This window comes from Cervus elaphus, chromosome 11, assembly GCF_910594005.1.
Source record: "Cervus elaphus chromosome 11, mCerEla1.1, whole genome shotgun sequence".
Lineage (NCBI taxonomy): Eukaryota > Metazoa > Chordata > Mammalia > Artiodactyla > Cervidae > Cervus > Cervus elaphus.
This window is the reverse complement of record NC_057825.1, coordinates 1,112,927-1,236,074: the sequence shown is the minus strand read 5'-3', so window position 1 is coordinate 1,236,074 and position 123,148 is coordinate 1,112,927. Positions and strand designations below refer to the sequence as shown.

Below are 123,148 nucleotides of genomic sequence, written 5' to 3'. Positions count from 1 at the left end.
TGACCACAGCTGCCGCCTATCTATCTTCGCCTGGCTCCCTGCTGGCCTGAGCTCAAATCCATGGGCATTAGGTCCAAGGCCCTCTCGGGCCACAGCTGCCCTAGCCTGGCCCCTGCTGGCTCCATCCCGGGTCAGCCTGGCCCTCCTCAGTGCCTGGGGGCACCCCCCAGGGCTGCAACGTGTGACCACACCCTCCTTCTATCGGCTGGGGCAGGGCAGAGAATGTGGGTGGGCGTCCTCCCCCTGCCCACGTGCAGAGCAGGATCACAGGGCTTCTGAGCACAGCTGAGGGGCTGGTGGGGCCCATCCGGCCAGAGAAGAGAGACCCTGCTGACCCCAGCGGGCCACCAGAAAGCCTGCAGGAGTAAGGACCACCCTTGAGGGGAGGGCCTGTCTGAGACGGGTCCAGAAAGACGAATGGGGGACGTTCGGAGGCTGCACTCCAACGCATGCAAGGTGCCTGGGGAGCGCCTGGCCTTCCCCCCAGACCTGTCTGGCCAGAGCTCAGGGGAGCAGGGCCGTCTGCCTCAGCTGGACCTCCCGATAGAAGGTTCTAGGATGTCTGCTTGGGCTGCCATAACACAGAACCCACTGAACGCGGTACAGAAGCAACAGGGGTTTCTTCTCTGCAGGCCGGAAGTCTGGGGTCAGGGTGCTAAGAGACTGGTGTCTGGCGGGGCCCCTGTGACGGCTTGTGGATGACAGCGTTCCCTCTCCCTCCTCGCACCCTCTTCTCTGCACACGTGGGGACAGGTCTCTGGGGTCCTGCCCTCTTCTAAGGGGCCCAGCCCTACCCCACTTCACTTTCACCCCCTGGAAGGCCCCAGAGGCGTTGGCCAAATACATCATGTCCAGTAAGAGGGCTTCAGCACAGGAAGAGGGGCAGGGAAAATTCAGAGGGCGATGACGGAGACCAGGGCTCCCACCACGTGTCCTCCGGGCGAGCCGGCACAGAAGTTACTGCACAGACAGAGGAAGGGGAAAACGCAGTCTGTGGTTTAAAACAAGGAGTTAATAAAAACGGGGGTTTCCCTGGTGGCTCAGATGGTAAGGAATCTGCCTGCAACTGATGATTGATGATTTTGAACTGTGGTGTTTTGACCCAGGTCAGACACGACTGAGTGATTCACACTTTCACTTTATCCTCACCCACAGTGAGTCCTCGGGCCGACCTTAACTGAGAGGGGGTGTGCATCACTCCTGCTACAAGTGTATTTCTGTTTGTCTTGACTTCTATTTTGCCTTTGGAAGTTTGATGCCAGCTTGTTCTCACCCTTGAAAGTAATTTGATCATTTGCCTGGAGACCCTGATGAATTTTCCTTCATTGGTAAAGTCTGAGAGTCAATTTCTTTCCTGAGAACAATTAGCTCTTACTGAATTCTTTCCTGTTTTCGTTCATTTCTGCTCTTAGTTAATTAAAAAAATATATTCCAAGATGTTCTTCCAATGTCTTTCAGTGCTTTGGCATATTTAGTTCAGTGTGGAGTTTCATGTTATAGTTATTGCTTTCCACATACGCTCCTCTCCCCATGGTGGGATTTTCATTAGAAGAAATGTTTTCATTCTTTCCTTGATTTCTTCTTCTAAGAGCAAAGTATGAAGACTCCTTAAGTCTATTCATCTCTTGAATGGGATTGGCAGTTTGGATGACTTTCAAGATTCCTAATTCATATGCATCCATATGCAGAGGACTCTTTCAGTTCAGTTCAGTTAGTTCAGTTGCTCAGTCGTGTCTGACTCTTTGTGACCCCATGGACTGCAGCACGCCAGGCCTCCCTGTCCATCACCAACTCCCAGAGCTTGCTCAAGCTCATGTCCATCGAGTCGGTGATGCCATCCAACCATCTCAGCCCATGTCGTCACCTTCCCCTCCTGCTTTCAATCTTTCCCAGAATCAGGGTCTTTTCCAGTGAGTCGGTTCTTTACATCAGGGGGCCAAAGTATAGGAGCTTCATCTTTGGCATCAGTCCTTCCAATGAATATTCAGGACTGATTTCCTTTAGGATGGACTGGTTTGTTGTCCAAGGGACTCTCAAGAGTCTTTTCCAACATCACAGTTCAAAATCATCAGCTCTTGAGTGCTCAGCTTTCTTTATGGTCCAACTCTCACATCCATACATGACTACTGGAAAAACCATAGCTTTGACTAGACAGACCTTTATTGGCAAAGCAATGTCTCTGCTTTTTAATATGCTGTCTAAGTTGGTCATAGTTTCTCTTCCAAGGAGCAAGCATCTTTTAATTTCATGGCTGCAGTCACCATCTGCAGTGATTTGGGAGTCCCCCAAAATAAAGTCTTTCACTGTTTCCATTGTTTCCACATCTATTTGCCATGACGTGATGGAACCAGATGCCATGATCTTCATTTTTTGAGTGTTGAGTTTTAAGCCAGCTTTTTCACTTTCCTCTTTCACTTTGATCAAGAGGCTCTTTAGTTCCTCTTGGCTTTCTGCCATAACGGTGGTGTCATCTGCATATCTGCGGTTATTGATATTTCTCTTGGCAATCTTGATTCCAGCTTGTGCTTCATTGAGCCCAGCATTTTGCATGATGTACTCTGTATATAAGTTAAATAAGCAGGGTGACAATATTCAGCCTTGACGTACTCCTTTCCCAATTTGGAACCAGTCTGTTGTTCCATATCTGACTCTAACTGTTGCTTCTTGACCTGCATACAGATTTCTCAGGAGGCAGGTAAGGTGGTCTGGTATTCCCATCTCTTTAAGAATTGTCCACAGTTTGTTGCGATCCACACAAAGGCTTTGGTGTAGTCAATAAAGCAGAAGTAGATGATTTTCTGGGAACTCTCTTGCCTTTTCTGTGATCCAATGGATGTTGGCAAGTTGATCTCTGCTTCCTCTGCCTTTTCTAAATTCCGCTTGAACATCTGAAAGTTCTCAGTTCACATGCTGTTGAAGCCTAGCTTGGAGAATTTTGAGCACTACTTTGCTAGTGTGTGAGATGAGTGCAATTGTGCAGTAGTTTGAGCATTCTTTGGGATTGCCTTTCTTTGGGATTGGAATGAAAACTGAGCTTTCCAGTCCTGTGGCCACTGAAAATTTTCCAACTTTGCTCTCATATTGAGTGCAACACTTTCACAGCATCATCTTTTAGGATTTGAAATAGCTCAACTGAAATTCCATCATCTCCACTAGCTTTGTTCTTAGTGATGTTTCCTAAGGACCACTTGACTTCAAATTCCAGGATGTCTGGCTCTAGGTGAGTGATCACACCGTCGTGGTTATCTGGGTCATTAAAATCTTTTTTGTATAGTTCTTCTGCGTATTCTTGCCACCTCTTCTTAATATCTTCTGCTTCTGTTAGGTCCATAGCATTCCTGTCCTTTATTGAGCCCATCTTTGCATGAAATGTTCTTTTGGTTTCTCTGATTTTCTTGAAGAGATCTCTAGTTTTTCCCATTCTATTGTTTTTCTCTATTTCTTTGCATTGATCTCTGAGGAAGGCTTTCTTATCTCTCCTTTCTATTCTTAGGAACTCTGCATTCAGATGGGTATATCTTTCCTTTTCTCCTTTGCCTTTAGCTTCTCTTCTTTTCCCAGCTATTTGAAAGGCCTCCTCAGACAACCATTTTGCCTTTTTTCATTAGTTTTTCTTGGGGATGGTCTTGACACTGCCTCTTGTACAATGTCATGAACTTTCATCCACAGTTCTTCAGACACTCTATCAGATTTAATCCCTTGAATCTATTTGTCATTTCCCCTGTACAACCATAAGGGATTTGACTTAGGTCATACCTGAATGGTCTAGTGGTTTTGCCTAGTTTCTCCAATATAAGTCTGAATTTTGCAATTAGGAGTTCATGACCTGAGCTACGGTCAGCTCCCAGTCTTATTTTTGCTGACTGTATAGAACGTCTCCTTAATGGACTCTCTTTAATGGGTGGCATTTGGGTACTGGTGTGTGTGTGAAGTTTGGCTCTCTTTTGTCTTGAAGGATCCTACATTTACAGGTGTTTATTTTACTCCACTACCCAGTGTGGAAAGGCACCCTTGCCCTTTCTAACGCTCCTCCTTCCCAAAAGTGATGCCTTTCTGAAGTCGCCGCTGAGCCCCAAGCTGCCCTGTGGTCCCGTCTTGGCGGCTGGTCTGCATCCCTTGTTGGAGTTCTGGACCTATTTCAGCTCAGTCTTAGGGCACTTGTCCATCTCCTCTCCTCTCCACAATCCTTCTTAGTTCTCCAGGAAGTCTTAAGACAGAGGCACGAGAGAGACCTTTGGGGACTTTGGGGTTTTTTACTTACAAGAAATACGAGGTTTCTATTTTTCATGATTTGTGTGGTTGCATTTTTTTTTTTTTTTTGCAGGACTATGCAGAGATTTAGTTTTAATAATGGCCACTCAGCAAAAGAGACACAGATGTATAGAACAGCCTTTTGGACTCGGTGGGAGAGGGCGAGGGTGGGATGATTTGGGAGAATGGCACTGAAACATGTATATTATCAAATGTGAAATAGATCGCCAGTCCAGGTTTGATGCATGAGACAGGGTGCTCAGGGCTGGTGCACTGGGATGACCCTGAGGGATGGGATGGGGAGGGAGGTGGGAGCGGGGTTCAGGATGGGGAACACATGTACACCCGTGGCGGATTCATGTCAACATTTGGCAAAACCACTACAATATTGTAAAGTAATTAGCCTCCAATTAAAATAAATATGTATTTTAAAAAATTGTCACTATCTTGTTTTACACAGATATTCAATTGCCTTTTTTTATAGTTTCATCTTTAGAGTTTATAATGTTTTGTGAAAATGCAATACAGTTTCAAATATGGTTCTCACCTCGTGAAGCAGAGTAATCTTAGCTATTTCCACAGCCTCTGCTGTAGTCTGAGTGTCTGAGTACCCTCCCCCCAACTCAAGTCCTGAACCAACGGTAACCAACAAGGTCCTGTTGTGAAGCACAGGGGACTCTGCTCAGTATCATGTGGCCGCCTGGGTGGGGCCGGGTTTGGGGGAGCACGGTACATGTGTAGGGCTGAGTCCCCCCGTTCACCTGAAACCATCATGATATTGTTAATTGGCTATACCTCAATATAAAATAAAAAGTTTAAATTAAAAAAGTATGTATATATATATTATATATATATATATAAGAAGTTCTAATTCTTTGGCCACCTGATGTGAAGAACTGACTCATTGGAAAAGACCCTGATGCTGGGAAAGATTGAAGGCAGGAGGAGAAGGGGACAACAGAGGATGAGATGGCTGAATGGCATCACCAACTCGATGGACATGAGTTTGAGTAATCTCTAGGAACTGGTGATGGACAGGGAGGCCTGGTGTGCTGCAGTCCATTGGGTCGCAACGAGTCAGACACGACTGAGCGACTGAACTGAACTGATACACACACATATATATATAAAACTGAATCACTTTCTGTATAGCAGAATTAACATAACACTGTAAATAAACTATATTTCAATAAAATAATTAAAATTTTTTTTAAAAAGTCATAAAGTGAAAGTCCAGTCCAACTCTTTGAGACCCAATGGACTATACAGTCCATGGAATCCTCCAGGCCAGATTACTGGAATGGGTTCTACTCCCTTCTCCAGTTGATCTTCCTGATTCAGAGATCCAACCTGGGTTTCCTGCACTGTAGGCAGATTCTCTACCGTTACCAGGGTAGTCATTGGACCTATACATCTGAAAGTCACTCAGTCATGCCCGACTCTTTGCGACCCAGAGTCGGTATAGTCCATGGGATTCTCCAGGCCAGAATACTGGAGTGGGTAGCTGTTCCCTTTTCCAGGTGGTCTTCCCGAGCCAGGGATTGAACCCAGGTCACCTGAATTGCAGCTGACACCCTAAGCCCTGATGTGATGGGACTGAGGGGTGGGGCCTTTGGGAGGTGATTAGGTCATGAGGGTGGAGCCTCATGAGGGGAATGGTGGTATGGTGGTTTAGTTGCTAAGTCATGTCCGACTCTGTGACCCCATGGACCATAGCCTGCCAGGTTCCTCTCCCCACGGGATTTTCCAGACAAGAATACTGGAGTGGGTTGCTATTTGCTTCTCCAGGGGATCTTTCCAAAACAGGGATTGAACCTGGGTCTCCTGCATTTTGGGCGGTCTCTTTACCGACTAAGCCACCAGGGAAACTCAATGGGTCTGCTTCTAGCATCTGCTTTTTTCTGCTGTCTCACTCACCTAGTCTTCATCTCCCAGGTGTTTTTTCAGGAAATCCCGCTTGAAAAAATAATGAACAAGGATAATGTGAAGGTTGGGATGATGTTTTTGTCTTTCACTGTCGTTTTCTCCCATCAGGCGTCTGGGAGGCTGATGGTCAGGTGGGAACCCTGACCACCAACAGTTCTAACTGTTGCCTCCTGACCTGCATACAGGTTTCTCAAGAGGCAGATCAGGTGGCCTGGTATTCCCATCTCTTTCAGAATTTTCCACAGTTTATTGTGATCCACACAGTCAAAGGCTTTGGCATAGTCAATAAAGCAGAAACAGATGCTTTTCTGGAATTCTCTTGTCAAGAGTGTATGTCTACTACACTTTAATAAAACTTTGCTACACAAAAAGCTCCGAGTAGTCAAGCCTTGTCTCTGGCCCTGGATCGAAATCCTCTCCTCTGGAGGTCACGAATCCAAGCGTAGCACACGACTCACCACGGCAATCTTTCACCGGCACCACCAACCCAGTGCCAGAGCCTATCAGTGCAGCCTCCAAATGCAGCCCACAGCACCCCTGCCTGCTCCATCGCTGAAGCACCCTTTAAACCTTAGCAGATGCTCTCCTGGAGGGCTGGCTCCCAACCAAGCAGGAAGGCCACGTGTCCACCATGCTGACATACTTGCCCGGGCCCTCCCAGTGCAATCAGAAGAACTGAAGCTCCCACCAGGCTTCAAGTCACAGAAGGCTGTGGCCGGAGACCCTAACTTACAGCCCAACCCTTGCCTGACCCTCCGATCCAGCCACTTGGGCCCCCTGAAGCTTATCAAGTAAGCCAGGGCTCAGTCCCACGTGGTTGAGGGTCCTCCGCTTGACCCTCTGCATCCCCGCCCCCATTTTGTCTTCCTGACCTCCCCCCACGTCTGTTTACCTGTCTGCACTACGAGGGGTAGGGGCTCTGACTCCTCGGCGGGACCCGCGGCTCCGAGGACAGGACTAACACCAAGTACAGGCTCACAGTGTTTGGGGAGTTAACCCACTAAGCCGTTTTTAGATGCGCCACCCCGTATCCCGTGGTCGTCTTCAGTACAGGTAATCCTTTACGCAAAGCCCACCCTAACAAACTACTAACAGTAATCAAGTCTCTAACAGCTTGGAGACAAGGCAGGCGACCTAGGCCAGGCGCCACCCGCCTGCGTCCACCGCACATCTGAGCCCGGCTCCTGGAGCGCGCACAGGCCCGCCCCCTCTGCTCCGGTCGGAGCAGGCCCCGCCCCTCCCCATCCGGCTCTCCCTCTGTCCGGCCCCGCCCCCTCCGCTCCGGCCCCGCACAGGCCCCGCCCCGCCCATCCGGCCCCGCACAGGCCCCGCCCCTCCCCATCCGGCCCCGCCCTCCGCCGGCCTGGTGTAGGTCAGCCAGCCGGTTCCCCGCGCCGCGCCAGCCATGGTGAACCTGGGCCTGTCCCGGGTGGACGACGCCGTGGCCAGCAAGCACCCGGTGAGAAGGCCGGCCTGGACGCGGGCCCCGACCTCAGAAGCTGACCTGAGCGGGGCGGGGCCTTGGTGGGAGTACTTTCATCAGGGAAGCGAAGAGGGACAGAGGCGTGGGACGCTCTTGCGGTGGCGGTGGAGGCCTCCCGCCTGGGCGGGCACGGGGGCAGGCGCGGAGTGTCTGGGCCGCCAGGGCCTCACGATGAGTGGTCCCCTCCCCCGGGGCCGGAGTGCGCCCTGGAGAGGGGCAGGAGGGGCAGGGAACTGAGACTTCAACCCCTTTTCCATCCCAGGGACTAGGTGAATACGCCGCGTGCCAGTCGAACGCTTTCGTGAAGGGCGTTTCCACCTTTGTCACAGGTAGGCTGGGTCCGGGGTGTGAGGTCAAACCCTGACTCCCCAGCAAGTGGCGCCAGGTCACCAGCCGGCTCTGCCGCGGTGGTCCCCTGGCCAGCCCCGAGGACAAGCTGGCTGATGGGGACCGTGGCTCTTGGCAGGTACCGGTGCGACCTTCGGCCTGCAGATGCTGGTCCAGAGGAGGCTTCCATTCCCCTTTCAGTGGAAGGTGCTGGTGGCTGTGGGTGGGTACTCCAGCCTGCGACCCCTGAAATGCACCCCAGTTGCCGCTGGCTCTTCAGCAGAAGTGGGTTCCCACTCGGGGTGGGTGGCTGTGGTTCTGGGCATGCCCGTCCCACTGACCCCTGACCCCTGCTCCCCAGTCGCAGGCTCAGTGGCCAGCTACTGGGTGACCCGCGTAGAGTCGCAGAAATGCAGCAACCTCTGGCTCTTCCTGGAGACAGGGCAGCTCCCCAGAGACATGCACACAGGTGAGAGTCCCCAGGGCAGCGGGACGCAGAACCGAGGCGCCAGTGCCCGGAGCTGGAGGCAGCAAGCCCAGGCCCATGGTGTAGGCTGCACAGGCCTGTCCCCTTGACATGCACACGAGGGGCACGGACGGGAAGGAGAGGGCCCGTGTGCAGGAGGACGACGCAGGAGGGGGTGGGTGGCCCTGGTGGAGTGAGTGCAGAGCGAGGAGGGCAGACACCCCAAGAAGAGAGGCTGGATGGAAAGGCCCTGCATCGGACAGCAGGCTGGCTGATCTCAGGTCTGGCCTCCACTGCCTGCACCCCTCCTGTTCCAAGCCTCAGTTTTTGCCTCCAGAAAATGGGCACAGGGACTGGGACCAGCTTTGAGGTGTGGTTCTAGCTGTCTTCTCTGCTTCCTACAGATCGGCGTAGCTAGGAGTGCTCCAGCCGGGGCACCGGAGACCTGGGGCCAGACAGGTCTAGAACACAGCCCTCGGCACCTCTGTACCCCAGGTTGGCCCTCCCCACACCCGTGGCCCCCGCACACAGGCATGACCAGGTCTGTTGAACCTGTGCAGACTGCTCCTGCCCAGCCTGACCGCCCGGGAGCTCAAGCCAGGAGCCTCCGTTCCTGGGGTGGCTGTCCTCCTGCAGGTGGACACAGCATGCCTTTGGGGGCAGCCCTGGAGCAGGGAGGGGCTTCTGTACTCTGCCACTGCCACTCCCTTTCTGGCCCCTGCATCCCCCACCCACGCCAGTCAGAGACGATGTTCCCCCCGGGGGCTGGGGAACTAATAAACACCTTGTCCTGTTTCCCACCCAAGTTCTAAAGCAGTCAGGGAACAAGTCAGAGCAGTAAGAAGATGACAGAAACATCTCCTTGGAACCACACCGCTGACGGAAGGAGGCACCAGGGCAGTTCTGAATCTGAACCCCAGAATTAGACATCTGGGGGGCCGCACATGCTCTCCACGTGGGCGGGGGGCGGGGGGTGGGGGGGGGGCACAGAGCAGGTGTGTGCAGCCAAACAGCATCTGGCTCTCAGGAGAGGAGGGCAGGAAGTGACCATGCCCAGCTGCCTACCATTCCAACCCACCTGTCAGATTAAGTCACTTTTCTCTGGGGGGAGGAGGAAGTGAGGGGTGCAGGGAACCAGAGCCAGCTGACTGGAGCTCTGTCCACACAGAGGAAGGCTCCTGAGTGGGCAGGATTGTCCAGCTCAGCCACGGCCCACAGAGGGAGAGGGAACGGAAGAGATGACCCAAAACCTGGGCAGAGCCGTCCTTTCCAGCAGGCTCCTCCGGAACACTGAAGGTGCACCTCCCAGGGCCTCGATGCTCCAGGCCCAGCCCCGCCCTGCTGGCCTGGCCCATCACTCAAAAGAACATCTATTGCACACTTATGTGTACCAAGGAATCTGTGTGTAGGAAAGCAAAATGGTATCCATGGTATAAGTCAGCTAGAGTTTGCGTTTTCTTTCGTGTAGAAGTCCAAGTGGGTGGCCTGGGGCCAGCAGGGAGTCAGGAACCCAGGCTCCTTTTACTGTGCTCTATGCTGTAAGGGCCCCCATTCCAAATCTATCTCATGGTGCCAAGCAGCTGTACCAGCTCCAGCCATCATGTCTTCATCCCTGTGAAGAGGAAGGAGAAAGGGAGAGGAGAGTGATTCACCACTCCTGCGTTCACTCCATGGGCTAGAACTAAGTCAGGAGAGACACCTAGTGCAAAGGCCCCTAGGAGGGCGGCCTTGCTCCAGGCAGCATGTGTCCCCCTAAAGCTTGGGTTCTCTATCTGAGGAGAGGCGAACCAGTATCGGGGAACAGGCTCTGCATCACCCCAGGGAGAAGAGGGGCAGCGAAGGAGTAGACCGTGCCCATGGCAGGTCCTTCCTGAGGGTAAGACCTGGGCTCAGGGGGGGCAGAGGATGAACTTGGAGTTTCAGATGGAACTGAACACCGAGAGTGAGCGGAAAGGAAAAGGGCCTGTGTGAGACATCACAGAAGAAGATGCGAGCTGCAACGGCACACGGGTGAGGCCACTGCTGTGGCTGAATTGTCTCCCCCAGGCTCACAGTGTGCAGCCCTTTCCCAGGACCTCAGGATGTGACTCCATCTAGAGACCTGGCCTTTAGAGGGGTTGTTATCCGTCGCTCAGTCGTGTCCGACTCGTTGCAACACCATGGACAGTAGCATGCTGGGCCTCCCTGTCCTTCACCATCTCCCAGAGTTTGCTCAAACTCATGTTCAATGAGTTGGTGATGCCATCCACCCATCCCATCCTGTGTCATCCCCCTTTTCCTCTTGCCCTCAATCTTTCCCAGCATCAGGGTCTTTTCCAATGAGTCAGCTCTTCACACCAGGTTGCTAAAGTATTGGAGTTTCAGCTTCAGCATCAGTCCTTCCAGTGAATATTCAGGGTTGATTTCCTTTGGGTTTGACTGGTTTGATCTTGCAGTCCAAGGGACTCTCAAGAATTTTCTCCAGCACCACAGTTTGAAAGCTTTCTTTGGTGCTCAGCCTTCTTTAAAGGGGTAACTAAATTAAACGGGGATGGGCCCTCATCCCGTCAGACTGGTGTGCTTATCAGAGCAGGTTAGGACCCAGAGAGTCCAAGGTAAGGACCCCATGAGGACACAGCAGGAAGGCGGCATCTACCAGCCTGGGGGAGAGGCCTCAGCAGAAGCCAGCCCCGCGACACCTTGATCTCAGACTGCCAGCCTCCAGGTTGCACGACAATAAATTCCTGTTGCTTTAGCTGCCGGGTCTGTGGTGCTTTGTTTCAGCAGCCCTGGCAAACTCAGGCAGGTTGGGAAAAGTACCCCAGCTGGTGCGCACCCCCTGGAACCCCAGGCTTGAGCCACGTGGCTGTAAGGCAGCCTTGGGCTGGGGGTGCAGAGGGAGGGCACTGGCGCCTCCTGTAGTCAGGTGAAGTTGTTGAAAATCACTCAGTGTGTCCAACTCTTTGCAACCGCAGGGACTGTAGCCCACCAGACTCCTCTGTCCATGGGATTCTCCAGGCAAGAATACTGGAGTGAGTTGCCATGCCCTCCTCCAGGGCATCATCCCCACCCAGGGATCTAACTAGGGTCTCCTGCATTGCAGGTGGATTCTTTACCACCTGAGCCACCCGGGAGGCCAGATTTATTTCTGGAGTGAGTGAGAGCTAAAACCAGATCCAGGACTTCGCCAGGGGAAGTGGGGGTCGAGCAGGGAAGGTCATTAAGAGATGTGGGGTAGTGAGGGCTGAGGTTAGGGGTCTCACGAGCTGGGTCCCCAGGGTGTGGTTTGAACTTGGGGTGGTGTGAGGAGACCCTGTAGGCAGTGAGAGGTTGGCGGTTTGTCAAGGCTCCGTGGAGGACCGTGGGGGTGTGGGGAGGACGGGGATGGTGCAATGGGGCCAGTGGGGGGTGCAGTGTGAAACCACCACAGGTCACCCTGCAGAAGACAGCGACCCTGACCAGGGCAGCACTCCTGAGCAGAGAGCAGCAGGGAGACTCCTGTCTGGGGGAACAACCCTGAGGCTGCCTGGGGGCAGAGGGTGGGGTCACCAGGGAGGGCCGGGAATTCCTGGGTTCCCTGGGCACTGAGAACCTTGGTCCCCGTCACAATGGGCCAGGATTCCAGGGACAATCTGAACTGAGGTTCTGCGGGGCAGGCTCAGCACAGACGGCGGTTGGTGCAGAGGGGCCCTGGAGGACCCCTGGGGCCGCCATGAAGATCCACAACGAGGCGGAGATGGAGGAGCAGATCCAGGAGCTGAAGACCATCACTCGGCTCCAGGGTGCGTCTGCCGCCGGGTGACCGGGGGCTCCAGGTGCAAGACTGTTGGTCCTAACACAGAGACAGCCCAGGGCAAACTGGCTAGGGGCCATGCCACTGCTCACCCGAAAGCAGAGCTGGGAGAATGGATGGGAAGGGTCTGCCATGGGGAGGGGCTGGAGAAGCTGGGGGCTTCAGAGAGATTTGTGAGTATAGTGGGCCCAAAGCCAGAGGGGACAGGAGCGTCTGGGAGTGACGGCAGGCCTGCCCCTCCCGGCTTCCACTGCCCCATCCACCCCACCACCCAGCAGCACTGCCCTGAACGCTGTCCAGGTGGGCACCGCTGGACAGAGAAGCGGGCCCCCATGCAGGCTGGAAGGTGCGTGGGCTTAGAGGCAGCAGGCTCATGCCCCAACTCCGCACCACCCGGGAATCCAGGCCAGGGCCCTTGGCCCACATCCCACTGCCCTGCCCCTCCCCCGCCCACAGACCAATGTCGGGCGCTGCAGATCCAGTCGGTAAAGGAGAAGACAGTCAAGAACAAAGCCACGCTGGCTCTCCTGCGCAGCAACATCCGCCGCAAGTCCCAGGAGTGGGCTTTGGCCAAGAAGGTGGACACGGGGCCCCTCCTGCTGCCTGATGGCTGCGGGCGGGGGGCACGCGCTGAAACAGCCCCTCCCCCCAACATAGATGGACAGCCGGCCCCTGCTTTCCCCACGCTGACCCCACCACCAACGTCAGGGGGTGGGGCCTGGACCCAATTAGGGGCCCTTTCTGAGGCTACCCCCTGCGGCAGCCACCTAGGGGACACGGGAACCCTCCTCTCTGGACCCCATCACATCCGAGCGGGCATGACCCGATGGGGCCTGCAGTGCTCCGCCCCTTGTAGCCCCAGGAGCTGGGGTCTTGCTGCGCAGAAGGGTCCCGGGGAGAGGGCCTGGAGGGGCCGGCGGCCGAGTGAACGCAGAGGGGGCGAGCCCCCGGCTCAGCCGCCGCCGCTCCGCAGTACGACCAGTGGACCATCTCCAGGGCCTGTGGGAAGGACGTGCCCCTGAGGCTGGCGAACAGCCGCTGCACCATGGAGGTAGGCGGCGGGACGGCCCCTCCGCCCTGCCCAGCCGGTGCACCCCCAACTATACTACGAGGTGGAGCCGGTGGGGAGCGGAGCGAGTGCCCAGCCACAGGGTCCCTGTGGGGCGGCCACAGGCTCCTCCCGACGGGCTCCGTGGCCCCCCCCCGCGCACCCACTAGCGGGTCGTGCCCTCCCCGACGCAGGTGGCGCGGGAGAAGCTGCGCAAGTATGTTTTCGACCGCGTGAACGTGCACAACGTGCTGATCCACTTGGTGCGGAGGCGCGGGCGGAAGCTGGAGAGTATGCAGCTGGAGCTTGCCGGCCTGAAGAGCCAGCCGGACGCCACCAAGGAGGAGCTGCGCCTGCGGCAGGTGCGGCGGCGGGCGGGGCTCAGGTGCGGCTGAGGGGCGGGGCTGAGCAGGGGGCGGAGCCTCCGGGGCGGTCCCTTGAGAGACGGGGCCTCCGGTGCCGGACGAGGGGCGGGAGCTGCGTGGGGGCGGGGCCTAGAATGGCGCGGGGCGGGGCCTCAGGGGCGGGGCCCTGGAGAGGCGGGTGAGACTAGGCGGGCTAGGTGAGGCTCCTCCCCTTGGAAGAGAGACCAGCCCCGCCCCCGTGAGCCTCTGGGCTCCCAGGCGGCCTGTCCGGAAAGGCACTCTCAATGAGCCCTCCACCCCACAACCCCAGGTCATCCGTCAGCTGGAGAACAACATAGAAAAGACGACGATCAAGATCACCACAAGCCAAAATATCCACTTCCTGTACATGGATCTGCTGGACCACCTGAAAAAGGTGAGCCCCCCTCACCCCGCATCCGAACACCTGCTACCGCAGCCTGGTTCCAGGGAGCCTAACCGGGTTTGACGGGCGGGCATCTCAGGCCCCAGGCTGTGTGCAGGACTGGGATCTCCGTGGGGGCGGGGTCCTCCAGGGCAGGGCACCCTCCCCCCGCCCCCCCCCCCCGCAGCTTTACACCTCTCCTGGAGCCTGAGTGACCCCAAGAAAGAGTGAGCCCTGCTTTGGGCGTCAGCTGAGCAGTGGCACCTTGTAGATGGGAAAGAATTTGTTATTTTCTACTCAGAAAAGGTGTGTCATGTGCTATGTCAGAATTTTTACTTTGCCCCATCGTTTTTCATTGCCCACCTTTGGGTGCAAGTGACGAATGCAGCACACTCAGGAAGTCCCCTAACGTCACCCAGGGCCAGCCGCCTCTGCGCAGGCCAGTAGCCTGGGCTTGCCGCCCACTTCTTCCAAGCCAGCCCCCAGGCTCCCTGCCGAGGAGGCAGGGAGACGCCCCAGGGGCCTTGAGCTCTCCTAAGAGGCAACCCCCCTTCACTGGAGGCCCCCCGAGGCCCCCATAGAGCAGAGCACAGGCACCTGCCACAAGCCAGATGGCCGGAAGATGGGAGGAGGACAGGACGCCTCCGTCATCTGGATGCATTCTATCCTCCCAGTGGTCCCTTCTTGCCTTTCTAGAACATACGCATTAAAAACAATAACTCCCGTGGTCACCTGCATTTTTTGTTGGTTCCATGGCACAGCATTTGCCATCTTAGCTCCTTGATTAGGGATCAAACCCGTGCCTCCTCCAGTGGACGCCTGGAGTCTCAATCACTGGACCGCCAGGGTAGTTCCCACGTCCATTAAAAAAAAAAAAAAAAAACTTTCTGGGAGTCCAGTGGTTAAGACTCTGAGCCCCCCAATGCAGGGGCACCTGTTCAATCCCTGGGCAGGGAACTAAGATCCCACATGCCGCATGGCACCCCCCCAAAAAAAAGTGGACATTAAAGACACTATATATTCTTTAAAAATAAAATTTTAAAAAACAGTGGAGAGTCTACATAGTAATCAACAACAAAATACTAAAAGCTAAGATGTCTTGGACATTTGGGAACCTGACCCTGTGTTAAATCATCATTCTACTGCCTCAATCCATCCTGACAGCATCCCCTTGAAAGAGCATTACCTTATTACGCACAGGAAAACTCAGGTTAAATGGCTTCCCTACGGTCCCGCACTAGCTGGTCAGGTTAGCCTTGGCCCTGAGTCCTGAGTCTGACCCCACACCGTCCACTTCAGAGAGCAGTCAGCCTCCCAGGGCTCCAGGGCCACCTCTCAGGTGGCCAGACTTCCCATCACAACTTCCTAGGAAGTGTCTCTGGGTTCTGGCCCTGGGCAGGGACAAAGTCCACCAGCAGGAGGCCGTTTTCCTTCTCCAAACCTTCCTTTAACCTGCTTTGGGCCCGGCTGGAGCCAAAGGCCACGCCCTACTTGTCCTCTGGGCTCACATGGTCTGGGGTGAGGAATGGAGAGCAGGTGTGGTCCACTCTGGGGGACAGAGGAGAATCAGGAAGGGGCCAGGGGAGCCGACCTGGGACGGGCCCTGCGGCTCCTGGGCTGTCAGGCACTGTGCCCCCCCTGCCCTTGCACTGCAGAAGCTGGCAGGATACCCTACAGAGTTGGACAAGCTGCAGAATCTCGTGGCCAACTATTGCATGGAGCTGTCAGACATGACAGTCATGTCCAAGGATGCCATGATGATTACAGATGAGGTCAAGGTGAGCTCCCAGGCTGGGGCCCTGCAGAGCTGTCTTGCAAACCTGTCTGGCCCAGGGCCCACCCGGACACCCTTGCCCACACCCTGCCATCACTGGAGGAGTCCAGTGGCTGTCCTGCCAGCCTGCTCTCTCATCCCCCATGAGTCTGGGCAGATGGGGTCCCACCAGACACAGAATCCAGGAAGAAGACCGAGGAGGCAGAGATTTGGCCTGGCCAGGGCAGGTGTCACCCCTTCACCCCATCTATGCTGAGGCCCCTGAAAGGCCAGTGTACCCCTCTTCACGAAGCAGGGCTGCCCTGGGGTGCAGACTTGATCGGGGGGGGGGGGGGGTAGTGCACAAGCAGGTTCTGGGGGTGGAGATTGGGCAACACAGTCTTGGGATATAACAGGGCCAAAAGAAGCCATGGGGGCTGGAGCCTGTGGGGGCAGCAGGTGGCCCCCCGGGGAACCTGGAGCCCTGGGAGAAGATGGAGGGGACAAATGACCAGACTCATGTTTCCAAACGGGTGCGCTCTGACTGCAGAGATCGGAGGACCAGGGTCGAGATGCTAGTCACGTGGGCCAGGCTCCACGTGATGAAGATGGACTTGAGGCCTTTAAGAAGCCGCCCTGATGAGGGGTAGGGGGAGTTAGATGTGCAGGCCAAGGGAGAGCACAGCGTCGGGGACGTGTGAGCAGGTGTAGACGGAAGGACAGCAGATTTAGCCACCAAAGCCAGACGTGCTGGGAGAGAGGCGGTTTGGGGAAAGATGATGAGCTTTTGTTTAGACACATGGAATCCACTTTAGTGAGTTCTAAGGGGAGCTGGCAATGTCTACAAGATGGCAGAGTAGAAGGATGTGTGCCAAAGGTCCGTCTGGTCAAAGCTATGGTTTTCCCAGTAGTCATGTATGAATGTGAGAGCTGGACCATAAAGAAAACTGAGCACCGAAGAATTGATGCTTCTGAACTGTGGTGTTGGAGAAGACTCTTGAGAGTCCCCTGGACAGCATGGAGATCAAACCAGTCAATCCTAAAGGAAATCAATCCTGAATATTCATTGAAAGGACTGATGCTGAAGCTGAAGCTCTGATACTTTGGCCACCTGATGCAAAGAACCGACTCACTAGAAAAGACCCTGATGCTGGGAAAGACTGAAGGCAGGAGGAGAAGGGGGTGACAGAGGATGAGATGGTTGGATGGCATCAACAACTCGACGGACATGAGTTTGAGCAAGCTCCGGGAGTTGGTGATGAACAGGGAAGCCTGGTGTGCTGCAGTCCATGGGGTCGCAGAGAGTCAGACTGAGGACTGAACTGAGCTGAAGGGGAGCTGGCAGAGGCAGCAGAGCGGCCCCAGGCGGAGCAGTGAGTGTAATGCAAGGGAGGGCTCAGAGGCCAGGAGAGGGGACACAGGTGCAGCATCCCAGATCAGGAAGACACTGGCTTAGTGCTCCACATGGCCTTAGTGGGACAGACCCCTGCCCCTTCCCCATGTCCCCAGATGAACATGAGTCAAGGGGAGGCCACCTTCATCGAGGAGCGCCGGGCACGAGAGAACCGGCTGAACCAGCAGAAGAAGCTGATCGACAAGATCCACACCAAGGAGACCAGCGAGAAGTACCGCCGGGTGAGCCGGCCCGTCCGGGCACCGCCCTCTGGGACCCCCAGCGCTCCTCAGCCCCGCAGAGGACTCCCCTCACCACGCCTCCTCCTCCCTCTCTCCAGGGCCGGCAGGACTTGGACTTCCCCTCCAACCTGATGGGTCCAGAAACTCTGAAAGGTAAGCGCTCAGCTCTCACAGCCCCAGCCAAGGTCAGGAGAGGTCGGCCACCATGAGGCCGGGTGTCACCTGCAGTGGCCAGGGTGAGGGAGACCGATAAACCCCAACCCCTCCCTGGTGGGACCTGCATAGGGGCACACCAATGGCCACAGCACTCGCTTCAGGGTGCTGCCACTGGCTCTGGGCTCTCAGCCAGGTGTGGCTAACCCCACCACCGCACCCCGCCTCTCAGCTGTAAAATGCACTCAGCAATGCCCACCTGGGACCCAAGCACCCCTGAGAAGCTCCACTAAGTCCCGCTGTGCCAGCTGCTTCTGGTCCTCCTCTGGATGGAGCCGCTCGAGGGCTGGCCGAGGAGGGAGCCAGTTAAGATAGAGGCGACTCTGAAGGGTACCCAGCTCTTGGGTGGCCTCCCCTGAGGACGTGGGAGGGGCATCTGACAGCCCGCACAGAGCTCCCACGCCCTCCCTGCACGCTGGCCGTCCTTCCCCTCTGCTGCGCCCAGTGAGGAAGAGAGAGGCCTCCAAGGCTGACGTCGAATACCAGACGAACGTGACTGCTCTGGTGGAGAAGGTCAAGACTGCTGTGCAGTGCTCCCACCTCTGGGTACTACTCACGGACTCCTAGACGTGGGCAGAGGGGCAGGGAGAGGGGCCTGTCCCCAGCTCAAGGCCGGGCTGAGCCCAGCCAGGCTCTGCAGACACCTTTGCCTGAATGAACACACAAAGCAGCAGCCACAGATCAGAGTGGAGGGCCTCCCGGGACGCGGCCGGCAAACCTGAGCTGTGGTCCAGGGTCGCACAGAGCCCGCGGGAATTTGAGGATTAAACCTCGAGGGGGTGGCCTCCACCTCCAACTCCTTCCCCTTCCCAAACCAACAGCAGCTGCCTCTCCACCTAACCCCCCTTTTACTTTAATCCGCTCTGGGATTATTATTAGTAAACCTTGAGCTCCTGTCCATGGTCCTGACATAAGCTTGTCCATCCTTGGACAAGCGACTCAGAGCCACTTGGTCTCTTGGTGGTGGTCTCTCCAGCTCTTTGTTGGGGTCGTCTGCCCGTTCTGCCCGTCGTGAGGGTAGCATGCAAGAACACACACCGAGGGCCTCGCAGGCCCTCAACACACCACCACGGTTGACATTACTGACCACTGGGAGCCAGAAGAATCAGCTGCCCCCTGGCTCACAGTGGCTGCTCACCCCACTGGCCCTGCCAGGACATTGCTGGCCGGTTCCTGGCTCAGAAGAGCACGGAGGAGGACCTGGAGCTGCAGATGGAGGACTGTGAGGAGAGGCGGGCGCAGCTGGAGGCCTTGATGAAGAAGCTGGAGATAGAGGAGGCCATGCTCAAGTTCCACCAGACGCCCAGCTCCGTCAGGTACCCGGGGGTCCCGCCTCTCTCCGTACCGACAGCCTGGTGGCTGGCGCCAGGCTTGGAGCTGAGCAGACCCGCTGCCTCGGGGCCTGGCAGGGGCGCCCTCCATGCCCACGTCTTAGCTCTTGAGCCCAAATTAGCACAGCACTCGCTCAGGACCCCGCTGCCGTGCCCTCGGTCCGCCATCTCCCACCCTCATCCTCAACAGCTTTAAGTCTGTTGAGAAGAAAATGAAAGATATGCTGAAGGAGGAGGAAGACCGGCTGCAGCTGGCTCACAGCAACATGACCAAGAGTCAGAAGCTACTGCTGACCATCCAGACTGGCATCGACAACCTCTACATCCGCCTGATGGGCATCCCCCTGCCCACGGGCCAGGTACCAACGGAGCCGGGAGGAGCCCCCAGCACAGAGGGTCCCTGTGAGGGGCCAGGGCGAGAAAACTGGTTCCTCCCCGCTACAGAAGGAAGCAGCGCCCTCGACCACCCTGGACACGTACAGCAAGCTGGCGTACTGCGAAGGGAGGCTGCTGTACCTGGCTGACCGAGTGCAGATCCTGGCCGGGACGGAGGAGGTAGCCCTGGGCCGGGGGTGCCTGCACACCCCACCTGCCCCAAAGCTCACCGGCCCGGTGCCCTGCAGGTCAACACCAAGGTGAGGGATGCTCTGGAGTCCTCCACCCTGAAGGAGAAGCAGAACACCAGGATCAGCTTTGAGGAGATGGAGGAGGATGTCATAGGTACAGGCGGCCCGGCAGCTGGAGGGGAGGCGGGAGCAGGTGGCCGGCCTGAGCTGTGCAGAGGCAGGGGCTAGGGGTGGCGTTTGCTGCATCTGACCAGGGTGGCCTGGAGGGACAGTGGGGGCAAGCAATGGGGAAGCTGCATCAGCTGTACCCGCGGGATTTTAATTGATGGAGGTGATGGGAAGGCACCAGTGCCAGTAGGCAGGCAGAGGGAGGCCTAGGTCAGGGCCCCTATGGGGGTCTGTGGGGGAAGGGCAAGGCAGGGCACACAGCTTAAGATCCTCCCAGTCTAATAATTCTGGCGCGTTTCGGGCCTCAGGGCTGTCCCTATCTTCTCTGGCACCTGGCCCTGAGGGATTCAGGCTTGGCGTATAAGGTAGATATTAGCGGTCGACTGTGGGCTCTGGAAGGACTGGGTGAACCCTGGGCTGTCTCTCTCCCCGGGTGTGCAAGACCCTAAACGCCAGACAGATAGTAAGAAACACATGTCGTTGGTACAATGGGCTCTGCCGTGAAAGGATGCCAGAGGACAGCCCAGGATCTGGGGACGCGGGGCTGTGGGCGCGGCTGCCCTCCCCCTCCTCCCTTGCAGAAACCTTCCAGTTCGCCGACGTGGACCACAGTTATGTGCCCTCGCGGGCCGAGATCAAGAGGCAGGGTCAGCGGCTGATCGAGGAGAAGCTCAAGGTGGCCAAGAAGAAGAAGAAGTGACTGGAGGAGGAGGAGGCCGCCCTGCCCCACACCCCGCCCCCACGCTTGCATTGGTTACACAAATAAACATTTTTCCAGGACTCCGGGGCGCCGACGGGACGCGGGTGCGGGGCATCGCGTTGGGAAGTCTGCAGGGAAGTGGGATGTCCGGTGTGGATCTGGGCCCTGGGGTTCAGGGGCGAGGGTGAGTAGTGGGGTCCAGGCGGGGGCGCGGACGGGGATCCGGACTGAGCTGAAATCCGGGGGACAACTCGTAAAGCGGGACTGCAGAGTCCGAGGCCCTTTGCCTGCACCGCTTCGCCCTCCCGTGACCCTCGCGGTGCCCAGTACCCGCGCGCCCCTCGCCTGCAGCGTCCTACGCATCCGCACCTCGCGCGCCGCACTCTAGTGACTCTCGCGGCGCCCCGTAGCTGCGCACCTCGCGCGCCGCACTCTCGTGACCCTCGCGGCGCCCCGTATCCGCACGCCCCCAGGCCCGCAGCGCTCTGCGCACGCGTGCCGCTCTTCCGTGACCCTCGTGGCGCCCCGTAGCTGCGCGCCCCGCTGAGCCGACGCCAAGATGGCGGCGCTGACGAGCACAGAGCGGCCGCGCCGGGGGCCGTGGGGGCCGGAGCGGAGCCTCCGCAGCTGAGCCCCCGAGCCGCCCTGCAGGCCGGCGTCTTCCCGCCGGAACACGGGACATGGTGCGACTAGCGCCGCGCCGACGCCGCCGCTGAGCTCGCGGGCCGTACCGGGCTCGGACGTGGGAGCAGGAAGATGTTCTCCGCGCTCAAGAAGCTGGTGGGGTCGGAGCAGGCGCCGGGCCGCGACAGGAACATCCCGGCCGGGCTGCAGTCCATGAACCAGGCGCTGCAGAGGCGCTTCGCCAAGGGGGTGCAGTACAACAGTGAGTGCGGCCCGGCGCGGGGGCGCCTGCGGGGCGTGTGGGGAGGGTGGGGGCCCGGCCGCGCCGCCCAGGACTCGCTGAATCTGGGTAGCGTCCGGCCCGGGAAGCGCTTGGGGACTCGTCGCACCCGAGGGCCTTGCGGTCTGCGTTTCGGCGAGCTGAGCCCTTGCCTGTGCCTGCTTGGTTGGCGGGGGGCCCCGGGGCGTTCCCTTGGGGTCGGGAGGTGATGCGGACCGGCGAGGAGGGCCCAGAGGACCCCAGGCCCGGGGGCCGGGCGCCTCGGCCCGCGGCTCTCCCGTCTGACCTGTGGGTCATTCCCCAGGAATGCTGGCCTGGGGGTGACAGTCGTGCGTCCCGTGTGCACGGTGCGGTTCGTCCACGCGGCTCCGGGTGCGTCTGCGACTCCCTGACTGGCCCAGGTGACCCCGTCTGAGAGGGGTTCTTACATAACGCGGGCGAGTCTGTGGTCTGTGACTCGGTCTTAAAGAGGTGGCGGGCTCTCCACCCATGAGCCGTGTGGCCACCCGCAAGAGGACGGAGCGGAGGACTCCGCTGGCCTGCTAGTTTGACCTACGGGGTTTTTCTCTGTAGACTTGGTATTCAGTTTGAAGAGAGAATGTCAGCTGCGCCGCTCGTTCTTGCTCTCCTTTTTTATTAGAAGTATTTGTAAGAGATATATTTAGAAGAGCTCCAGAAGGAACAGACTCTTGTTACTGCAGAGACTTCTCTTCTCCTGTGGGAAGGAGGAGTTATTTACCCGATGCCCTTAAAGCCTAGATCGTTTTCCAGTCCTCAGCTATAAATTATGTAAAATTGTTTAGCTCCAAGACGCTGACTGCCCTCTTGACCTCTTTAAAGTTTTTCCATCTTGCTGGCTTTTCAGTAGCAGTATTTGAAGTTGTTTTTGTTTTAATGTGTTCTCTGCTTCTAAATCGTTTCCCTCTTAAGTATTTCCGTATATTGCTACAAGATATCAGACATTCCCCCATTTCCGACTTTTAGAGGAGCCTGCCCAGCTCTGTGATGACCCCTGTATTTCAATTAACAATGTGCCATATTAAGAAACTGATTGGAAAAACTTTGAGTTTAAAAGAGGAATCGTTTTGCATGTATTCTACCCAATTTTGTGTGTAATTCTCTCACATTCCCAGAAGAGAATAGTAAATCAAATACTCATTTTCAGGGACTTCCCAGGTGGTTCAGTGGATTAAGTATCCACCTTCCAATACAGGGGACATGGGTTTGATCCCTGGTCAGGGAACTAAGATCCCACATGCCCAGGAGCAACTAAGCCCACGGGCCACAACCACAGCCAGAGAGAAGCCTGTGCCACAAAAATAGCCTGTGCGCCACAGTTAGGACCCGACACAGCCAAAAGTAAATAAATATTTTTTTTTAAAAACTCATTTTCACATGCCTTTATAATTCACATTTGGTTCCCGTTATTTAATTTTATTCAGTTCAGTTCAGTTGCTCAGTCATGTCTGACTATTTGTGACCCCATGGACTGCAGCACACCAGGCCTCCCTGTCCATCACCAACTCCCGGAGTTCACTCAAACTCATGTCCATTGAGTCGGTGATGCCATTCAGCCATCTCATCCTCTGTTGTCCTCTTCTCCTCCCGCCCTCAACCTTTCCCAGCATCAGGGTCTTTTCAAATAAGTCATCTCTTTGCATCAGGTGGCCAAAGTATTGGAGCTTCAGCTTCAACATCAGTCCTTCCAATGAACACGCAGGACTGATCTCCTTTAGGATGGACTGGTTGGATCTCCTTGCAGTCCAAGGGACTCTCAAGAGTCTTCTCCAACACCACAGTTCAAAAGCATCAATTCTTCAGCTCTCAGCTTTCTTTATAGTCCAACTCTCACATCCATACATGACCACTGGAAAAACCATAGCCTTGACTAGACGGACCTTTATTGGCAAAGTAATGTCTCTGCTTAATTTTATTAGTTATGGTATTATTTGTTAAAATTTAGTCTTACTTCTTTGGAAACTGGCCTGGAAAATGTTCACCTTCTGAAAAGTCCTCCCTGGTGGACACGCCCCCTGGTTGGGGTTGGGGGGATGGGTCAGGGCACTGGAGTCCTTCGAGAGAAGAGACCCCGCTTCAGGTATGGGGGGGCGCGTGGCAGCAGATTCTGATGTGGAGCAGAGGGAGTGAAGTGCAGCGCGGCTGAGAGAAACCAAGCCCCATGCCTGTGTGACGTTTCAGGCTGATGCTGCCCGTCGTGGGCCAATACGCACTTCTCAGACTTCTTTATTTCCTTTCTTAGTCAGTAGAAAAGAACATTTCTAGTATTTATTTTCCAAAACATCCTACTTAAGGAAGTACACCAGCCGTTTGATAACTATGGACTCAGGATTTTATAGGTAAGAGCTCTTACAGAAGATTTTTCTCCTGCGGCAGATAAGTCGTTTTCATGTAAATTGCTGTGATGCTGAGAAGTGACTCACAGGCACAGAGTCCCAGCATACACCTCACATTTTGAATCAGAACAAGTGAGACCCGGGCCCACATCGTGGATCAGAAGCCATCCGCATGTAAAGTGGCAGGATGCTCCCTGAGCTGCCTGCTCTTTCTGCTCCTGGTGGACCCGGGTGGCCAGCTGTGTTTGGTGGAGTGAGGACACACGGCTCTTGTGGATTCCGAGCCCTTGCTAGGGACTGCATTCCTCACCGAGAAAACCTCTAGGTGTTGGGACAGCCAGAGCCCTGGCCAGTCAGATTTCAGTGCTAGAACTGAAGAAAGCTTTGGGAGGTAGGTCACAGGTAAGGGAGCTTTTCCTTTCAGAAATGAACAGCTGTGTTTGGCAGACTGTTTGACCCGTCCCAGCAGGGCTGATTTGCAGATCCCCAAGCCTTGGCTGCCTGTGACGTCTGCCGCGTTTTCCTTTCCAGGTTCTCCTTCCCTGGCCTTCATCTGCTTAACAAATGTTTACCGAGCGTTGATCAGTGAAAAACCCAGACCACAGTCTCTGCGTTACGGGGCGTACACTTTAGGGGGGAGTGGAAGGCAGACAGTGGGCACAAAACATGGTGAGGGATTAACCACATGACCCAACTGAAGGGTCGAGAAATTGAGCAGGGTGAGGCCTGAGATTGGGACTTTTAAGGGGAAGGTTAGAGCCGGCCTCACGGAGAAGGGCCGAGGGCGTGTCACAGCGGAGTGAGGTCAGGAGAGACGCGTGGGGCCAAGCCGAAGAAGTGAGGGTGACGCGGCCTTAGGCCCTCGTGGCCGTCCCGCCATCCACCATCCCAGGGACTCTGTGAAGGAAGACCCTGGAAGCTGTGTTGGGAGGCGCTGCCGGAAGGAGGTGGCCAGCTGTCCAGCGACCCCTGCCGGTGGCACCACCAAAGGGCATCGTTGGGTTTCAGTCCTGCCTCCTGCAGAGGGAATGCATCATTCCCATCCAGGATAAACCGGAAGCTTTCCTTTGTATTTTTAAAAAAAAAAGGTTTGCTTGCAGTGTGTGGCAGTCTGAGGGAATTACTATAGAATCGGAGTAAAAGAGATTCTGGGGCCCTTAGCTGACCCTGTGTCTGTGCTGCTGTTCTTTTCTTAGAATAAAAGGCACAGAATAGAAATGCAGCTGTTCTGTTCAGTAAAACGTCCACACGCTTCTCAGGTAAGGGCGTCTCGTCACTTCTTGCGTGAATCTTAAAGGTTTTTCAGTGAATCACTTAGTTTATTTGAGGGATGTCTAAGTTTCTAAGATTGATTTGACTTTTTAACTTAGAAGTAGAGATCAGTTACTTTTTTTAACCAGATGAAACCAGGTCTTTTTGTTTATTTCTAGCATTATACAGTTTCTTCTAATTAGCTTTTTGAAGAATAGATTTCAAATTTTAAAAGGATTTCACATGGTGAGAAAATTAAGACTTTTCATTCTCAAAACACAATAGAAAACAAATGTATATGTTAAACTTGTTCAGTTCAGGTCAGTCACTCAGTCATGTCTGACTGTTTGCGACCCCGTGGACTGCAGCACGCCAGGCCTCCCTGTCCATCACCAGCTCCTGGAGCTTACTCAGACACATGTCCATCAAGTCAGTGATGCCATCCAACCATCTCATCCTGTCTTCCCCTTCTCTTCCCGCCTTCAATCTTTCCCAGCATCAGGGTCTTTTCCAGTGAGTCTGTTCTTTGCATCAGGTGGCCAAAGTATTCGAGCTTCAGCTTCAACATCAGTCCTTCCAATGAACACCCAGGACTGATCTCCTTTAGGATGGTCTGGTTGGATCTCCTTGCAGTCCAAGGGACTCTCAAGAGTCTTCTCCAACACCACAGTTCAAAAGCATCAATTCTTTAGCGCTCAGCTTTCTTTATAGTCCAACTCTCACATCCATACGTAACTACTGGAAAAACCATGGCTTTGACTAGCAGACCTTTGTCAGCAAAGTAATGTCTCTGCTTTTTAATATGCTGTCTAGGTTGGTCATAGCTTTTCTTCCAAGCAGCAAGCATCTTTTAATTTCATGGCTACAGTCACCATCTGCAGTGATTTTGGAGCCCAAAAAAAATGAAGTCTGTCACTGTTTCCACTGTTTCCCCATCTGTTTGCCACAAAGTGATGGGACCAGAAACATATAAAAGGAGGAGACGGTTGTAAGATTATATCAAGAGCCTGAACAGAAAAGTTGTGTTTGAAAAAGAACCAAAGAGACCTTCCAGAAATGAAAAAGCACGGTCACTAAAACAAGAAGCCAGCCAGTAGGTGGCGCGGCGTAATATTTCAACTGAAGATGGAGTTTGCACTCGACCGGGAGATGCAGGCTCTGAAGAGAGCCAGGCTTGTGCATGTGTGATTGGGGTCTCAGAAGGAGCGAGCAGGATGAAGAGGAGGCGGTCACTGGGGAAGTGCAGGCCAGGGTTCCCTGGGGCTCACAGAGCACGCGGAACGCCAAGAAGCCTGAGGCTGGGGCTCTCACACCCCCAGAGCTGGACGCATCGTGGAAATCTCAGGACAGCGAAATTGAAGAGGAAGATCGTAGAAGCAACAGAGCAAACAGAATGCCTTCAGAGGCTGAGAGCCTGACCACACGCTGGCAGTGATGGCGCTGAGGGGAAGACCCGGTCGCCCTAGAAATGCACACCCGATCAGCCCTCCAGTCTGCAGGGGCCAGGCTGTGCCAAGACTCCTACTGAGATGAACCCTGGGCTGTGCGCTCCAGGCAGATGGACAGTGAGCTTGGGAGGTGCAGGAGGCTTGCAGGGCACAGAGATGGGTGAAGAAGCCTTACGGCTAACGGGGAGCACAGGAGAAGCCAGGATGCTCGCAGTCAGCACATAACCCAGAGCTGACCAGTGGTGAGTGATGCTTAAGTGGAAAGCGAGGACATGAGCTTCAGACTTTACTGTGGCAAAGGTGTGTGTCAAAACTTTAAGAAAAGAAATAAATTGCAAATCTTCCAAGTAAATACCAGGCAAAAAGAGGAATTTACAAAACCTTGCCCATCATGAAAAGGCAGAAAACGGGAGGGAGCCTCTGCAGGGACTGCAAACTGTGAGCAGGCAGGGAAGGTGAACATGCAGACTCGACCAGCGAAAGGAGATTGCGATTTGATTTCCTTGCGGCGTGCGACGTGTAAGAGAGACGTCCCGCTCACGGTGGCACAGAAGGGCCGGAAGCGGGGTGTGGAGCCGCGCAGTGGGTGAACACTGGCCACGGGGAGGCTGAGCTCTGGGGTCCCTCGGGCTGGGGCTGTGGGTGCCGAGACTGGGTGCAGCGCACACGACCGGCCCAGCGGGCGAAGGCCTGGTGGAGCGGCTGGCGGCTGGCGCCTGCCCCCAGCCCCGCAGTCCCTGCAGACAGCGGGGTGTGTGTCCCACAAAACCCACGTCTGTGGCCACAGTGAGTAGAACTGGTTAGGAACAACAAAAAGCACAGCTCTGAGGGGAAACTTGAAAACATCTCTGAGTAACTTACGGGTGAAAGAAGTCTTTGTAGTTCCTGGATAACGGATGTCCCACATACTTGTGGTCATCGACCTGAGACCACAGCTTGAAAACCCAGGAAAAAGAGCAGGATAAACCTCACGGAAATAAAGGTAAGCAAGTGACAAAAGAAAAACAGAAGCAAGGGATTTTTAAGAAGAATCAACAGAGGCGTCCAACCAAACAAACAGGCTGTGTGCACGTGACTGATCCAAGTTGATGAACACCTGGCAAGATTAATTAAAAAGACAAAACCAGTATCGTGAAGGGTAAAGAGTACATACCTGCAGCCACGCAGTCCTGGAACATAACACATTACGGGTGACTTCGTGTCCCTCGGCTGAAAACTTAGAAGACAGCCCCCTAGAGAATGACCGGGCGAGAAATACGGCGTCTGTGCCCCCAGGCCCAGACCTGCCAGGTGCTCAGTGCCAGCCAGAGAGACGCTGCCCCAGCCTGGCCTGTGGTCTCCAGAGCACGTCCCTGCAGGCTGCCCTGTGTCCCTCCCCAGAGGTCCAGCTGCCCACCCACAGCCATCAGCTCCTGACCCACTGGCTCTGCCGAGCTCCCCAGCTCTCTGGAAGTCTTAGGCCAAGCCCCTGCCTTCTCTGCAGGCGGCAGGAAGCCCACTCCTCTGAGGCACCTTGGGACCTTGCCCTGTAGACATGTCCCCATCTTGTCCCCAGCCCAACCTGTCGTCCTGGGCGTGTGTGTGAGCACGCCTCTCCTAAATAGCGGCTGGGCAGCAAAGTAGAATCCAGGCTTCCTGCCGTCACCCCACGTGTGGTCATGAGGAACCCTGCGTCCTGCACCCAAGACGCCAGGGCTGCGGGAAAGTAGGTTAAGGGCAGACATGGGACACGCGGGTCTGTGGCGGTGAGCTCACAGCCCTGCCGGCCCCAGAGGCTGCCGTCCTGAGTGCGGCCTCCCAGGTGTCCATCAGCTGCCCTGGGGACCTGCGAGAGGGCAGGGCTGCCCGCGCTCCAGCCTGTGTCCGCTGCCTCTTTCCCCAGGGCTCCCTGCTCACGGGCATAGAGGCACGCGTGTGCAGGTGGTGTGCGTACATGCGCGCGGGGGCGGGAGTCTGCCTTGCGCGCGGGGACGGGAGTCTGCTTTTCGCTCTGACTGTTTGCCTGACCTGTGCGCTCTCCCAGTGAAGATCGTGATCCGCGGGGACAGGAACACAGGCAAGACAGCGCTGTGGCATCGGCTGCAGGGCAAGAAGTTCGTGGAGGAGTACATCCCCACGCAGGAGATCCAGGTCACCAGCATCCACTGGAGCTACAAAAGTGAGGGCGCGCGGCCGGCTGCGAGGGGCTCTCCTGGGACCCCCAGCCTGGGGTCGGGTGGGTGCGGCCTGCCAGAAGGAGGGGCACTCTCCTCCTGTAACCCCCCTGCCAGCCTGGGGTCGAGCAGGCTCGGCCTGCGGGGAAGTGGGGGGCTCTCCCGTCACCCCCAGCCTGGGGTCAGGCAGGCTCGGCCTGCGGGGAAGTGGGGGGCTCTCCCGTACCCCCAGCCTGGGGTCGGGCGGTCACAGCCTGCGGGGAGGGGGGGCTCTCCCGTCACCGCCAGCCTGGAGTCAGCCCTAGGACGCCACACACACTGCTTTGGGGTTGCCCTGAAGTCCCTGCTCCTGAAGGAGACTTGCCCACTTGGGGATTAGTGCCAGGGCTGGACCCTGGCTCTCAGGGGGCAGACCGTCCGGGCCAGGCCGGTTCCAGCCGCAGCTTGCACTAGCCTCAGCAGACAGGCGCCTCGGTCCTCAGAGCCCAGGTCTCAGCGGCCCTTGTGACGCCCCACCCCCACAGGGTCCTGGGAGGGGTTTGCTGGCAGGATCACCTGGTGGGCAGAGCACGCCTGGCGGCCATCCAGGCATAACCAGGATGGCAGCCCCCCCCCCTCGTGGGGGTCGGTGACCGCTGGGACCCTGCGGGGAGCAGAGGAGCCGCTCTGCGTGCTCAAGAGTCATGACAGTAAAAGGCCTTTGAGCCATTTTAAACATTCCTCATCATCGAAAAACCAAGCCCTGTGAGCCGACAGCAGGACACGCGGGCCTGCTGACTCCCTCCTGGCGACCGCCAGGCCACGGTCCAGGGCAGCCACGTGGGCGCAGTGCCGCCCTGACCCCGGCTGCACCGGGGCCCCACCCCCAGGGTGCCCCTTCTCGGCTTGGGGTGAAGGCTCTGTCCCTCCTCTGGGTGGCACGCGTGTCTCTCCCCTTTCCCCATGGGATCTTGGGGAGGTGAGTAGCCCCCCCGACCGCCTGGGGGCGTGCCCCAGACCTCACCCCAGGCTGGCGACCCCTAGACACTGCTGCCAAAGAGCAGCTGTGGAATCGCTGGGACCAGGCCTTCCCGCAGCAGCTGGGGGTGCGGGGCACTGGCTGGGCGCGAGCCTGCCCCAGGGGTGCTTTTAGGACCCGGGGGTCCTGTCACCTGAGCACACGTCCAGATTGCTGCCCGCCTTCCAGGGAAGGAGCGTCCCCAGTGCTCACCCGCCCCGTGCAGGAGCCCTGGGGGCGGCGCCCGGGGGACCATGAACGTCTGCGCGGCCCTGGAGGCCCGTCTCTGAGCCGCAGGTTGACACTGGGTGCTGATCCTACTGTTTCCCCATTTCAGCCACTGACGACATCGTGAAAGTTGAAGTCTGGGATGTAGTTGACAAAGGTGAGTTGCGTCCGTCGTGAGCCTGCTTTTTCTCTTTCGGGCTCTTCACCCTGCTGCTGAGAACAGCTATGCTCCCTCCCTCTGAGTGGCTCCTGGGCAGGCGCGCTGGCCGAAGGCCGGGCTCCGTGCCCGCCATGATGTCGGCTCCTGGGTCTGCGGGGAGGGGCGAGCGCCCAGTGCTGTCCAGTGGGGTGCCGTGACCTCCGCTGCCCCGCCGGCGTGAGGCCCCTGCTGGGGGCCGGGGGCACAGGGAGGGGCCCCCCCGCTCACGCCGTCTCGGGCACAGCACTTCCACCCCGTGACTGTGTCCGTCTTTCCTTAAGGAAAATGCAAGAAGCGAGGCGACGGCTTGAAGATGGAGAACGACCCCCAGGAGGTGAGCTGGTCCATTCCACGTGGCCCGACTTCAGGGGCGGTCATGAGCAGGCGTCTGCGCTTCAGCCCTTCTGCCCGCCGGGCCCGGCCTTCCTGAGGACTGCATCTGCTGGCGCTGGAGGGACCCAGCGGGCTCTCCTGTGCAGCCTGGGGTCGCGTGGGCTGGCAGACTGACCTGAGCTGCAGCTCACGTCCGTGACCCCCACCGGGCCCCACTTGAGGCTGCAGTGACCTGGGGGGTGTTCAGGTGGAGAGCTCACACTTCACTCCTGGCACAGAGGCCCCGGCCTGTGAAGGCACAGGCGTGCCTGCGGATGTGGCCAGGCATGCCTGGGCCGCCTGTGGCTCCATGAGGACCCCCTCGACTGGCAGGCCTCCTGACCTATGACGGCCTCTGCCAGCTTCGAGGGCCTTCAGTTCACATCCTCCTGGCCACGCACGGCCTCCTGACAGTGGGCCAGAAGGTTCCGTAACCACCGGCCCAGGTCCCTGACCTTCATGGGCATGTTGCACTGCCGCCAGCACCACAAGCCTCCCTGGTGTGGATTCTGGAAGGTTCTCTGGGGCTGCGTCCTCAGGTCTGGGATGCAGTTGTGCTCACTAGTCCCTGTGGTGGGGCCTCTGTGAGCCCTGCGTGCAGGACGCTGCCAGCAGGCAGTGCGGGGACCCTCACCTGCGGGCAGGCTCCGTGTGGCCACGCCAGTTAGCCTCGCGTTGGCTTTTTTTTCCCCCAAAACAAAAAGAGCAAATGTCGTTTCAGTTTAAAAGACGTATTCAGCCTCCTCCAGGAAGCGGGTGCGCACATGTGGGTCATGGCCCATCTCTGAGGTTCGGTTCCCTGTCCGCAGGCGGAGTCTGAGATGGCCCTGGACGCCGAGTTCCTGGACGTGTACAAGAACTGCAACGGGGTGGTCATGATGTTTGACATCACCAAGCAGTGGTAAGGACGCTGGCCTGCGAGGGCGCTGTGACTCCCGGGACCGCCCAGCGCTGCTCCAGGGCCGGCCTTGGGCTGGGAGCGCCCTGGCCACTCAGCCTCGTGGAGCTGCCGACCTGGGGGCCTTGGCACTCCAGAGTCTGGAAGTGGGCCGGGGGGTCCTCTGCGCGGCGCTCACGGCCTCCTCGGGTGGAGGCTCAGGCAGGCCTCTCCCCACATGTGCCCCCGAGGACCTTCAACTACATCCTGCGGGAGCTGCCCAAGGTGCCGACGCACGTGCCCGTGTGCGTGCTGGGGAACTACCGCGACATGGGCGAGCACCGCGTCATCCTGCCCGGTGACGTGCGCGACGTCCTCGACCACCTGGACAGGTGGGCCCACGCCTGCCCCCAGACACACCCGCCCCCTGGATGCACCTCTGCCCCCCCAGCACACGCCTGTCACCCCTGGATGTGCGCGCGACACCCCCTCCCCCCTCCACGCGCCCGTGCCCCTGGACACGCCTGCTGCACCGCCCCTGCCCGAACCCCGGCCACCCCTCCAGCTGCAGGGCCCCAGGCCCTCCTGGAGACAGACTTGGGCGGGGTCAGGACCAAGCAGCCCCAGGGTGCAGCAGGAATGTTGCCCCCCGCCCTGGGGAGCATGGGTGGGATGGGCAGTGAGGTCCTGCAGGGACAGACGGCTGCAGTGGCCTGGTCTGGGCGTCCACCGGAGGGCTCCCCGCTTAGCAAAGCTGTCTGAACCTAATGTCTCCATCTGGGACAGTGGGCCCATCACCTGCTGGTCGACCCAGCGCCCCGGGGCGCTGCCCCCAGGACGGCTTGGCCTGGGTGCATCCTCAGCCCAGAGGGCCTGCCCGAGCTGCCTCAGTCTCTCCTGTCTTTGCTCTTTTGCGAACAGGCCCCCGGGATCCTCTTACTTTCGCTACGCCGAGTCCTCCATGAAGAACAGCTTCGGCCTCAAGTACCTGCACAGGTTCTTCAACATCCCCTTCCTGCAGCTTCAGGTGAGCGCCGCCGGCAGGGGCAGGGCTTGGAGCCACCAGTCGGGGTGCCCGAGGCTGGTCGGGGAGCTGGACCGTTCTGGAACCACAGGCCCAGCTGTGGGGCCCCCATGTGTCCGCGCGGGTGCTTCTCAGCGCCATGGCCCGCGGCAGCCACCAGCCCCCATGGCCGCCCCGCTGTCCCCGCCGTGGGCCTGGGCACTCTGCCGACAGCTGCAGGGGCTGAGAAGCCCGCGCCTTCCACCACCTGGCTGGCTGCCCTCCCTGGAGTCTCGCTCGCCCTTTTGTTGGGGGATGCGCTTAGGTTTACAGAAAAAGCAGAGGCTTCCTGTGCCCTGGCTCAGCTCGCCCCCGCCCGCCCCCCTAGCCCCACACGTCGCGGTCGCAGCTTTGCAGCCTGCAGTGGCCCCTGAGACGTGTCTGGTTCGGGGTCTGACCTTAGACCAGTGGTGGGCTTTCAAGGCGAGCCCCCGGAGGTGACAGCCCTCCTGGTCACCGAGCGCAGATCCACATCACCCCACGGTTCGTCCCTGGGATGCAGGCCTGTGGCTCCTGCCGCCAGGCCTCTCGCTTCCTCTGAAAGGGCGCAGAGCTCACCAGTGAGAGCGGCCATCTTTCCTCTCCTCTCGCCCTCTGAAGAGACGGGGCCCGTGAAGGCCAGGAGCGGGCACTCACCCTTCACCTGCCCTTTCCCTGGGGACCCTGGGGGTTGATCTGCGTCACCCTGAGGGGTGCCTTGAGCTTCCTGTCGGAGCACAACATGCACACAGTCGCAGGAAAACACCCCCAGCGTGGACCGAAGGGGGGTGGTGGGCGGCGTGGAAGGCGGAAGCCGTCCTGACGCGGAGCACGCGTCTCAGCAAGTGTTGGAGCTTCTCGAACCTCAGGGCACCTGTGTGGATGGGGCACTGTCTCGGGTGCTTCGGGCACGTTGCGACCTCTGCCCCTGGAGCCCCACGGAGCCACCGAGGCATCTCACTGGTCCCTGGGTGCGGCCCTGCGGGCTCCCAGCTCCGCGATGACGTTGTCTATTGGGGGCCGCCAGGCTGAGGGGCGATCACCCTGGGACGGCCCCGGCTTAGCCTCCTGCTTCCTGTTTGCAGAGGGAGACACTGCTGCGGCAGCTGGAGACGAACCAGCTGGACATCGACGCCACGCTGGAGGAGCTGTCCGTGCAGCAGGAGACCGAGGACCAGAACTATGACATGTACGCGTCGGCCGGGCCGCGCTTGCGCTCAGACCCACGGGCAGGCTCTGCAGGAAGGCGGGTGCACGCTGGGCCAGGCCGTGCCGCAGCCCAGCTCTGTGCTTAGTGGGCCATGCGTAGACGTGTCCTCGTGAGGAGCTGCTGCTCAGAAAAACCGAGTCACGTCAGCTCTGAGTTGGTCCAGGCCCTGGGCCTTGGTGCAGTCAGGCCTCAGCCCTTCCTGGGAAGCAGACGAGACAACGGCTCTTCCCCAGCCTCCCTGGGATGGGAGGTCGGGCTCGCGGGCTCTGCCACCCCGCCCATCGAGCACTTCCAGCCGGACCTGCCTCGGTGGGTGTGATGGGCGCCTGGAGTGGCCGTCTGTCTCGGGGGCGAGGCGGTTCAGGCCTGGTGCGGCTGTGGACACCAGCCGCCTGGCCCCCACCTCTGTCCAGAGCAGCCCAGCTGCTGGCCACCTTGTGTGCAGCCCAGGGCGCCGCTGACCGGCCCCGCGTCCACCCCAGGCCCCCGCACGCCTGGTGGCCCTGTTTGCCAGCCGAGGCCCCGTCCCCGATTTGACGTCAGCTTCCCAGCTGACACCCGTGGAGATAGCTCCTTGCCCCTGGGAAGGCGCAGGGGGGCTGGAGCTCCCTGGGCAGGGAGCCCCGCAGCCCCTCCCCAAACCTCCTGACTCCTGAGAGCAGAGGCGAGGTGTTGTCCAAGCGCATCCAGCGGGATGGCTGACCTGTGGGGAGCAGTCCTGGCAGGCACGCCTTTGACCCGCGACGGGGCACGTCCTGGGCGCCCAGGGCACGTGGCAGCCCTGTCTGCCTGAGGATCAGGGCTAGCTCCCAGGGTGGGCACATTTCTCGGGGAAGGCCTGGCCCCAAACTCCCCCCAACCATGCTTCCTGTGTTCTGCCGGGTGTTCTGGGGGCGGGGCAGCTGCTGTCCCGCCTGTGCTTACAGCTGAGCTTCGATGGGACCCTCATGTCTCCTCGCCCCCCCCCCCACCCCAGGGGCCTCAGGGAGGGGCTTTGGGGCCTCCCTGGAGGCAGATCCAGCTACTGGTTCTGACACGGAGAGGGGGGCAGCAGGGGTCATCGGAGTGGGGGTGTTTTCACCCACCCTGTCAGGCTGGCCTTGCTGTGGACGCGCCGCCGCCCCAAAGGCTGACCAGCTCCTGCCAGGTCTCCTCCAACTGAACTCGGGCATCAGGTTCCCTGGGGAGGTGGCAGCTGGAGCCCCCCGTGGGGCCCATGCCCCGCCAGCCCCCAGGACGCAGCAGCTCCCACTCCAGCCCCTGCCAAGACCCCGTAGGCTGCCTGCCCCACCGCGTCTCCACACACCCACCTAGAGGCGAGGACGTCGGCTCTGCGCTCCACACCTTCTGTTTGAAAGCCCGGTCCCGAGAGGAAGGGCCTGCTCAGGCTTCCGAGCCGCCGGCGTCCTCAGCCAGGGCAAGGTGGTGCCCAGGACCCCGGGGCAGAGACCCTGTCACCATCAGCACAGCAGCTCCAGGGACTTCACGCGGGGAGGGCCGTTTCCCTGCACAGGGCAGGTGGCACTCTCACCTCCCGTTCCTGCAGCTTCCTGGAGATGATGGAGGCGCGCAGCCGTGGCCACGCGTCCCCGCTGACCACCAACGGACAGAGCCCGTCCTCCGGCTCCCAGTCCCCCGTGGTGCCTCCGAGCGCAGTGTCCACGGGCAGCTCCAGCCCTAGCACGCCCCAGCCGGCTCCGCAACCGCCCCTCCAGGCGCCCTCGGCGCCCCCTGCCCCCGCCGAGGCCCCGCCCCCGCCGGCCGCACCTCCCCGACGCGGCATCATCGCTCGGCTGTTCGGGGCAGCGCCAGCAACCGAGTCGGCCCCCCCACCCCCAGGTAGGCCCCACCCCCGGGGAGGCCCAGAGGCGGGCCCAAGCTTCCAGAGGGGAGAAGCCCTGTGTGTCTCCCTGGCCCTGGGAGGGACAGGGTTCCCCGTCCTGGGCAGGGAGCCCCGCAGCCCGGCCCCACCATCCCACTCATGGTCCAGCCCCGGGGGGGATCACAGCACGAGCTGGTGCCTGCTGTCCCCAGAGCCAGCCCCAGCTACAGAGGCCCCGGCAAAAGTCCAGAACGTGGAGGACTTCGTTCCTGAAGACAGCCTGGACCGCAGCTTCCTGGAGGACACAGCCCCCGCCAAGGATGAGAAGAGACTGGGAGCCAGGGGCCCCCTGGACAGCGACAGGTGAGGGCAGGGCCCAGAGGCAGCGGGGGCCGTCCTCAGCCTGGCCCTCGGCCTATCGGGCGTGGACTCCAGGGACACACGCCCGTCTACACTGGGCGCTGGGATAGAGCAGGGTTGCGCAGAGGAGGAAGGGAGCGCGGCTTCAGGCCACAGCCTGACTCTCCAGCTTGCGACTTGGCAGGCATCCGCCCCCTGCCTGACCCTGGGATGGCGCTGCTTGAGAGTGCGGGCTGGGCCTGGTGCACGGAGCCCAGGGCCAAAGAGCCGCTGTGCACTTCTCCCGGTGGTGGGGCGGGCGCGCAGGGGAGGCTCGGCACACTCTTCCAGTGCCCTGTCCCTTTCGGACCCGCCCCCCAGCTCTGCCTCCTCACACACGTGGCGGCCGCCCCCACAGAACCACCCCCAGGCTGCCCTGGCAGCCGGTGCCCCGCGGCTGCATCCACGCAGCGCGGAGCAGCCCCAAAGGCCCAAGCCTGGAGGCCAGAGCGGGCGCTGTGTGCCCTCCTAGTGACCTCTGGCTGCCTGCCCTCCCTGCAGCGATGGGGAGACCCCGGCAGGGAACCCGATGGTGGCAGGTTTCCAGGACGACGTGGACCTTGAAGATAAGCCTCCCAGCAGGCCCCTGCCACCCACGGGCCGCGCCCCCAGCGAGGACATCACTCTGTCCAGCGAGGAGGAGGCAGAGGAAGGGGCAGGGCACCCCAAAGCCGCAGTGCTAGCACCCCAGAAGTGCCCTGAGCCAGAGACCAGACGGTGTGTGGGGGCGGAAGGGAAGAGCTGTGGGGGCACGGCCGGGGCGGGGGGGGGGGGGGGGGGGCGGGGAGGCAGGAAGCCGCCTGGGCTCCATGATGCTCCTCGGGGTCCTCAGGTCCTCCACCAGGGCTGCGGGGCCGCCCCGGGACGCGGCTCCCCGGAAGGCAGAGCCCCGCCGGCCGGGCGGCACCAAGGCCCGCCCGGAGGGACCTTCTCGCGGGCTGGAGGAGGGCACGGACCAGCCAGCGTCATCAGAGAGCGACACGGAGGGGCCCATTGCCGCCCAGATGCTGTCCTTTGTCATGGACGACCCAGACTTTGAGAGCGACTCAGACGCTCAGCGGAGAGCGGTGAGGACCAGCCTGGCGCCCACGCTGCCTGCAAGCCCAGGGCAGCTGGGGGGCCCGGTCAAGCCAGCTGGGGCCTGCAGGGCAGCTCCATGGGGTGCCGTGTATGCCAGGCCCGGCTGACCCTGCTCTGGGGTCGGCTGGGGGGGCGGGGGGGGAATGCTGCCGCCTCGCAGCTGCCACACGCAGGCTGTCTTCACTGGGCGGGGGGGCCCTGGCCCAGGGCGAGGGGTCACGTGACAGCCGAGGTGGGAGGGCTGGCTTCTGCAGCTGACCCGCCTACTGCCTTTCCAGGGCGAGTTCCCTGTGCGAGAGGACCTGTCCGACCTGACTGATGAGGAAGCTGGCCCCGTGCAGCCCCCTGCGCCCCCCAAGCCCCTGGCCCCCTCCTTCAGACTGAAGGATGACTCCGACCTCTTTGGGCTGGGGCTGGAAGAGCCAGGCCGCAAGGACAGCAGCGAGGAAGGTAGCTGCCTCGGTGTGCCCACCCCTTCCTGCCAGGCACCAGCTGACCTCGCCCTGGCCCTGAACCCGGGGCTCCAGAGCAGGGGCGAGGGGGCCACAGGCAGGCCACCGCGGGGCCAGAAGCCCTGTCCTCAGCCCTGCCGACTGTTCTCTGACCACTCCCAGTTCCCCAGGCTCCTGACATGCGGCCACATAGGAGGTCTCTGCTGGCGTGGGCAGTGGGCGGGAGCGCTTCCGAGCCCTCGGCAGAGAGAGGGCCTGGTCTCTGGGCCTGGCGGGGGACCCACGGCCTCTGGCTCGCCAGGTCCTGGCATCATCCTAGCCTCCTCTGGGCCGCTGGAGCCTAGAAGCTCATCTGGGGCCTCCCTGGGCCTTCCGCATCCCCGGAGTGGAGAGGAAAGGACGCCTGTCTGCAGGAGCAGCCTGGGCCCCACCCAGACCCAGGGCAGAGGCGGAAGGGCTGGGTGCTGGCTCACGCTGGGGACCCGGGGACCCTGGCTCAGACAGGACCTGCGCACCCCCGGCTTAACCCAGGCTGCCCTCCCCTGCCAGGCCTGGCAGCCCAGGGTGGGCCCGGCCTCGGGCCGGGGTGCTAACGCCGCCTCTCCTCTGCAGATAAGAAGGGCAGGCCCCCCGCGAAGGAGAAGAAGAAGAAGAAGAAGAAGGGCAAAGAGGTACCCGTGCCCCAAGCCCCCGGGCGCCCTGGGGCAGCCCTGCCTGCCGCCGCGCTGACCGCGCTCTGCCCCTGCAGGAAGAAGACAAGGCGGCGAAGAAGAAGAGCAAGCATAAGAGGAGCCGGGAGCGAGCGGACGACAAGGGCAGGGACGAGCGGCGGCGGCGGCCCCGGGGCCCGCAGAGGACGGCCCTGGACGAGCTGGAGGCCTTCCTGGGCGGTGGGGCGCCTGGCGGACCCCTCCGCGGCGGCGGCGACTACGAGGCGCTCTAGGCCCCGCCCCGCCGACCGCGGGCGCCCCATGCGCTGGGGGCTGGGCCTGCCCTACAGGGAGGGGCGGCGGGCAGCCGGCCCCCCGCGCTTCTCAGGGATGGGACAGGCCAAGGAGGCCCGTGAGGCTGTTTACAGGGGGGGTGCGTCCCCGCCGGCCCCTGCTCGCCCCCGGCCCGCCGCACGCGCTCACCTGGCCTGCTGCATGCGGGCCGTCCCCGCTTCCCACTGCAGCTCGGCCAGCGCTGCAGGCCTCCGTCCCCAGACTCCGGGACCCCCGCGCGCCGAGGCCAGGCAGTGTTGGCGCCTCTGCGGGGGCGGCTCTTCCCAGGCACGGCGTCCGGCTTTGCACCTGAGCTCGGGCATGCGCGGGCCGAGCAGGAGGTCCTCAACACTCGTGTCCTTCACTGTCCTTCCGCACCACGTGGACCATAAAGCTCTCCTGTTTTACTGCGCGTCTGTGTGTGCTGCTCCTGCCGGAGGGCCCTGCCCAGGTCCGCGTGGGTGGGCAGGAAGGTCCCGAGCTCCCTGCCTACAGGCCTTGGGGCCCTTCCCCCCGCCAGGTGACTGCTCTCGGGGTAGGAAGCCTCGGGCAGGCCCAGCCCCACTCGCGCCGTGCCCCGTGCAGGCGGGCCAGCGCAGCCGCCCTGAGGGCACCCGTGCAGCCCTGCTCCCACCTGGCACTGACCTCAGCCCTGCAGGCCCCTCCAGCCGTCAGCAAGGCCCTGGCGCACCCACCACCCACAGTTGCCCGAGTACTGTCCTCTCTGAGGGCATACAGACTGCCTTCTAAGGCCAAAGAGGGGCTGGTGGGCAGGCTGCCCTCTCCCCAATTCTGGTGCCTAGAGAGTTCCACACCCAGGACGCAGATGGCCAGCGATGACTGGGTGGGGGCTGGGCACCACACCGACCTGTAAGGGCGCTCTGTAGCCCAGCTGGTGAGGCTGGCTATCCTCGTAGTGCCCACTAGCGTCAGGACCAAACTGACCTGGAACTTGCCCCAGAGCCCCTCAGCTCACAGGCCCGGAACGTGGCCGACCCCGCCCCTTGGGAGCCGCAGGCGCCAGCGCCCTGCCCATCTGCCAGGCTGAACTGTTTACTGGCTCAGCCCCGTGTGAGGGGCTGGAAGGAGGTGTCACCATGCAGTTCAGGGGTGTGCACACCGGATCAGGGCAATGGGGCTCCACCTGCCGGACACGGGGGGCAGAGGAGCCTGTCCTCCCGGGGAGGCCTTTACAAGGACAGGCATGCAGCACAAGAGGCCAGCAGGGCGTGGGGCTGCCCATCTGCTCCTGCCTAGGCCGGCCGCAGGCGTGAATTCCGGGAGCTGTCCGCAGCGCGGCTGGGACTTGGGCCGCCTCCAAGGCCGGCCAGGATGCCAGCTGCCCTCCAGCAGGTGTCTGGAAGGTGGGGGCGGGCAGGATGGGCAAGGTGCTCCCCGGCCCTAGGTCTCGCTGGACCCCAGGCCTGTACCTGAGGGCGCAGAGAGCCCCTCACCGCGCGCCCAGCTTGGCCCCAAGCAGGAGCGAGCGCGCCACGCAGGTCCCCGGCCCACCGCGCGGTCCCTTTAAGTGCAGTCCCGCCGGCCGCCATCGGGGGCAGCACCGAGCGGCCCGGCAGCCTTGCGCCGCTGCCTCGAAGCTTCTGCCGGTGCCGGGGCCGCGGCGGCGCGGGGGACGGCGGAGCGCGCTCGGGCCTGCGCAGACCGCCGGGCGCGGTGCCGGAGCACCGCCCAGGTAAGGGGTCCAGGCCGCTGCCCCGCGGATCTTCCGTGAGTGCGGCGTCCACGAGGACGGGGACGCTGCGCCCTCGGTGGACGGCGGTCCCCACCCCCGGGGGCTCGGGGCTGGGCCGGGCTGCGCGCCGGGGAGGGCCACCTGCCGGGCTCCTTAGGCCTGGGACCCCGGCGGGGGAGGACCGTCACATCCCCAAGGGAAGGGGTGTCGCCCAGTCTGGTTCCTCGGGGCCGCGGCAGCGCCAAGGCCGGGCTGTCACCTCCCTGGGGCGGAGCCTCATACCCTGTCATTCAGCCCCCAGTCCTGGCCTGGCTTCAGGGTGGGAGGGGGTGGGAGGGGGATGGGCCTGCAAACCAGGGACAGGTGAGGGGGAACTGAGGCTGAGAGGGGGACAAGCACTGGGCCTGGGTGGCCCTGACCCAGGGGGGCAGCTCTGCTGGCAGGAAAGCCCTGGCACACCAGGGACAGAGGGTCAGCCAGACCAGAGGTCCTGCCAGGTGAGCGCCCAGCTCCCCGCTTTTCCGAGCTCACCTTGGAGCATGCTCCCCCAGCCTGTGAGGCGGTGGAGACCCTGTACCACTGTCTGAGCCACCTCCCCTCCACCACCAGCCCGTGCAGGCTCTGGGCACCCAGAGAAGCCGGTGGCCCAAGTCTGAACGTGGGCCTGGTACAGAGGGGTGGACCCCAGCTCAGCCTGCATGCGGGGGCATGGAACCTCAGGTTTCCATGGAGCTCTCCCGTGATGCTGTGGGGAGGGCCTGCCTGAGAATAGCGGGTGGCAGGGGCTCGATCCACCCACTGCCCTGCCTCCCCTGCTGGCAGCCTCCTGGCCTGCTGCGCCGCTCAGGGACCTGGGGGCAGCCTTGAGCTCCTTGAGCTCACACACCCCCACGTGGTCCGGCAGCCAGGGCCTGGTTTCCGGCTGCCTTGCACTCGCTGCAAAGATGGGGGGTCACTCTCCCGGACCTGTCATGACAGCCCCAAAGAGCTTGGTGGGTTTCAACCACCCCAAAAAGGGGGAGAGTCAGAGGCGGTTCCTGCAAAGCAAAGGGAGCTTTGGGGCCCAGGTATGATCTCGGGAAGCACTGCTGCGGCCAGAGCCACACGGAGACAGAGGGCAGGGCAGCAAGCCTGTGAGCCTCCGTGCCACGCCTGGGCCTGACGGGGCCACTTCAGAGCCCACAGGGGCCTCTGCGCTGGGCCTTGACACAGCGCTGGAGGACGGCTGCATGTCCAGCCCTGCCAGTTGGGGGGGCGGGGGGGGTGCAGGAGGCTGGTTAAGGTTGCTTAAGGCTGGGGCCAGGGGCTTCAGACTGCAGTGGGGGGGAGTGGGGGGGCTTGCTCTGCACTAGGCGTTAGGAGGGGGCTTCATCACCTGCTTTATAGGAGCTGGCACCTTAAAGCAGTCTGTGAAGGCCCCCAGTGAGCACACAGTTGTTCCAACTGTGGGCACTAGTAGGGTGGTCCTGGGGTCACTCTCCCTACCCCACTACTGGCCTGTCCCCGAAAAAGGGGTCTACCCCAGCCTGCCAGTGGTCACTAGTGAGCAGAGGCGTGCGGGGACCGCTGCGATGACATCCCCTTTCTGGTAACCACCTCCTCCCAGCAGAAAGTGGCCCAGAAAGGATGATCTGGAGGAGGGGGCAGGACCCGAGTGGCTGGACAGCTGGGCTTCCCCTGCAGGTGCCTCTGACGCCGGCATGGAACACGTGCCTGTGGCCGCAGGCCTTGGCTGCCTCCCGGGCTGTGCCCCAGGTAAGCCGGGCCAGCGCTGGGGGTTAGCGGGGCCTGGGCTGCAGAGGGGCCGCCCTGACCCGCGTCTCCCCTCAGGGCGAAAGCCCCGAAAGGCCGAGTGAGCTGACGCCTGGAGACTTCTTTTAAGATGACCCGCACCGACCCACCGGACCTGCTGGTGTCGACCGTGTACCAGGACATCAAGGTGGCGGCCCCGGGGCCCGTGTCGAGGCCCCCACCATGTGAGCGCCCCATGGCCCGGCCTGCGGCGCCCGCGCATTTCAACAAGCGCCACTGTCGAAGCTTCGATTTCCTGGAGGCGCTGGACGGGGTGACCATGGAGGCCCGCCCGGAGGCGCCGCCCCCGGAGCCCGCCGCGCCGCGTGCCCGATCCCGCGACGGCGAGACCCGGCGCCGCGCCCGCTCCAAGAGCGCCCCCCGCGCGCCCCCGAGCCTGGCGCCCGCGCCCGCCTCACCACCCGTGCTGCCGCGCCGAGGCCGAGAAGCGCAGCGAGCGGCGCGGGCCGACGCGTCGCCCCGCCGGGAGGCCGCGTACCCCGCGCTGCGCGCGCTCGCCAACGAGCTGCACCCCATCAAGCTACAGCCGCAGCGGGGCGGCCCCGGCCGCATCGCGCCCCTCTGCGCTGCAACCAACCGCTGCGCGCCAGTCGAGCCATCCGCGGGGCCCGCCCCCCACGTCCGCTGCCGCCTGGACATCAAGCCGGACGAAGCGGTGCTGCAGCACGCCGCCCGGAGCTCGCGGCCCTGCGGGCCCCCCGAGACCGCGCCCTGGCCCCGCGCCGCCCCGCAGCTGCACGGCCTCACGGTGCCCGGGCCTCGCCACGTGGCCCTCTCGCGTACCCCCACCCCCAGTGACTCGTACTGCACCGACCCCCGGGCGCTGTACTGCGACGGGCCGCTCCCCGGGCCCCGGGACTACGCCGAGCGCCGGAGTGTGCCCTTCACCACCCCGCCGGGGCCCACCCAGTTCTTCTACACGGAGGAACCCGAGAGCCACCCTGGGGGCTTCATGGCCAGCCCAGGGCCGCCCTTCGACGGCTACTATCCCAGGCCCTTTCTGCCCGAAGAGCCCCCGGGGCCCAGTCCAAGACGGGGGAGCGGCTACTACGCGGGGGAAGTTCGCACCTTCCCGGTCCAGGAACCACCCTCCCGCTCCTACTACGGGGAGGCCCCCCGCGCCTACGGCCCGCCCTGCGGCCCACGTTATGCCCCCGAGGAGCCTCGAGCCCGCCCCGCCGCCCGCGCGTTTTACACTGAGGACTTTGGGCGGTACCGCAATCGAGAAGCCCTGACGCGGACTTATCCACACCCGCGAGGCAGCCCAGCCTGGGGCGACTGGGGGCCGCGGCCTTACCGCACGCTGCAGGTGGCGCCCCCGCCGGACCCTGGCCCGCTGCTCGCCTCCTGGCACGGCGGCACGGGCACCAGTCCACCCCGGCTAGCGACCGACAGCCGCCACTACTCGCGCTCCTGGGACAACATCCTGGCACCAGGGCCACGCCGCGAAGACCCCTTGGGCCGTGGCCGTAGCTATGAGAACCTCCTGGGCCACGAGGCCCGGGAGCCGCGGGGCACGTCCCCCGAAGGCCGGCGCCCGCCCGTCGTCGTGAACCTGTCGACCTCGCCCCGACGCTACGCGGCGCTGTCCTTGTCCGAGACGTCGCTGTCCGAGAAGGGCCGTGTGGGGGAGGGCCCCGGCCGAAACTGGTACGTCACACCGGAGATCACCATCACCGACAACGATCTGCGCGCCGCCGAGCGCCCGGCCGCCAGGAGCTGGGAGATGCCGGGGAGCCGCCCCCGCCAGTCTCAGCCTGCCGCCCCCGACGGCCCCGCCCCTGGCCGCCAGCGCAGCCTCGAACAGCTGGACGAGCTCATCACTGACCTGGTCATCGACTCGCGGTCCCCTGCCGGCCAGGCGCTCGAGCCCGCGTCCGACGGCCTGGGCCGCCAGCTGCGGCGCCTGCTCGACTCGCGGCCCTCGGGGCCCGGGGGCCTGGCGCTGGCGCCGCGCTCGCCACCTGCGTCCGCCGGTAGCGCCGAGGAGCCCGCCGGCCAGGGGCAGGCGGCCGACGCCTCCCCTGAGCCCAGCGCGGACGAGGACGACCTGATGACGTGCTCCAACGCGCGCTGCGGGCGCACGGAGACCATGTTCAACGCCTGCCTCTACTTCAAGTCCTGCCACAGCTGCTACACCTACTACTGCTCGCGCCTGTGCCGCCGCGAGGACTGGGACGCGCACAAGGCGCGCTGCGTGTACGGCCGCGTCGGCAGCGTGTGCCGCCACGTGCTGCAGTTCTGCCGCGATAGCGGCCCGGTGCACCGCGCCTTCTCGCGCATCGCGCGAGTCGGCTTCTTGTCCCGCGGCCGCGGAGTGCTCTTCCTGGGCTTCCCGAGCCCCGGCTCCGCAGACAACTTCCTGCGCTTCGGCCTCGAGGGGCTGCTGCTGTCGCCCACCTACCTGTCGCTGCGCGAGCTGGCCACGCACGCGGCCCCACTGGGCAGCTATGCTCGGGAGCTGGCGGCCGCTGGGCGCCTCTACGAACCAGCCGAGTGCTTCCTGCTTAGCGTGTCGGTGGCTGTGGGCCCCGGTGCCACCCCGCCCGGCGCCCCTGCCAGGCCAGCGCCCGCACCTCGCAGCCCGGGACCCACGGTGCGCAAGTTCGCCAAAGTGGCGCTGGCGGCCGGCAGCCCAGCACGGCCGCCCCCCGCGCGGGGCCGCGAACCTGACATGGAGACATTGATCCTGACGCCGCCGCCCGGCACCGCGGGCCTAGACCAGGACGGCGAGGCGGGCCGGCGAGCACGCGAGGTGGCCTTCATTCACATTCAGCGAGAGCTGCGGCTGCGCGGCGTCTTCCTGCGCCACGAGTTCCCGCGCGTCTACGAGCAGCTCTGCGAGTTTGTCGAAGCCAACCGGCGCTTCACGCCCACCACCATCTACCCCACGGACCGGCGCACCGGCCGCCCCTTCATGTGCATGATCATGGCTGCGTCCGAGCCGCGCGCACTCGACTGGGTGGCCAGTGCGAACCTCTTGGATGACATCATGTGAGCCGCGGGGGAGCGCCCGGCCCCGCCCAGTCCACCCAGGGCCCACCCTGAACCCCCTCAGGTCCACCAAGCCCCACCCAGGGCCCACCCTGAACCCCCTCAGGTCCACCAAGCCCTGCCCAGTCCACCCGGGGCCCACCGTGAACCCCATCAGGTCCACCCAAGCCCCGCCCTGTCCACAAGGCCCCGCCCACATCGCCGCAAGCTCCGCCCCGTCGCGGTCTCCAGAAGCACCGCCTTTCCGCCCCCTTCCGGCGACAACCTTCCCAGTCCCGCCGGGCTCCCTCTCCCCCAGTTCTCCTCGGGTCTCCCTAGAGGCAGGTCCTCGGCCGCTTGGTGCTCCCCGCTGGGAGGCGGGGTGGGTCTGAGGACCAGCCCGCCCTGCCTTTGCGCGGAGGGGTCACTACTGCAGACCCGACCGCGCGTATCCGACTCGTCCGTACCCTGCCCATCTGCAGGGCCTCCCTGGAGCCTCGCCCAGGGCCTCCGCGGCTCGCCGTGGTCCAGGAGCCCGAGTTGACCAAAGCCTAGTCCTGTCCCTTTAAACACACAACCCCCACCCGCTTCCAGTGGTCTGGGATGCACCCTGCTCAGAGGCTTTTCTTCTCCGGAGGACAGACACGCTGATTAGTCTCGGTGTGTCCGCATCCCGAGCACGTCCTGGCCTGGTGGGCAGGCAGGGACCTGCGTGGGGCCCTCGCCCCTACTGGGTCAGACCTCGGTACACTGCCGGTGCTGCCCGCCCTGCCGCAAGGGTTGGGGCAAGCAGCAGTGAACGGGGTACTGGCGGGGGGGGGGGGGCGGGGGGAGTCCTCAACCAAGGCACAAGACACCCAGCCAGAGGGGAGGAGGTCCTGGGCTGGGGAAGCAGAGGGGAGGGGCGCTGGCCAGAGCTCAGACCCGGCAGGGCGTGGGTTGGGCTGCCTGCCCTCACCTGGTCGACAGCCCTAGGTGTGCGCCAGAGCGGCCCTAACCTCAGAGGTAGGCGGGAGCAGGTGCAGAAGCCGGGTGAGCGCGAGCGGCCCAGGAGGCCCTCCAGCTGGGACCCTATCCGTAGCCCTAGTGAGGACCGAGGAGGAGGTTCGTCCCCAGTCTGGAGCAGGGCGGGGAACACGTGAATGACAGCAGGGGCGGGAGCGAGCTACTTCCACAGGGCGGCGGTCCGTCAGGGGCGTCGGGGGCGCAATTGCGCAAACGCCGGCGCTCTAGCTCGCTCTGGCCCCGCCTTGTGGTGCAGGCTGGACGCTTGAGGCTGGCGGCCCGGCTCCGGCCCTCGGGAATGCACGCTCCAGTGTCCGTTATCCCCGCTCTCGTCCGGGGCTGTCCGCTGGCCTTGGCCCGAGAGGGCGAGGTCCGGCGCCCGGAAGGGCCCTCCTGAAGCCCCAGGCCCCCGTCAGGGCCAGGTGGTGGAGGCATCGATTCAATTAAATTGTGGGGCCCCCAACCCCCACCTCCGGTCGCGGCCCTCACCCCCGACCGTGCACCCGCGCCCATCTTCCCTCGTTCCTTCTCCTCCACCTGCCTGCGCGCCTGCCTCGGCTCCGCGCATTCCCACCGGCCACGCGCCCCGCTTAGCCCCTCCCGCCTTCGCGGCCTCACAAACCGGCCGCCGCGTCCCCTGCCCAGGGGCCTCCGCCTTCGTCCCCACGCGCCGTCCAGGAAGGACCCTGGACTGGGGTTACTTCCAGAGGGGGAGCGCTTTCGAACCAAGGAAAATATAACTCGAATGTAGCCACTGCTGCCTCGTTTTTTGTTCAGAGTGGGTGCGACGAAGATTTTCGGAGCTGTGGGGGGCGGGCCTTCGGAAACAGGGGTCGGAAACCACTGAACAACGTGGAGTGGGAGACCGGAGAGAGTCGGACACGGTGGGGACGGGGGGCGGGAGACCGTGGGACTCGGTGGGGGCGCGGGGCGGGAGACCGCGGGACTCGGTGGGGGCGCGGGGCGGGAGACCGGGGGACTCGGTGGGGGCGGGGGCCGGGAGACCGCGGGACTCGGTGGGGGCGGGGGCCGGGAGACCGCGGGACTCGGTGGGGGCGCGGGGCGGGAGACCGCGGGACTCGGTGGGGGCGCGGGGCGGGAGACCGGGGGACTCGGTGGGGGCGGGGGCCGGGAGACCGCGGGACTCGGTGGGGGCGGGGGCCGGGAGACCGCGGGACTCGGTGGGGGCACGGGGCGGGAGACCGCGGGACAGCAGGCGGAGTGCCCGGGCGCGAGGCCCTCAGATACGCTGCGGGGACCCGGGGGGAAGCCGAGGGCAGCGCGCGTGATCTGCGGGGTGAGTCAGGGACAGCGCGCGCCCCCTGCGCCTCGTGGGCCGCCCAGCACCGCCCCCAAGAGGGGCCCGTCAGCCGCCCCCGAGCCCCAGGAAGGGGCTTCTCGGTGGGCTGAAAAGAATCCGCACCCACTCCCGGCTCCTCGTTCCCCTTTAAGGGGAACCGGTGCGGTCACCGCGCTGCAAGGAGCTAGGCCTTGATTGGCCCGTCTGTGCCGCCGGTCGGCCGCACGGTTGGCTGAGGCGCTGGGCCCGGACAGCATGCCCCCGCGGGATTGGCCAGCGGCCTCCAGGCCCCGCCCCTCGCGCGGTCCGCGCAGCCCGGGGTCGCGCGGGGCAGGGCCGCGGGCCGCAGGGCGAGCGCGCTCCGGGAACATGGCGGCGGCGGGCCTCGCCCAGATCCCCGACGTGGACATCGACTCCGACGGCGTCTTCAAGTATGTGCTGATTCGAGTCCACGCGGCGCCGCCCTCCGGGACCCCGGCTGGGGAGACCAAAGAGATCGTGCGCGGCTACAAGTGGGCCGAGTACCACGGTGAGGGCGGGGCGGCCGGCTCTGTGGGCGGGCGGGGCGGGGCGGGGCCTCTGGCTCTGTGGGCGGGGGCAGCGGGGCTGGGGCGGGGCCGAGGGCGGGGCGGGGGTAGACCCTGTGCCGGGTTTCCTCGCCGGCTGGCTTGGGTGGCGGGGAGGCATCCAGACTGTCCTGGAGATAAGGGGTTCCGTGGACCGACCCTCCCTCCTAGTCCCAGGGCCCCTACCCAGGCGCACCTCCTCCTCCCTTTTTTCCCGTCCAGAGAGTCTTCTCTCCTGGGGGCAGGGGCTGCTTAGAGCCGGGGGGCCGGAGGTTGGGGGCGGCGGGGGGAGGGCCTCAGACCCCCTCCGCCCTGGCTGGGGCTGAGTCCCCCTCCCATTCCAGCCGACATCTACGACAAGGTATCAGGCGAGATGCAGAAGAAGGGCTATGACTGCGAGTGCCTGGGGGGCGGGCGTATCTCCCACCAGAGCCAAGACAGGAAGATCCACGTGTACGGCTACTCCATGGTGAGCCCACAGCTGAGGGCCCCAGTCCTGGCTGGGGAACACCCGGCCCTTCTCAGCCACAGAACCCTGCCTCCAGGGCCCGCAGCCTCCCGGTTTCCACGCTGCATGACACAGGAAACAGGGAGTGGGTGGGAGCCAGTGCTCGCCCCCCGCCATGGGCTGTGTGCTGTTCCTGCCCCGAAGGCCTGGCCGGGCCTCTGTCCTCCAGCGCTTCGAGGTCGCCAGCACAGCGTTGGAGCTCGACTGCCTGCCTCTCCCTTCACCACTCTACCTGCAGGGTCACCGGGCACCCAGAGCCAGCTCGGCCTCTGGCTGGAGGGCCCTCCCTCCAGGTTGGCTCCCCCTGGAGGCCACATTTCCCCCAGGAGAGTGGCTTGGGGGGCTAGGGGGATGACAGCTTCCTCCCCAGCTGGCTCCTGGTGTCCCTGCTGCCTGGGGGCCCCCAGAGCCAGGACTGGGCATGTGAGAGCCACCTTCTTCCTTCAGGGTTACGGTCGTGCCCAACACTCTGTCTCCACAGAGAAGATCAAAGCCAAGTATCCGGACTACGAAGTCACATGGGCTGACGACGGCTACTGAGGCCCACTCGAGGCCCGGTCCATCCAGCAGCCCTCTCAGAACTCTGCCCTGAAGACCCCTCCCGAGGGGCCGGACTGCACCCCCTGGCACTTTGCCACCCTTGCCAGGCCTCGGTGCCTGGGCTTCCTTCTCAGGAGAATTAAAAGCATTGTCAACTCTGCTGCTCCCTGGGTGCTATGTGTCTCTGCGTCTGTCTTCTCAGCTCACGTCTCTGTACTTGCAGGTAGCGTGGGTGGGTAGCCGAGAGCTGGAGGCTGCCCCTCACCCGGCTCTACCCCCGGGGCCCAGGGAGTGGCCGTGCACACTCAGCCCTTTGGGGTCTGATAAGGGGGCCCTGGTCGCTGCCCCCATTTATGGCCTGATTGCTTCTCCATGCACCTGCTGTCCCCACGGTCATCTGGGAAGAGGCCTGACAAGCCCTTACGCAAGAAGCTAGGGCCAAGTCCCTCCAGCCTGCGGAGGCGGGGGCCCCTCCCAGTATGGAGTGGGGGACACCAGCAACCCCTGCCTTGGCCACTGCTAACTGAGGTCATGAGTAGGGTGGTCTGTGGCCCCTCGACTCCAGAATCAGGGCCCCCTGCCTCCGGCTCCTTCAAGTAAACCGGGCGTCGCACTTGGAGCCCCTCTCCCGGGACGCTCCTCCTGGTGCTGTGGGGAGCAGAGGCCTCCATCACGCTGTGCCCGCCTCCTCTGGGCTCTAGGGCCCTCACAGGAGCCTCCCCAGACAGGCGCCATGGTTACGCTTTCAAAGATGAGGAAACTGAGGCTCAGCTCCCAAGGCCAGACGGTGATAAACTGAGCAGCGCCTGGCTCCAGATCCTCCGCTGGGGTCAGTGCCACGAGGCCCAGAGCCCCGCGGCTCCTCTGGACCCTGTACCTGCTGTGCCCAGGCCACACTACACTGCTTGGACACTCGTCGACGAGAAAACAGTCATCGTTTTTAAGCAAGCAAGCCAAGAGGGACCCACAGGCTGAGTTACAGGGAGGGACGACGTCCCTGGTTGCTAGGGTTGCCCCTTCCCCGTGCAGGGAACTCAAGCCAGGTTGGGGCTTTGTACCAGCTGGGCTCTTGCCTAGCTGAGTTGAACTCTGCGTGACCAGAGACCCCAGGAGAAGCAGCTGAGGCCTGTGCCACTCGGTCCTGTCTCCAGCAGGGCCTCCACCAGGCAGGGCTGGGCAGCGGTGGGCACCACGGCCGAGGCCTGACCTTCGGCCAAAAGGGGCCAGGCAGGTGGGAGCCCCCCCGGGCCGGGGCCTCTCTTCCTGGATGCATTTACAGCCAGATGTCTGTCTTTGTCAGCACGGGGTGGGGCCAGGTGAGGGGCTGCAGATACAGAAAGGGCTGAGCCGGGTCCACGGTCAGAGCAGAGTCTGTCTGCGGGGCCTCGGGCTGACAGCCAGGCGGCGCCCCAGGCCTCCCTGCCTCGGGCCTGACCATGCCTCTGTGCGGCCACCTCCTGCCCGCCGTGGTCATGCTCCTGGGTGAGTCGCCGGCCCGGCTCCTAAAGCAGGAACGTCCGGGGGCCCGGCTGCTGGGTCTGCAGGGAAGAAGGGACGCGGGCCCGGGACGGCCTGCAGTGGGGACGCCGGGCAAGCCCTCGGGGTCCTCGGGATAGCCCCGCTGGGGTAGGGGCCAGCGTCCAGCCTGCCCTGGCCCAGTCTCCACCCAGGCTCCAAGACGAGAGGTCCCTGAAGGCAGACCCTAGCCGGCCACTCTCCACCTGGGTGGAGCCTGAGGGGGCCTGGCCCACCCTGCCGCAGCCCCTCCAGAGTCGCGCTGGACTCGTTTTCCTCCCCGGGGAGGGACCCACGTCGGGGATCCTCAGTCCCTTGCACACCCAGGCACTCCATCCTGACAGCCAGCCTCTCCAGGGCCAGACATGACCTCCTGGGCCTGACAGGGGCCCCCCGGGGGCAGTTCTCCATGGGTTTCTGGCCCCCTCCCTGCACGACCTCCTGGCCCGGCCCCCAGATGTCCCAGAACGCCCAACTCTGAGAGGTCTCTGGGCTGGGGAACAGCAGAGCCTCCCTACCCGGGGCCACCTGGCTGTCTCTGCTGGCAGCAGGATCCCCCGGCTGGGCCTGGGTGCCCAACCACTGCAGGCCCCCCCGCGAGGCTGTGTGCAACTTCGTGTGTGACTGCAGGGGCTGCCCCGACGAGGCGCAGTGTGGTGAGCCGGGGCCAGGGGGCAGCGGTGGGGCCAGCCCTCGCGGCCGCCCTGCCTGACCCCCTGCCCTTGCAGGTTACCACGGGGTCTCTCCCAGCCCGGGCACCCCCTTCACCTGCGACTTCGAGCAGGACTCCTGTGGCTGGCGGGACATCAGCACCGCGGGCTACCGCTGGCTCCGAGACCGCGCGGGCGCGTCACCGGAGGGGCCGGGGCCGCGCGCAGACCACACTCTGGGCACCGACCTCGGTGAGGCTTGGGCGGGGCTCCACGCGGTCCACAGCCCTCCGTGCCTCCTGCCCCGTCTCCTGACCTCTCGGCTGCCCAGGCTGGTACACGGCGGTCGGCACACACCGCGGGAGGGAGACGGCCACCGCGGCCCTGCGCTCCCCGGTTCTGCATGAGGCCGCCCCCACCTGCGAGCTGAGGCTCTGGTACCACGCAGCCTCAGGAGGTGCGCGCCCCACACCCCATGACTCAAGTCAGGCGACCCGAGAGGAGGGGTGCAGAGACGGGAGGGCGCCCCCAGGGTGGGCAGGGGTCCTGGGGTGGGCACAGCCACGGGCCTGGGGGAGGCCTGGGGCCTGAGCTGCCTCCAGACCCCTCACTGCAGATGTGGCCGAGCTGCGGCTGGAGCTGACCCACGGTGTGGAGACACTGACCCTGTGGCGGAGCGCAGGGCCCTGGGGCCCAGACTGGCAGCAGCTGGTGGTGCCCACTGGCCGCATCCGGGGCGCCTTCAGGGTGAGATGGGCGCTCTGGACGGCGGGGACAGCGGGGAGGGTCCGAGCCCTGACTTAGGGACCTCGCTGTCTCCAGGTGACCTTCTCTGCCACGCGAAATGCCACCCACAGGGGCACCGTGGCCTTGGATGATGTGGCCTTCTGGCGCTGCGGGCTGCCCAGTAAGGTCCCCCCGCCGTGGGCCCACTCCTGGAGGGGCAAGGGGGTCAGCAGGAGGCCCTGGTCAGCGGCCCGGCCCAGGGACTTGGGGCAGGTGATGGGTTAACCCTGCCCCCAGCCCCCCAGGCGCACTGCCCCCTGGGGCACCACCGTTGCCGGAGCGAGGCCTGCGTGGAGCCCCCCCAGCTGTGTGACGGGGAGGACAACTGCGGGGACCGCTCGGATGAGGATGCAGCCCCCTGCCGTGAGTGGGACAGGGGGCTGGCCCTTGGCACCATCCCTCGGGGGCTGAGACAGCTGACGTGCGCCAGAGCTGGGGCCGTGAGCACAGGCCTGGGCAGCGAGGGGGCCAGGCAGGAGGTCCCGCTCGGCAGCCAGAGCCCCCTTGCCCCCCAGGACACTACGTAGCCACGGATTTTGAGATGGGCCTCGGCCTGTGGAACCACTCAGAGGGCTGGACCCGGAACCGCAGTGCCAGCGGCCCTGGGCACCCCACCTGGCCACGCGGTGACCACACCTGGAATAGCGCACAGGGTGAGGCTCCGGGGACCACCGCCCGGCTCTGGGGACCCCCGCCCTGCCCTGGGACCCCCGCCCCGCCCCACCAGCTGCCCTGGCCCGTGCCTGCTGTCTCCCCAGGCTCCTTCCTCGCGTCCGTGGCCGATCCCAGCGCCCCAGCGGTCCTGTCCAGCCCCGAGTTCCAGGCCTCGGCCCCCCACAACTGTTCGGTGAGCGGGTGGGAGTCGCAGGGCGCCGTCCTGCCTGCCCAGGCCCTGCGGCATCTCTGCTGACTGTGCTCGCTCCCCTCCCAGCTCATCTTCTATCACTACCTGCATGGGTCTGAGGCTGGCTGCCTCCAGGTGTTCCTACAGACAGGGAGCCCTGCAGCCCCCCAGCCCCCTGTCCTGCTGCGCAGGCGCCAAGGGCAGCTGGGGGCCGCCTGGGTCCGAGACCGAGTTGACATCCAGAGCAAGCACCGCTTTCGGGTGAGGCTGGCGAGGGCAGCATCGTGGGGGGAGGCAGGGAGGTCCGGGGCCCCTCCACCGTCTCAGGAGAAGGGCAGGCCAGAGGAGGGGAGGGGGTCCCTGCAGAGATGCCCCCTGAAGCGCTGGGTGTCCAGCAAGAGATAAGGACGAAGTGTGGATTCTGGGGAGAGGACTCAGGGGGGCAGACCTGCTTGGGGATCACAGAGGGGTGCTGGGGCGCCCCCGACCCCGTCCGTCCCCAGATCTTCCTGGCTGGGCAGACAGGCCCTGGGGGCGTCGTGGGCCTGGACGACCTCATCCTGTCCGACCACTGCAAGCTAGTCCCAGGTGAGCCTGCTGGGCGCCCCACACCCCAGCCCAGGAGAAGCACAGCCCCTGCCAGCCCGCCTGACCCCTGCGCCGGCCCACAGAGCCGGCCGGCCCCCCTCCTGGACTCTGGGCCCCCAGCCCCTGGACCCAGCCGTCCAGCCTGCAGCCTCGGAGCTTCTGCGAGCCCGGACACTTCTTCTGTGGGGAGCTGTGTGTTCCCCCGGAGCAGCTGTGTGACTTCCAGGAGCAGTGCCCGGGGGGCGAGGACGAGCAGGAGTGCGGTGAGCGGGCGGGGCCTCACCTCCCTTCAACCCTGCCCTCTGGGAGCAGCCGGCAAGGCCCCAGGCCCATCCATGCCCCCTGCCCTTGCAGGCACCACGGACTTCGAGTCACCCTCAGGCGGGGGCTGGGAGGACGCCAGCGTGGGGCGGCTGCAGTGGGTGCGCCTCCCGGCCCCAGACTGGGGCGGGCCGGGCCCGGATGCCCGCGGGGCTGCTGGTGAGGCTCCGCCCGGGGCAGCCTGGGACCTGCCTTCCAGCTGCCCCTTCTCCCTAGGGAGGGCGCTGAGTCGGGGTCCAGGGAGGAACCGGCTCTGAGGCCTGCTATCCCCAGGACACTTCCTGGCCGTGCAGAGGGCCTGGGGACAGCTGAGTGAGGAGGCCCGGGTGCTCACACCCATCCTGGGCCCCTCGGGCCCCCGCTGCGAGCTCCGCCTGGTTTACCATCTTCAGAGTCACCCCCGAGGTACCACCGTCCCTTCACACCCTCTGCCCCGTCCTGGGGTGGGGGGTCGGAGCACCCGGGCGAGGGACGGGGTTGGACAGGCCACCCACGGTGACCCCTCTCCAGGCTTTCTGGAGCTGGTTGTGGTGGAGGGCAGCCGCCGCGAGCCGGTGTGGCAGGCCCCGGGCAGCACCGCTGGGGGCTGGAAGGTGGACAGGGTCCTTCTCGGGGCTCGCCGCCGGCCGTTCCAGGTGAGGAGAGCAGCCTGGAGCGGAGAGGGGCCCCACAGAGCCAGCCCTGGCTGACGGCCTCCTCCCTCATGACCCGCGAAGCTGGAGTTGGTCGGGCTGGTGGACGTGGACGGCCCCGGGCAGCAGGGCGCAGGGGTGGACGACGTGACACTCACGGGCTGCAGCCCTGCAGCAGCCGCTGAGGAAGACTCAGGTGCTTCCCCCGGGTGCCCGGCCCCCAACCCCGGCCTCCTCCAGGAGCCCCCGGGAGCCCCCTCTCCCAGAGCCCGTCTCCCCCACCCTCTCGGGACTCAGGAGGGGTGCTGGGGGCGCTGACCCACCTCCACCCGCCCCCAGAGGTCTCCTGTAACTTTGAGCGGGGGACCTGTGGCTGGCACAGCGGCCACCTCACAGATGCCCAGTGGCGCCGGGTTGGGAGCCGTGGCCCGAGGTACGACCACACCACGGGCCAAGGTGAGGCGGGGTGCCCAGGGGCGGCCGCCAGACCCCGACTCCTGGGGCAGAGGCGCGCGCGGGGCCGAGCCCCTGCAGCTTGGGGCCCCCGCAGCCCAGACCCTTGTGCCCCTGCAGGCCACTTCGTGCTCCTGGACCCCACGGACCCCCCCGCCCGGGGCCCCGCTGCCCACCTGCTCACCCAGCCCCAGGCGCCCACAGCCCCTCAGGAGTGTCTCTCCTTCTGGTTCCACCTCTACGGTCCCCAGATCGGTGAGGCCCCCAGCTGGTCAGGGCCTCAGGGGAGCCTCACAGGGGCCCCGGGTCCTGCCTCTTGCCCCCTGGGGTGCCTGGGAGGGGTTGAAAGGCAGGGGTCAGGGCCTCGTCCCCTCCCAACCCCCTGCCTCTAGGGACTCTGCGCCTGGCGATGAGGCGAGAAGGGGAGGCAGAAACGCACTTGTGGTTCCGGTCTGGCACCCACGGCAATCGCTGGCACGAGGCCTGGGCCACCCTCCACCACCCGCCGGACGCGGGCAAGTACCAGGTGAGGCCCCGGGTGCGGGCGCAGTGGGCGAGGCGAGGCCCCAGCCACTGACCCCCGTCTGTCCCCCAGCTGCTGTTTGAGGGCCTCCGGGACGGGTATCATGGCAGCATGGCGCTGGACGACGTGGCCCTGCGGCCCGGGCCCTGCTGGGCCCCCCGGCGCTGCTCCTTTGAGGACTCGGCCTGTGGCTTCTCCACGGGGGGCCGGGGCCTCTGGACACGCCAGGCCAACGCCTCATGGGGCCCCGACGCTGACCACACCACGGAGACAGCTCAGGGTGCCCGCTGGGGTGGGGTGGGGTGGGGAGCAGATGGGTGGGGGCGGGGAGGGCAGGGGCGGCGGCTGGCAGGCTGACCCTGCCACCCCCCAGGTCACTACATGGTGGTGGACATGAGCCCGCAGGGCTTGCCCCGTGGCCACGCGGCCTTGCTGACCTCGGAGGAGCACCGCCCCCTGCTGCAGCCCGCCTGCCTGACCTTCTGGTACCACCTGAGCCTCCGCAACCCGGGTGAGGGGCTGCCGGGAGCCGGGGCCGTGGGGTCCCCTCAGGAGGCCCCTTGGGAGCCCCCCCACCGCAGGGCCCGAGCGGGCAGCCCCTGCCACGCTGACGGGGCTGGCTGCTCGGCGGCAGGCACCCTGAAGGTCCATGTGGAGGAGGCCGGCAGGCAGCAGGCGCTCAGCGTTAGCTCTCGCGGAGGGGCCGCCTGGCGCCTGGGCAGTGTGGATGTGCAGGCCGGGCGGGCCTGGAAGGTGAGTGGAGTGGGGCGCCCTCCTCACCCCAAGGGCTGTCGAGGGCGTAGCAGGCGCGACCCCCGCCCGGTGCCCCCCAGGTGGTGTTCGAGGCGGTGGCCGCCGGCGTGGAGCACTCCTATATGGCGCTGGATGACCTGCTCCTCCAGGACGGGCCCTGCCCCCCGCCAGGTGGGAGCCCATGGCCTGGCTCCTGGTGGTCCCGGCTCCGTGCCGCCCCCATGACGCCCGGCCTGGGCTCCACGCCCCGCGGCAGTGGTGCCCAGGGGTGGAGAGCGCGGGGCAGCACCCTCACGACTGGCCCCTTGCAGCTTCCTGTGACTTTGAGGCTGGTCTATGTGGCTGGAGCCACGTGCCCCGGCCCGGTCTGGGCGGGTACAGCTGGGACTGGGGCAGCGGCGCCTCGCCCTCCCGCTACGCGCAGCCCCCCGTGGACCACACGCTCGGCACAGAGGCAGGTGGGTCCGAGGCGGGAAGGCGCCCCAGAGCCTCACACGCCACACCCCAGCCCAGCCTACCCAGAGCGCGGCGCCCGGCGGGGTCGGAGGCCGCAGGTTGGGGCACCGGCTCCATCAGGTCTGCCGGGCGCCCACCCTCTTGTTCCCAGGCCACTTTGCCCTCTTTGAGACCAGCATGCTGGGCCCCGGGGGCCGAGCGGCCGGGCTCGTCAGCCAGCCTCTGCCGCCCACCACGGCCTCCTGCCTGCGCTTCTGGTACCGCATGGACTTCCCCGAGCACTTCCGTGAGCACCCGGAGCCCCGGGGCGGGGCGGGGCGGGGCCGCGGGCCACCCACTCCACCTGACCGTCCTGACACCTGCTCCCAGACCAGGGCGAGCTGAGGGTCCTCCTGAGCAGCGTGCAGGGGCAGCTGGCCGTGTGGGGCGCGAGCGGGCGCCGGCGGCATCAGTGGCTGGAGGGCCAGGTGGACGTGGCCAGCGCCGCGGAGTTTCAGGTGGGGCGGGCGCACCGACCCGGGAGCCCTCGGGCGGCTGCGGCCCCCGCCCCGGCCCAAACGGCCTCCTCTCCCTCCTGTCAGGTCGTGTTTGAAGCCACGCTGGGCGGCCAGCCGGCCGTGGGGCCCATTGCCCTGGACGACGTTGAGTACCGGGCTGGGCAGCGGTGCGGGCTGCCCACACCCAGCCAGGGTAGGCCCTGCCCAGCGGGCGGCTCTCCTCCAGGGCGGGGCCTCTGCCAGCCCTGGGGGTGGGGGGGTCACACCCTCGCCCTGAGGGACCAGGAGAGCCACAGGCCGGCTGCCCTCGCTGCGGGGCCCCAGCCCAGGGCCCTGTGCCCCCAGGAGCGGGGTGCCCCCCGCCTCTGCCCGATGAGCTCCCGCCCCCAGTCGGGCAGAGACCCCGGCCACCCTCCTGCTGGAGCACCCACTGGTGGCTGTGACTTCACGATAAAGGGGGCGTCCAGCCTGGGGCCGTGACCCCCGGGTCGGCAGCCCCGTGCCTGCCAGGGCCCAGCCTCAGCCCATGCCCGCTGACTTCAGAGGGGACCTGGAAACCCCAGGCCATGGGGACAGCCATGCCGGGCACCCTCCTTGACCCCGGGTGGGGCTGAGACAGGACTGGGATCCCGGGTCACGTGCCCCACGGCCCACAGGGGACGGGGCGGTGGCCACGTTGGTGCCGGCCGCGGTCGGCGGCGCCCTCCTCCTCCTCGTGCTGCTGCTGCTGCTCGGGGTTGCGGGCCAGCGCTGGCTGCAGAAGAAGGGGAGCTGCCCCTCCGGGGGCGAGATGGACACCATGGCCCCCGGCTTCGACAACATTCTCTTCAGTGCGGTAGGAGCCCCGGGTGGGGGTGGTGGGGCGGGAGCCGCAGGTCCCTGCGTGCTGAGCACCCGGCCTGATGGTGCACAGGGCCCCAGCAGCCACTGAGCTCTGCCTCCCCACCCCAGGACCGCGTCACCCTGCCAGCATCAGTCACCAACGGCCAGTAGACGACCCAGAGAAGACCCCAGCTCTTCACATGAGTTCACCCGCCACTGGGACCCCAGCCCAGGGACCAACACCTGCCCCCGCAATACATTGAGCTCCTGCGTCCATCACCCTCACAGGGGCTGTACCCACAGGCCCAAGTGTGGCCCTTACCCCAACAATAAATGCCCCAGGAAGGGCAGTTCCCCAGACCCAATCCAACCTGCCCGAGCGGACATTCTTGGGGGCCCCTCCCATGGGCCTCAGTGGCTCAGGAGACGGCCAGCGGTTCAAGGCAGCAGGAGGCAGATGCGGTGGGGCCCCAAGAAGCCACTGCCCCAGCCCAGGCCAGAGGGACCCCCTCAGGGCCCCCCCAGGCCCCACCTCACTGGGCGATTCTGTGTCTGATAAAAGACGGAAACCCCCACAGGTTCAGGTGACAGACTCAGGAGCAAACACTTGTCAGGGTCCAAGGTGGCCTGGAGCTGGACTGGTGGGGGAATGCTCTAATCTGTCCAGAGTCACAAATAAAGGTCCCCGTGTCTGCCCTCCCAGGGTCAAGGTCCCCGTGTCCGCCCTCCCACAGTCAAAGTCCCCAAGTCCACCCTTCCCCGGTCAAAATCCCTACCCACAAGCCAGCCTCACATAATAAAGTGGAGCAGAGTCCTTCTAACCCAGGGACAGTCCCAGGTTCTGACCTCACACACGGGCGCTTCAGACACCTCCCACCCAAGTCGGGGGAGGCGCCCAGGCTTGGCCGTCCTGGAGGGCGTGACGGCCTCACCTGCACCGCCAGCTGCCCCCTCCAGCCCAGGCGGCGCCACCGTGCCACCCGAGCCCACCGGGGCCCACGGGCAAGGGTGTGACTGGGAGCACCAGGGTCTGATGCCGAGGCTGACCGATGCCCCCTAACCGTCCTAGCAGAGGTGACGAGAAACAGCTTGCAGAGGGACTGTCCCAGCCCCTCAGGCTCCCCTGTGGTGCCTCACGAAGACAGCCTTTGGCCTCACTGGGAGCCAGAGGGAGGGGGCGCCGTAGGCACAACAGCAGAGTGGGGGGCAAGGATCCACCACCAGCAGGAAGGGAACAAACTTTATTAGCTTCTCTACGAGCCAGGCTGGACACACAGCTCCTCTCCCAGACGGTGGCCGCCCACCCCCCCCTCCAGCTCCCCAGAGCCGCACCCACAGCGGGATGGACCCTGGGGGTGAGGACGGCAGCGTTCCACACCCACTGAGGGCGGGGACAGGGAGGAAAAATCAGAAGCATACACTTTGCAAGGTTTTGTTAGTTAGTTAGACAGCAGGTACGAGGAGAGGGGCTCCCGGGCGGGGCTCCCGCTGTGTTCCGCTCGGCCGCGTGGAGAGAGCCGTGCTGGCGCCGGTGGTCGAGGGGACCAGCCGGACGAGATCAGCCGGAACGCACTGATTTCGAGGCTTTATGTTCATTTCGCCCTTGGCCCCTTCTCGATCGGCTTCCCAATGTCCTTTCCCCGGAGCTTGAGGCCTGAAAGAGCCATGGGCCCCCACTGACCACTGCAGCTCCCACTCTGGACTTCAAGGCACGGGGCAGCTTCTCAGCCTCCGCACCCACCACCTCACGGAGGGCCGCACCCCCACTGACCCTGGGGCACTGGCTCCCTTCCTCTGGAGGGGGCAGGGAGCACCATCCCGTCCCTGGGCTCTCACCCACCCCAGGAATAGTTCTCACGTCTGATTCTAAAGAGCATGTGCCTGTCCCTCTTCAAGGGGAGAGGACGGCCCCTCCCAGGACCAGGCCTCCGCTCCAAGCCACGCTGCTGCCAATGCCGGGTGGGCGGCACGCGGGGAAATGGAGAGATTGGGGGGGGGCGCCCAGACACGGCGTGCTCCTGCGAATCTTCTTCAGGCTCTGGAGAATTCTGGGGCCCCAGAGGCCTTCCTGCACCCTCCTCACCAACTGCACCCAGGAGGGGCAGCCACCCTGCGTCTGGTCAGGCAGTGAAGGTCAGCAGGACACTTACCAATTGCTCTCTCGATCTTGCCCAGAACCTGGTTGTTGGGAATGGCCCGGCCACTCTCGTAGTCCGCAATGACTTGCGGCTTCTCATTGATTTTCTAGAGAGAACGTGTGTTTGCCCGTCAGCTCCAGGTGGTGGTGGGAGATGGACACAGCCAGGGGAGGGCCTCAGGCTCCGCGCGGCGTGTTCGGGCCCGGGGCCGGAGCAGACGCAGCTCAGCAAGTCACAGCTGAGTCGTATGGCCCCTCAGAGGTCTCGGGGCTCCCGGGACAAGAGCGAACTGAAGCCCCAAGTCACTGGGCGAACAGGGCCCGTGCCCCCCGCCTGGAGGAGGGGCCCGCCGTGCTCACCGTGGCCAGGTCCTTCTGTGTCAGCCCCTTGCTCTGCCGGCCCTGCTGGATCACTTTGCCAACCTCCAGGGTCACCCGGTCGTGATGCAGCTCCTCAGTCTCCCGGTCCAGCTTAGCTGTGTTTTTGGTGATCGAATGCTGCTTGTTCTGGCCGGCGGCCCCTGGACCGTGCAAGGCAAGAGCAAAGAAGAGCGTCTGCAGCAATCCCACAGGTGAGCCGGTCCGGAATGGAACCAGGCCCCACGGGCGCCCTGAGCCTGGAAGACAGGCTCAGCCAGGCCCCCCAAAGTGGGGGCACCTTCACAGGCCTAAGAGCACTAAGCCCAGGATCTCCTCCCGGCGACAGGAAGTGGGTGGAAGGATCCCTCCTGACTCATGCCAACCACCGCTGCTCCGACAAGACCCTCACACCCCCAGCTCTGCAGCCACGTCGATGCCAGCAGCCACCCTAACGCCCGGGGAACCCGGAAACTCCCTGGTCCTGCAAGTGGACATATGAGTACCTACATTTCTTAGAAGTCTCCACATCTTCTCCTCGTCTCTGAGCTGCTAAGATGGCCTAGAAAATTAGAAAGTGTTTTTTGGTCAAAATTAGCTTTCCAGTACCTAGCCAACCCCAGTTTAGGCTACTGTGAGCCTGTCAGTCAAGTGATAATGCCTCGTGCTTTTCAAGCCCTGGCAGTCAGGCTCTGAACTCATGCCCTGAAGCGCCCTGCTACAGGGTGCTGCTAGTACCTGATGTTTTTTCAAGGACCGACAAGCAAATGCTGGGTTTAAGCCAAAGTTTGTCATACAAGCTTTGTCTGCCCTCTATGTCCAACTGTCTAGGCAACTCTCAATAAACTTCAGCTCAAGAAAACAGAAAGAGCTCATGACTTTGCTGTTGAAAAAGACAGGCAAGTGAGTCCTTTTAGAAACCCACACTTGAAATAGATTTCTCTACGAGACTCTCCTGCCAGAAGGAACGTCAAGTGAGGACCTGGTTTGGCCTTCCTCAGCCAAACTGGCTCCTAATAAAATACAGCACATCACACAAAGCCTGTAGCACTCGCCCCAAACCCTGGCAAAAACAGTGACGCCCCTTGATCCACAGTTGTAGAACATGAATGTGACGTATTTCTTAAAGTTTCTGACACCTTAGAGACATGGCTGTGGGACATTCTAAGTGTGACATGTTCACAAACGTTTTCTAGAGCTGGTCAGATGATGCCTAGCTTGTGGCTATTAAGGTTCCTTTGGAGAAAAAAAAAAAAAGAGAGAGAGAGAGTGAATTTGGTTTTGACCAACTGAAAAGTCCTGGGCAGGTTGATGAATGCTAGTCAGCAGGGCCAAAGCCAGCCATGGCCCAGGCCTGGCACTGCGTGTCTAAGGCCAGCCCAAGGCTGCTGAGAGTAGGAACGAGCAGGGCTGGAGACTGACCTGCACTCCCCCCCCCCCCACCCCGTCCCTTACAGCTACTCACAGGGGAACCCGATGGATTCGCGGAGAACCGTCTGCCCCAAGTGCCCCTCAGGGCATGCCGGCTACTCTGGCAAGATGGGTGCAGCAGGGTCACCAGCATGCTGGGTCCTAGGCCACTCAGCCCGGGGCCAGGGACTCCCTTCAGCCGGCAGTGTGCTTCAGTGGGCTCCGCGGGCGGCCTCGGACTGGCCGGGCACCGGGCAGCCGGCGGACGGGGGAAGAACACGCCGGGGCGGGGGTGCCCGCCAACCCTGCCCGCGTCTGATCACTTCCCAGGGCCCGTCACTGACCGTCCTCGCTGACAGCCTCGGCCCGCTCCCCTCCTCCACCCGGGTCCCGCAGTCCCTGTCCCGCGGGCCTGTGTCACTGCCCGAAACCGCCTCGACGCCCCCGGCCCGCCCCCGGGCCCCTCTCCGTGACCACCCGGTGCCCGATCCGGCGCCGGGCCCACTCCCCGCCCCCGGCCGGCCTTGGGTCCCGAGGCCCACGCCGCGCCCGCACCTGCTTGGACTTGGCCTGGGCGGCCGTGGGGCCCTTTTTGCGCAGCACCGTCACCGTGTCCCAGTCGCTCTCAGCCATGGCGGTGCGGGCAGGGAAGGCGGTCCGTCCGGCGGCTCCGAAGCAGCTGCTCGAGACCCGGCGGCGCGACGTCCCCTCGTTGCTGGGCCGCTTCCGGCGCCCGCTGCGGGTCCGCCCCTCCTCCCATTGGCCGGCGACTCGGGGGGGGCGGGTACTTCCCCCGGCTCGGAGCCAATCCGCGCCCGGCTCGTCTAAGCAAGCCCCCGCGGTGCGCGACGTGGGGCGGGAGACGCCGCGCCCCGGGCGCCTGGCCGCTGGGGGGCGCTGCAGGGGCCGGGGGAGCTGGGGGTGGCTGAGGGGGCGCCCGGGAGCTCTGAGGGGCGAAGAGAGGGGCAGGGAGCCCGGAGGAGCTGGGGGTGGCTGAGGAGGGGACGGGAGCCGCTGGGGGTGCTGAGGGGGGCGTGGGGCGGTGAGGGTTACAGGGGCCGCGGGCGCGGAGGCGAGAGGAGGCGGGGTGGGGCGAAGGGGACCCCAGCTCGGGGAGGCGGTGCACGGTGGCCCTCGAAACCGGGTGGGGGCCGGGGCGTGAGGAGGAGTACTGGGCGGAGGAAGGGGAAACGCTAGTGGGGGTTCTGTGCGAGAAGCGGGGAGGGGGCGCAGGTGGCGGGAAGGAAGGAGACGGGAGCCAACACCTGGCTTCTTGCGCCCGGCTGGCGGGGACGCGGCCTGGCCCCTCGCGGGCACGGTGGGCGCGCGAACTTGATGGAGGGGCGAAAGGTGGCCTCGTCGATTTCTCTGTCGTTGATGTTAGTTTCTGCTTCATGCCTTTTTTGGTCACCTTGCACGCCAACTGAAGTTCTATTTCTCTGGAGTTATTATCAAGCGATACAAAGAGGGTGGGGGCCAGGGTGGATGCAGGTTAGGTGGGGCCTGAAGCAAATATATTTTGTGGGAGGGCGCCAAGGAAATATGTAAAATTATAAAAACAGAATTACACAATATGTTACTGTGTAACATGTATGTTTTGGATAATGTATACATAATTTTACAGTATAATATGAATATATACATAATGTAATGAATGCTATTTTACAATAACTAATACAGTTATCTTATGGTAATCTTGGATCATGAGAAAATAAGTCAAAAATTGATAAATGCCACAAGCATCACAAAATTCAGAAAAATAACCTTTGTATGAGTTAATGAATGCATTAAAGAATGCTTTTGCTTGCATTTTTGGCTGTATTTTCATTGAATGCCACGTCATGACTTTGCAGAATTGTTTTCTGGAAAGAACAGTTCAGAGGTTTCTTTAACCTGTTGGATCAAATTTAATGTTGACCTTGGTTTGGGTAGCACTCCTGGCTTTGCATAGACATGCTCTGTTTGTAGCATTCCTGTAGGTTTATGCTACAGAGGAATTCTAACACTGGTGTAGACTACACTGTGGCAGACCACAGGCAAATGGAGAGCATGGGAGGAACTTCCTTTCCTAGGGAAAAGGGGGAGTCGGGGGAGCTGGGGGTCCAGTGGGGGCTTCCCATTGGCTGGACTGCTGAAATCTCTGCGGGGCTGAGCTGTCCATGGGGTGGGGGACCGAGGGAAGTTCCCTTCCTCCTGCCTAACAGTAAGTAGGGGCACCTTCCCAGTAGGAGGTGTAGACAGAGGTCTCTTCCTGTTTAGGGTAATTGACACATCTGATAGGCGTGAGCGCTTCCCCCTAGCCTGCATCCATCTTCAGGTGCGGTTTCTGTAATTAATTCCACGTTTCCCCCTTTCATGAAGATCTTTTGTCAAAGTATCAGTGATCAAGAGTTGGGATCTCGGGACTTCCCGGGTCATCCAGTGCCTAAGACTTTGTACCAGTACAAAGTGCCCAGGTTGGATGAGGTCTGGTGAGGGAAGTAGATCCCATATGCTGCAACTAAGACCCAGCACAGCGAGGAAATTAATTTTTAAAAAGAGGAGAGGACCTCCCTGGTGATCCAGTGGCTAAGACTCCGGGCTTCTGATGCAGGGAGCTCGGGGTCAATCCCTGGTCAGGGAACCGGCTCCCATGCGCCGCAGCTGAGTTATGCTGCAACTGACACCAGGTGTAGTCAAATGAATAAATATTAAAAAACAAGAAGATCTCTGTACAGTGGTGTTTCTCCCTCAGTGCCACAGACCTCCCCTAGTTGTCACGTCCCTCCCGTATTGGTGGTGGTTTAGTCGCTCAGTTGTTTCTGACTTTCACGACCCCGTGGACTGTAGCCTGCCAGGCTCCTCTGTCCATGGGATCTTCCAGGCAAGAATACTGGAGTGGGTTGCCATTTCCTTCTCCAGGGGAATTTCCCAACCCAGGGACTGAACCCGGCTCTCCTGTATTTCAGGCAGCCTCCTGCATTACAGGCGGGTTCCTTACCAACTGAGTCACCAAGGAGGCCCCGCATCACTTCCCATTTTGGAGGGAAAGTAGACAAATGAGATAGACGGCGTTTGAGTAAGGAGTATAGCAGGGAGAACGCTCCGCGTTGCGTTTACATCCACGCTTGGTCGAGGTTGTGAGCGCTAGGAATTACCTCAGTGCTGAGCTAGCATCATCTTACTGAAAGCGAAAGTCACCCAGTCGTGTCTGACTCTTTGTGACCCCGTGGACTGTCCATGGGATTCTCCAGGCCAGAATAGTGGAGTGGGTGGCCTTTCCCTTCTCCAGGAGATCTTCCCAACCCAGGAATCGAACCAGGGTCTCCTGCATTGCAGGCGGATTCTTTACCAACTGAGCTACCAGGGAAGCCATCATCTTATTAGGAGTGTCATTTTTTATAAAGTTTCAACAAACAATAAATGCAGAACTTAAGTATATCGAGCAGAATTAAAAACCACATAGTAGGGAGATCCCTGGTGGCGCAGTGGATAAGAATCTGCCCGCCAGTGCAGGGGGCACGGGTCCAAGCCCTGGTCCGGGAAGAGTCCACGTGCCACAGAGCAGCTCAAGCCCATGCGCCGGAGTGCTGCCACCCCGGATGCCCTCGGGCCTGTGCTCAGCAATGGGGCGAGCCGCTGCAGTGGGGGGCCTGGGCACCGCAGCCAGAGAAGCCCCGCACTCAGTACAAAGACCCAGCGCGACCAACACGCAAATAATTTTTTTAAAGTATACAATAAACCCAATTTGCTAGACAGTTCCAAATCAGGAGCCCAGAACTGCAGGTATCCAGCCAAATAAACGATAAAGACAGCTGGTTATCAGGTGATAGTGCTGTAGCCAATGTGCTTGCTCTTTAACTTTCTGTCCTTGGGTCTCTACTTCCCCAGAGGCTTTTACCCACTGAAGGAAGAGGAGTTTGCTGTTGCAGACACCTGCTTGCTCAGCAAGTAGTGATCACAGGTTCGCTGGCGCTCACTCCCATCCATGGGATGAAGGGTCTTCCTACAGAGGCAAAGCCAGAAACTCTTAATGCCTCCTGCAAAATTCTCACTTAAGGCCGTTACAGAGGTTTAGTGGGACAGATCCACGTGAGGCTTCTCTTCAGTTATGCAGGGAGAGCAGGCCGGTGAACACAGCAGGGCATGCTGTCCTGTCTTCAGCCACCAAGACAGGAGGCTGCCCGAGCATAACAGCCATCCCCCAAACGTCCCCGTGTGAAGGTGCATGCAGGGGGCATATGTACGTAAAGCCCCCACACGAGTGACGGAATCTATGAATTCCTTCACTGGCTCAGAGGCACTGACATTACTCAGCCAAGGTTCCAATAGGTTGTGGCTGCCCACGTTAGTAATTATGTTACCAGCAGAAAAGAGTGTGTGTGGAAAAGTCAAGGAGTTGCAATTCAGAGTTAGAAGTGTGACAGGCCACAGGCCAATCCAGAGAACAAGGAGGGGAACTTGCTTTACAGGGAAAAGGGGGAGTTGGCAGGGGCTGTGATGACCAAAAAGGTGATGGGGGAGCTAGGGCTCCGATGGAGGCCTCCCCTTGGCTGGGCCCCTGTTTTTATTGGCTGGGCTGAGGGGTGGTTGAGGTGCCCACGGGCGTTTCCTCCCTCCTGCCTGATGGTAAGGAGAGGCACCTTCCTGTCCGAGAGGTGCGCGGAAGCCTCTTCCTCTCTGGGGTGATTGGCGTCCATGGCAGGCACGAGGGCTACTCCTACAGGCCAGTCCCCACTCCAGCTTTGGCCGGCGGCCGCGGTGGTGGTTTAGTCGCTGAGTCATGTCTGACTCTTGTGACCCCGTGGACTGTAGCCTGGCAGGCTCCTCTGTCCATGGGATTCTCCAGGCAAGAATACTGGCGAAGTGAAAGAAAATTACCATAAGTTTGTTAAGGTTCATAAAGGGCATTCTTTGGTCACTTCCGAGTGAGAATAGATGGACAAATGTGGCTGGATTGTCTATTGAACATGACGACGAAAAAGGTTGATTGTGACAAAAACGTTCTCAAGTTTGCAGATATTAAGACTTGAAAACAGAAACTGGTCTATGATGTTATTCATTACTGTGAAAAATGGATGTGTTGGAATATGCAGTCCCCTCTTTTTTGAGAAAAAACGTTAATGTAAAGAAAGTTTTGATCCATCACTTTCCCCTTTTCTGTACTGTTTATTGAGTGTATTTACTTTTCACTTTTTACATGACTGTCTACATGAAATTCAGCAAGACAGCGTTCCCAGCACTAGCTCTTCTTTTCAGGCCGCTGTCATCACTGAATACTCTCGGTCCTCGGGAGACGGGGAGCCGAAAGATCCATTGGGCATCCCCAGTGAGGACTGCAAAGGCCAGGTGTGTGGGAGGAGAGGGTAGGCTGTGGTCTCTGGGGGCAAGTGGCTGGACCAGGAGTGGAGGAGGCCGCCAGCTTCTCCAGCACACTGGCAGCCACCTCCTTCAGCTGCAGAAGGTAGGCCCGCCCAGACTGGGCCAGGTGCCAGGCCTCTGCAGGTGGTCAGGGGAGGGGAGGGGGCCAGCAGGAGAGGGTGCGGCTGCCGGGGATGGGCCTGGGGTCTGTGGAAGCTAGGAGGGCTGGTGGACAGCTGGCAGAGCTAGGTTCACAGGTCCCAGGTGGGCTGTAGACTGCTGGGTCCTGGACCGGAGGGAGCCCCATGGAGGAGGGTGGCTGTGGTGGGGCAGGAAATGTCGCTGCGGAGGGGTCCTGGGAGATCCCCGAGGGCCAGCCCCAGCCTCTCCGACACGGAGCTGCTGGGTCTGAGAGTGAGCAGAGCCATCTTAGGGTTTTCGGGTTCGAGGTGAGGCGGTGGAGCGAGTTCCCCACAGGTAGCAAGCAAGTGCGGGTCCTGGGCGGGAGGTCCCTCCGGCGTCAAGCGGCCAGGGCCGCAGTTCCTGATGAGGTCGGCAGAGGGCGCGCGCGGGCCGACCGCTGCTCCCCACTGAGCCCGAAGGGGCCGCTGCCCTCCAGGGACCCACATCTGGGGGAGGACAGGAGCACCCGAGGCTAGTCTCACCAGGCGTGGGGGAAGGGCCGACTTAACACAGGGCAACAAGGAGAGAGACCTTCTCTATCTTGAGACCCTAGAGGGCCCAGGCTGTGTCCAGCGCCTGGGGAGGAAGGTAGCTCGTCCTGGCCACCTGTGGGCTGGTGCAAAGGCTCTGGGGCCAGATTGGCCTGGTGATCCGAGGCCGGGATGGTCAGGGCAGCCCCGGCGCCTGTGATTCTGAACGTGAGATTGTCTCCCAGGTCTGTGGTTCTGCATATGGAGTGGGGTCCATTTTGTAAGATTGGCTGAAGGGTGGTGGGTGTTGAGTGGGGAGTCTGGGCAGAGCTTGTTTCTAAGTGGGGGAATTTGGGGTGATCTTTGCCTTCTTGGTAATTTTATGTGTTTTCCAGAGCTTCCAAAATGACCTTCTGTTGTTTAAAACCAAATGTTTTTGAATAGGTGGTACCATAAAGTGGTTTAAAAACGGTGGGTGTTCAGAGAAATTGGCCCCTCCCCGCCTCCCAGCATGTCAATTACTTCCTCCTGCATCCTTCCCAAGTCTGCGGAGAATACAAAATACAAACGGACATGTTTGTCCCTTCTCTGCCACCTCGGCTTACGGAGGACGCTGCACACACTGTCACCTCCGTGCTCGGGCGGCCCCGCTCCCAGACTGCCTGCTGTGAAGTCAGCTGCTGGACCTCACCACCCCCTTCTTTCTCCTTTTTTGGAGGAGGGACAGCGTGGGCAGTGTGCTTCCAGGCCGGGGGGCGGGGGAGCCCCTTGTGGCTGGCGCTGGGGCAGGGGAATTCTGGGCAGGATTGGAGGCTGGACTTTCTGGAACCCCCTCCATCAGGTGACTACACAGTGAGAGTGAAACCAGCTCCTTTCGGAAGCTGCAGCCCAGGGGGGACCTTCAGGGCCGAGCTCTCAGGACAGGCAGTGGGCTGTGTTGGGAGGCTGGCTCTACCAGCTTCGGCCTCTGCTCCGGGGACAGCTTCGGGCACAGGCGGGCAGCCCACGTCCAGGGTCCCAAGTGGGGGCCCATGTTGACCCTCCTGCCTCAGGGCTGAGTGCTGTTCTCCCAGAGGCCCGGGCGTAAAGGACGGGAGGTGAGATGTCCAAGGGCACCAGCCGTGCCAGTGAGGAGAGGAGGTGCCCCGGGCATTAGGAAGTGTCCTGGGGCGCTGATGGGGGCCTGGGAGAGGAAAGCCCAGGCGGCCGAGCAGGCGCCAGGGGCCGAGGAGGGGGCCTTGGGCAGAGTGGGAGGCGGCGGTAGCACCCGGCCTGGGGTCTGCAGGCCCAGTGAATGGCGGGTGGGGCCTGTCCTGCCTGCTCGGGAGAGCTGAGAAAAGCCAGGAGCCACGGCAGCATCCACCCGGGTCTGTAGCCGGGCCCATGCCTTTCTGGGGGGCACCGGTGCTGGACAGAGGCCCCAGGCCCCAGCCCTCAGGGAGCAGGCAGATGACGCAGGTCCCGGCAGGGTCTGCTGGGGCTGTCCCGGCCACCTCCCGGATGGCTGCCTCAGAGGCTGAGTTTTGCTTTCTTTTTGGCAGGAAGGAACCTGTGTGGGAATCCCCTGCGTCGCCCGACGACCAGAGTGAGTCATCCCTTCCCAGCCTGCCAGGACCGAGGTGCCACCTTCCGAGCTGGTGATGGTGTGGGCTGGCTGCCTCTCCGTCAGCAGCCCCTCCCGGTCAAGGCTCCATCTCCCAGGTCTCTCCAGGGCCTGCTGCCAGAACCACGCACGCACGCACACACACACACACACTGTCAGTGTATCGATCAGTGTATGCACGGAGACCCTCTGAACTGGCAGTTTGAAAGATATGAAAGCATTCTCATGCTGGAAGCCTCTCCAGGACCTTCAAGATTAGCTCAGGCCTGTCAGTGCCAAGGGCTGCAGGCAGCCGCCTTCTGGGGAAGCGGGACTTCCGTCCAGGAAGCCTCCTCAGGAGGCAGGGTGGGCTGATGGGGCCCTGAGCTCAGCGCCTCTGTGGTGTCCCAATGCTGGAAGGGTGAGTGAGGTCTGAGCCTCCCTGGGGACGCACTGCAGAGGCAGGTGAACGACTTCCAGACTTTACCCTGAAGAAAGAGGGGTGCTGCTGTGGGGAACCTCCTCCCTTTTTTGCTGCCTGTGGGTTCACATGACGGCCTCGGCCCCCCAGACCCTAGGAGGAGAGACCCCCTTACCCTGAGAGCACCATGAACTATGAACCTTGAGAGAAAGGCTCATGGAGCCCATAGGAGGGGACAGGGTGGGGGGGGGCGGGGGGCAGGGGTGCTTGTGGCAAATGTTAGTTATGCAGTCCCATCCGACTGTCTGCAACCCCGCGGACTGTAGCCCGCCAGGTTCCTCTGTCCATGGGATTCTCCAGGCAAGAAAACTGGCGCGGGTTGCTATGTCCTCTTCCAGGGGACCTTCTTGACCTGGGGATTGAACCCAGGTCTCCTGCACTGCAGGCAGATTCTTTACTGTCTGAGCCTCCAGGGGAGCGGCAAACTCAGCCTTGTGGTTCACAGAGCTCGTGCTGGACGCGGGGTGGCCTCGCTGCTGCATGCAGGGCTGTGGTGTTTGGGGCTGGGGAATTCCAACTCCAAGTCATGATTTATGCAGCATGACGAGAGTACTTCTGGATGCCGTGTGGATCATTTACATGACGTGGCTTCACAGCCTGCCTGGTTTCCTTCACTCCGTCCTTGGGCACTTTGCTTGGCTTCCGACGCTCCCCCTGGAGCGGGGGTGCCCAGTGTGCTGCGTGACCTGCCAAAGGTATCGTGCCTGTCCCTTCCTGCAAGATGGGGAGAGCCGTCCCCTTTCCCCCATGCTGGTGTCAGAGGAGACTGTTCTCAGGTCTTTAGAAAGCTGTGTCCCACAGGAGAGAATCCGAATCGTCCCCGCCCTCCTTCAGCAGATAAGAAACGCTGTCCTGGGGTCGCACGCTCAGAGGCAGTGCCCTGCCCCTCCCGACGGGGTCCTTTTGTTCTGGTCAAGACTGTGGCCTCCTTTCTAAATGTTTCCACTTGTGTGTCTGTAGGCCAAAGGTATGTATATTTGGTTTTGTTTGGTGGTAAAATTCACATAATGTGAAATTCACCATTTAAACCACTTTGAAGCTTACATTTCAGCGGCATCTGTACTTTCGTAAGGTCTGGCAACCGTCGCCGCTGCTAGATAGAGAACACTTCACTACTCGGAAAGGAGACCTCCCTTTAGGTCTTTACCCTGTAGACAGGAAGGAGGAGGAGGGCATGGCAACCCGCTCCAGTATTCTTGCCTGGAGAATCCCATGGACAGAGGAGCCTTGTGGGCTTCACTCCATGGGGTCGCAGAGTCCGACACGACTGAGCGGCTAAGCACAAGCACCCTTTAGACCGGCGGGGTCCGTTTGTACTTTTTCTCATGAATGTAACCTACTCTCGGGCCCAGCTCTGCGCCGGGACCCTGGGCCTGGGGTTGACCCTCCCTGAGCGAACAGCTACCACCAGCATAAGCAGTCGGGGAGTCCTGCCAGGAGAGAGCCCGCGGGAGACTTAAGTACCCAAGGCGCAGCAGCCCCGCCCAACCGGCGCCCGCTGCGGCTCCCTGCGCGCTTCTGGTAGGCTCCAGTGTCAGTCCGTCAGGAGGCGGGAGGGGCGGGGACAGGGCCAACCAATCGGGCCCCGCTATGGCTCTCTGCAGGCCCTTGGTAGGCTTTTGTGTCAGTCCGTCAGGTGGGCGGGTCCTAATTAGGGGGCGGGGAGAAATCTAGCCAGTCGGTGCTCGCTATGGCTTACTGGGCGCCTCTGGTAGGTCCTCACAGCAGTCCGTCAGGCGGGTTCGGGGGCGGGTCGGCGGCAGCCGCGGCGGCTGGCTGGCAGGCAGTTCCGGGCGCGAGGCGACCGTTGGTGAGTCCTGACGTCGGGGTCGGGGTCGCGGTGGGGTCGGGGGTCGAGGTCTAGGGGCGGGGACGCGGGATGGCGTGGCGCGCGGACCCGGGAGGCCCGGCGGGAGGCGCGGACCCCGCGGCGCGCGCGCCTAAGGGGATTTCTCGGGGCCGGAAACTGAAAGTCGGAGCGGGCCCCACGCAGGAAGGTTCGCGAACGGCGGGGCGTCCGCTGGGGCGGGCTTGGGGCCGGCGGGGTCGCCGCGCCTCGAGCCGCCCGCGAGTTTCGGCCGCTGCCCCCACCCTTTCCTGCCCCTCTTGGGGTGCGGACGGGCTCCCCGACCTCGGGGGGCGCCGCGGGCCCCTCCGCCTGCCCCGGCCCCGCTGCGCTTTGCCCTTGCCCGACGGTGACCCCGGGCCCGGGGGCGGGTACGGGGGTCCAGAGCGGAGGCAGCTGCCGGGGCGGGCGGAGCCCGGGGACCCGGCTCTGCCGTGTGTGCGGGGCCACAGGCTCAGTGGACGCCGAGCGGGCTCCCGGTGGACCCGGCGGTGGTGACAGAGAGAGCCGGGGACAGCTGCGCCCGTGACGGCCACCGCTCGGCCGATCCAGAGACTGGCAGGGCAGGGGGTGTGCCGGGCCTCGCGCCTGGCCCTGCGTGACTCACGGGCTACATGTCCCCTGCGGTGGGGCCGGCAACAGCTTTTAGCAGCTCAGTCACTTACTTTAGGTGGAGGTCCCAACCGGCCCAAAAGTGTGGCTTGAGTTGTTTCTGTAGTTTTTAACAGCTTTATGGCGGTGTAGTTTGCATACCATAAAACTCCGTTATTGCTTGAATTTCAAACAAACTCCTAAGAAGTGCTTTTGTAAAGCCTTTTCTGAGGGGCAGTAGCCTCCTCACACATTTGGGCGTCTGACTGATTCTAACCCCCCAGCCTGGCCCAGCTCCCACCTCAGCCCGCCCACCTCGGGGCTGAAGCCCAGCCCCCCCGGGGCTGCAGCCCCCAAAAGCCGGCGCTGTGAGTGGAGCCTCTGTGCTCTCTCGTCCCCTTGTGGGGGACAGCTGCGTGGGCACCTCCTGAGACACCCAGGCTGCTCCACGGGCCCTTCGGGCGTCCCAGGCTGCCTTGTGCCCTGTGGCCCTGGCCTGTTGACTGCGGCAGCGGCAGGGCCGCTCACTGTGCCCAGCGTGGTGCGTGGCGCGTGGCGGGAAAGGTGAAGGTCATGTGTTTGCATCACTGATGCGGGCACTCTGGGGAACTGAGGGAATGGGTTGTCTCAACAGTGCTTGTGACCTGGGGCTAGAGCGGAGAATGTATAGTCATCACTGGGTGCTGGGGACAGTATTTTCTTGGGGGAAGAATAGGCCTTTTGACTGGAGTCAGGTGTGGGCCCCTCGGCAGTGGGAGATGCCAGCCCACCGGCCAGCACGGTCAGCGCACCAGTGTGGACTGGGCACAGCCTGGCAGGTGGGTTTCCACGGCAGGATGGCACACACACGGGCAAGGGGTGGCAGGTCGAGAGAAGAGAACACAGAAAAAAATGACCTGCAGGCTCCACGGATCATGCCTGGAGTGGGGGTCACACATTCCTTCCATCCTCGAGTCCAGACTTGGGCTCGATGCCCTGTCCTCGAGGGGTGCTAGGACTGCTCCTTCCAGGAGACGGGTGGCTCCCTAAAGGTCTCCGTGTGTCCAGGGGGAGGGCGTGTCACTGTCCCATGGAGGGGCTGTGTCTCCGGGGAGGGACGGAGGCAGGCTCCCAGCAGCAGGGCGGAGACGGCAGGCCCGCAGGTGGTGGAGAGGCGTTCGGGGCAGGTGTTCTTGTGGACTGGCTGTGGTTTAGGGACGTGACTACACAGCAGCGGTGGGGGTAGGAGGTGAGTAGCAGGGGTGATGCCGTGCGGGTTCCAGGATTGGGGTGCCCTGCTCTGGAGTGGGGTAGGGCATGGCTGGGCTAGTCAGGGGGACAGCACAGAGGAAGGGCCAGACCCAGGCGTGGGAGTCGGTGGCCAGCGGGAGCCTGGGGAGCAGGGACGGCACTCATAACCGCCCGCACATGCCCGGGTCCCTCCTCCCTACCGCCATGCCTGCGATGCCCCTGTGCCCAGGAGAGCAGGGGAGGGCTCTCTGGGAATCCGAGAGCCTGCTTGGGCAGCCTGGGGGGTCTGAGGGAGGAGCCAGGTCCCCGTCATGTGTTTAAGGGGCTGGGGAGGCCCTGCGGTAAGTCATGTCACGGTGGATGGTGGCCTGGCCCAGCAGTTGCAGTGTGGTTAGGTTCTGGATGCTGGGGTTTTTTGGGGTGGAGGTTGTTGGGTCTTCATTTCTGCAAGTGGGCTTTCTCTGGGTGCGGCCAGCAGGGGTGCCCTAGCTGTGGCTCCAGCGTGTGAGGTCTCGTTGCCACTCAGTACTTACGGCTCATGGGCTCAGCTGAACCCGTGTCCCCTGCGTCGGCAGCTGGATCCTTAACCACCAGACACCAGGGAAGTCCCGCTTCTGGATACGGGTAGCAGGCAGAACCAGTGGGTTTCCTGACCCACTGGAGGTGGGACTGAGGCCTCGAAGAGGCACAGTTGCTCCATCGTCATTACCGTCTCCCTGTCAATGGCCCAGTTTTTTTTTAATTTCATTTTTATTAGTTGGAGGCCAGTTACTTTACAGTATTGTAGTGGTTTTTGCCACACATTGACATGAATCAGCCATGGATTTACGTGTGTTCCCCATCCCGATCCCCTCTCCCGCCTCCCTCCCCATCCCATCCCTCTGGGTCTTCCCAGTGCACCAGCCCTGAGCACCCGTCTCGTGCATCCAACCTGGGCTGGTGATCTGTTTCACCCTTGATAGTATACTTGCTTCAGTGCTATTCTCTCAGAACATCCCACCCTCGAATGGCCCAGTTTTTAATAAGAATGTGGGTGCGTTGGCGGCACGAGTAGCTGTGAGCGGGCACTGCGAGATGGGCGGGTGTAGTGTTTACTCCTCTTGTCTGGTGTCAGAAGTTGCTGGGTGCTGAGTTGGTACCCGATCACTTGGCATCACGTTGAGCTGGAAAGAAGGTACGTCGTGTAAACGGGATGCTCACCTGGGGCTGTGGTCTGGGGGCCGCACTGCACACCGTGTGCAGATGTCAGTCCCTGACTCTGGCCTGGGGGGGTTTGTTGTGCAGGCGGCTTAGACCCGGGGGGTGGGGGCCCAGGCATTGCAAGCAGCAGGGGCGGCTGTCAGTGGGAGCATGGATTTGGGGGAGTTCAGTCCCTGCATTGGGGCATCCCAGAGGGAGGTTCTTGAGTTGAACCCGTGTGTCTGCTGGCGACAGGTGGCCCCCCAGCAGCCGCCTGTTCGACCCTTGATGTGATGTTGGTTTGGGCAGCAGCTCGCCCTTTCGAGATGACTCACTGACTCCCACGCACCGGGTGAGGACGGTGGGCCCAGCTGCCCAGCAGCCTGGGGCTCCGTTGGGGTCTGGGTGATTTCCCACAGGGACGGCCCTTTCCACAGGTCCTCCTGCTGTGCACGCAGGTGGGACCTGGGCTTGCGAAGGGGGCCTGCAGTGGAGGAAATGGCAAAAAGCAGTAGGTGCCAGGCGCCCCCACCCTCCTAGGGGCTGCAGCCCACCTGGGGGCTTCTTTTGTGTTAAAACCCATTTCTAAGGTTGCCCTGCTGTCGTCAACGTTATGAAGCAGGGTTGTTCTGGATAAATGTGCGTGAGTGTACCATGATTAGGGATTTCACCATCTTTTTTGGATTCTCTGGGAATACAAGCTCCATCTCTTTATTTTAAAAATGAGATACTTGCACAGCAAAGTGTACAAGTGCTGAGTGTACGGCCAGACACACCTGTGTCCACGCACACAGCCACTGCTCGCCTCCTGGAAGTCCTCCCCTCCGTAGCACTGACCCTCCTACGTGGAAAACTCTGTTCCGCTACTCACAAGGTTTCTTTTTTTTTTTCCCACAAGGTTTCTGACTCCAAATGTGTGATTTTTCCACACCAAGCAGTTCTCCATTTCTTTCTCTTTTTTAATTAATTAGTTAGTTTCCTTTTGGCTGTGCTGGGTCTTTGTTGCTGTGGGGGCTCTTCTCTCGTGCGGGAGGGTGGGGGCTGCTCTCTCCGGCTCCCGGGCTGCAGGGCGCGCAGGCTCAGTAGCTGTGGCTCAGGCTCTGCTGCCCCACGGCGTGTTGGGATCTTCCCGGACCAGGGATTGAATCCGTGTCTGCTGCATTGACAGGCAGGTTCTTCACCACTGAGCCACCAGGGAAGCCGTCCGTTTCTCGATGGACGCCGACCGGTGTCCTGGCTGCCTGGAGTCAGCACAGGCCCCCCTGTTCAGGGCTCGGCCCCACACAGCTGCCCCCACCCCACCTCCGATGGCAGTGGGCAGGCGAGGCCTCCCGTACTTCAGACCCGCTGACTGTAAATTGAGGTTTTTCATGACCCCTCCTTGGGGCCAGTGATTTGCTAGCAGGGCTCTGAGAACTCAGAGAATCTCAAGTGTCAGCCCGCTGGGAGAGATGCCCAGGCCAGGTACGGAGGTGGGGAGGGCGGCCATACCCCTCCGTGCGCGTCCCCGTGTCCAGCTAGAAGCTGTCCAAACCCCCTGGTTTAGAGTTTTCTAGAGGACTCCACTGTGAAGGCATGCTTGATTACATCGTCAGTAAGTCATCTCTAGTTCCCCTCACCCCCCCCCTCCCCCGCCCAGGAGATGGGAGTGCTGGTGAAGGGGCAATCCGGCCCCATCGCTCAGGAAGCCCTGGGGGTCTGGGTGCTGCCAGCAGGGAGAAGCCCCAGCGCCTGCTGCCTCAGAATCGCCCCAGGGCAGCCACCTCCCAGCTCCTTCATCTTCTGTTAGCTTTGCCTGTCCTCCAACTCCCTGTAACTGGAGTTATTCTGTAAGTAATTTTGTCTAGTAGAAATGCCGTTTAACAAAATGTCACTTTGTTGTGTAAAGTTAATGCATTCCTGTCTGGAGCGTATTTTGGGGTGTGGATTAAGCGCGAGGCCAGGGCCGGGCGCACGGGCGCATTCCTCCTTGTTTTTTACCACCTTGCTGGAGAGAAGTCAGGATTTGGAAAATAAACTGGAAGCTTGGCAGGCCCAGAAGGGGTTTGGTTCCAGGTTGGAGGCTCCTGACACTTGACCCCTGACATCTGTCACCCTAAGTAGAAAGGCCGCCGGCCGCCTGCCTGTGAGCGCGGGTGGGTGCAGTGCAGGCCAGAGGGGCCCGAGATGTCTGGGCGGGCAGCTCTGCGAGCAGGTGGTTCGGGTGGAGCCTGGGCACGAGCTTAGAGCCTCTGTGGTGTTCCTCGTTACGATTCTTTTTTTTTTTTTAGTTCTACCAGTTTATGGCTACCAACCCATCTCCCTGCGCCCTCATACCCGCATGCTCGGTCATGTAACCCATGGACTGTAGCCTGCCAGGCTCCTCTGTCCATGGACTTTACCAGGCAAGAATAGCGGAGTGGGTTGCCATTTCCTTCTTTGCTCTGTTACAGTTAAGGATTACAGTGCATTTATAGATGCGACTGGAATGAAATATTTAAGGCTGTAAGCACTGAGGCCTCCCAGGGCGCCCTCGCTCTGGGCTGGGGAGCTGTGACTGCTGAGGGGGAGGTGAGGCCTGCAATGTGTTGGGGCCTTTTCTCTCTTTATTGCTCAAAAAAGAGACTGTTTTGTGGTTCTTTAGCGTCCAACAGGAGTAAAGTCCATGGGTTAGTGAAATGGGCTCCATCTGCCACAGGAGGTGTGGTCAGCCAGCCGCGTTTGGGTGGGAAGCCGCCACAGGCTGACCGGGCGAGTCAGTAAGAGCCGTCCGGTGTTTGCCGAGCATCCTAACGGTCGCCGCCTCAAGGCGATGGCCGGGCCCGAGGAGTGAGGACTGTGGTCTCCGTTGAATGGAGGCTGGGCGGGCTGGCCTGGGAGAGGGGCCGCCCCATGGGGGGGGTGCCCGCTGCCTCAGCCTTGGCCCCTGCGTGTTCGAGACCGGTGTCCTGCCTCAGACATCACCCCCACAGCCCAGTGGCCTCGGCCCCTGGTGACCGCACGCGTCCCCGGACCCACCCTGACGCGCTGTGCTCTCCCCTAGGGCTTGGTGGGGTGCGGCGCTCATGGCTGCAGCCAGCGTGACCCCTCCCAGCTCCCTGGACCTGCTGCAGCCCGGCTTCTCCAAGACCCTCCTGGGGACCAAGCTCGAGGACAAGTACCTGTGCTCGGCCTGCAGGAACGTGCTCCGCAGGCCCTTCCAGGCGCAGTGTGGCCACCGCTACTGCTCCTTCTGCCTGAGCAGCATCCTGAGGTGGGGCCCTCGGCGGGGCGAGGCGGGCGTCCCCCGGGGCAGTGCTCCCGCTCCTCTCTCCTGGGTCAGTGCTCCCGCTCCTCTCTCCTGGGTCAGTGCTCTCACTCCTCTCTCCCGGGGTCAGTGCTCCCGCTCCTCTCCCGGGTCGGTGCTCCCGCTCCTCTCTCCTGGGTCAGTGCTCCCGCTCCTCTCCCGGGGTCAGTGCTCCCGCTCCTCTCTCCCGGGGTCAGTGCTCCCGCTCCTCTCCCGGGTCGGTGCTCCCGCTCCTCTCTCCTGGGTCAGTGCTCCCGCTCCTCTCTCCTGGGTCAGTGCTCCCGCTCCTCTCCCGGGTCGGTGCTCCCGCTCCTCTCTCCCGGGGTCAGTGCTCCCGCTCCTCTCTCCTGGGTCAGTGCTCCCGCTCCTCTCCCGGGTCAGTGCTCCCGCTCCTCTCTCCCGGGGTCAGTGCTCCCGCTCCTCTCTCCCGGGCTCAGTCCTCCCGCTCCTCTCTCCCGAGCTCAGTGCTCCTGCTCCTCTCTCCCAGGCCAGTGCTCCCGCTCCTCTCTCCCGGGTCAGTGCTCCCGCTCCTCTCTCCCGGGTCAGTCCTCCCGCTCCTCCGTGTCTCTACTGGGAACCACGCAGTCTGCTGGAGCCGCAGGCTCGCAGCCCTTTGCACCGGGCGCCCATGTCCCTGAGGGCTTGGGGGCGGGGGCAGTGGCTGGTCCTCAGGAGGACAGTGTCCCCGGTTCCCATGTCCACGTGTGGGCTCTGCGGGCGCACACGGCCCTGTGCCTGCTGGCTGCCCTGCTTGGTGGCTGTGGGCACTCCGGGGCCATGGGGTGGGTCTGGCGGCCGGCGGGCTGCCCGCCGCACATGGCAAGCTCACAGGCCACTCCCGCCTCAGCTCCGGGCCCCAGAGCTGCGCCGCCTGCGTGCAGGAGGGCATTTACGAGGAGGGCGTCTCGATCCTGGAGAGCAGCTCGGTGAGTGAGCCATCGGCGCTGTGCTGGCCGTGTCAGGAGGGGCGGCCTGGCCTGAGCCTGGCCCTGGGCCTGGGGCGGCTGGCGGGGGGCTCACCCGAGGGCCGCTCTCTCCCCAGGCGTTCCCGGACAATGCTGCCCGCAGGGAGGTGGAGAGCCTGCCGGCAGTCTGTCCCAGCGAGGGCTGCTCCTGGAAGGGGACCCTGAAGGAGTACGAGGTAGGGGCTGCCTGGCGCCGGCTCTGCCTCCCCCAGGGCAGCGTCGGCTTCCACGGAGGAGAGGCAGCTGCCGCTGGGGTGGCCGGACGCGTGGCCGGGGGCGGGGAGCTCGCCATCTGTGGCTATTTCCTGGGGTGGCCGGGAGGCAGGGAGCTCGCTGTCTGCGGGCGTTTCCTGGGGTGGCCGGGGGATGAGGAGCAGCGGTGTGCGCGGGGCCCGGCTTGGCCCAAGCGCCACACGGGCGAGGAGTCAGCCTTCTCGCTGCTGGGCTTGTGTTGTCCCCTCACTGAGTGTGTTCTCGCTGGAGGATGCAGGAGTGGCCTGCTTGTCGGTCCTGGGGTCACAGGAAGGCGTCTTGACGAGGTGCCAGCGACAAGGGCAGTGGCTGGGTGCGTCTCTTGTGGGCCCCTCTGGCAGGTTGGGGCACCTGTGTGCCAGCCTCCCTCTGGCAGCCGGGCCTGCCGCCCTGCCGTCTCCTCGGGAGCCGGGCCAGGGCTCCTCCGGGGGCCCGCATGCCACTGGAGGCTCTCCTCTGCGGGTCGCCCCCACGAGCCGTGCCCTCAGCACTTCCCGGTGGCCGGGTGCTGCCCGCGGAAGACGGGGTCCCCACGCTGTGGTGGGTCATACCCCGGGCTAGGCCTAGTCTTGAGAACAGGGGAGCCTGCCCCAGGCTGCAAGGGGAGGGGCCTTGGGCCGTCACGCTGAGGCCACTCTCAGCCTTGGGGTCTGACGAGGGGTCTGAGGGCGGGGAGCGCGACAGGGCAGGGTGGCCGGGCCCAGCCCGAGGCGATGGGGCTCCTGTGTGTGTGGGGCCCGGGGGAGGCCTCGGGGCCGTACAGCCCCCCCGGTAGGCTGCAGGGCCCCTGTTCTCTGCGCAGGGCTGCCCGGACCACAGAGCAGCCTCCCAGCAGTGCGGTGTGCGGGCTGTCCTGAGTTTCCACCTGAGGGCGGGGCCCGTCGGCCCTGGAGTGGGGATCCCGGGTCCCCAGGGCTCCTCTCTTCCTGCTTCTGGCCCTGGGCACTGCCCAGCGGTGTTCCCTGTTGCCCGACTCGACGTTGGCTTCAGGCTCTCGGGGTCTGCATTTTGCCAGAGCAGCTTGTCTGCGTCTGTGGGGGAGCCTGTGGTCGGGTGGACAGGAGGCGTGCTCTGCTCTGATGAGGCACCAGGCCTCCCTGTGCCCCTCCCGGGAGCAGGCCCCCAGTCCCTGGGCCACCGGGGGGCAGAGGCACAGACGGGGAGCCCGTCTGTGGGCGGGCCTGCCCTGTTGCTGCCTGGGGCTGTCCAGAGAGGAGGCCTTGGGGCAGGGTCTCCCTGGGAGGCTGGGGGACGCCGTGATGCTCTTTGAGGGGACCAGAGGTCCCTGGGGACAGGTGGAGTAACCCCAGCTCCCAAACCCTCGGGGCTTGCTCCTGCCTCCGGCTGGCAGTGCGGGTGGCAGCTTCGAGGGCCTCTGGCCGAGAGCCTGGGACCACAGCCAGCCGTGGGCCCGCTGGCCCTGCAGGCATGCGGGCTGGAAAGTCCCTGGCTGGGCCTGGGAGCTCAGGAAAGTCCCCGAGGGGGTGGTCATGTGGGAGGCGGGCCTGCCTGGCCTCTGAGTGCAGCCTCTGGTGCAGGCATGACCTGTCACCGGCTTGAGAGGCCACTGCAGACAAGGCCGCCTCGTTGTGCGGGCAGCCCCCTTGCTGCGTGGGGGCCCCGCCCTCAGCCCTGCGCCAAGACATCTGCCCTCTGGCTTGCTCAGACTGGGGCTGTGCTGGGAAATGCTGGGGCTGCAGCTGAGCTCCTGAGAGTGTGGAAAGATGGGGAAAATCCTGTGTAGCCTTTGAATAAGCTTTTCCCTTGCAGTGATGTCTAGCGTTTTCTAAGAACCCAGTGAGATAGCGTTCCAGTTCAGTCAGAAGATGGTGGAGCGCCTGCTAAATGTAGGTGGGGGTGGCTGGGGGCCGCTGTCTAGAACTGGGACTCAGGGAACAGCAGGGGGAAAGGGCCTCAGGCTTCAGAGGAGGGTCCGGGCGGACCTGGGTGGGGACCAGGCTGTGGGGCCGCCGCAGCTGAGAGGGGCGCAGAGCGGGCGTGCTGGCCCCTGCCGGGGTGTCCAGAGTTGAAACGCCTGAGCATTTGGTTTGAACTCTGGCTGACGGCGTGTTTGTTGATTTCTCCATGCCATCCGAGAGGAGTGGAGCTGACGGAGCCGGCCCGGCCCGGCCCGGCCCCTGAGCGTGCCCCTGCTCCGGGCCCAGGGGCGGCCGCCGTGGAGTGGGGCCGGGCTCAGCCAGGACAGGCCTTCCTCTCTGGGCGTGGCCGGGCTGCCCCGTGCCCAGCCTACAGCGTTTGCAGGGATCAGGTCCAGGTGCCCCGGGCGCTGCCGTCCGTGCCTCCGGAGCCGCGGGCGCGTCTGAGGCGCCTGCCTGCTTGTGGTTTGCCTTGTGCTCAGTGCGGTCAGACCAGAACCCTCTGGGGAGCTGGGGTGCCCTGGGGCTCAGGGACGTGCCCCCGGGCGTGCCTGCAGGGCGGCAGCCCCGGGGCAGGGGTCCCTCCGGTCTGCTCGCCGCACCCGGCATCGTCCTGCCCACCGCCGCACGGCCCGTCTGCGTCCCGGGGCCCAGCCTCCGCAGCAGCGTCCCTGACGCCCCCCCGGCCGTGTGGGGCTGCCTGGGGGCTGCATCCCATCTGATGTGCACTCCTGGGGCAGCGTGGAGCTGGGGTCCTGGGGCACCCCGGCTGCCTGGAGGGGCCCCCCATGCCGAGTCTCCGGGGTGCTCCTGGGGTTCTGCTTTCCCCGCAGCCAAGCCTGCTGCGTGAGGTGGAGGCCGTGTGTGCACACCGCCCTGGACGGTGGGCCACGTGGAGGCGGCCTGAGGGAGGCTCCTCCTCCTTCAGGGTCACTGTGGCTGACCGCTGGGGCACCCAGCCCTGCAGCCCAGAGCGGCCCGCGCCTGGCAGGCGCCCGGCCTGCGTCTCCACCGAGTGGTCATGTTGACGTGATGTGGATTGGACTGCAGTTTTTATAAAACGATCGCACACAAAGCATCATGTCCCGTTTTCTGCTTCCTGCCTCCTCCTGTGTCCCTTCCGGCCAGGTTTCCTGACGGCTCTCCCGGTCTCTGCCTGTCCCCTGGGCCTGCCACCCCGCCCATGCTTTCTCACTTCTCCAGCCGCCTCCGCCTCCCCACTCACCCCGTGGCCACCCCAGCGCCCGGCAGGCCCGGCTCTCACGGCCGCGGCACAGCACCCGCGGCGTCACCTCTCCTGGGACAGCCTGGGCCTGGCTGATCGTTCAGAGCCCCAGGCTGGGACCCCGCGTCCCCGGCCGCCTCACCCGTGGCCTCAGCTGCAGGAGGGCGAGGGGAGGGGCCTCTGACTGTCCCCTGGGCCGCGGTGGCTCTCCTCTGCCTTTCGTCCTCTAAGAGCCTGTCCCTCTGCCTCCGTGCCCCCCTCACTGTCCCCTCTGTGTCCGGAAGGTGGGGCTCCGCCAGCTGGACCTGGGTCCTGACCTCTGCCCTTGAGCAGGGGTGCCGGAGTGAGTACTGGGGTCCCGTGGCCCGGACAGAACTGCGGCTGCGGCCAGAGTCCCGCAGCGGCAGCCGACACCCGCTCCCTTTGTTGCCAGAGCTGCCACGAGGGACACTGCCCATTCCTGCTGACCGAGTGCCCGGCGTGCAAAGGCCTCGTGCGCCTCGGCGAGAAGGAGCACCACCTGGAGCACGAATGCCCGGAGCGGAGCCTCAGCTGCCGGCACTGCAGGGCGCCCTGCTGCCCAGCCGACATGAAGGTGAGCGCGCGGGCGGCACGTGGGGCCGTGTCTCCCTGCCTCGGCCTCCTGGCAGCCGGACGGGCCTGGCCCCGAGCCTGCGGATGCCCTCCTCATGCGCCCGGACGGGGCTCTGATGGCCAGACGGGCCCGGCCCTGAGCCTCGGATGCCCCCCACATGCGCCTGGACGGGGCTCTGATGGCTAGACGGGCCTGGCCCTGAGCCTCGGATGCCCCCCACATGCGCCCGGACGGGGCTCTGATGGCCAGACAGGCCCGGCCCCGAGCCTGCGGATGCCCTGCACGCCCGGCCGGAGCTCTGACGGCCGCTGTGCCCCTTGCAGGCACACCACCAGATCTGCCCCAAGTTCCCCCTGACGTGCGACGGCTGCGGCAAGAAGAAGATCGCCCGGGAGAAGGTGGGCGCTCTGGGGCGGGGGTGGGCTCCGTGTCCCCCCTCCCACGGCATCGCCCGGCGGCTGCGCCCTCGGCCCGCGGGGGCGGGGACCTGGTACTCGGGCGCTCCGCGCTGTGCTGGGGCTCCCTGTGCCCTGGGGTCTCGGCCTCTGAGGGTGGGACGGGGGGAGGCGGCTCTCGCCTGCTGCTGCAGCGCATGGTCTCACAGATCCCTTTCACGTCCCTGCTGGCTGTGCGGGGAGCTGACCTGTGTGGCCAGCTCTCTCCGGCCCTCTGCTCCGGGGGGAGGATGCGAGCCCTGTGGCCTGTCCTCGGGGAGGCGGCTGTGGTGCTTCTGACAGAGTCTGTCTGTCTCCTCCTCCTTTGAGCACCTGGGGTCGCTCTGTAGAGCTTGTTCGCAGGTGTGCTGGGCCATCGCGGTGTTCCAGGCCGAGGACTGGGAGGCGAGTGCGTTCTGGGCGCTTGGGGGCTTGAGGCCCTCCCGGGCTGGCAGGGGGCCCCGTCCCGCTGCGCCCTGCCGGCCTCCGTGCCTCAGGCCTGGTCACACGGGGCGAGGACTGCATCCCAGCTGGTTTCAGGTGGTGACGCTCGGGTTGTGAGCATGACCGAGAGCTTTTCTGCCTTGAGTGTCACTAGTATCCCCCCCATTTTTTTTAATATTGGGGTGTAGTTTGATCCCTGGAGGAGGCCATGGCATTCCACTCCAGTATTCTTGCGTGGAGAATTTCATGGACAGAGGAGCCTGGCGGGCTACAGCCCGTGGGGTTGCAAAGGGTCAGATAGGACTGAGCCACTCCCGCTAACTCACCGCTAGCCTTAGATCCCCGGGGCTGTAGACCGGCTGGCGGGGAGGCGGCAGGGCTGCTTTCTGGGACTCGGAGGCCTGCGCGGGGAACAGAGGCTCCGCGGGTGATCTGGGATGTCCCTCAGCCTGTGCTGGCTTCAAGCACACACGTGGCTGAGTTTGCACGTGTGCGTGTGAGCATGAGTATGTGGGTGCCCTGCGGCTTTGGGAGCACCTTGCTGGGCTTTGTCTGGCCTGAGTATGCAGAGGCCGGTGGGGTGGGTCCAGGAACCCTTGCTCGGACTCTGACCTGGTCGGGGCTGCAGGGGTGAGCGGCCGGAGCAGAGGCGGAGCGGTGTTGACCCCAGGCCCATCAGTTTCAGGACCACGTCCGGACGTGTGGCAGATGTCGAGTCCCGTGCCGATTCCACGCCGTCGGCTGCCCTGAGATGGTGAGTCCCAGTCTGCAGCTGGCCCAGCTTCTGGTTCTCAAGCAGAGGCCCTTCTGGACACATCTCCCCTCTTGCTCCAGCCCAGCCCGCGGGTGTCCTGGCTCTGTCCACATCCTCCCGGTGATCCCCAGTGCCCAGCCTTAGCCACCCCGTGGAAAGGAAGGCCAGCATGTTGCGCCCCCCCCCCCCCCGGCTCTGGCCACACTACTGCCCATTCGCTCACCTCGCTTCACCTGGCTGTTGCGGCCACAAGCCCCGTGGTCATCCTGGACCTGCCTCCTGTCTCGTGTCCCGGCCAGTCTCCGGACGAGCTTCTGTTCTGCCCAGACAGCCCCCAGCCCTCCCCCCCTCGCTTCTGTGGTCTGCATGGCCCTGCTGTGTGATCCTGCTCCAGCCACTGGCCCAGCTGTCCTCCGGCACACCGGCTTTCTCTGGACCTTGAACCCACCTCTCTGCAGCCGCGGCTGCCCGCTTCTCTGCGGCTCCCTTGGGTCTGGGCAGCCCCCTGTGCGCGTGGCCCCGGCCCTCCTCTCTCACCTGTTCCGTGTCCCCGAGGGCTGGGTGTGTGTAAGCCTGGCCGGTAGAGACGGGCACCCCAGCCCTCTGCTCTCGGTGGGGGCAGCCTGCTGGCAGTGCTGTTACCTGCTGACTTGACGTCGCTGGATCTCAGCACCTGCTTTGTTTTTCTGCGGGTGAATGAGGGTGGGGCCCCTTCCGTCCCCTTGGTCTGTGTGTGCCTGCCTGCTTCTGGACACTGCGGTGCTGGTTATTTCGTGGGCTGAGGGGCTGTTAGCACCAGCAGAGGGGCCTGGGGCGTGAATGGCTTCTTCCCGGCCCTCGGAGGGTCACGTCCTGTTGACCTCGTGGCTCCAGCAGCAGCCTCAGCAGAGCCTCCACGTCAGGCATCCGAGGTTCCCGCACGCTAGGCCTCATGTGAAACTTCATCCCTTTATTTGTGCTTTAGGCTTTCTTAGTTTTTCTGACCCTCCACACTCGCTGTGGAGCTTTGGAAGGGACGTGGCTGCAAAGTCAGGTTTGTGCGGGGGGACTGCCTGAAGGTGACCTTCACCCCCGTCCCGAGCCGTGTGGCAGTGTCTGTAATGGTTCCTCCGGCAGCTTAAACACGAGTGAGGCGCGTAGGGAGGTCTGTGTCTCGAGGACAGGGTGAGTGCAGCGTCGGGCGTGGCGCTGGCAGCTCAGGGTTGGGCCTCGGCAGGGTTGGGCAGCTCAGAGGTCCGGGCCCGGGGCCTGGCGGGGCTCAGCGCTGTGTCCTCGGCAGGTGGAGAGCGAGAAGCAGCAGGAGCACGAGGCGCAGCGGCTCCGGGAGCACCTGGCCCTGCTGCTGGGCGTCCTGCTGGAGGCCGGGCGGCCCCCGGGGGACGGCCGCCCGCTGCTCGGCCAGGGCGAGGGCGCCTGGGAGGCCGGCACACCCTCCAGGGCAGCGGAGCTGCTACAGAGGTGCGAGGCCCTGGAGCGGAAGACGGCCACCTTTGAGAACATCGTCTGTGTGCTGAACCGGGAGGTGGAGCGGGTGGCCGTGACGGCCGAGGCCTGCGGCCGGCAGCACCGGCTGGACCAAGACAGGATCGAGGCCCTGAGCAACAAGGTCCGTGCTGGGGGCGGGGCGCGTGTCCCCATTGCCCAGGCTGCCTCAGACGGGCCGGGGGCCGCGGCGTGTCCGAGCCAGGGCTGGGTGGCGCCTGGCTGTCCGGCGGGCTCCCTGCTCTGCCTGTGCCTGAGCAGAGGTCCCCGGAGTCCCTTCTCCGACGGGGCAGAGGTGGCCGCGGGGATGTGCTTGCTGTGTGTGTGGACTCACAGACACGCTTCCTCCTGGGGTGGGGGTCTCGGGGGCACGGAGCCGACCCGCGACAGCTGAGCCCCGCAAGGCTGAGGCGCTGGGCGAGGGGCCATCCTCCTGAGGAGGGGAGACAGGCCTGGAGGTCCTCACAGGCTCGTTCGTGCCAGGCGGAGGTTGGTCTCCGTGGGCCGGCAGAGGCCCGTCCTCATGGCCCCGCACCCCCAGGTGCAGCAGCTGGAGAGGAGCATCGGCCTGAAGGACCTGGCCATGGCCGACCTGGAGCAGAAGGTCCTGGAGATGGAGGCGTCCACCTTCGATGGCGTGTTCATCTGGAAGATCTCGGACTTCTCCAGGAAGCGGCAGGAAGCCGTGGCCGGCCGCACGCCCGCCATCTTCTCCCCAGGTGCTCTCCCGGGCCTTCCCACCCCCACCCCTGGGTCGGGGTCGGCTCCAGGCCTGACTCCTGGCTCCGCACCAGCCTCCCTTACATGGCCGCCCCCACTGCGTTCAGTCACCCCTCCGCTCCTCGTTGGACGGGAGGTCGTCCGGACCGGAAGTGGCTGACCTTGGCCCTTGGCCCAGAGCCTTGCGAGCTGTGCGTTGACCTGGCCCGAGCCTCCCGGCTGGCAGTGAGACCAACGCGGGCTCACGTTCAGGCCCTCTTTCTGAGCGCTTTGTGTCTGTCTGCGCCGGCAGCTGACCCTCCTCGAGCCCGGGCTCACCCCCGCCTCCCGCCCTGCAGCCTTCTACACCAGCAGGTACGGCTACAAGATGTGCCTGCGCGCCTACCTCAACGGGGACGGCACCGGGCGCGGCACGCACCTGTCCCTCTTCTTCGTGCTGATGCGCGGCCCGCACGACGCCCTCCTGCGCTGGCCCTTCAACCAGAAGGTGCGTGGGGCTGCCGGGCGGCGGGTGGCGTCCGTGGCTGCTCGGCCCCACGGTGCGTGGAGAGCTGCCTCAGAGAGCCTGTGTGCCAGGGCGGCGGGCAGCCGGGCTGAAGCGGGGACCCGGGTCTGGGCCAGCACAGAAGTGAGGGGACGCAGCCCCGTGGCCCTCGCGGAGGGCGTGGTGTCCCCGAGCGTGGGGCGGGGTCCTGCTTCTCCCTGGAGAGCGCTGCTCCTGGGCCGGGGCAGCTGGGAGCTCCTGAGAAAACGCCCATGAGGCCCGCGGGCCGCGCGCCAGCCTCGGGTCTCTGTCAGCAGACAGGGCAGGGCAGAGACGGACAAGCCCGGCCGGCCGCGGGGTGACGCCCCCTCGCCCCCGGGTGCTCTTCCAGGTGACCCTGATGCTGCTGGACCAGAACCACCGTGAGCACGTGATTGACGCCTTCAGGCCCGACGTGACCTCGTCGTCCTTCCAGAGGCCGGTCAGCGACATGAACATCGCCAGCGGCTGCCCGCTCTTCTGCCCCGTCTCCAAGATGGAGGCCAAGAACTCCTATGTGCGTGACGACGCCATCTTCATCAAAGCCATCGTGGACCTGACGGGGCTCTAGCCGCCTCTCGCACAGCAGGGCCCCGCGCTGGGTGGGCTCTGCTGAGCTGTCCTGAGGGGCCCGTCCTGAGCGGGGCTGGGCTGAGGGGCTGTGCGTCCCTGCTGGGTGTGCCCCGCAGGCCTGGAGCCCTCAGCCTGCAGCAGGGCGGCCGCGGCGAGGAGCCCGGGAGAGGAGGGCCGGCCTTGGGCCTGGCTGCCGCTCGGAGGAGAGCCCTGCTGGGCCAGCCTGACCAGGCTGCACGCGGCGGGTGCCCCGTGTCCCCCGCCCTGCGGGGTGTGGGCGGTGGGCCCAGCCCTGCCGAGACACGTCAACTTCCCCGTTGGCGCAGAGAGGCGCGCTCAGACCCTCGGCGCTCTGCCAAGTGCTGCCCTGGCTCCGGCCCTGGGGGCAGCGACCCTGGCCGTCTCCCGAGTGTCCCGAGGCTCCCGGACACCACGGACCTCGGGGAGGTCAGCTGTTCTCCTGGGAGACTGCTTGCTGGGCGGCTTCCGTCTTTCAGGTCTTGCCAGAGGCTGCCGTGGAGAGCGGGGCCCCCGGGCCTGCAGAGTGCTGGTGGCTTTGTCTTCGGGGGAGGGGAGGGCCTGGCGTTGTGTCACCACAGGAGCAGCCATGCCCACCCTGGGGTCCCCCCGACAGCGGCAGAGCCCAGGAGGCCTGAACATGGGGTGCACCTGGTGGACCCTGGCGGGGCCTCAGCCCTGAGGGCCCCGGCCGCGCGCAGGTCCTGGCCGCTGGCTGTCCACACCTGGGACTGGGAGACTCGGGGGCCAGGTCCTCAGAGACCTCATGACACTGGACACCCTCAGCGTCGTCACCGTCACTTTTCTGGTTCAAGAAGTTAAAACAGCAGAGAAGCACACAGAGTGATGAACTGTGAGCCCAGAGTTAACACGTGTACACGTTTTGAATTATGTATTTTAATTAAAAAGACGTTGCATAAAAGTGGAGTCCTGCTTCCTTCCCTCGCGCTGCCTCAGCTGGCCAGGGCGCTGCCCTTGCCGATGCGGGTCGTCTGCTGTGTGCGTGTCCCGTCTGTCTCCCGGTTTGGTCTCCCACACGTGAGACGCGTGCACCGGCTCCCCCGCGGGGCCTCGCCCTCTGCCCCAGGGTGGAGGCCTGGCGTGCTGAGCACGGCGGGTGTGTGAACGCCAGGCCCCCCATCTGTCGCCTCCCCACTCCGCTCCCGTGGGCACACGCCTGCCCGTGCCCGGCGGGGCGTCCCCGCTGCCCTGCGCACAGGCCCGCAGCTCCCGCAGGATCCCTCCTGACTGGAGGAAGCACTCGGGACCTGTACTTGTTTGTGCCGCTGTGGTCGCTGAAGGAACATCCTGTGTGTGTCACATTCACGGCCGATGGTCGTCATGGGTTGTGTCCCCCAAAAGCTAGGAAGTACTGTTTCTCAGTAACTTAGAACGTGACCTGGTTTGGAATGACAGCCTTTACAGAGAGAAATTGAAGGGAGGCTTTAGGCTGGTCTCAATCCCTCATGCCCAGAGTCATCGCGCAGAGGGGAGAGCACGTGCAGGTCGGAGGAGCGTGCCGCGTTGAGGCGGGGTTTGGGGGGAGGAGTCTGCGTCCGGAGCCCCAGAGACAGTGGGGGAACCCAGGAAGAGCCCAGAGGGCACCTCCCCAGCAGCGGCCCTGCCAGCTCCATGAGCTTGGACCTGAGCCCAGGACTCGGAGAGGATCGGTCCTCCGTTTTAACCATCCCGGTGTGCGGCTCAGTGTCCGGGCCGCCTAGGAAGCCGCCGGGGAGGGCTCAGTTGTGCATCTGCGGCCTCTCAGACACGAGCGCCTGGCCTCTCCGGTGGTCACTTTTGATGCGTCTCACTTTCTGCCGCGTGTGTTTTGAGACTGCTGTTGGCTGCACACACGTGTGGGATGGTTGTCTACTTGATGAGTCGGCTGCCTCGCTAGACATCGTAACTACCTCTTTCTAGTCAGTCGTCAAACGTGTTTGGAGAACTTGGGAGAGGGCTTCCCGTTGCTGCTGCTGCCGCCTCCTGCTCACATCCTGTCCTTCCTGTCAGGAGAGCTCCTCCACCTGACCCGACGGAGCGGATCCTTCTCACTGGAGACCCAGCTCCAGGCTGTCTCCTTTTGCCCAGCACTCAGAAAAGATTCACTGCTTCTGGGACCTCCCTGGCGGGCCAGTGGCTAGGATTCTGGCCTTTGACTGCCGCGGCCCGAGTTCAATCCCTGGTCAGAAGTGGAGGTCCCACAAGCCGAGGCGTGCCCCCCGGAGTGCTGCTTCCACGGCCCCGGGTCTCGGGGAGGAACGCGCAGCCCCACACGCGGTGCCCAGGGGTGAGCCGTGTCTCCTCTCTGCTGTCAGCGTCCTCCTGTCTTCAGTTTTCCCCTCTGATTCCATGTGTCTGGACGTGTGTGCTTGGCCCTGAGCCCTCCTGCTAAGCTTCTTGAGTCTGTAAGTTTGTATATTCCACCAAATCTGCAGACATTTTCAGCCGCTACTTTGTTTTTTTTTTTTTTTTTTTTATTAGTTGGAGGCTAATTACTTCACAACATTTCAGTGGGTTTTGTCATACATTGATATGAATCAGCCATAGATTTACACGTATTCCCCATCCCGATCCCCCCTCCCACCTCCCTCTCCACCCGATTCCTCTGGGTCTTCCCAGTGCACCAGGCCCGAGCACTTGTCTCATGCATCCCACCTGGGCTGGTGATCTGTTTCACCATAGATAATATACATGTTTCGATGCTGTTCTCTCAAAACATCCCACCCTCACCTTCTCCCACAGAGTCCAAAAGTCTGTTCTGTATTTCTGTGTCTCTTTTTCTGTTTTGCATATAGGGTTATCGTTACCATCTTTCTAAATTCCATATATATGTGTTAGTATGCTGTAATGTTCTTTATCTTTCTGGCTTACTTCACTCTGTATAAGGGGCTCCAGTTTCATCCATCTCATTAGGACTGATTAAAATGAATTCTTTTTAACGGCTGAGTAATATTCCATGGTGTATATGTACCACAGCTTCCTTATCCATTCATCTGCTGATGGGCATCTAGGTTGCTTCCATGTCCTGGCTATTATAAACAGAGCTGCGATGAACATTGGGGTGCACGTGTCTCTTTCAGATCTGGTTTCCTCAGTGTGTATGCCCAGAAGTGGGATTGCTGGGTCATATGGCAGTTCTATTTCCAGTTTTTTAAGAAATCTCCACACTGTTTTCCATAGCGGCTGTACTAGTTTGCATTCCCACCAACAGTGTAAGAGGGTTCCCTTTTCTCCACACCCTCTCCAGCATTTATTGCTTGTAGACTTTTGGATAGCAGCCATCCTGACTGGCGTGTAATGGTACCTCATTGTGGTTTTGATTTGCATTTCTCTAATAATGAGTGATGTTGAGCATCTTTTCATGTGTTTGTTAGCCATCTGTATGTCTTCTTTGGAGAAATGTCTGTTTAGTTCTTTGGCCCATTTTTTGATTGGGTCATTTATTTTTCTGGAATTGAGCTGCAGGAGTTGCTTGTATATTCTTGAGATTAATCCTTTGTCTGTTTCTTCATTTGCTATTATTTTCTCCCAATCTGAGGGCTGTCTTTTCACCTTACTTATAGTTTCCTTTGTAGTGCAAAAGCTTTTAAGTTTCATTAGGTCCCATTTGTTTAGTTTTGCTTTTATTTCCAATATTCTGGGAGGTGGGTCATAGAAGATCTTGCTGTGATTTATGTCAGAGAGTGTTTTGCCTATGTTCTCCTCTAGGAGTTTTATAGTTTCTGGTCTTACATTTAGATCTTTAATCCATTTTGAGTTTATTTTTGTGTATGGTGTTAGAAAGTGTTCTAGTTTCATTCTTTTACAAGTGGTTGACCAGTTTTCCCAGCACCACTTGTTAAAGAGGTTGTCTTTTTTCCATTGTATATCCTTGCCTCCTTTGTCAAAGATAAGGTGTCCATAGGTTCGTGGATTTATCTCTGGGCTTTCTATTCTGTTCCATTGATCTATATTTCTGTCTTTGTGCCAGCACCATACTGTCTTGATGATTGTGGCTTTGTAGTAGAGTCTGAAGTCAGGCAGGTTGATTCCTCCAGTTCCATTCTTCTTTCTCAAGATTACTTTGGCTATTCGAGGTTTTTTGTATTTCCATACAAATTGTGAAATTATTTGTTCTAGTTCTGTGAAAAATACCGTTGGTAGCTTGATAGGGATTGCATTGAATCTATAGATTGCTTTGGGTAGAATAGCCATTTTGACAATATTGATTCTTCCAATCCCGGATTGGATTGGATCAGCCGCTACTTTGAACCGCTTCCTTCTCCCCTCGGGCTGCCGGCGGCACAGCCTCAGACCCTCACTCGCCTTCACCTGCTCTCCTTGCTGATCTGTCCTCAGTCACGGTCGCCGGCTCTCCTCTGACTTCATCCCGCTGTTGAGTCTGTCTAGTGAGTTTGTTTCTTTGCTGAGACGTTTCTACCCTGACGTCTGTGGCACGGTGTGTGCGACGCTCGCTCAGGTGTCTCAGCAGCCGCCACAGTCCGTCTGCTCACGCTGACACGCTCAGCACCTCAGGGCGCTCTTTTCCGCGGTTTTGTGAGAGCCGGCTGTCTGTGCGTTAGACTCTGGACACAGACTTCATCTGGTCTGGGTCTGGTTAGCCTCAGGCCCATGGCCCCACTGCAACCTGTGGGCTGGACCCCACCTCTGCTGCGCCCCCCACGCCCTCCTCTCTGGTTGGACCCCATATGTGCCCCACCAGCCCTGGCGGGGGGACGCAGACTCTCCTCTCTGGACAGGCCCGCGTGCACCCCCAGCCCTTGGCGGGGACGCAGACCCTCCTCTCTGGACGATCCCCCCGTGTGTGCCCCCAGCCCTGGGCAGGGACGCAGACCCTCCTCTCTGGACAATACCCCCGTGTGTGCCCCCAGCCCTGGGCAGGGACGCAGACCCTCCTCTCTGGACGATCCCCCCGTGTGTGCCCCCAGCCCTGGGCGGGGACGCAGGTGCTGCTCTGAGTCACCAGGCCTTGGGGCAGCCCCACCGCCGAGGGGCTCCTGGACCTCGCAAGCCCCTCACGGGCTGTTTCTCAAGCCGCTCCCTCTGGTCTGGTTGCCGGCCCCCATCTGGCCCCCAGCCTGGAGCCTGGCGCTTGGGCCGTGGCCACAGAGCCCCCGGGGGCCGCCCCGCCTCAACACTCAGTCCGCTTTGTGAGCCCCCTTCCCGCCCTTTCGTGGGCTGGCGGCCGTGCTGCAGGCCCAGCGATCGGAGGTGGGCGCTGGGGAGAGGTGCGGTCCTGGGGCCCCGCTGCCCCGCTGCCCTCTGCAGAGGCTGGGCGGTGAGCCTGCGCCTTCAGCTGCTCCCCACTGAGCTTGCTCTCAGACCTCTGCTCGCCCCTGGGGGCAGTGTCCTCAAAGCCACCTCCCCGCCCCCGTCCCCCGTTCTTCTGGCAGGTTTCTGCTTCTCTGCTTTTCGCTGTTTGCCTCCACAGCAGCTGGGCCGGGGCCAGCCTCCTTTCCCTGCGTGAAGCATTTAGCCCAATTGCTGCACCTCTTCCCTGTCAGCTCTCTTTTGAATGTCAGTTTCTGCCTGTTCTTGATTCCTGTTCTGCTGTTTCTGCCTTACAGATTTTGTGTTTTCTTGACGGCTTTCAATTAAACATATCCCCGTTTTTTTCCAGAAACTGTGTCATCTTGCAGCTCCTCCGGACCAGTAGCGTCCATGGGGTTTGCTGGCTACTGCCCATGGCTGAGCACAGGTTCTGGACTGCGCTCCAGTGGGTCCAGGGCAGCGCACCCCGGCTCTGCTGCTACTGGGGCCCCTTCCCTGTTCTCACGGGTCCAGCGGTTTGCAGACAAACCCAGGGATGTGGGCGCCGCGCTGCCGATGCGGCACTGGGGCTCTGTCCTTGAGGAGCCGCTGTGCTGCGGGCTGGCTGCCCCAGGCACACCGCCCTTTGGTCTGAGTCCTCCCAGGCTAGCTTACCTGACCTGTGTGTGCCGGGCCTGCCTGGCCCGTCTCCCTGCAGCCGGCTTGACTGTGAGCCCACAGGCAACTGGGCCAGCCTCTGCTCACCGCTGCCTCTGGCTGGAAGGATGTAAGGCCGCCTAGGGCCTGTCCACGTCTTTCTCGACCATCATGTTGACGAGTGCCATGTGTGGGGCTGACAGAAGTCCAGTACCGCCACTCCCCAGGTGGACTGCTCGGCAGGCCTGCTGCCACGGCAGAGCCCCCACCCCCAGCGTCCCCAGACGAACACGCGGCCCCGGTGAGCCCTGGGATGGGCCAGGGCCACCCCTGCCCCTCTGCTGTGTCCACTGTCACTGCCAGGCGCCACAGGGCTCTGCCCACTGCCCCAGCCATGGCCCACCTGGAGGACTCCAAGCCCTGAGCCGGAAGCTCCACCGGCACCCAGGCAGGCAGAGCTCTGGTTCCCCAACCAGCTGGCCCGCCTGCGTGCTGTCAGAGTCCTCCTGTGCCCCCTGCTGGCGGGGAGTGGACACGCAGTACACCTGCTCAGGAGTCTGAGCCAAGGGGGCCTTGTTAGAGGCGGTGGGGGCGGGTCCCCGTTGGCCGGCTCAGGGCAGCTCCAGCGTGCGGCCTGGGGCACCCTGCCCCGTCCAGCAAGCACACCAAGGGCCTGAACAGACGCCACAGCCCTCCCTGCAGAGACTGGCCAGCGCTGTTCTCTTGCCAACCGTTTATTCAGACCCTGAACAGGTGACCCGTGACATGCAGGCCCCCTGGGCTCATGGCAGCCTGACCTGCATTGCAACCCTGACGCTTGGCAGTTCCCAGAGTACGGCACCCCGGCTCCCTGGGCAAGGCTGGGCCCAGTGAACAGTGCCTGGCCCCCAGGGCTGCCGGGGGACATGTGGTGCTGACGGGCCCAGGGGAAAGGGGTGGGTGAGGAGCGGGGGGCGGGGGGGACCCAGTGTCCTGTGCACCCCGGGCCAGTCAGAGCGGACCCTGGCTGCCCGGTGCTGAGCCGCACAGCCGTGGGAGGCGGTGTGTGTGCGCGAGCGTGGGGGGCCAGGCCGCGCTCCCTGCGGCCTGCCGGCCCCCTTCCTAAGGCATTCCTGTGGCGAGCTGCTCTGCCCCTGTGCGGTCTGGGCCGCATTCAGACCTGGGAAAGGGCCCCGGGCGTCCTCGGGGGGGCCCCAGCGCCTCAGCGCTTCTGGCTGGCGAACCAGGAGAAGAAGGGGCGTGGGCGCGGGCGAGGGCGCGGGGCCTGGAGGACACGCACGGTGCGGGGTGAGCGCCAGGCTTTGATGGTGGCGTCATCGCTGGCCGTCAGCAGGAGCTCTTGCTCCTGGGGGCTGAAGACCACCGAGTTGACCACATCCTGGTGCCGCAGCTTGGCCAGGCAGATGTTGTAGTGGCGGTCCCAGATGTAGCCGTGGCGGTCCTCGGCCCCGCTGCCGAGGGGACAGTCTGCGGTGAGCCCGCCGCGCCCCGCCCCCGCCCCGCCCCGCCTGCCCCGCCCCGCCCCACCCAAGCCCCTCCCCTCCCCGCCCCGCTGCACCACCTGGCCACGAAGTCCCTGCTGACGTCCAGGAAGATGAAGAAGCACTCATCGTTGGGTGTGTAGGCACGGTGCGCACGCAGAGCCCGCTTCACCTCCCGCATGGTCTTGAGATCGAAAACCAGCAGGTCGATCTCCTCGGCGATGGGCGGCGGCTGCATGGGGTCTGCCACCACCGAGCCGCTGGGCCAGGCGCGGCTGTTCACGTACAGGTACCTGCACCGGCATGCGGCTCAGTGCGCGCCCGCGGAGCGCCCCCCGCCCCCGGGCCACCCACAGAAGCCCACCTGTTGTCGGGGGACAGGCCCATGCCAATGATGTGTCCATGCACGTCGATGACGTGGTCCAGCGCATCAAAGAAGGCGTCGGAGCCCCGGCCCTTGCCCAGAACGGGCCCGGCTGTGGTCATCTGGTGCGGCAGGATCTGCTTGATGCCTTCAAGGAGGTGGGGGAGGCGGCACCTTGGCGCCTGGCAGTTCCCAGACAGCTGGGGGGTTGCCTGACCCGCCCCCCCCAGATCTGAACGTGTGCCTGCCCAGGGGCGAGTGGGGGGAGGTGCTTGGACCAGCGCTCGGCCCCCCGGGACAAACAGAGGAAGGGGCTTTGCCCACAGACTGACCCACCCCAGGCCCCTCACCGATCTGGTGCGGCGAGTAGGTGAGGCAGCCGGTGGTGAAAATGAGGAGCTTGTTCCCGGCGGCGGCCCTGCCCTGCTCAGGGGGCTTGGTGTGTCCCTGGGCCAGCAGCTCAGCCACCTTAGTCTCCAGCGTGCTCTCCGGCAGCAGGGGCTGTGCCCGGCCCTCCAGGAGCCCATCCAGGAGGCGCCGCAGGCCCTTGGTGCGGGCCGGGCCCGGGTCGCTCTCCTCGTCCTCGCTGTCGCTGCCCAGGTCGAAGACGCGGCTGGAGTCTGTGCCGGGGGTGCCGGCATCCAGCAGGAGGTCGGGGCTGTCGAAGCGGCTGCAGTCAGCCACCATGACGGTGCGGATGGTGCTGGCGTTGAGGTTCTGGATCTTGAAGAGCCGCTTCACCACGTTCACGTTCTCCGACTCCACGTCCTGCAGGCAGGAGCGCGGAGGTGGGCACGGGCTGCGGGCGGCCGCCGCTGGCCGCAGTGCCCGCCCGCGCGCACCTGGAAGGCGTTGTTGAGCCAGAGCACCGAGCAGGACGTGATGTCCCCGATGCGGTGCAGGTTCCCGGAGATCAAGCTGGTGTCCGTGAGCCAGCAGCCGAACACGTCGTAGGGCTTGTTGCGAACCCGGGACAGCAGGGCGAAGGTGTCTGAGGGAGCAGCAGGAAGGGGCGGGGCGGGCGGGGGCTGGAGGGGTGGGGCGCAGGCGTCTGGGCAGCGGGCCGGGGCGTTAGGGGCGGGGTGGTCGGCCAGAGAGGGAGCACGGCGGGGGAGCGAAGGAGGGCCGCCCGCCCCCAGCCCTCTCTTACCTAGACTGATGACCGCGATCTCCCCGGAGGAGGAGTTGTGGGGCCCCAGGAACACCCCCGACGCCAGCAGCAGCGAGTCGTCCTGGTTAAACTGGGAGAACTGGGTGTAGCTCCAGTTGTAGGGCCGCATGTCCGCGCTGTGTATCAGCGAGATGCTCAGGTCGTTGCTCCAGATCTGCCGGGGGGGGGGGGGGGGGGGGGGGGGGGGGGGGCGCCCAGCAGGCACGCCGGTGAGCCCGTCCGCGCAGCGCCCCTCAGCCCCTCTCCTGGCCAGCGCCCACAAACCGCCCAGGTGGGGGTCCCTTGTCTCTGGCCTTCAGACCACCCGAGGCCTGTGGGTACATCGTGCTCCGGCCGGCTCTGGCGTAGCTGTGCACGGGGCCCTCTGCTCGTCTGCAGGCAGTTAGGGCCACCCAGCCCAGACCTCCCAGCCCGGGCGGCCACCCAGGTTCTGACCCTCCCTGGGGGCTGCCGTCAGCCCTGACCTGCGCCCTGGGGCCGCCCGCACCTTCACCGTGCAGTCCTTGGAGCAGGACGCGAACTGGCCGCCCGAGTGCGAGAAGCTGAGATGCAGGACCTGGTCGCTGTGCTCCCGCAGCGTCTGCACCTCCACGCAGGGCACCGCGTCGTAGAGGCGGCGGAACTCCTCGAACCAGGACGTGGCCGCTGTGGGGGCGGTCATGCTGGGGCCACGGGCCTTGGAGCCAGAGCCCTGGCAGCCGGGGGCCGCCCTGCCCACCCTTCGGCTCCCCCCGAGGCCCAGCGCTGGGAGGCCCGGCCCGGCCATCCCCAGCCAGCGTGAGGGCTGGTGCTGACCTGGGTGTCGGGGCACATCTCGGGCCACCTGGTAGTAGCGGTAGAACTGCTCCCTCCACAGGAACTCGTCCCTGGACACGGCCTGCCACTGGCGGCACACCAGCCCGGCGGCAAGCACGTCGGCCGGGCCCAAGCTCAGGAAGATCTGGTAAACCAGGCTGTCCGGGAGCAGGGGTGCGCCCCCCTCATCCATCGTGACATTCTGCCCAGGCGGCCCTGAAACCCAGGCACAGCCGCCTTAGCTGCCGGTGGGACCAGGGAGGACACCGGCCCCCAGGCCCAGGAGAGGCACAGGGCCCGGGGCTGAGCCAAGCCGAGCCAGCCCAGTAGGTGCTCCTCCTGCCCTGCCAACTGCCCTGCGGAGCATTCCACTGGACTGAGCATGTGCGGAGGGCCGGCTGGCACCGCCTGCAAGGCCAAGGAGCCAAGAGCTTCCCCAAGCCCCTCCAGACAGCCGTGCTCCTCGGACCCTGCGCTCTTGAGGTCCCGCAAGGCCCCGGGATCCCCGGAACACGCAGCTTCCCGGCCTGGTCCAGCTGGAGCTGGAGTTGCCGTGGGCTGGGGGGACCCACTGTCACCCTAAAAGTTCCCCTCCTCAGGAGGAGAGGCCTTCTGGGTGGGGCCCTCTGACTTCCCCCCATAGGATCCCGGGGAGACATCTGGTTGCCAGAGCTGGTGACCGCTCCGAGGCCCAGAAGGGAAGGGTCGGTGACCCCTGCGCACCATCTCTGACCTTGCTGCCCCAGGCTTCGGAGCGGTCAGCATGGGATAGAGGTCCTTCCCAGGAGAGACTCGGGGCCGGCGGAACGAGGGCCGGCCCGGCCGCCCGTCCCAGACGCCGCCAGGAACACCAGCCAGCCCTGACCTCTGCCCTCTGGCTTGGGGGACCCCTGCCAGGTTGGCCGCAGGCCAGCACGGACACAGCCGGGCGAGCTGGGGGCGGGGCGGGGCGGGGGCGGGGCCGCCCAGCGCCCCCCCACCCTCCCTCCGAGGGGCTGCCGGGGGTGGGGCCTCGGTTCGGCCCCTCGGTCCCGGCGGCCTCGGCGATCCATTCATTGGCCAAGGACGCGTCCGGGGAGTCTGGGGGCCGGGCCAGGGGTCGGGCCGGAGTGACGACGCTCTCCGGGCTAGGCCGTGAGGGCCCGGGCCGGGGTCCGGACGCCGCCGTCACGACGCTCCCCGGTCCGGCGCACTCACCGCGGCCGCCTCCGCCCGGATGCGCGGCCCCCGCCCCGGCGCCCAGCCTCAGCCCACGGACCCTCTTCCGCCCTCCGTCGACGCTCCGGCCGCCGCGTCTCTATGATGGAGGCCGCCAGGCTGATGCCACGAGCCCCGAGGCATCGATGACCGTCGAGGGCCGAGCGCCACAGCACGCGTCGGCCGTTACTGCGCCTGCGCGTTAGGGCCCCGCGGCGCGGGCCGCGCTTCTTTGTGCGCCTGTGCGCGTCCGGTCTCCCCTGGAACAGCGCCCCTGGCGGCGGAGAGGGGCGTCGGCCGTGTGCCGGGCCCGTGGCGGGGCTGCGGGCGAGACTCAGGGTCGCGGGTTCGAGACCGAGCTCCGGCGTTCCGCGGCCTCACAGGCGAAAGTGTGCTCCGCTGTGGGGGGATGAACGTACAAAGGGATGAGCACCCGCCGCAGTGGAAGTCACCGGGTTTGTGGACAGGGGAAAAAAAGAGAAGGTTGCTCAGTCGTGTCCGACTCTGTGCGACCCCATGAACTGCAGCCCCCCAGGCTCCTCTGTCCATTCGTGGACTGTGCAGTTCATGGGAGTCTCCAGGCAGGAGTACTGGGTTGCCTTTTCCTCCTCCAGGCGATCTTCCCCACCTAGGGTTTGAACCCGGTTCTCCCGCATTGCAGGTGGACTCAGCCACCTGGTGGACAAGGACCGGAGGTCAGCTTGGACTTTGGACGCGGACATGGCGACGGACCCCTGCCGGGAAGCGCAGGGCGGAGGTCAGATGTCCGGGCTGAGGCTGGGTTCACCCGCAGGCTGAGTGGGGGGTTGCCTGGCCCAGGGCAGGGGTTTCGGCGGCGGGAGCGTGGCAGACTTCCTGGGCGGGGCTGCTGGGCAGCAGTGGACAGTGGACTCCGACCTGGGGCTTGACCGTCCTGGCCTGCGCCTCCTCTGGCCCTGGCCCTGTCGCCGCCGTCGCCATGCTGACCCCCAGGATCGCAGCCCTCTTAACTCTGCTCCTGGCCAGCAGCTCCCTGGGTCAGCGGGCGCGGAGACCCCCGCGGCCCCCGTCTCCCATCAGCACCATCCAGCCCAAGGCCAGCTTTGACGCCCAGCAGGTAGAGCTGGGCGGAGGTGGGGCAGGGGCCTGCCCGGCTCTGCTGCCCCCAGCCCTGCGGGCCCTCACGCGGCCTGCTCCCCAGTTCGCAGGGACCTGGCTCCTGGTGGCCGTGGCCTCCCCGTGTCGCTACCTGCAGGAGCAGGGCCATCGGGCCGAGGCCACCACTCTGCACGTGGCTCCTCGGGGCTCGGCCATGGCCGTCAGCACCTTCCGGAAGCTGTGAGTCCCAGCGAGGACCCCCTGAGCCCACCCCAGCTGCGGCCTCACCCGGGTGGGGGTGCCCCAGCCTGCTGGGCGTCCTCCCACGCCGGCCGTGCCCCCAGGGATGGAATCTGCTGGGCAGTGCGGCAGCTGTACGGAGACGTGGGGCGTCCGGGGCGCTTCCTGCTCCAAGGTGAGGCCCTGGCCGCTGGGGGCGGGTGCGGCACTGGCGGTGGGGCTGACCCGCCGGCTCCCCGCAGCCCGGGGTGCCCGCGGGCCGGTGGACGTGGTCATCGGGGACACGGACTACCGCGGCTTCGCCATCTTGTACCTGGAGCGGGCGCGGCAGCTGTCGGTGAAGCTGTACGGTATGTCCGGGGGGCCTGGGTCCCCGGGGGCTGTCGGATGGGCTGGGCGGGCCCTCTCCTCCCTTCCCCCTGCCCCTGCCCTTCTGCCCAAATGTGGGGGCAGAACCGGAGCGGGAAGGGGGGAAGCAGGGGTCAGATCGCAGCCCCAGGCACACAGCCCAGCCCCCAGAGCGCCCTGCAGGCCCCCGCCCCGTGGGTGCCCAGGAGCCCGTGTGTCCCGCACGCAGTCCGCTCTCTCCCCGTGAGTGATTCCTTCCTGAGTGTGTTTGAGCAGCGGGTCCAGAGGGCCAACCTGACCGAGGACCACATCCTGTTCTTCCCCAAGTACGGTGAGTGTCCCCCCCACCGTTTCAGCCCGGCTCGCCATGCACCCCCACCCCCGGCTGCCCTGACCCCTGGCCCGGCCCCCCAGGCTTCTGCGAGGCGGCGGACCAGTTCCACACCCTGGACGGTGAGCGGGCAACTCCAGCAGGCGGCGTGGGGGGCGGTGCCGAGGGCTCGCTCCTGGCTGAGACATGTCTGTGCTGCAGAAGTGCAGAGATGATGTGGGCGGCCGTCCCGTGCAAGGAAGCAGCCGGCCCGGAGGTGGACCTGCCGTCCCTCGTCCACCCGCCTGCCCCCACAAAGCCGCCCCTCCCCCAGGAGCTCCGTGGGCTCTCATTAAACACTGCAGCCTCAGCCCCTGCCTCTTCCTTTCCACCCAGGATCCCACCTGGGCGTCTGCCCACCTGTTCTGCTTCCCTGATGGGCCGGAGGGCGGGGGCCCACCTCCCAGTGCCGAGCCCTCCCCAGGGAGGTGGGGGTGGGGAACGGCTCCTGGCCAAGGCCTAGGGCGCCTGGCACCCTGCCCTCGGACCCCAGTGTCCCCTGCTCTGGCCCCCGCGTGGTGTTGGCGGCTGTCTCTCCTGCTCCCTGGCTCTGAGCAGGCTGGTCAGACGCCCCGGCCTTCTCCAGAGCCCTCCCCACACGTCCCCCTTGCCTCCTCCTGAGACCCCTCCTGGGAGGCAGGGCCCAGAGTCCCAGGGGCCTGTGGCCGAGGCAGAAAGGGCCCTGGGGAGGAGCATGCGGCTTCAGAGGGGCAGGCAGGGAAACCCCCTCCCACTTCCCGGGTCTGGGGTGAGCTGACACCATCTGAGGCAGCTGGGAGGCTGCGTGGCCCTCACAGCCCCAGGGGCAAACAGGGCCAGGCAGGGGGCAGGACTGGCCAGTAAACAGGACTGCCCCCTGGGCCAAGGCTGGCCTGGAGGCGAGCAGCAGGTGCCCCTGGGGGCGACCACGTGGGTGGGCCAGCAGGGGGCCCAGAGTGCCGGAGGGGGGGCCATGGACAGATGGGGTAGCCCCCAGGAGCCCATACCCAGGGTCTGCCCAAGGTCACCAGCCACGAGGGACCACAAGATGACCTCTGGCCTGTAGAGAAGACCTTTCTGGAAAGTGGGATCCCTGAGGTCTGGGAAGAGATGGAGATGGTGTCCCTGCCCCCCAGCCTCTGCCTGGACGGGCTTCTCCGCGTGACCGCAGGCCGTTGGCAGAAGGTCGAGCGTGGAGACAGGGCCTCCCCCGACCGACTGTTCGCGCTCCACACACGTGGGTCCCGGCCGACCTGCCCATCCCTCACCCGTGTCCCTGACAGCAGAGAGGACGCCAAAGAAAAAATGCGCAGTGCAGACCCCTGAGAAGCAGAGACCCAAGGGTGGGAGCTCCGATGGCGCGACGGCTCCATCCCCACCCCCGCCCCCGCCGGGTCTGCTGCGGGTGGGGGGCCCACGCAGGCACAGCTGCCAGGGGCCTCGCGGGCCCAGCTCCGGGCCCACCGCTGAGAGCTCGCCCCCGACCCATCCTATGAAGCAGTGGAGGATGTGGGCCAGTTCCAGCTGCCCCCAGGCCCGCCCGCGCTCTGATGGGTCCCCGGACCCCCGCCCTGCCCCCACGGGAGGCTGGCCTTCTCCCCCTCACCCCCGTCTCTCTCCCGCCTTCTCCTGTACAGCACCCCATGCTGGCGAGAGCCAGGCCCACGTGACGGCTGCTGGTCGTCCCCGGGGCATTGCAGACAGCTGTGCCTGGCACACACTGCCCGGCCCGCCCCTTCCCACGTGCCCCCCCATAAGGAGGAGGGGCAGCCCCCCTCAAGAGGACTTGGGGAGGCTTGAGGGCAAATGGCAGCCCCTAGGCTGGGGCCAGGCTGGGGCACAAGGTTAGGGAGGGGTCTCAGCTCGGCCAAAGCTGCTCTGTCCGGGGACCCTCGGTGTCTGCGCAATGGGCATCTCGGAGATGCCCCCTGTGTGCCAGGCCCCTGCCCCTGGGAGCCAAAGTCCAGGGCTCACCACTCCCCGACGCTGGTGAGGCAGAGTGGGCCCGGAGAGATGGACCCCCGCCCCAGCATCCGGACCTGGGCTGCGGGGAAGGCTAGGCCGCCCCGGGTGAGCCGCAGGCCATGAACAGGAGGCACCTCCGTCTGGTCCCTGGAGAGCAGGGTCGGAGACCCCTGGGCCCGGCCCCGCGTGCCCATCCAGATGTGGGCGGGGGGACGCTTGCTGGTAGGAGCCCACAGCCCTGCAGGGCCCACTGTCCACAGTGGGCAGGGACCGTGTCCCTTGGCGCTGGACTCCCAGCTGGGCAGGCAGGTGGGGCTGGCGGGAAGGGGAAGGGCAAGGACCCCGCCGAGCTGGGCACCTTGTCAAACTTATGTCCGTGAGTCGGTGATGCCATCCAACCGCTTCATCCTCTGTCGCCCCCTTCTCCTCTAAACTTTCAAAAACTAGGGACTTCCTGGTGCTCCAGTGGCTAAGACTGTGCTCCCGACCAGGAGGCCCAGGTTCAATCCCGGGTTAGAGGACCAGGTCCCATACGCTGAAAGTAAAGATCCCTCATGCCGCAACGAAAACGGAAGATCCTGGGTGTCACAAGGCCCAGCACAGCCAAACAAATTTTTTTTAAATTGTTTTAAAAAACTAGGTGAGGCAATTGTAGTTCTAGATGAGTCGTCTTTACGTGCGTGCTCAGTCATGTCCGACTCTGCGCGGACACGCGATCCCATGGTCTGTAGCCTGCCAGGCTCCTCTGCCCATGGGATGTCCCAGGCAAGAATGGTGGAGTGGGTTGCTGTTTCCTTCTTCAGGGGACCTTCTCGACCAAGGGATCAAACCCGCATCTGCCATGGCAGGTGGATTCTTCACTGCGCCACTTGGGAAACACTGAGTCATTTTGTGTAAAGGTATTTATTGACTATAATTGAGCCTTGCCTTTTAACTGTAAGAGTTGGCTTTTCATCGGGCTTCCCAGGGGGCGGTAAAGAACCTGCCTGCCGATGCACTGCTCAGGCCTGGGGTGAGCGAGGATCCTGGGTCAGGAGGACCCCCTGGAGCAGGGCGTGGCGACACACTCCAGCACTCCTGCCGGGAGAATCTTACCAGAAAGAGAAACCTTGAAAAATGTAGGGAACTCTGACTGGCAGTCGTGGTCAGGGAGCCTGGAAGGGCCACGCATGCCTGGCTGCGCTGACTCGGACGCCCCAGGCCCCCGGAGATGAGGCTGCCGCGTCCCTACAGCGGCCATGACAACACCTGGCGCTCTGTCTTCTGGCACGAGGCTGGCGGGAGTTCCCAGACCAGGGACTGAACCCGGGCCGTGGCCCCGAAAGCCGGGAGTTGTAACCACTGGGCCACTGGGGCGCTCCCCGGGCCTGGCCCCTTCTGCTGGGCACCTGCTGTCCCTGCCCCCGCAGGAGCTCCGGTGGACGGGGGGCCGGCCCCTGCGTGTGGGCACAGGGCCTGGGGGGATGGCGGCACCTGTCGGGGGGCGGGCTGCTCCGTTCTGACAGGCTGCTGACCGCCCGTCTCCCTGGAGGGCCCCGTGGGCGCGGTGTGGCAGAGTGCCCGCAGCCCAGGGGGCCTGGTGCCACCTCGCCGGGTTTGGGACCAGGTGGGCTCAGCGGAGGAGGATGGGTGCTTTCAGGGGGGCTGCGGGCTGCCCCCCAGCTTAGGCGGAGCATGACAGGCCCTTCGGGAGTTCCCAGGAGAATCACCAGGTCGCTGGCACGTCTCTCGCTGAGGCCAGTCTGTAAGTAGAAGAGCTGTGCTAACCGGCCAGGCCCAGGGAGGTCAAGGCAGGGGGGCTGAGCCCCCCAGAGCCCCCACCCCACCCCGTCTAGCTGGGAGGAAGGACCCAACGAGGGCCAGGCCCTTCCAGGAGGAGGGGAGGCAGCCTGGGACTGAGCCAAGGCCTGAAGCCTTGGGCCCGGAGGCCAAGGGTGGGAGGAGGTGGCCCAGGGCGAGCTCAGGGGACGAGTACAGGTCCTTCTCATGTCTGACAGAGCCCAGCACCCGGTGCCCGGCTGGAGTGGGGAAGAGGGCTCTGTCCTTCCCCCAGGGGTGTCTGGGGCTGCCCCCGCCCTCCGCAGCTGCCCTCCAGCCCCCAGGGCCAGCGTGTGGGGGCGGCCGGCCAGCCTACCCTGCCCCATCCTCCCCTGCCCCCTCCCGGGGGTGACTCAGGTCCTCCTGGCCCTGTTCTGGCCCCGCTTCGGTCTTGGGGCTGTGGAGCCGCCTGCGGGCTGGCTGCCCTGCCTGCTCCAGGGTGAGAACGTCCTGGCCTTGACCCCCCAGGCTCCCACCTGGGACAGAGCATTCTGCCCTCTGCCTGGTGCAGCTGGGCCGGCAGGGGGAGGCCCCCGGAGGGGGCAAGGGGTGGCCAGGCCCGGGAGGCTGGACCCAGCGGGCATCCCACCTGCTCCACCTCTGGTGGGCAGGGCCTGATTGGGCCCCGCCCCTGGAGCCCACCCCCAGCCAGTCCTGAGGAGGACGGAGCGGGGTCACACCCCCAGGGAGGGGCGCCCGCCTGTCAGGCCCATAAAGAGGTGGGCGAGCCTGGGGTTGGCAGCAGGGCTGCGTCCCGCCAGTCCCTGCTGGGATGGGCCCATGGTTGGCCCTGTGGGTGCTGCTCTACCTGCCAAGATCCCTCCAGGGCCAGAGCCCACACACCCCGGCAGCCCCCGGCTCCGTTCTGCAGAGTTTCGAGGACAGCAAGGTCAGGGGTGGGGAGGGACGGGAGGCGCCCACCAGGCCCGGGTGCGGGGAGTCAGCCAGGCCAGCCCTCTCGGCACCCCCGCCAAGGAGACCCCTGGCCTCCCCCGCAGTCCCCACCTCTCCCTGCAGGGTTGGGGGGAACATTTCAGTGCCTCTGCACAAAGAGGCCCCCCTGGCCAGCGTCACAAGCCCTGCAGGGCCCGGGGCGCTCTCAGCCTCCTGTCAGCGTGACCGAACACCGGAAGCTGTTGCCGAATGCAGCAGGGGTCCCAGCCGTCCTGGCCCCTGCCAACCCCCAGCCCCTTGCAGTTCCAGGGGGAGTGGTTTGTCCTCGGCCTGGCGGGCAACACCCACACGGTAGCAGACAGGTCTCTGCTGAGCCCTTTCACGGCGACATTCACGCTAAATAAAAACCACCGCTTGGAAGTGGCATACGCCATGATTCGGTGAGTGAGGGGCTGGGGCCCAAACCCTCAAAAGCCAATGCCTCTGTGGCAGGTCCACCAAGGGCTCTGGCCACACTCTCCCAGGCTTCCTTCTAACGTGATGTTCAGCACAAGCTGCTGACAACCTCACCCGACTCTGGGGTGCGTACTGAGAAGCGGGGAGGCACTGACCAGATCACAGACTAGAAGAGCCCCAGGGCTGGGGGGTGTCAGGCTCCGCTGGATCCGGGAGCTCAGGCCCTGTGATCAGAGACTCCTCACCCCTCCTCCCTCTCCTTCTCTCAGCTCTGGTTGCCTTAGACTTCCATCCAGGCAGGTTCTCCCCTCACAGGGATAAGACGGTGGCTTACACTGACGTCCTCCTCAGGATCAAAATACCAGAACAGGGGAAATACGCAGGCTGGCCTGGCCGTGGTGTCTGATCAACTCTTCTTGAGTCCTGCGTTCCCCTGGACCCATTGCTGTGTTGTCCAGGGCGACAGGCACTCTGGTGGGCCGGCCAGGATGACTGGTTGGGGAGAAGTGGGGAGGCTTGATGGACAGCCCTGGGGGTGCTTCCTCACCCGTGCAGCTCCTCCAGCAGGTCCCGTGGCCTTCCTCGCTCACCCACCTGGAGATCTCTTTCGCTGAGGGCTCTTCGATTCCACTGAGACAGGAAGCTCTGGAGGCCAGCAGCGGGGCACGGAGCAGCCCCCTGCCCGGCTCCTGTGCATGCTCAGCCACGCCCGACCCGCTCCTGATCCGTCGGGGGCTGGTTAACTGGGGGCAGGGACCCAGTGCACACGCCACCCCGGAAGCTGCCTCTGTTCTGTTTCGGGTGTGCTCGCCTGGCAGGGTCAGGGCACCAGGTCGCCTCCCAGCTCGAGCCCGGGGCCCACCCAGAGCTCTCCCAGGCACGTAACGGCCCAGCAGCACCCTCTCTCAAGCATGTGCCTCAGGGGCACTTCAGGTCTGGTTCCAGGCTGAGGAATGGTCAGCAGGTGGACCTGACGGAGGCCACAAATGGGTGGGCCACACCGCATCAGCGCTCCCAGGGCTGAGGTCCCCCCTCCACGGGGCAAAGCCCCAGGTCTGCCTGGGGCTCGTGAGTGGGCCCTTCCTGTGGGTCCACCTGGGGGCAGCCCCTGGGAAAGGCTCGGCCAGGTTCTGGAGCCTTCTTCCTGCCCGTCTCCCTCCCCAGGGGCCAGCGCTGTGTCACCTGGTCATACAAGCTTATTTCGAAGTCCCAGCCTGGGATGTTCTCGGTTGATCACAGTGGAGGTGAGGGGGTGGGGGGCGGGGGGAGGAGGGGGCAGCCTGGGGGCGCTGGCGGGGAGGCCTGATGAGGCTGTACCCCCAGAGCCCGGGGCGGACCCTGAGGAGATCCAGGTGACCGACACGGACTACGCGTCCTTTGCCCTCCTGCTCTCCAGGAGGCAGTCGGACCTGCAGAGCATCCTCAGGGTCAGCCTGCTGTGTGAGCCCCTCGCCCTGGCGCGGTCGGTCGGGGTAGGTGGGGGGCGGAGAGGCCAGTCTACATGCCCCCCCCGGCCGTGGCTGAAGCCAGGCTGTGCTCCTCGGCCCCCAGGCAGAATATGGGCCATTCAGACCCAGCTGCTGGACAAGTTCATCTGCCTGGTCCGAGCTCAGGGCCTCTCAGATGACAACATTGTCTTCCCGGACCTGACAGGTAACGGGCTTCTGCACCGGGTGGGGTTTGCCTGGAGCCTTGGAGCCCTACGGGGACCCAGCGGGAGCTCGGCCCACACATGGGGTCCAAGTGTGGGGTCCCAGCTACCCCAGGGTTCAGCCTGAGTCCATATTGGGGGTCTCACTGCTTCTTGGTCTCCTCCCCACCTGGGTCCCATTCCCCAGGGCCACCCCCTCCCCCAGGGTCTCCCTTCCCCCAGGTCCCCCCGTCCCGGGTCACCCCCTCCCACCCAGGTCCCTCCCACCCAGGTTCTCCCTCCCCTGGGTCACCCCCTCTTCACGCAGGCCCCCCCACTATCAGGCCCTGAGTTTCCTGCCTCTGCCCTTACACGTGATAGCCACATGCACACACAGAGCTCACGCTTGAACATATACCACTTACACACCCACGCACACACACATGCACAGGGAGGATGCCCTTGGGTACACACTTGCTCACAAGCATGTGCACGCCCACCGCACGCCCACCATGCCTGGCCACCTGGGTCTGCAGTGAGTCTGGCCCCATGGGCACTTTCCCCCCAGGAGGTCAGGCAGGGGGCAGGGCAGGCCCTCGAGGTGCCTCAGCCCCCACCCCAGCCCCGCCCCCTCCCTCCCACCTGCCTCCTCCCCTTTCCCTCCCGAAAGCAACTGTGTGCACGTGTGTTCGTGTATGTGCACCTGCACGTGTGTCCGTGTGCATGCGTGTTCGCGTGTGTGCATGTGCATGTGTCAGTGTGTGTGTGCGTGTGCGCGTGTGTGCCCGCATGTACATGTGTGTGTCTGTGTCTGCCTTGGTCCCCTCCCGGCTCTGCTCCCGTCCCCTCCGGCCTCCATCCCGAGGCTCTGTCTCTCCATCAGACTGGTCAGTCCTGCCCGAGAAATGCTGAAAGATGAAGTCATCTCACCCACCTCCAGACCTGGCCTCACTGCCCCGCTCTCTCCGCCTCCACTTCCAGCATGAAATAAACGCGCTGTGCTGGGACCTAGGAGTGTGAGCAACCATGACCTTGGGGCAGGTGGGAAGGCACCGGGCGGGGGCCGCCCTCGGAGCACCCATGCCCAGCCTCTGCCCACCAGGGGCGTGCGCATAAGGGCGTAAGTGTGTCTGCATGTCCTCTAGGTGGCACAGGGTGGCTCCCAGGATAAGGCCCCTCATCCTCCCAGCTCCTTGCTGGGGGACCTCAAAGGCCGCCCTCTGCCCCCTGAAGGCCCGGGGGACCTGACACAGAGACCCCAGTCTGGGGAAGGGGAGCTGCGCCTCCTGCCACGAGGGTGTGGGGACAGGGACACTGCACGGGCAGAGGCCTGCCAGCCGGGACACCAGTCCCAGTCTGAGCACCTGGGCACTGCCCCCTCCTGAATCTCCTCCCGTCGCACCCCCCGGGGATCTACCTGCTGGGAAGGTGTAGGGTGCACCTAGGGTCAGGGTGGAACTGGCCCCATGAGAGGGTAGCAGGCATCCAGAGAGACCCCTGCTGTGCCTGACCTTCGCTTCTGGGCGCATCTACCCTCAGGAGGATTCCAGATGGGTCTTGTTTAAAACTCCTCTGAAGGCAGCCCTTTCAGCATCCCTGGGCGGTGGAGCCGGGTCCCACAGACACGTCCATCGAGCAGGGTGTCGCAGAAACCAGGCGGGTTCTGGGACGGAAGCCCTCATTGATGACCCGGATTGAGCCCGCAATAGACCCCAGTGGCATCACGTGTGACGGCCTCCTGCGGTCACGGCTTAACGTCCCTCTGTGTGTCTGACTCTCCAACAGCTCAGGCTGTCCAAGCACGGGTCCGCTTTGCCCACTGCTCTGTCCCAGACCCCAGATGGCAGCGGTCACAGAGGGGCCGTCAACACCTGCCTGCTGGGGGCAGGGGGTGGGCCCTGAGTGATGGACGGACGGAGGGAGGGATCAGTGGAGGGCTAGAGGTGGGCAGGTGGATACGTGGTGAGAGGAGGTGGGCGTGAGGGTGGCTGTGTCTCTGACCGAGAGCTTGTGGTTGTGGGGTGCATCCTTCCTTCCTTCCTGAGCGTGGGCCTCTCCTCTGTGGACTGGCCACTGGGTGGTGGCTCACAGGTCTCTCTCTGTCCTGCCTTGTTCCTTCCTCCGTCCTTCCCCCGCTGACCCATGGTGTTCTGCGTGGACAGGGGTCATCCTGAGAGGCAGGTCTAAGCCCTCACTGGCCGGGAGCCCGGGCCAAGCAGGGGAAAGCAGCTGGGTGGGGTCCGGGTCCCGGGCGCAGGCAGAGAGCAGGGGCCCTGCTCGGCCCCCAGCCTTCTCCTTAACCCTGCGCAGCCCTGCAGGGGGCAGGGGGTGCTCCTTGGCGCCTCTGCACAGATGGGGACACAGGACGCTGCAAGGACGCTGGCCGACCCCTTGGCAGGGTCACCAGACCTCTGGCCACCCGCACGCCCCTCCTGTCTGGTCAATGGGGTGGGCCTGAGGTTCACTGTCGGCTGGGCAGGAAGACCTGCAAGGGTGGGGGTGGATAGGTGCTCCGGTCCTGAGGGGACGGAGCCGGGGTTGGGCAGAGAGGGACGCTGGAAGCATGTGGTCTGGCCTGCGGCTGCCCCGCGGGTCACAGTGGGAAGACCAAAGGGCCTGTCTGTTCCGTCGTCTGAAGAGCAGTTTCTGACTCTGAGCTGCCAGGCCCCGCCCACCCGTGACCGGCAGCGCTGGGAGCCTGCCGGGTGTCCCTCCAGCCCCGCCCTTCCCTGGCCTCGCCCTCCGGCCTGGCCCCGTCCTCCAGGCTAGCTCTCTGCCTGTCTCCATGGGAGGGTGTGGGGCGGTGGCCCCGCCCAGCAAGGCCAGATGGCTTGCTTTTGGCCGAAGTCACTGCGTAGCTGCGCAGGGTCACTGCAGCCGCCCCACCCCCACCCTCGCTGGCCCGAGTGTTGCCACAGCTGTCCTGCCGGTTGTCTGCCCAGGTCACGCCCTCGGCCCATGCCACCTGCCGCCTCTCTCTGAGGCTGGCTGGACTTCCCTCCCTACGCTCTGGGCGGCTCAGTTACCAGCCTGTCCCCAGGACGGGTCAGTGTCACCTGGAACCCCACCTCTGCCCTCTGACAAGCAGAAACCCTGTAAAGTTGAAAGCGGGGGCCTGGGGCCAGGGACACGGTTGGGTCCATCCAGTTCCTGGACGCAGACTCGCTGGCCCCTGAGCCTTTAGAGGCATGAAGACGTCAGAAGACCCCATCCCCCTGGGGGGCTCAGCCCCGCGGTTCTCTCAACCAAGCCCCCCTGCAGGCAGGGCAGTGTGGTGGCTGCATGCCAGCAGGGCCAGATGTGGGCGAGGGCTGCAGACCAGGCCCCGACCCCGGCCGTGGGATTCTAACTCTGCTGGCTGGGTGGGCACACGGGCCCAGTTGAGCTGTGGCCGTGACGTTGGTGGGAATGTTGAGTCCAGGAACGCCCAAGTCTCTGGGGCCCCTGAGGGCAGTGACATGACCAGGAGGATGGGGCTGCGTCTGGGTCTGGGTGGCCGCAGTGACCGCCCTGGCGCAGGAGAGACCACCCTGGGCCCTGGGGGACCATTTCAGGGAGAGCAGCCCCCACCAGGGAGACAGGGCCCTTGAGGTCTCAGGACCCTTTGAGGCCCCATGTCTGCGACTGGGCTTGCTGGGTCTGACCACGTGAGGGGGGACAGGCCAGGGCAGCCAGAGGGACGGCAGCACAACCATGGGGCCGGGGAGAGGGCACAGGGCTCCTGCCACTGCTGGGCCGGCAGGTGTGGAGAGGGCGGGACCGCGGGCGGCTGATCCCCACCCCCTTCCCCGCTGTGGTGGGGGAGGGCTGGGGCGATGCTGAAACACGGCCTCCCCCTCCTCGGCCTTGCCCAGGCCTCCTGCACACGCATCACACGCACACCACCCCCCCACACAGCACATGCAGGCTCACACGTGCCCACACGGCTCTTGTTCCTGGTAACTTGGGGGCACCAGCTGTGAGGTCTGAGGCCCGCGGCAGCCCCAGGCAGGGCCAGCCCAGTGCCCGCCACACAGGAAGGGACACACAAGAGCCCGGCCCTGGAAATGCCGGAGGAGGTCCAGGGAGGAGGTGCCCGCCGCTGAGCAGGCCATCGAGGCTCCTCACGCCTCCTGCCCTGGGGTGCGCGCTCTACTCTCCGAGCCCACACGTTTCCGGGACGCAGCCTGGAGATGGCGTCGGGCAGTTGGACCACCGGAGCTGCACACCCGCCGGTGCCCAGCGAGGCCCCAGGTGAACCGATCGGATTCGGCGGTGGGTGTGGAGAGCAACTCGTCTTTGCGGCCGAAGACACTTCGTGAGGACGATCCCGTGCTCGTGAAAGCTGCCAACCTGGGTGGTCCTCCCCGTCCACGTTCCGGGCCAGGTCCAGTCTCAGCAGGAGAGCTCCAGGGGCTGTGAACCTGCCCCACAACGTTCCACCATATAAAGGGAGAAGAGTCTGACACATGCTGCACCAGCGTGAACCCCGAGGACACTGCAAAAAGGCCACACAGCATGTGGTTCCGTTTACGTGACGCATCCAGAACAAGCAGATCCACAGACAGACGGTGGAGCTGTGGTTGCTGGGGGGCTGGGGGAGGAGGGGTTAGGAAACCCTAAGTAGCTTCAGAGTGGGGGCTGGAATCCAGGAAGACCAAGGCATGGCCCCACCCGGAACTCCTGGGAGCTCATCACTAACTGCTGATCATTTAATCACCTGCATGATGCAGCCTCCCTGAGACCCACCCCGCCGTGAGGTCCGGAGGGGTCCGGCCCGGTGAACGTGTGGAGATGCTGGGAAGGCCGTGCAGCCCGGCCGTCGGCTGATTCCATCCTGTACCTTCAGGATACACTGCAAATAGCAAGTGAACTGTGGGCCTGCATGTGTGAGCTGTACTAGCTAGTACTGAGCCTGAGGAAGGGGTCGTGGGGGTCCCCGATTACAGCTGGTGAAGTGGTGGCATCTGATGTGTGGGGACAGCCCTGTGGGACGGAGCCCTTGGTCTGTGGGGTCTGCACTGACGCCAGGGAGTTAGTGTCAAACTGTGGGACGCCCAGCTGGTGCCGGAGAACCAGAGAACTGGTTGGGGTGGAAACCGCCACATTTGCTGTCGGAGTGCTGTCTGTGAAAACGGCTCAGAGCCGCGTGCTCAGAATGGGGCTGCTGGGTCACGGGAATCCCACGTCCAGAGTTAATAGACGCTGCTGACAAACGTGTACATGTATGCATATACATGTATATATGTACATGTGTACATACAGGAAAACCTACGCATGTATGCACACAACTATATTCATACACACACACACATAAATATATTGTTGCTGTTTAGTCGCCCAGTTGTGTCTGACTCTTTGTGACCCCATGGACTGTGTGTATATATATATATATATATATGTATATATATATATATATATACACATATAGATATGTGTATGTATATATCTCACTTTACTAGAAACAAAATAATGAATTAATGAAAAATAACCCAAAGGAAGTGTCAACAAAAGAAGGTAAAAACAGGTGGGAAAGATATAAAGCACAAAGTAAGAAAGAATACTTAAATTCCAATATAACTTATTACATTAAATAAAGTTAACTAAGTATGTCTTAAACGAAAAGGCTCATCAGATAAAATTTTTTTGTTAATTTATTTATTTCTGACTGTGCTGCGTCTTTGCTGCTGCTCAGGCTTTTCTCTGGTTGCGGGGAGCAGGGCTCCTCCTCTCGTGGGACCGGCTCCTCACGGCAGCACCTCCTCTTGTCGGGGGGCACGGGCTCTGCAGTGCGTGGGCTCAGAAGCTCTGGCTCATGAGCTTAGTTGCTCCATGGACCAGGGATTAACTCATGTCTCCTGCACTGGCAGGGGATTCTTTACCATGGAATCCCCCAGACAGGCTTTTTTAAAAATGATTCAGAGGCTGTTTTATGAGAGAAACATTTAAGACAAAAGGGTAAATAAATATTAGGAGGTAAAAGAAAAAGATTCCCTAGGCTAATACTAGTCCAGTGAAAGTTAAAATAATACCAGACAAAGAAGGCTTTGGGACATAAGAATTACTAGTGACTAAAGGGTTATTTCATAATGACAGTAGAATCAAGAACATGCAAGAGCTTTCCATTTGTATGCAGCTAATAATATGGCCTCAAAATAACAAAAGCAAAAAGTAAGAGAACCACAGGAGACACAAACCCACAGTCCTTGAGGGACCACTTCACAGAGCGCCCTCCGTAGATGACAGTACCGGCTCGGGGGTCCTTAAAGACATGAGGTCTGAGTAATGGGTATGCAGGGGGCATACCTTCTCCCCAAGGACACGAGGAGGTCTTCCCAACAGCTTGACTGAGGTGAACCTGACGTGCAACAAACTGAACACATTTCTGGGGACAAACTGATAAGTTTATAAACGTGTGTATGTCCATGAAACCACCGTGAGGAAGCTAAGTAAATGAGTCTGTCACCTCCAAGGTTTCCTCGAATCCCTCCCTCCCCCCACAACCACTGCTGTTATCACAGGGGAGCTTGCATTTTCTAGTTTCGTCTAAGTGGAAACACACAGAGCAAACACTTTTACTGGCTTCTTTCCCTCAGAAAACAATGGCCTTGTGATGCGTCTGTGCTGCTGCCTGAATCAATAGCCCACCCCTTTTTGTTGCTGAGATACGGGAGCAGCAGACCCCCTGAGCTGCCTCCTGAGAAACCCGTGTGCAGGTCAGGAAGCAGCAGTTAGAGCTGGACATGGAACAATGGACTGGTTCCAAATTGGGAAAGGAGTACGTTAAGGCTATATATTGTGACATGGCTTATTTAGCTTATATGCAGAGTACATCTTGTGAAGTGCCAGGTTGGATGAAGCACAAGCTGAAATCTTGTGGAATATTGAAATATTGCTGGAAGAAATATCAATAACCCCAGATACAAAGGTGACACCACCCTTATGGCAGAAAGCAAAGAGGAACTGAAGAGCCTCTTCATGAAAGTGAAAGAGGAGAGTGAAAAAGTTGGCTTTAAACTCAACATTCAGAAAACTAAGATCATGGCATCTGGTCCCATCACTTCATGGCAAATAGATGGGGAAACAATGGAAACAGTGACAGAGTTTGTTTTCTTGGGCTCCAAAATCACTGCAGATGGTGACTGCAGCCATGAAATTAAAAGATGCCTGCTCCTTGGAAAAAGAGCTATGACCAACCTAGACAGCATATTAAAAAGCAGAGACATTACTTTGCCAACAAAGGTCCATCTAGTCAAAGTCATGGTTTTTCCAGCAGTCATGTATAGATGTGAGAGTTGGACCATAAAGAAGGCTGAATGCAGAAGAATCGATGCTTTTGAACTGTGGTGTTGGAGAAGACTCTTGAGAGTCCCTTGGACTGCAAGGAAATTAACCAGTCAATGACAAAGGAAATCAGTCCTGAATATTCACTGAAGGACTGATGCTGAAGCTGAAGCTCCGATACTTTGGCCACCTGATGCAAAGAACTGACTCATTTGAAACGACCCTGATGCTGGGAAAGATTGAAGGCAGGAGGAAAAGGGGACGACAGAGGGTGAGATGGTTGGATGGCATCACGGACTCGATGGACATGAGTTTGAGCAAGCCCCGGGAGCTGGTGATGGACAGGGAGGCCTGGTGTGCTGCCGTCCTTGGGGTCAAAAAGAGTCGGACACTCCTGAGCAACTGGACTGAACTGCGTGCTTCGCGGCACAGCTGTACCAAGAATTGGTCACACGTCTGCCCATTGATGGGCATCTCAAGTGTTTACAGTTTTTCAATTCAGTTCAGTTACAGTTTTTACTATGGCCAATAAATCTAGTTCATGTGGGTATTTACAAAAATTAACCAACTACTGGACCAGAAAGCAAGTCTCCATAAACAGAAGGATTAAAATGGAGGACTAGGGGACTTCCCTGGTGGTCCAGTGGTTAAGACTCCATATTTCCACTGCAAGGGGTTCAATCTCTAGTGGGAAAACTAAGATCCCACATTTCGCATGGCCAAAAAAATTGTTTTAAATTTTTAAGTGGAGTAAATGTTATCTGACCACAAAACAAACATATTATAAATCAAATCTTCTTTGAAAAATCTCTGCATGTCTGGTAATTAAGAAATGTTCTTCTAAGAACATTATAAATTACCTATAGTTCAGTTTTAAAAAAGGAAAAAATGAGGGAAAAAAAGTTCTTCTGAATAGTTGGTGGGCAATTAAAGAGGAAATCGAGATGGAACTCAGAAACTGCTTTTATAACTTTATTTCTTTATTTTTGGCTGTGCTGGGTCTTGGCTGCCGCACAGGCTTCCTCGGTGTGGGGACCACTCTCTGGGTGCAGAGCCGGGCCTCGCGGCTCCCGGGCTCAGCTGCTCCGCAGCGGGTGGGATCATCCTGGACCGGGGATCAAGCTCCCGTCTCCCACATTGGCAGGCGGATTCTTTCCCACTTAGCCACGAGGGAGGCCCTGAAGATATTCTCCACTAAACACGTTAGAAAACACTTTATGTCAAAGCTAGTGCCCCACCCCTGGGGCTGGCGGGGGGGCCGCAGCGCCCCTGCACGTGTTAGGGGAGCGGCCGGGGGAAGAGTTAACCGCCTCGGTCAGGAAGTGGAGAATCGGCAGCTCTGCGCCGAGGGTGTCTCAGGAGGAAACAAGGCCACGACCCAAACGGAAAGCAGCAGAGCAGGCAGCGAGGCCCCGGCAGCTCCTGCCGTGCTGGTCAGGTGGACAGACGGCATGAGGGGCAGGGAGGAAGCAGAGCGGCGGTGCCCACCGCCAGGCTGCACAACACTGCCTGAGACCATCAGGGTCACGAGAGGGCATCACGGGCACCTTCACACGCGCAGGGGGAAATTTAGATGAAATGAGAAAATTCCAAAACAAAATACCTACTAAAGTGTCACACGAGAACACAGAAAGCGGGGAAGGCAGAGACGTTGGCTGCCGTGTCCCCTAGAACTGCAGACCAGACCCCCCAGCCCCACGGCCGCTGCACTTGCCAGGACGCGAGGTGGGGGGGCTCGCCGGGACCCCCGCTGCGCCAGGCTGGGAGGGCAGGACCGGGGAGGGGAGGGGCCGGCGAGGGAGAGCCTTCACCCCCAGCGCGGTCCCGCCGTGACCTAACGTCAGGCCAGCAGCAGAGAAGACCTGCTGGAGGGTGGAGCTCCTCCGAATAAAGGGCAGCGAGGGCAGATTCACATGAAAGGCCTGCACTGATGATCGGGGCGCCTCTGCAGGGTCTTTCCGCTGCCTCCCAGGCACACGCGAACCTCTGACGGCGGTGGGGAAGGGCGATCTCCCCCGCAGGAAGCCGGGCCCCCGTACAGCTGAGGAGGTGCTCGGTCCCCGCGGAACCACCTACTCCCTGCGCTCGGCCACAGGCCCACTGAAGGCTCTGTTTAAAAAAAAAACCTGTAAAGTTAATCTCCAAGCACACGGGTGTAAAACGCTAACAGGAGGAAGGAAAAACGCAGCACCAGCAAGGGCGGGGCCCCGGGGCGGCTGCCTGGTGCTCGGCCGGGCCGGGCTGGGAGGCCTTCAACCCCGGGGGCCTCCTTTCTCTGCAGCCGCTCCACCTCCTGCCCTCGGTCGGCCAGGTTTGCATCTAAAGGACGAACCCGCCCCTCAGTGTCCAGGCAGCCGCGTCTGTGCCGGCCGTGGTCCCGCCCACCTCTCCTGCAGGGGTGGACGTCCCAGGAGGCCCTCTGGGAGCTCCGTGCTTCCCCGCCGCCCTCCCGGCCGTTCTGTACAGAAACGCACTCTCCCCCCTGACTGGGTCGAGAGCCCCATCCCCGGGGGGGCTGTCACGGTCTCCAGTTCAGTTACTGGGTCCCTGGAGGGGAGCTGGGCTGGAAGCTACCCGGACAGGAGGTGGTCACAGGAAGTGTTGCCGACCGGGACCCCTGCACCCCTGCTCCTGTCCCCCGGCTCTGGGGGAGGTGGTGGACACATCCCCGCATCCCTCGAGACAGAAGGGGTCCTCCGGGCGCTGCCCCGCGGTCACTGCTGTCGGTCCCCACCCCCCCCCCACCCCCGGAAGCCAGCCCACGGATCCAGGCACAGGGCCTGTGGACGGGGCGTCCGTGGCAGGGCCACCCTGCGTGCTTTCCTCGGGGCAGGACTCCAGGGCCCGGGTAGGCGCCCCACGGGCCTGGACAGTGGACGTGGGCCCGCTCGACGTGGCCGGATCACCAGACCCGAGCGGCTTCGGGACAAGGCAGGAGGCAGGTGCCCGGCCCACTCGCCCCTCGTGTGGCCCCCGCCCTGTGACCAGGCTGAGGGTGAGGGAGCGTCAGGCGGGGCGGGCCTGGGCGTGGGGCAGGCGGCCGTGGGAAACTGGCCCCACCTCGGGGCCCTGGGGCAGGGGGACAGGGAGAACAGGACAGGAAGGGCCTGTCCTGGAATGTTGAGCCCTGGGGGTGGCGATGGGACGTGGGAGGCTGCAGGCGGGAGCCGTGCAGCTGGCCCGCTGTGGGCCCAGGCCCTGTGGGCGGCCAGATCAAGTCTCGTGATCCTGGCCCCAGAGCCCCCAGCACCATCTGGGCCTGCTGGCCAGGGACCAGCCCCCTGGGGGCCTCCAGAGCTGACGCCGCCTGTTTTCTGAGACAGGAAGGGGGGGCGGGCGGGCTGGGGTGTTCAGGGTCCTGGGTGACCGGATCTGTGGGTACAGAGCTGAGTGGGAGCCCCCCCACCCCGCCCGCCCTCCTGGGACCATGCTGGTCCCAGAGAAGCACCTTTCCCAGCAGCCGCCCCCCAACAAAGGGAAACCTGGGCCTGGTTTCCTGACTCCCCAGGAGTCACCCCCGGCCCCCCAACACACACAGTGAGGACACGGGGCCCCCAAGGAGGATGGTGCCATTGGACTGGGGAATCCCATGTGTTGTGGGAGCACCCCGTCCTGGTATGGCAGGGAGACCGTGGGGAGTCCTCCAGATGCCTCTGCTGGGAAGACAGGACCTGTGCACCCCCCGGGGTGGCCATGGGACAGGCCCCTAGGGACAGGGCCTGGGTGAGGCCTCCAGGCCAGTCTTGTCCTGGGAAGGGGTCCCCACCATGCTGACCCTTCTGCAGACCCTCTGACCTGACCTGGGAGCCAGGCAGGGAGCCTGGACTCCAGCATAGAGGGAAGTGCTGTGCTGACAAGCCAGGCTCCCCCGCCCAGCCCCATGCAAGTTGACCAGTTCCCAGGAGCCAGAGGGACGGACAGATCCTGGGAGGGAGAACAGGCCCCCACTCAGCAGGTAGAACCCTCCTGACCCCAGCCCCAGAGCACCCCAGAGCCATCACACCCCTTCTTTCCTCCCCGGGGGGCTTGCTGAAGGCTGGAGGGGCCAGGGTGCCAGGCGGCCGGAGCTCGGCCAGCAGGGTCCCCAGCTGGACATCAAGGTGTCCAACGTCACCCACCACCCGTGGCTGACTGCACAGCAGGGATCCTCCCGGACAGTCATCCAGGGACCCCCCTGGCATTCTCCGGGCAGACGGGAAATGGGGGTGGGCTCGGGGAGTGTCATGGCTCTGAGCACCATGGATCCAGCCCAGGGAACTGCCTGCAGGATCCCGGGGGGTCTGATGCCCACCTCCCTTCCCCGGTGAGGAGGCCACAGTTCCCTGGGCTGCTGGGGGTGGGAGGGTGCAAACATTGCTTCCACTGAGTGCACGCACCCAGACACGCGTGCACACATGTGCACGCACCCAGACAGGCATGCACACGTGTGCACCAGCGTGCCTGCGTCCGGAGACACACCGTCTCTTGTGTCTCTTCAGGACGATCGCCCCGGGGGTCGGGCTGCTCGGGTGGCTCAGGCAGGAATGCTCTGGCGGGAAGCTGTTTTGTTTTGAAGGAAGTTATTGTATTTCTTAGGTCTGGGAGGATTAGCCTGGAGTCGGGTTTTTTCCACCCCAGCAATTACTGGAGCCCCTGGACAGCAGATGTCCCCTGAGGCGGCTGTGCAGCCGGTCCCCTGGCCACCTCCTGGGGACGGCCAGGCGGGTGGGCTGGGATCAGTGTGACGCCGCGGTGGTCCCAGAAGCAGACCCCACTCTGGCGTGTCTGGCTGGCCTGGTCTCGGGGGCCCCACACCCGCCTTCCCCTGTGTCCTCATGCCTACAAGGCCCTTGGGGGTCCCTGTGTGTCCCCGGATCCCACAGCACCAAGCAGCATCTGTGCCCACCCTGCTTGGGCTGAGTGGACAGGGTGACTCCAGGGCAGGGAGCTGCCCCCACCCAGGGCCAGGCCTCCGGAGGCAGCTGAGCCCTGAGGGCGGGGCGTGGGCGGGACGTGGGCGTGGGCATGCGGGGATGTGTGTGGGGCGTGGGGCATGGGTGAGGTGTGGGCGGGTGTGGGCACGGGGTGCGGGGAATGGGTGCGGCGTTGGCGTGGGCGGGGCGGGGGCATGGCTGAGGTGTGGGCGTGGGCTCGGGGGCGTGGGCGCAGCGTGGGTGGAGTGTGGGGGTGGGTGCTGCCCTCTTCTCACCCCCGTGCTGGTTTCACAGACCAAGATGCTGCGAGCCCAGACCCCAGACTTGTTTGTTTCTGGGGGTGGGTAGGGGCACCCCACGCCTGTCCCGCCCCTGGCTGGTTGGGGGAGGGACCCCGTCATCCCCTACAGTAACCAGTCTGGTGGTGAGGAGGCACAGGCACACGCACACAGGCCCACACACGCATAGATGCATCCCCCAATACACACACATGGATAGATGCACCAAACACGCACACATGCACACACACTCATAGATGCACCCCCAACATGCACACATGCACACACATGCATACTGCACCCCCAACACACACACATGCACACAAATGCATACATGCACCCCCAACACACACACGCATAGATGCACCAACACGCACACATGCACACACATGCACACACACGCATAGATGCAACCAACATGCACACATGCACACACACGCATAGATGCACCCCCAACATGCACACATGCACACACACACATAGATGCACCCAACACGCACACATGCACACACACACATAGATGCACCCCCAACATGCACACATGCACACACATGCACACACACACATAGATGCACCCCCCAACACACACACACACACACAGGCGCACACGCGCAGCTCCCAAGGGGGGAGGAGGTGAAGGGGCAGGGTGAGGGGCCTGCAGCCCCCCAGGGGAAGGGCTGAGGGATGTGCACCCCAGAACTGCAGACCCTGGTAGCTCTGAGTGAAGGACAAGCGGCCGTGTGCACCTAGGTGTGTGTGAGCAGGTGTGTGTGTATGCACGCTTGTAGGCGTGTGCATGTGTGTATCTCCCCAGGAAGGGGGCAAGGGGCCATACCTAGCAGGAGGTGGGGCTGACCCAGACTGGGTTCCCAGCCTGAAAGAAGGGAAGGAAGAACAGCGCCTGAGCCCCGCAGCCCCTCCCCGGGCAGAGACAAGGGTCTTGCTCTGCCTGGGCTCCGGGAGGTCTGGCCATCGCCCTCAAAGGGCCCTGTGTTCTGAAGCCGTGTCTGCGTCCATCCAGTCAGTGTGACAGGACAGGGCCTTCCCTTGCCCCTCCCGTGGCTGCTGCTGGCCGGGCCGAGGATGAACCACAGGGAGCTGGGGGTAGGCAGAGCCCCCCACGCCGACCCAGCCTGGGGAGCCCAGGTCAGGGTCTCTCCGCCCAAATCAGGGCCGCGACTGGGCTGGCACCAAGGACTTTAGCCGGAGCTGTGGGCTGGGGAGGCCGCTCTGCGTCCAGGACCATGACCTGAGTCCTTCCAGAAGGGCCCCTGTCCACGGCCCCACTGCACTCAGCCCTGCCTGAGGTCAGAGGACCTCAGGGCTGAGAGCCCAATGTGGCCGAGTCGGCCAGAGCTTTGAGCCCACATCTTGGCCACGGGGACCCAGGCTGGCAGTGAGGCCACCGCTCAGCCCACCGCTCAGCCTCCCTGCTGGCCCAACCCCCCGGCTGGTCCAGCCTCCCTTAGGGCTGAGCCAGGGTCTCAGCCACCCCCCACGGCCAGGCGGGGTCCCGGCGTGACCATCCGGGCAGCCCCGAGGCAGCTGGGGGCAGAGGTCAGGCTTCTCACTCAGGAAGGGCCACCTGGCCAGGAGTCGGCAGGGCCTGGGTCCTGCTACCCACAGCCCTGCTCTGGGCCATAACCTCTGACCTCCCTTGACCTCGGATCCCAGGGCCCAGTCTCTTCCTCGAGGCCTGCGCCCCGCGGTCCTCCCAGTCCCAGGGCCCTATGCACACCGCGGCCTCCCCTCTCTGCAGCCTCTAAAGAACTGGTTCCTCTGCCTTGGGACCCAGTGAGCCCCGGGCACAGGCCTCCAGCACCCCTCCACCCCACTCTGTCACCATCTGTGTCCACCCCGGGACCCTGCTGCCTCCTTTCTGCTCCTGCTGTGGGCCAAGGGAGCCCAGCACCCCCATGGCCCCCTTTACCTCCCCCAAGATCTGCTGACTGTGCCCCTCTAACCTAGGGTCCCCCAAGGACCTCATCTGAGTGCCACTGAGACAGGCCCTGGCTGACCCTTCCACGACGGCCCGTCCCACCTCACCTCTGCCGTGTGGGAGCCCAGCCGGCTGCTGCACGGGGAAGCCTGCCATGCCCCCAGCATGGCCTAGCCAGGGCCCAGGGTGCACGTGGAGGGCCTGATACCTGGGAGCCACGGAGTCACAGCCCAGAGACACTGACGCACGTGGAAGGGGCGGACGGGTGTCCTGAGCGCCAGGCCTGCGTGGCGTCTGGACTCTGGGAGGCCGGGGGAGGTGGGCCACAGAACGCAGAGGACAGCTTCCAGGACTAGCGGCTGCCGGACCAGATTGGGGGTGCTGGGCCCTCAGGCTGGGGGCCCCCGTCGACGCGGCCACGTGCTGGCGAGGCCCAAGTGAGCCACAGGGTGCTGACTGTAGCTCCTGGCTTTCTGGGCAGCTGGTCGTGGCCACATGGCTAACTCTGCACCTCCCCGGAAGCCTTCTGAGAGAGGGGTGCCCTGGGCCCTGGCCTCAGCGCTGGTGGGGAGACGACTGAGCCAGCAGCTCGGAGCAGAAGCCACCCACAGAGGTGATGAGCCGTGGGAGGGTCCCCGAGCCTCGAGACACCACGTGGGCTCCGGCCGCCACCTCCGGGCTTTTACATCAGAGAGAAACAAACTCAGGTCTCGTCTAAGCCACAGTCGTGCTGGGTTCTCGGCTGAATCCCAGCAGAGGGGCAGTCTACGAGACCCCTGCCCAGACCTGCAACTGTCAAGCTCAGGGGAGGCCAGCGGCGAGTGTGTGAACAGGCGTCCGAGGAGCTGTGATCGTCAGCCATCATGTGTTTCCCGGGTGGGGTCCTGGGACAGGAAAGGAAGTTTGGGGAAAACTAATAAAGTAGGATAAGCATGTCCGTATCCACGTCTGTGCTCAGCTGTGTCCAACCCTTTGGGACCCCATGGACTGTAGCCCGCCAGGCTCCTCTGTCCGTGGGATTCTCCAAGCAAGAGTACTGGAGCGGGTTGCCATTCCCCCCTCCAGCGGATCGTCCTGACCCGGGGATGGAACCTCGTCACCTGTGTCTCTTGCACAGTGGGTGGATTCTTCACTGCTCGGCCATCCGGGAAGCTGTGGGATAAAGCACGGACTCCAGTTAACTGTGTCAACGTTCGTTCATTACCTGTGACCAATGCTCTGCACCAACATGACACGTTAATAATGGGGGCTGGGGGCTCGATGGCCGTGAGTCTGAGTAAGCTCCAGGAGTTGGTCATGGACAGGGGGGCCTGGAGTGATGCAGCCCACGGGGTCGCAGGGAGCCGGACACGACCAAGCGACTGAACTGAACTGGGGGCTTCACGAGTCTTCTGCAAATCTAAAACTATTTTAAAGTTTTTATTTTTAAAAAATCTTACCATTCGAACACTGCCAACAGGCGCAGGAGGCATGAGTCAGCGAGCCCCCCACGGCCCGTCTGCGGGAAGGTTTGTGGACGGAGGCTGTCTCTGCTCGCTTTTCTTCTTGAATCCCTTTTGGTGGGTCTGCTGGGGAATTCCCCGTTTCTCCGTGGAAGTTTCCTCTCGTTTTCCTCTGGGTGTCTGCAGACTCTCCCCTCGCCCTGTTGATTTGTGCCTCCTCTCTGTCTGGAGCAATCATCCCGGGCTTCCACCTTCGTTCTTAGTCTTTCCTGA

At 63.1% G+C, this 123,148-nt stretch overlaps 14 protein-coding genes across 32 annotated transcripts; 9 read left to right on the top strand and 5 right to left on the bottom strand.

Annotated features, from left to right (window-relative positions):
* Nucleotides 1-7,492: 7,492 nt before the first annotated feature.
* On the top strand, nt 7,493-9,893 carry TMEM141 (transmembrane protein 141). 3 transcript variants are annotated; one of them, XR_006343285.1, is made up of 5 exons: nt 7,493-7,636; nt 7,923-7,989; nt 8,127-8,272; nt 8,349-8,456; nt 8,858-9,253. XR_006343285.1 is itself a non-coding variant. In XM_043916293.1 (5 exons), the coding sequence occupies exons 1-5, from the start codon at nt 7,583-7,585 to the stop codon at nt 9,633-9,635; spliced, it is 327 nt and encodes a 108-aa protein (XP_043772228.1). In that variant the 5' UTR covers nt 7,494-7,582; the 3' UTR covers nt 9,636-9,893. The 3 variants fall into 3 exon arrangements, 2 of the variants coding, with proteins under 2 accessions (XP_043772228.1, XP_043772226.1); XM_043916293.1 differs by lacking the exon at nt 8,858-9,253 and adding an exon at nt 9,622-9,893 and having other exon boundaries at nt 7,494-7,636; nt 8,127-8,210; XM_043916291.1 differs by having other exon boundaries at nt 7,495-7,636; nt 8,127-8,210.
* A 1,556-nt stretch (nt 9,894-11,449) lies between these two features.
* On the top strand, nt 11,450-20,487 carry CCDC183 (coiled-coil domain containing 183). The gene is made up of 14 exons (XM_043916289.1): nt 11,450-12,214; nt 12,682-12,803; nt 13,199-13,276; nt 13,468-13,635; nt 13,949-14,053; nt 15,697-15,819; nt 17,304-17,429; nt 17,528-17,582; nt 18,088-18,188; nt 18,798-18,958; nt 19,164-19,332; nt 19,418-19,528; nt 19,597-19,693; nt 20,289-20,487. The coding sequence occupies exons 1-14, from the start codon at nt 12,145-12,147 to the stop codon at nt 20,405-20,407; spliced, it is 1,605 nt and encodes a 534-aa protein (XP_043772224.1). The 5' UTR covers nt 11,450-12,144; the 3' UTR covers nt 20,408-20,487.
* Nucleotides 20,488-20,924: 437 nt separating this feature from the next.
* RABL6 (RAB, member RAS oncogene family like 6) lies at nt 20,925-38,590 on the top strand. The gene is made up of 15 exons (XM_043916288.1): nt 20,925-21,293; nt 28,388-28,522; nt 29,852-29,899; nt 30,223-30,275; nt 31,123-31,214; nt 31,442-31,582; nt 32,112-32,217; nt 33,318-33,421; nt 34,989-35,281; nt 35,477-35,627; nt 36,165-36,380; nt 36,496-36,730; nt 37,022-37,193; nt 37,808-37,866; nt 37,944-38,590. The coding sequence occupies exons 1-15, from the start codon at nt 21,164-21,166 to the stop codon at nt 38,136-38,138; spliced, it is 2,130 nt and encodes a 709-aa protein (XP_043772223.1). The 5' UTR covers nt 20,925-21,163; the 3' UTR covers nt 38,139-38,590.
* An 830-nt stretch (nt 38,591-39,420) lies between these two features.
* On the top strand, nt 39,421-46,415 carry AJM1 (apical junction component 1 homolog). 8 transcript variants are annotated; one of them, XM_043916285.1, is made up of 3 exons: nt 39,421-39,531; nt 41,481-41,626; nt 41,702-46,415. In XM_043916285.1, exon 3 carries the CDS (start codon nt 41,754-41,756, stop codon nt 44,679-44,681), a length of 2,928 nt encoding a protein of 975 aa, XP_043772220.1. In that variant the 5' UTR covers nt 39,421-39,531; nt 41,481-41,626; nt 41,702-41,753; the 3' UTR covers nt 44,682-46,415. The 8 variants fall into 8 exon arrangements, with proteins under 8 accessions (XP_043772220.1, XP_043772214.1, XP_043772215.1 ...); XM_043916279.1 differs by lacking the exon at nt 39,421-39,531 and adding an exon at nt 39,728-39,871; XM_043916280.1 differs by lacking the exon at nt 39,421-39,531 and adding an exon at nt 39,763-39,871 and having other exon boundaries at nt 41,478-41,626.
* A 710-nt stretch (nt 46,416-47,125) lies between these two features.
* On the top strand, nt 47,126-48,735 carry PHPT1 (phosphohistidine phosphatase 1). Its single transcript, XM_043916290.1, has 3 exons — nt 47,126-47,490; nt 47,872-47,996; nt 48,483-48,735. The coding sequence occupies exons 1-3, from the start codon at nt 47,217-47,219 to the stop codon at nt 48,573-48,575; spliced, it is 492 nt and encodes a 163-aa protein (XP_043772225.1). The 5' UTR covers nt 47,126-47,216; the 3' UTR covers nt 48,576-48,735.
* Nucleotides 48,736-50,011: 1,276 nt separating this feature from the next.
* Nucleotides 50,012-57,682, top strand: MAMDC4 (MAM domain containing 4). The gene is made up of 27 exons (XM_043917742.1): nt 50,012-50,057; nt 50,639-50,746; nt 50,819-50,992; nt 51,072-51,197; nt 51,357-51,487; nt 51,563-51,647; nt 51,764-51,889; nt 52,042-52,179; nt 52,285-52,373; nt 52,458-52,631; nt 52,874-52,958; nt 53,042-53,221; nt 53,313-53,438; nt 53,553-53,684; nt 54,251-54,367; nt 54,485-54,619; nt 54,757-54,890; nt 54,960-55,167; nt 55,261-55,398; nt 55,522-55,640; nt 55,721-55,811; nt 55,952-56,098; nt 56,248-56,382; nt 56,466-56,593; nt 56,678-56,786; nt 57,250-57,428; nt 57,545-57,682. Exons 1-27 carry the CDS (start codon nt 50,012-50,014, stop codon nt 57,584-57,586), a joined length of 3,402 nt encoding a protein of 1,133 aa, XP_043773677.1. The 3' UTR covers nt 57,587-57,682.
* Nucleotides 57,683-58,641: 959 nt separating this feature from the next.
* Nucleotides 58,642-62,059, bottom strand: EDF1 (endothelial differentiation related factor 1). The gene is made up of 5 exons (XM_043917262.1): nt 61,875-62,059; nt 60,420-60,471; nt 59,913-60,073; nt 59,566-59,659; nt 58,642-59,069 (listed from the first exon to the last, which is right to left on the bottom strand). The coding sequence occupies exons 1-5, from the start codon at nt 61,950-61,952 to the stop codon at nt 59,008-59,010; spliced, it is 447 nt and encodes a 148-aa protein (XP_043773197.1). The 5' UTR covers nt 61,953-62,059; the 3' UTR covers nt 58,642-59,007.
* A 9,048-nt stretch (nt 62,060-71,107) lies between these two features.
* On the bottom strand, nt 71,108-75,593 carry LOC122702554 (proline-rich protein HaeIII subfamily 1-like). The gene is made up of 4 exons (XM_043916131.1): nt 75,524-75,593; nt 74,571-74,705; nt 72,128-72,315; nt 71,108-71,776 (listed from the first exon to the last, which is right to left on the bottom strand). The coding sequence occupies exons 1-4, from the start codon at nt 75,591-75,593 to the stop codon at nt 71,108-71,110; spliced, it is 1,062 nt and encodes a 353-aa protein (XP_043772066.1).
* On the top strand, nt 71,122-88,270 carry TRAF2 (TNF receptor associated factor 2). 3 transcript variants are annotated; one of them, XM_043916296.1, is made up of 11 exons: nt 71,122-71,185; nt 77,244-77,453; nt 78,334-78,412; nt 78,529-78,627; nt 82,239-82,400; nt 82,724-82,798; nt 83,958-84,032; nt 85,312-85,638; nt 86,056-86,233; nt 86,573-86,721; nt 87,110-88,270. In XM_043916296.1, the coding sequence occupies exons 2-11, from the start codon at nt 77,266-77,268 to the stop codon at nt 87,326-87,328; spliced, it is 1,551 nt and encodes a 516-aa protein (XP_043772231.1). In that variant the 5' UTR covers nt 71,122-71,185; nt 77,244-77,265; the 3' UTR covers nt 87,329-88,270. The 3 variants fall into 3 exon arrangements, with proteins under 3 accessions (XP_043772231.1, XP_043772230.1, XP_043772232.1); XM_043916295.1 differs by lacking the exon at nt 71,122-71,185 and adding an exon at nt 71,235-71,372; XM_043916297.1 differs by lacking the exon at nt 71,122-71,185 and adding an exon at nt 72,606-72,630.
* A 5,703-nt stretch (nt 88,271-93,973) lies between these two features.
* On the bottom strand, nt 93,974-98,450 carry FBXW5 (F-box and WD repeat domain containing 5). Of its 3 annotated transcripts, none has more exons than XM_043916936.1 (9): nt 98,325-98,450; nt 97,067-97,282; nt 96,759-96,916; nt 96,251-96,425; nt 95,943-96,091; nt 95,451-95,868; nt 95,101-95,248; nt 94,817-95,029; nt 93,974-94,706 (listed from the first exon to the last, which is right to left on the bottom strand). In XM_043916936.1, exons 2-9 carry the CDS (start codon nt 97,257-97,259, stop codon nt 94,457-94,459), a joined length of 1,704 nt encoding a protein of 567 aa, XP_043772871.1. In that variant the 5' UTR covers nt 97,260-97,282; nt 98,325-98,450; the 3' UTR covers nt 93,974-94,456. The 3 variants fall into 3 exon arrangements, with proteins under 3 accessions (XP_043772871.1, XP_043772869.1, XP_043772870.1); XM_043916934.1 differs by having other exon boundaries at nt 98,264-98,401; XM_043916935.1 differs by lacking the exon at nt 98,325-98,450 and adding an exon at nt 97,800-98,131.
* A 582-nt stretch (nt 98,451-99,032) lies between these two features.
* C8G (complement C8 gamma chain) lies at nt 99,033-100,608 on the top strand. Of its 3 annotated transcripts, none has more exons than XM_043916939.1 (7): nt 99,033-99,359; nt 99,498-99,580; nt 99,685-99,755; nt 99,823-99,930; nt 100,158-100,259; nt 100,343-100,381; nt 100,461-100,608. In XM_043916939.1, the coding sequence occupies exons 1-7, from the start codon at nt 99,222-99,224 to the stop codon at nt 100,472-100,474; spliced, it is 555 nt and encodes a 184-aa protein (XP_043772874.1). In that variant the 5' UTR covers nt 99,033-99,221; the 3' UTR covers nt 100,475-100,608. The 3 variants fall into 3 exon arrangements, with proteins under 3 accessions (XP_043772874.1, XP_043772873.1, XP_043772872.1); XM_043916938.1 differs by having other exon boundaries at nt 99,035-99,359; nt 99,444-99,580; nt 100,464-100,608; XM_043916937.1 differs by having other exon boundaries at nt 99,039-99,359; nt 99,444-99,580.
* Nucleotides 100,609-103,387: 2,779 nt separating this feature from the next.
* Nucleotides 103,388-106,109, bottom strand: LOC122703639 (basic salivary proline-rich protein 2-like). Its single transcript, XM_043918029.1, has 2 exons — nt 106,005-106,109; nt 103,388-103,984 (listed from the first exon to the last, which is right to left on the bottom strand). The coding sequence occupies exon 2, from the start codon at nt 103,916-103,918 to the stop codon at nt 103,388-103,390; it is 531 nt and encodes a 176-aa protein (XP_043773964.1). The 5' UTR covers nt 103,919-103,984; nt 106,005-106,109.
* LCN12 (lipocalin 12) lies at nt 103,977-108,047 on the top strand. Of its 2 annotated transcripts, none has more exons than XM_043918027.1 (6): nt 103,977-104,949; nt 105,258-105,394; nt 106,575-106,654; nt 106,734-106,850; nt 106,962-107,063; nt 107,924-108,047. In XM_043918027.1, the coding sequence occupies exons 1-6, from the start codon at nt 104,833-104,835 to the stop codon at nt 107,950-107,952; spliced, it is 582 nt and encodes a 193-aa protein (XP_043773962.1). In that variant the 5' UTR covers nt 103,977-104,832; the 3' UTR covers nt 107,953-108,047. The 2 variants fall into 2 exon arrangements, with proteins under 2 accessions (XP_043773962.1, XP_043773963.1); XM_043918028.1 differs by having other exon boundaries at nt 106,734-106,837; nt 107,924-107,963.
* On the bottom strand, nt 107,928-112,547 carry LOC122703636. Of its 3 annotated transcripts, none has more exons than XM_043918024.1 (2): nt 108,552-112,547; nt 107,928-108,048 (listed from the first exon to the last, which is right to left on the bottom strand). In XM_043918024.1, exon 1 carries the CDS (start codon nt 111,560-111,562, stop codon nt 110,591-110,593), a length of 972 nt encoding a protein of 323 aa, XP_043773959.1. In that variant the 5' UTR covers nt 111,563-112,547; the 3' UTR covers nt 107,928-108,048; nt 108,552-110,590. The 3 variants fall into 3 exon arrangements, with proteins under 3 accessions (XP_043773959.1, XP_043773960.1, XP_043773961.1); XM_043918025.1 differs by lacking the exon at nt 107,928-108,048 and having other exon boundaries at nt 108,065-108,915; nt 109,042-112,547; XM_043918026.1 differs by lacking the exon at nt 107,928-108,048 and having other exon boundaries at nt 108,065-108,859; nt 109,042-112,547.
* Nucleotides 112,548-123,148: the final 10,601 nt, after the last annotated feature.

Excerpts from the sequence above, each read along its gene's own strand:
- CCDC183 (XM_043916289.1), top strand. The coding sequence starts at position 12,145 with ATGAAGATCCACAACGAGGCGGAGATGGAGGAGCAGATCCAGGAGCTG. Across the intron at positions 12,804-13,198 it reads AGTGGGCTTTGGCCAAGAAG|TACGACCAGTGGACCATCTC; the intron begins GTGGACACGGGG and ends GCCGCTCCGCAG. Across the intron at positions 13,277-13,467 it reads ACAGCCGCTGCACCATGGAG|GTGGCGCGGGAGAAGCTGCG; the intron begins GTAGGCGGCGGG and ends TCCCCGACGCAG.
- LOC122702554 (XM_043916131.1), bottom strand. The coding sequence starts at position 75,593 with ATGAAAAACCTCAATTTACAGTCAGCGGGTCTGAAGTACGGGAGGCCT. Across the intron at positions 72,316-74,570 it reads GGGCCCACCGTCCTCACCCG|TCAACAGGCCAGGGCCACAG; the intron begins GTGCGTGGGAGT and ends CCGCTGCCGCAG. Across the intron at positions 71,777-72,127 it reads GGCTGGGCTTCAGCCCCGAG|TCTCTGGATCGGCCGAGCGG; the intron begins GTGGGCGGGCTG and ends CTGCCCTGCCAG.
- MAMDC4 (XM_043917742.1), top strand. The coding sequence starts at position 50,012 with ATGCCTCTGTGCGGCCACCTCCTGCCCGCCGTGGTCATGCTCCTGG. Across the intron at positions 51,488-51,562 it reads GCATCCGGGGCGCCTTCAGG|GTGACCTTCTCTGCCACGCG; the intron begins GTGAGATGGGCG and ends CGCTGTCTCCAG. Across the intron at positions 52,374-52,457 it reads CGGCCCCCCACAACTGTTCG|CTCATCTTCTATCACTACCT; the intron begins GTGAGCGGGTGG and ends CTCCCCTCCCAG.
- AJM1 (XM_043916285.1), top strand. The coding sequence starts at position 41,754 with ATGACCCGCACCGACCCACCGGACCTGCTGGTGTCGACCGTGTACCAG.
- LOC122703639 (XM_043918029.1), bottom strand. The coding sequence starts at position 103,918 with ATGCTCCGCCTAAGCTGGGGGGCAGCCCGCAGCCCCCCTGAAAGCACC.
- C8G (XM_043916937.1), top strand. The coding sequence starts at position 99,222 with ATGCTGACCCCCAGGATCGCAGCCCTCTTAACTCTGCTCCTGGCCAGC. Across the intron at positions 99,931-100,157 it reads GCTGTCGGTGAAGCTGTACG|TCCGCTCTCTCCCCGTGAGT; the intron begins GTATGTCCGGGG and ends TCCCGCACGCAG. Across the intron at positions 100,260-100,342 it reads CCTGTTCTTCCCCAAGTACG|GCTTCTGCGAGGCGGCGGAC; the intron begins GTGAGTGTCCCC and ends CCGGCCCCCCAG.
- PHPT1 (XM_043916290.1), top strand. The coding sequence starts at position 47,217 with ATGCCCCCGCGGGATTGGCCAGCGGCCTCCAGGCCCCGCCCCTCGCGC. Across the intron at positions 47,491-47,871 it reads CAAGTGGGCCGAGTACCACG|CCGACATCTACGACAAGGTA; the intron begins GTGAGGGCGGGG and ends CTCCCATTCCAG. Across the intron at positions 47,997-48,482 it reads ACGTGTACGGCTACTCCATG|GGTTACGGTCGTGCCCAACA; the intron begins GTGAGCCCACAG and ends TTCTTCCTTCAG.
- TMEM141 (XM_043916293.1), top strand. The coding sequence starts at position 7,583 with ATGGTGAACCTGGGCCTGTCCCGGGTGGACGACGCCGTGGCCAGCAAG. Across the intron at positions 7,637-7,922 it reads CCGTGGCCAGCAAGCACCCG|GGACTAGGTGAATACGCCGC; the intron begins GTGAGAAGGCCG and ends TTTCCATCCCAG. Across the intron at positions 8,211-8,348 it reads GAAGGTGCTGGTGGCTGTGG|TCGCAGGCTCAGTGGCCAGC; the intron begins GTGGGTACTCCA and ends CCTGCTCCCCAG.
- LCN12 (XM_043918027.1), top strand. The coding sequence starts at position 104,833 with ATGGGCCCATGGTTGGCCCTGTGGGTGCTGCTCTACCTGCCAAGATCC. Across the intron at positions 105,395-106,574 it reads GTGGCATACGCCATGATTCG|GGGCCAGCGCTGTGTCACCT; the intron begins GTGAGTGAGGGG and ends CTCCCTCCCCAG. Across the intron at positions 106,851-106,961 it reads CCTCAGGGTCAGCCTGCTGT|GCAGAATATGGGCCATTCAG; the intron begins GTGAGCCCCTCG and ends CTCGGCCCCCAG.
- LOC122703636 (XM_043918024.1), bottom strand. The coding sequence starts at position 111,562 with ATGCGTCACGTAAACGGAACCACATGCTGTGTGGCCTTTTTGCAGTGT.
- RABL6 (XM_043916288.1), top strand. The coding sequence starts at position 21,164 with ATGTTCTCCGCGCTCAAGAAGCTGGTGGGGTCGGAGCAGGCGCCGGGC. Across the intron at positions 30,276-31,122 it reads TGGAGAACGACCCCCAGGAG|GCGGAGTCTGAGATGGCCCT; the intron begins GTGAGCTGGTCC and ends CCCTGTCCGCAG. Across the intron at positions 35,628-36,164 it reads GGCCCCCTGGACAGCGACAG|CGATGGGGAGACCCCGGCAG; the intron begins GTGAGGGCAGGG and ends CCCTCCCTGCAG.
- EDF1 (XM_043917262.1), bottom strand. The coding sequence starts at position 61,952 with ATGGCTGAGAGCGACTGGGACACGGTGACGGTGCTGCGCAAAAAGGGC. Across the intron at positions 60,074-60,419 it reads TGTGGAGACTTCTAAGAAAT|GGGCCGCCGGCCAGAACAAG; the intron begins GTAGGTACTCAT and ends TGCACGGTCCAG. Across the intron at positions 59,070-59,565 it reads CAAGATCGAGAGAGCAATTG|GCCTCAAGCTCCGGGGAAAG; the intron begins GTAAGTGTCCTG and ends TGGCTCTTTCAG.
- TRAF2 (XM_043916296.1), top strand. The coding sequence starts at position 77,266 with ATGGCTGCAGCCAGCGTGACCCCTCCCAGCTCCCTGGACCTGCTGCAG. Across the intron at positions 78,628-82,238 it reads GGACCCTGAAGGAGTACGAG|AGCTGCCACGAGGGACACTG; the intron begins GTAGGGGCTGCC and ends CTTTGTTGCCAG. Across the intron at positions 86,234-86,572 it reads GCCCGCCATCTTCTCCCCAG|CCTTCTACACCAGCAGGTAC; the intron begins GTGCTCTCCCGG and ends CCCGCCCTGCAG.
- FBXW5 (XM_043916936.1), bottom strand. The coding sequence starts at position 97,259 with ATGGATGAGGGGGGCGCACCCCTGCTCCCGGACAGCCTGGTTTACCAG. Across the intron at positions 96,917-97,066 it reads AGATGTGCCCCGACACCCAG|CGGCCACGTCCTGGTTCGAG; the intron begins GTCAGCACCAGC and ends CCGCCCCCACAG. Across the intron at positions 96,426-96,758 it reads CCAAGGACTGCACGGTGAAG|ATCTGGAGCAACGACCTGAG; the intron begins GTGCGGGCGGCC and ends CCCCCCCGGCAG.